The sequence below is a fragment of the Eschrichtius robustus genome, chromosome 16 (genome assembly GCF_028021215.1).
Source record: "Eschrichtius robustus isolate mEscRob2 chromosome 16, mEscRob2.pri, whole genome shotgun sequence".
Classification (NCBI taxonomy): Eukaryota; Metazoa; Chordata; class Mammalia; order Artiodactyla; family Eschrichtiidae; genus Eschrichtius; species Eschrichtius robustus.
In genome coordinates, this window is record NC_090839.1 from 12546717 (window position 1) to 12690895 (window position 144179).

General features: G+C 43.0%; 1 protein-coding gene and 1 non-coding gene across 2 annotated transcripts; both read right to left on the reverse strand.

Moving 5' to 3' along the window:
- Positions 1-11713: 11713 nt before the first annotated feature.
- ARFGEF2 (ARF guanine nucleotide exchange factor 2) lies at positions 11714-109198 on the reverse strand. Its single transcript, XM_068525226.1, has 39 exons — positions 108917-109198; positions 94451-94481; positions 93657-93780; positions 86123-86269; positions 84999-85178; positions 84405-84639; positions 72960-73028; positions 71163-71314; positions 67330-67460; positions 65876-66110; positions 65150-65249; positions 64290-64429; positions 62902-63010; positions 62018-62201; positions 60132-60243; positions 59379-59584; positions 55439-55523; positions 55163-55334; positions 54034-54185; positions 52833-52961; positions 51633-51791; positions 48002-48149; positions 46759-46858; positions 44831-44871; positions 44560-44729; positions 41832-41983; positions 33802-33974; positions 31405-31565; positions 29573-29703; positions 29293-29422; positions 25691-25826; positions 24706-24844; positions 24543-24597; positions 23247-23361; positions 20183-20313; positions 16655-16823; positions 14876-15014; positions 12876-12993; positions 11714-12320 (listed from the first exon to the last, which is right to left on the reverse strand). The coding sequence occupies exons 1-39, from the start codon at positions 109035-109037 to the stop codon at positions 12144-12146; spliced, it is 5358 nt and encodes a 1785-aa protein (XP_068381327.1). The 5' UTR covers positions 109038-109198; the 3' UTR covers positions 11714-12143.
- TRNAR-UCU (transfer RNA arginine (anticodon UCU)) lies at positions 15727-15799 on the reverse strand. Its single transcript has one exon. It is a non-coding gene; the product is annotated as a tRNA-Arg (tRNA).
- Positions 109199-144179: the final 34981 nt, after the last annotated feature.

A 144179-nucleotide genomic window follows, 5' to 3' on the forward strand; every position in this document is an offset into this window, starting at 1 on the left:
AATTCACATGGTACAAACAGCTTTTGGTCTTTCACTAATTAGGACATTAGCTGTAGATAATATATTGAATATTTAAGCCCTTTATGTTCTTATTTTTTAAATGTTCTTTATCTGATGTTCTCTGAGAGGCATGTGAGTCTCCCATCGTGGTTCATTGTTAAAGGGTACTTCAGTCAGCTTTTGATTTATAGTTTGAAGCTGTTAGGTGGATAAAGGGTTCCTGCCCTTTCTTCCTGATGAAGTCTACCATTTGATAATGTGAAATATTCCTCTTTGGCCCTTTCAAAGCTTTCCTCTTCCAATTCTTGTCTGTTATCAGTATGGTTGGACCTACTTTCTTTCTGTTAACAATTTCCTGGCTCTTCCCCTCCCCCAGTTTTATTGAGATATAATGTTTTAAAATAAATTTATTCATTCATTTATTTTTGGCTGCGTTGGGTCTTCGTTGCTGTGCGCGGGCTTTCTCTAGTTGCGGCGAGCAGGGTCTACTCTTTGTTGTGGTGCACGGGCTTCTCCTTGCAGTGGCTTCTCTTGTTGCGGAGCACAGGCTCTAGGCATGTGGGCTCAGTAGTTGTGGCTCGCGGGCTCTAAAGCACTGGCTCAGCAGTTGTGGTGCACGGGCTTAGTTGCTCCGTGGCATGTGGGTCTTCCCGGACCTGGGCTCAAACCCGTGTCCCCTGCAGTGGCAGGCGAATTCTTAACCACTGCACCACCAGGGAAGTCCTTGAGATATAACTGACATATCTTTCAGCATCCCTTTATTGCCAGAATTCTTTCATCCTTTTGTATCATGCTAGTTAAGTGCGTGGATTTGAGCCAGACTACCGAGGTTAAGACCCCAATGCCATCTGTGTGACACTGGGCAAGTTACTTATAACTTGGTTGCCTAATCTCTAAAATACGGGTAATAATATTATTTTCCCTCAGGGTGGTAGTGAGGATCAAAGAGCCAATATATATGAAGCCCACAAAAGGGCACCTGGGAAACAGCGCCCAACAGTGTTAGCTGTTATGACCATTTGTTATGACCGGTGGGAGTATATTCTTGACGCCCTCCCATTGTCCCCAGTCCTCCGTTTTCCCAGGTGTGCTACTTTAGAGCTGCGCAAGCCTTCGGACCTTGGCCACTGTGCCTTAGAGGGCTCCATGCTGGCCCTCCTCCAGCCACTCCCTGCCCACAGGCAAGGGGTCCACAGGCCAAGTGGGTGCCCTTCCGTGCTCACCCAAACCTATGCCACCCCCTTTCAGACCACGTTCCAGTCGTGCAGAACCCTGGAAGTCCCCACCCTTAGGCCCTGAGCTCTCTTCCAGGGTCTCTGGAAATCTCTTGCCTGGGTTACTTCTGAGAGCAAATGCACAGCCGGTGTGAGCGCCTGTAAGCTGGAAGTGTGACTGGGGGGCAGACATGTTCGCAGCTGGTTTATTTAAAAAATAAATTTATTTATTTTACTTTTGGCTGCATTGGGTCTTCATTGCTGCACGCGGGCTTTCTCTAGTTGTGGCGAGCGGGGGCTCCTCCTCCTTGCGGTGCATGGGCTCTAGGTACACGGGCCTAGTTGCTCCGCGGCATGTAGGATCTTCCCAGACCAGGGCTCGAACCTGTGTCTCCTGCACTGGCAGGTGGATTCTTAACCACTGTGCCACCAGGGAAGCCCCTGCAGCGGGTTTGGACAGAGCTCGATATCCACACACACATTCAAAGCCCTGTGGTGCAAGTTGAGGCTTGAGCGGGGAGAAGAAAGGGTGCAGGACAAAGGCCAATTCTCCCCCCCGCTGCTCTGTTCTGGCATGGGGAACTCTGGGGAGCCTGAGATTTCAACTTTTGAACCTGGACTTGCAGGTATTACAAAGGTATTTATCAAGGAAAGAGGTTAGGGTCTGTTTTATTCGAAAGCTTATAGCTTGACATATAACTTTGAAATATGTAGACTTACTGCATGTGAGCCCACGGTTGTATTTCTGCCCCACAGCCAGCAGATGTCAGTAGTGGGCTGTGCTCTCTGCCCTCTGGAGCCCGTGCCACAACGATCTATCAATACATCCATCTGTCTGGTCTCCAGCACATTAAACAGCCCTTCCCTTGTGCGAGATCCCTCCTTAGGGAGGGACTGAAGGAAGCATCAATGATGCAGTGGAGGGAACTCCCTGGGAGTCCAGTAGTTAGGACTCGAAGCTTCCAGTGCCAAGGGCCCAGGGTTCGATCCCTGGTCAGGGAACTAGGATCCCGCAAGCCACATGGCTCCCCGCCCCCTCCCAAAAAAAAGGTGTAGTGGAGGAGAGGGATGGGGACAGGAGCTGACGGCTCTCACAAGCACTGATAGGTGGTGTGGGGCAATGGTTAAGAGGCAGGCTCTAGAGCCAGACTGCAGGGTGCCAAATCTAGCTGTGTGGCCTTAGGCAAGTTCCTTGAACTCTCTGAGCCCCATGTTAAAAAATGGGGTGTGATGGGAATTCCCTGGCGACCCAGTGGTTAGAACTCTGTGCTTCCACTGCAGGGGGCACGGGTTTGATCCCTGGTTGGGGAACTAAGATCCCACAAGCTGCACAGCCAAAAAAAAAAAAAAATGGGGTGTGACGATGGTAGCTATCTTATGTCCTTATGGAGTGGTTGTGAGGATTAAAGGGGATAATATATGCAGAACAAATGCCTTGCACATTAAAAATCCAGTAAATGATCATCATTTGATCACTGCTCTGGTGCTATCAAAGAAATGGAAAAAACAAAAACAAAAAACGCTGAACAATGGCTGAAATGGCAAAAAGTATATCAAATAATCAACAGGGAAGCCTAACAGAAGAAATGAAGTTCTCTTTCTCACCTCCTTTGGTGGAGGGGAAGGGGGAAGTGAGGCCAGCAAGAATCCAGGGAATGTGGAGTTTCAAACCGGAGCCCTTTGGGCACCTTTGGAGTTGAGGACTGAGCATCTTCCTGAATGCTCTCAGGGGAAGCAGGTGCCTAGTGCTAATTTCCACCATGGCAGGTATAGAGGGCAAGTGGAGTCTTTGGGTGGCAGCTTCCTCTTCAAGCTGAGCAAGGCAAATGGAGAGTGGAATTGCCAGCAACTCAAGAAAGCACAGGAAATTACCAAATTCCCCTGAGTTTGTGAACTGTCCCACGATCACCCTACAATTTCCACTTAAAAAAAAAAATCCCTGGGCTTCCCTGGTGGCGCAGTGGTTAAGAATCTGCCTACCAATGCAGGGGGCACAAGTTCAAGCCCTGGTCTGGGAAGATCCCACATGCCGCGGAGCAACTAAGCCCGTGCGCCACATCTACTGAGCCTGCACTCTAGAGCCCGCGAGCCACAACTACTGAGCCTGCATGCCTAGAGCCTGTGCTCCGCAACAAGAGAAGCCACTGCAATGAGAAGCCCACGCACCACAATGAAGAGTAGCCCCCGCTCACCGCAGCTAGAGAAAGCCCGCACGCAGCAACAAAGACCCAACACAGCCAAAAATAAATAAAATAAATAAATTAAAAATAAATAAATAAAAGAACTAAAAAAAACATTAAAAAAAAATCCCTGCATTCTTTCACCAAAAGTTCACTGAGTGAATTTTATATCTGGTACTGTGTTCTGGTTGGTGAGACTGTCATAAACAAAACAGCCCTGGTTCCTGCCCCGACTCCATTCCCCCATTTCAGTGCGGGGAGACATATCAAACAGATCATTACAGATGGTGGTGAGCTCTGAGGAGGACACCAAGAAGGCACAAGGAGTTAGTGTTTCGGTTGAACCCAGGAGGAGGAACTAGCCATGAAGCAATCTAGAGAAAGTGCCTTCCAGGCAGAGGAACAGCATGGGCAAAGGCCCTGAGGCAGGAGCAAGTGTGGGACTCTAAAGAAGTCACGAATTCATGCTTTTTTTTAATTGGAGTATAGTTGATTTACAATGTTGTTAGTTTCAGGTGTACAGCAAAGTGATTCAGATATCTATATCTATAAATATCTATATATAAATATCTTTTTCACGTTCTTTTCCATTATCGGTTATTACAAGATCTTGAATATAGTCCCCTGTGTTATACAGTAGGTCCTTATTATTTATCTGTTTTACATATAGTAGTGTATATCTGTTAATCCCAAACTCCTAAATTATCCCTCCCTCCCCACCTTTCCCCTTCGATAACCGTAAGTTTGTTTTCTATGTCTGTGAGTCTATTTCTCTATTGTAAATAAGTTCATTTGTATAATTTTTTTTAGATTCCACATATAAGCGGTATCATATGATATTTGCCTTTTTCTGTGTGACTTACTTCACTTGGTATGATAATCTCTAGGTTCATCCACGTTGCTGCAAATGGCATTATTTCATTCCTTTTTATGGCTAATATTCCTATACACACACACACACACACACACACACACACACACACCCCACGTCTTCTTTATCCATTCCTCTGTTGATAGACACTTAGGTTGCTTCCGTGTCTTGGCTATTATAAATAGGGCTGCTATGAACATTGGGGGTACATGTATCTTTTTGAATTAGAGGTTTTGTCTTTTCTGGATATATGTCCAGGAGTGGGATTGCTGGATCACATGGTAACTCTGTCTTAAGTTTTTTAAGGAACCTCCATACTGTTCTCCATAGTGGCTGCACCAATTTACATTCCTACCAACAACATAAGAAGGTTCCTTTTTCTCCACACCCTGTTCAGCATTTACAAATTGGTGACTTTTGAGGTGTGTATTAAAGTGGAAAAATGAAGGCACAAACCACAAGCGCTTACTGGCCCAACCTCGGCATCTGCTCGCTTCCTCTTACATCTTCTCTGCCAGACACCGTTCCTTTCCTCGACTTCTGAAAGTCTGTGCTAGTCTGGAAAGGGTCTGAGGGTATAGCCCTACCAAGGTAGAGTAAGAGATCTGATAACGAATGTTTCTAACTCAGGTGTTTGCAATATCCAAGCAGCTCAACTTACAAACAGGGGCCTTGGAACATGAGCTCCTCAGAGACCAGGACTGTGTTCTGCTGGAAGCCCTGCTGGGTTTCCCACCTCATCCATCAGATCAACCGGCGCAGTGAGATGCAGTGTGGTTGGTGTGTGTGTGTTCTGAAGACAGAGCCTGGGTCAGAATCCCAGCTCTGCCACTTCCCAACGGTGTGATTCCCCCCTCGGTGGGCCTCTTGGGCCTCAGTGTCCTCATCTAATGCTGCGACCTTCATCATATGGTTGTGGTGAGGTTTAAAGGACTTCCTGTAGGCAAAGCACTTAGTAAGGTGTCTGGAGTGCCGTAAACATCAATAAATGTTAATGATGTTGGGGCTTCCCTGGTGGCACAGTGGTTAAGAATCCGCCTGCCAATGCAGGGGACATGGGTTCGAGCCCTGGTCCAGGAAGATCCCACATGCCGTGGAGCAACTAAGCCCATGCGCCACAGCTACTGAGCCTGAGCTCTAGAGCCCGTGAGCCACAACTACTGAACCTGCGTGTCACAGCTACTGAAGCCTGTGCGCCTAGAGCCCGTGCTCCGCAACAAGAGAAGCCACTGCAATGAGAAGCCCGCGCACCGCAACGAAGAGTAGCCCCCGCTCGCCGCAGCTAGAGAAAGCCCGCGTGCAGCAACACAGACCCAACGACCCAACGCAGCCGAAAATAAATAAGTAAATAAATTTAAAAATGATGTTAATTAACATCACTAATGTTAATGAATGAATGACACTGATAGCCTGCTCAGTGCTAATACCCCAAAAGGGCAGAGAGTTAGCACAAATCCTTCTACACAAAGAGTTCTTCCTCTTTTTTGGATTTCCTTCTCATTTAGGTCACCACAGAGTACTGAGTAGAGTTCCTGTGCTATACGATAGGTTCTCATTAGTTATCTATTTTATATATAGTATCAATAGTGTATTTATATGTCAATCCCAATCTCCCAGTTCATCCCACCACCCCACTTTCCCCCTTGGTATCCATACGTTTGTTCTCTACATCTGTGTCTCTATTTCTGCTTTGTAAATAAGATTGTCTATGCCAGGTTTTTCAGATTCCACATATATGCGTTAATATACGATATTTGTTTTTTCTCTTTCTGACTTACTTCACTCTGTATATGACAGTCTCTAGGTCCATCCATGCCTCTACAAATGACCCAATTTCGTTCCTTTTTATGGCTGAGTAATGTTCTATTGTATATATGTACCACATCTTCTTTATCCATTCCTCTGTTGATGGACATTTGGGTTGCTTCCACGTCCTGGCTACTGTAAACAGTGCTGCAATGAACACTGGGGTGCATGTGTCTTTTTGAATTATGGTTTTCCCTGGGTATATGCCCAGTAGTGGGATTGCAGGTATAGCTGATTCACTTTGCTGTACAGTATAAACTAACACAATATTGTGAAGCAACTATACTCCAATAAAAAAAAAAGATATGAAAAAAAAACAGAACAAAAGAATTCTTCCTTGCAGCTTCCATGATCTGACCACTGGCCTCTCCTACAGCGTGGTGCTTGGTTCTTCTCAGAAACCCATGCACTCTGGAGAAGGAAATCAATATGCCATTATTTAAGCTCAAATTCACTCAAGCTAAGAAGTTTATTAGAACATATGGGTATTTCTTGGACATAAATCAAGATAAATTCTTTAGGCAAATCTGAACTAGGTTCAAGGAGAGGAGGCTATACCAGCTTCATGTAAAGACTGGGAGTCTCTGGGAAAGATGAAAATTGACTATTATATAAAATTATCCTCAGAGGCTCAGTCTTCAGTTGAGTACCAGATAAGGTTGGCTTGTGTCTAGAAAATAGGCATTTAAAAAAATACTAAAATCATTTTTGCCAGAACCTCTGGGGAGTCCCCATCCCTGCTCCTCCTCCTCTTGCTGTGGGCACGTAGCTGCATTTACTAAGCTGGACGCTCCTAAGATGTGATACAAATCACTAACCCAAGGACAACTTAGATTTCTTAAACTGGACAACAGGCATGTTACACAGGTTTGCAAAAATTCCGGGGAACCACTCTGGTCCTCTGAAAAAGGAAACGTACTTTTGCCTAAAATGTGTTCCAGTCTGTTGGCAGGGTACAAATGCAGAATAATGCTAAAATTACCTTTCAAAATGCTTACGGGGGGTGGGATGAATTGGGAGATTGGGACTGACATACATACACTACTATGCATAAAACAGATAACTGATGAGAACCTACTGTATGGCACAGGGAACTCTACTCAATGCTCTGTGGTGACCTAAATGGGAAGGAAATCTAAAAAAGAGTGGATATATGTGTACGTATGACCGATTCACTTTGCTGTACAGTAGAAACTAACAGAACATTGTAAAGCAACTATACTCCAATAAAAATTAATTTTAAAAAAAAGCTTAAATAAGTAGCACTTGAAATAAGGTGGAGCTGGCCCTTCCCTAACCAGTGACCTCAGCATGCCCTCCGTAGGGGCGAGCAGAAGAGACTTTTTTTTTTACAGGAAGGCCAAAGAAAGCTGAAAGTATCTGCCACAAAGGGACTTTTAGGTCCTGTAACACATGCTGAAGGAGCCCTGTTACTCAGAAGAAAGAAGTCACTTTAGTTCAGGGTGTTTCAACCTTGGCACTGCTGACATTGGGGCTGGGTTATTCCTTGTGGGGCGGGGGGTCGGGCTGTTTGTTAGCCTCTACTCACTAGATGCCAGTAGCACAGCCACTCCCACGCTGTTGTGACAACCAAACATGTCTTCAGACCTTGCCAAGTGTCCCCCGTGTTCCCTGGGGGCAGAACTGAAAACCACTGGTTGGCAGCAGGTTGAAAACCACTGCTCTAGATAAAACTCAGGCACTATCTGCTCTGAAGAGATAAAGACTCTTCAGAAAACTTTTCCAAAAGAGAGCGCTGTCCCTTTGTTCTTCCCTGGAAGCACCTGAAATGTGGCACCAGAGAGAGATGTTTTATACCAGTGAATTAATAAAGACGACCATGTATTAGTCAGTTTCACCAGTGGATTTTTTTTTTTTTTTTTCCTGGCCGTGCCGCGTGGCACGTGGGATCTTAGTTCCCCAACCAGGGATCGAACGCGTGCCCCCTGCAGTGGAAGTGCGGAGTCCTAAACACTGGACCGCCGGGGAATTCCCAGCAGTGGAATATTTTAAATATAATCATGATTTACAACTTTACATATTTCAGAAGGAATGGATTCTGCGCTTGGAGGCAGGAAAGGCAAGGTTAGAGCTCACTGTCTTCCTAGGCCAGCTCCCTGTGCGAACCTCAGAATCGTCTCCCGCTCAATGCCCACTTGGCTTACCTGTGAGTCTTCCTCTGCGATCTTGCCCTCAGTGCCAGCAGGAGGAGATGTCTGTCTTTCTTGGGAACTAACCCACTGGTCAAACTAATTAATGAGATAAATAAGAATCTTCTCATGACCTCATAACTGGATATTCTTCCCTTTCACAGGGGGGAGGAAAGTGAATGAAGGGAATTTTACTTTAAAAAATTTAAACCCACAATTAATATTCTCCCATTAATAATTATAATAGTTAAACATAAAGGCCAAATTTTACCACCAATACCTGCCACAAGAACAAACTAACCCAAAACTTGATATACATTATCAAGTTTGATATACATAATGGCTTGATATACATTAATTACTACATTAAAAGCAGCTTTACTTTTTAAAACTTTATTGATTTACCACCTGATTAAAGCATGGGATATTTATTTTAACAGTATTATACATAATATTTTTACATAGAAAACTTTACATAGCATTTCATATTATATAATTCTGCTTATTCTTTCAAAAATGTATACATCCATTGGGCAAGGAATGCTTTTCATTAAATTACCAATATTAAATGCACTTAATCATCGTGTATAGATTAAACGAAAGTAGCTATTAACTAACTTTTAGGCATTTTTAAGGAGGTAAAACATACATTTGCACATAAAGAAATATTTGATGCAAATATGCAGATAAAATTTTTTAAAAATTAGAACACTGAGAAAAACTACACTTTTGATGAGTGTCTTTTTTTGAGAGCAAGGATTTCCATATATAGTCATTCTTTTAAATATTCGGCTTTGGTTTCTTTGTTTCCCAAACTACAAAGCTGCCGATAGCAAAACTCCAAGATTTCACATGAGTTCAAGCTATGTCTACTTTAACACAAATACTAAAACAGAATTCAGAAAATGCAGTGTTAAGGATCCAGCTTCTATTTAAACCAATACCCATTTGCATCATAACAACAAACGTCTGAATGAGATGGCCATACTTGCATTTGTCAGCAGGTTCCTTTAATAACTATAAAGATTACTAAATGTATAGCCATAATCACAAAAGAATGACGAGAAAGTTTAGGGGTTTTTTTTTTTTTTTTTGCATTTTGTACAAAAGTCACCTCTCAGAGGAAAATGTTGTTTCCAGATATTATTATACAATTCCCATTATGTATGTTCTTTGCTTGTACGTGAGGAGTAACAGGGAAAAGGTGTATTTGACTCTAAAGATGCATATTAGAAATAAAATTTCCCATCCACCGTTTGTTGTTAAGATGCCAAAGCTGGTGATCTCCCTAAAGGACAATGAAGAAAAACAAAACTGCTCAAAGCAGCAGTCCTGTAACAAACAAAAACTTCTCCAGAGACTCAGCACAAAAAATCAACACTTAAAGCATGCTGAGAAAGAAATAAGGCCTTGGAAATGTGTCGCTCTTCTCCATAACCCTGTGAATGAATGGCCCCTGGCCCGGTGCTGCAAGGGCACACACACCCCTTTCACTGGTGTGTGAGTGGCACAAGCCACGTTCACTGTGCGCTAGAACAGATCCGTCACAAAAGAGAACTCGGGCTGAGTGGCTTTACCATTGGGAGTGAGGGATCTCCTCTGGACGTCACAGTCCACAGATAAGAAAAGTCACCCTAAATGGTTTTACATCCAGTTTCTAAAAAGTCCACGCTGGTACAATTCAAATGCCTTATTCAGAATATCGAATCTTTTAAAAAACACAGCTGAAAAGAAATTCAAACCTGAATGTTTCGGCAAGTGACAAAACGCGCTTACACATTTCCTACTCTGCCAGAGGGGGCAAAAATGAAAGAGAAGGCAGGAACACGTGGGCGAAGTCTTGCAGTCACATTCAGTGAAGAAAACGTCACATGAGAACCTCAGAAGGAAAGGAAGAATCTCCACCTAGGGACGCAGCTGGACAGAAAATGTAAGTATGAACAAACCCTCATGCTCCCCATTTATACCTTTAGTGCAAATGTTAATGGAGACGGCTGACTGGCGGAGGCTGTGACCACCACAGTACCAGCGAGGACGTCTCAGCATGTGGGGTCCATGCTGCAGCATAAAGACGTAACGGATTCCAGGACCAGGACGTCAGACGTGCTGACATTTTCCATTCACGGTAAAATATTTAGCAGGTCCTTTCCTGCTAAATTCCGTAGCCCCTCTTCTCTCATGTATGTAAATAACGTAAAAACCTAAACCTGCTCTTTTTTTTCTTTGGTAGAGAAATTAAAACACTTTTGAGGAAAGAAGAAAGTAGACAAGAGTACTGCTGGCCAAAACCACACATTGCTCAAGGCTGTTAGAACACAAAAAATGTAAGAAATCAGTCTCTTAGTAAACAAAAGCACCAGAAATCCTTCTCTATAAAGAAAAACTATCCAATTGTTTAGATAGGTTCCCAACTTACTAACTTCTAAGGCACCAGAGTTGACATCAACACAACCCAATTTACAGAACTACAGGGCGCAGGGAGCAGTCTCCATGTCTTAATAACCCTGCGACGCTTCTAACGCCGAGTGCTGCTCTCGGTGAGCAGGGGACGAGAGGGCAGAGATGAAGCCTGTGTTCTTTCTCACTGACTCAGAGTAAAATTCAGCTCCCACATCTACTGCTTGCAGGCCTCGGGCTGTATTCCTAGACCGCCGGCTTCCACACAAGCTGCACCAGAATTCAGTTCTACTGCAGCTGAGAGTATTGCACCGTCATTCGCGTGATAGGGACCCCAGAATGTAACCCTTCCAAAGAACTCAGCTCCTTGGTTCAAATTAACGGAAGCACTGAACGCAGGCCACCTCCTGCCAAGGTCACGGTCAGCTGTGCTGGCCCACAACAGCACAGGTCTGCTCGGGTTCAACCCATGACACGTGGCTGGGGGAGGCTCACAGGAGCCACCCTTCTCACGCAGAGCCCCCAGCCCCTCTCTCTGGAGGGACCTTGCGTGGGGACGGTGCCCAAGCAGGGACACTAACCGCTGGTACACTCACTATCCCGAGGTACAAAGAAAAGGGCTACTCAGATATAAATTAATTCTCTTAAATTACTACTTCACTTTTGTTACTGCTTCATAGATTAGATGGACAATGTATTCTGGAAATTTTAATACTCCTCCACAAATACTTACTTCAATGAAGACTAATCATCTTCATTCAATTGTTGACTTTTTCCTATAGACTTTTTCTCCCCCAGTTACTAAAACAGGGAGAGCCAGGAGGCACTACATTTGTTTCTTAAACCTTGCAAGCTCTTAATTCTAACTTAATTACTAAACTCTGCCTTCAATCAAATCCTCAGTAATATCTTTTTTGTCAAATGCTTTAAAAATCACCCAGACGTTAACAAATGAAACAGAAAAAAAAACCCAAAAGAAACCCCAACCCTTTTCCCCCTACCTTTCCCCAAACTAATGTAACTACAGCTGACTCACAACTGACAAAAACACTCAAACTTCTCTAGCACACTCAAACAACAAAAGATCCCAGCATATTTTAGGTGGCACTTAGCCGTTACAAGAAATTTTATTAACATACTCTCTAATAATCACGAACCTATACAGCTATGTTCAGTATCATCAAGGAGAGAGACTTCCTCTGACAGAACATCTACAGCCAATTGTGGGACTTTGCTTGAGAATGACGGCAAGTGCAATGACAGATGTGACAGGCAGTTCAATCGGTAAAGTGGAATGACAGAGATGAGACTGACTCCCCACCTACTGTGTTAACTGGGTGCGCAACAGTTTAGGGAAATAGCACAACGCCTCAGTCGGGGACTCTGATGGAACCGTCTTTATCCAGGCCATTCTGAGCTCCAGGATGCCGACTTTCTACGGTCTGACCCTTCCCGAGATGTGCCAGGCAGAGGTGGCGTGGTGACAGGGCTGCAGAGCTGCAGCAGTGGCCCGGAGGGGCCAGGGCTACCATATTGGTGACGGGGTCCCTGGTACCTGGGATGGCTCTTCTGGAATCCATATCTTATACGCAACACCTATCCTTAGGAAGAACTTCCGCAGAACTGCTCGGAGCTCAGGAATCAGGTCAAACTGCATAATTTCACACAAGTAGGGGTAGTACATTGCAGCATGTGCTTTAAACTTGAGGTGGGAGAAACAGAGAGAGAGAAAATTAGACATGCAACTATTTTTTGGCACTAGTTTTTCAAAAGTATTCATCTCACCCTGGAACTTCTTGCAAATAATATTGGTGTTTTTTTCTGGCTATTATAAAGTAGGTGCAAAAAATTTGCAAATTAAAACTTCTTTTAATTATATTTAACTCCTAACACAAACTATTTGGGGACAGCCTTGCTACCAAAGTCAACTTTCATTTTAGTAAATCAAGTTCCAATTCTAAACCAGTGTTTCACAATCTCAACCCTCTCTTCCAACAAAGCCACACTGAAAATCACGGTAGGTGTTTAACAGCAACCTGCCTGGCTTCAACTTCAGCCTTTCTCTGCTGGGGCTCTTTGAGAAAAAAAGCCCCAATAACCCCGGGCACCCATTGTTCATAATTAATTAACTTCTCTCGGATGCATCTAGAATGGTGCTAGTTATGTAACCATCCTTGGAGGAATGAGGAAAGTAGTTACTTCAAAGTCTCAATGAAAAGCCAACCCAAATCCCAGTGGAGACATTACTTGTTTATACCTTTTCATCGTTTATTTTGAGGGTCTTTGTTAGGAGTAACAACAGGAGACTTGTCCAGGCCTCCCGATGGCTTTCAGAGTTCACCGTGATGAAATAGGCCAGCGCCTCGCTGCACACACTAGAAGAATCAGAGGGGGGGTCGGGGGGGTGCATGTCAAATAAAAGAGGAACATCTCACATTCCACTGGAGTGAAGAACTCATTATTCTTTTATTATTCATTTATTTTTAAAAAATCTTTTGGCTGCGCTGTGCAGCGTGTGGGATCTTAGTTCCCCAACCAGGGACTGAACCCACGGCCCCTGCGCTGGAAGCGTGGAGTCTTAACCACTGGACCGTCAGGGAAGTCCCAAGAACTCTTTATTCTTGCAATGAGTATTTGGTGAACACCTGCTCTGGCTGTGCCATCTTGAACGAATCCCTGAGCCTCAGTTTGCTCAGCTGTAAAATGGGAATAAATAACTGTACCAAACTCAAAGGGCTGCTGTGAAGATGAAATGAAGCAAGTACATTAAACGTTAGCCCAGCGCAGGCCTGGCACGTGGCTGGGGCTCAATCAGGGTTTGCAGCACAACCAGCACGAGAGCCTGTTACCCACAGTTAACCATGAACTGCCTTTCTTTTCCCACATCGCACACAACGGCTATTTTTAAAACATGTTGTGCTAAAAACATTTATGTATCTCCTTTAGAGAAACTTTATGAGACTATGTAGGTAGTTCTCTTTTGGGCCTGATGTAAATTGAAATGAGCTGCTGATGTCCTCTTTAATTAATGCATTTCCCAGCTTATGATGTCATATATTGTCCTTGCAAGACGACTGAAAAGTGCAAAAAATTATAGAAGAGAAAAAAATTCCCATAATTCCATCATCCTAAGAGACACATAACAATATTCTGGAATAGGAAATATTCCAGTTTTTTTGTCTGTGATTTTTAAAAAACATTACTGAAAAATCACAAGTATATATGGTTTTACATCCTGCTTTTTTGTGGTGAAACTTGTATTATGAGCATGTTCCCAAATCAAGGAAAATCATTTTTAAAAAACTTCATTTTAAAAAAAAATTTATTTTTTTTGGGCCACACCGTGTGGCTTGTGGGATCTCAATTCCCTGACCAGGAATTGAACCCCGGGTGATGGCAGTGAAAGCCCGGAATCCTAACCACTAGGCCACCAGGGAACTCCCCAAAACTTCATTTTTAAAGGCTGCATAATATTCTATCATAGGATATACCACAATGTAGTTATCCATTCCACAGTCGAGCTGCTTTAAGTTTTTTCTCTTTATAAGTAAGTCTGCAATGAATGTTCTGTGTGGGAATCCTGATTCCCTAACAGTGGATTACTGAGTCAAAGAAAGAGACTGAATACTTTAAGGCTCTTGATATATATATAATGCCCCCTGATTTCCAGAAATCGGAGAGTGAGTGTCTTTATCTCGTGTTTGCCAGCACCGCATGTTAATGTTTTCAAATCTTAAAGGAGCAAAAGGAGGCTTAGACACAGCATCTTGCTCACAGTTGCCCAAGAAACTGGGTGGCAAAGATCTAGTTCTCTGCAGGGGGCTCTCTCAATGCCATCCACTGCCAGCCCGCTGCTGCATTTCCACACAAAGTAAGTACATCCTGGTACCCGCACGATTCTAATATGTTCCTCTTGGGAAGAAGGAATGGTGGGATGTTAGAGCTGACAATACTCTAAAGAGGATGCAGTCAGGACTTCAATCCAGGCTGGATGACTCTGAGCTCAGAGCACTTTTCCCTGCCTATGTTTCTGTGCTTTAAGCAATGTTGAATGGAAGAAATGAGGCCCTGCCCTCCTCAGGGCATTAAGAAAAGTGAAACAGAAGAACCAGATAGGATGAAAAAACAAAAAGGAAAACAGTTGGTGAGGGTGTCAGCATATAGGTATTTTTCTCCTACTCTTTTCAAATCATAGTATTGTTATGAAGCATCTGTGTATTACAGGTAAGAAATTTAATCAGAAATCATTCTTCTTACGTCAGAAGTCGCTGCTGTATTTCTTCCCAGGAATCCCTGCGGTTCTCATCGACATACATTCGAAACAGGATCCTCAAACAACAGGCCAGGCTGCTGGTTTCTTGTTTTAGAAGGTTGGGTTTAGACTTGCCCTTAAAACCTAGAGATCAGAAATAGTCATATAAATAGTGCACACTTCCAGGGTAATGCTGAGAAATCACGTGGGAAACTAACTGAGTTACTTTAGGAAATACTGAAAGATCTCACCTTTTTAACACGGCTCAATTGTGATACCAGACAAGGCAGCCCTGACATCTCATCCTCCCTACAAGGTACACTTTGCTCCTCAACACCCTGAGCTGTTCTCCATTCAGACTCTGCTCACTGGCTGGTGAAGCCATTCATTTCATCTTCTCAAGCGTTAACAGTGCTTAAGAATTCTAGCATGTCTCTGACTTGCTAGATGTTTTTCACAAACCACATACAAGAACACGTTTTTTTTTGGGTTTTTTTTTGAGAACCAACATGATAATTATTTTATGTTTTCTAGCCTTCCAAATTAGACCCTCCATTAGAGCATTTTATCATTTGAAAATAAGGACCACTGCCCTAGATGAAAACTTCACAGCAGTTCCTGAAATAGCTCCTCAGTGCGTCTCTGTCATCCCTTCTCCCTCTGCCAATCCATCCCACACACACCTGCCAGAACAATCTTCCATAAGTATCCTTTTCTTTGTATCTCATCCCTGAAGAACACGTTTTCTTAAACAAAGCAATACCAATCAGCCACAGAGATGTGTAAACCACTCTTATAAGCAAAATCTTTTTTTTTTTTTTTTTTTGGCCATGCCACGTAGCATGTGGGATCTTAGTTCCCCGACCAGGGATCAAACCTGTGCCCCCTGCAGTAGAAGTGCAGAGTCCTAACCACTGGACCACCAGAGAAGTCCCTAAGCAAAATCTTATTACAGGCAAAGACGTAAAACACCTAGATAGTTTAAAGCTATAGAGAAAAATGACATTTTAGAATTATGGATTAAAATAGGCATTTTGGTGGAAAATTCAAGTAATGGTAACAGTACAAGAATTATATAAAGTATCACTTTTGTACACAGTTCACAAAATGAGACTCCTACCATCACCCCTGCACATACATGTGTGTCTACACGCACACACACTATCACTCACTTCTGGGACTTATATATTTATTTGTACACGTGGGAGAGAAAACCCCTAAAAGCCTCAAAAAAATGTACAAATGCTTTTGTTGCTCCTAGACGACCACACTTTTTATATCATCATGCTTAACTTTACATTTATTTATTTATTTAGGCTGCGCTACGTCTTAGTTGAGGCATGTGGAATCTTTTAGTTGTGGCATGCCGGCTTCTTAGTTCTGGCATGCAGACTCTTAGTTGCAGCATGCATGCGGGATCTAGTTCCCCAACCAGGGATCGAACCCGGGCCCCCTGCATTGGGAGTGTGGAGTCTTAGCCACTGGACCACCAGGGAAGTCCCTAACTGTACAATCTTAACCTAATGTAAAATTTCTTGCCCTTGCTAGATCAATTAAACTCAACCAATTCATTTTTCCATCAAATACTTACTGAGAGTCTCCCATGTGCCAGACAATATTCCTGGTACTAGGATGAAATTTCCCTTCTCTCTCCCTCAAGCATGAAATATCTGGTAAGTTATTCCAGCTGCGTGTACCATGCCAGGAATTTTCCAAAGGCTTTAATGTTTTAGGATGGTGACCAGTGTGACCACCTGTCGCATCTGCTGTGCTTCCTCCCTTACCTGCTCGCCACAGGACAGTCCGTTGCTCGTAATTGGAGTTGAAGGCCTTTGAGAATGAGTGGGACTCCTGCAAGCAGTCTAAGAGCTTGAAGAGGTGCTGGGAAGACATACACTTATACATGCCCTGGTCCTCTGTCTCTATATGGATATCTGCATCCAGCGTGTCTTGCTAGAGAGGGGAGGATAAGAGAGCTAGGTAAAGAAGATGGAACGGATTTGGACACTGTGGTATCAGACAGAGATCATCACAACTCTCCAGAAGTCCTCCTCTCTATAAGGTACACTTCATTCCTCAGTACCCTGAAATGTTTTCCATTTAGACTCTGCTCGTTGGCTGGTGAAAGAATATGCTGAGCTCTTGCATGATGGCAGGCTTTGCTGGCCAGAGTTTCAGTTTTGTCAGTACTGCCTTCATTGCATGAACAGGAGTGTGTACTTCTCCAATTATTTCACTACAGGATTGCACTGTCCTCTTTTTATTTTATAAAGAAATTGGAAAATGAGAAAATCAAACTGTAGTGCATGTGATAGAAGGTGTGAGTCTCAAAACATACTCACTGAAAGAAAGAAATTGTTAAGCAAAGCCCAAGTGGCATCTTTAGCCTCATCAGGTGATTAATGAACTTTAATAAGATTGACAACTGTGTTTTCAAATGTGAAGGGAAAACCCATAGAAATAGGTATGGAAAGCTAGAAATTTTTATTGAACATGTTGCCTAAAATAATTAGGGATTATTAGACATAATTAAGGATTTTATATTTGTTGAGCCCTCTAGGAATGGACCACAACCCTCCCTAGAAGCCAGAAGTTAAAAAGGGCAGAGTTTGCAATACTCCCCAAATTGATCTATAAATTCAATGTAATCCTTATCAAAATTCCAACTGACATCTTTGCAGGAATTGACAAGCTGATCCTAAAATTCATATGGAGATGTAAATGACATGGAATAGCCAAAATAGTCTCGAAAAAAGAAGCACAAAGTTGGAAGACTCACACTTCCCTATTTCAAAACTTACTAAAAAACTACAGTAATCAAGACAGTGTGGTACTGGCATAAAGACAGACATATAGATCAATGGAACAGAACTGAGAATCCAGAAATAAATCCTCATATTTATGGTCAAGAGATTTCCAACATGGCTATCAGAACAATTCAATGGGGAAAAAATAGTCTTTACATCAAATGGTGCTGGGATAATTAAACATCTACATGCAAAAGAATGAAGGCAGACCCCCTATCTCCCATCATATACAATAATAAACTCAAAAATGGATCAAAGACCTAAATGTAAGAGCTAAAATTATGAAACTCTTAAAAGAAAATGTAGGCCTAAATCTTTGTGACCTTGAATTAGGCAATGCTTTCTTAGAAATAACTTTAAAAGTACAAGTAACTAAAGAAAAAATAGTAACTTGGACTTCATCAAAATTAAAAACTTTTGTGCTTCAAAGGACACCATCAAGAAATTGAAAAGACAATGTACAAAATGGGAGAAAACAGGTGCAAATCATACATCTATCTGATAAGAGACTAATAACTAGAATATACAAAAACTCTTACAATTCAATGATAAAAAGATAAATAACCCAACTTAAAACTGGGCAAAGGATTTGAATAGACATTTCTCCAAAGATACACAAATGGCCAACAAGCACAAAAGATGCTCTACATCATTAGTTATTAGGGAAATGGAAATCAAAACCACAAAGAGATACTACTTCACACACACTGGGATGGTTATAATAATTAAAAAAAAAAAAGACAGTAACAACCATTGGTGAGGACGTGAAGAAATTGGAACCTTCATACATTGCTGGTGGGAACGTAAAATAGTCTAGCTGCTTTGGAAAACAGTCTGGCAATTCCTCAAAAAGGTAAACACTGAGTTACCATATGACCCAGCAATTCCACTCCTAGGTATATACTCAAGAGAATTAAAAACATGTGCACATTGAAATTTGTATAAAAATGTTCACTGCAGCGTTATTCATAATAGCCAGACAATGGACACAACCTAAATGTCCATCAACTGATGAATGGATAAACAAAATGTGGTACAGCCATACAATGGAATATTAGTCAGCCATATATAAAAATGAAGTACTGATACATGCCACAATACGGATGAACCTGGAAAACATTATGCTAAGTGAAAGAGGCCAGGCACAAAAGCTCACATATTATATGATTCCAGTAATATGAAATATCCGGCATCAGACAAATCCATAGAGACAGAAAATAGATTAATGGTTGCTGAGGGCTGGGGCAAGGAGGGAGTGGGGGGTGACGCTGATGGTTAGGGAGTTCCCTTTTGCAGTGATAAAAATATTCTGGCGCAGACGTAGAGAATGGACTTGAGGACATGGGGAGGGGGAAGGGTAAGCTGAGACGAAGTGAGAGAGTGGCATTGACATATATACATTACCAAATGTAAAATAGATAGCTAGTGGGAAGCAGCCGCATAGCACAGGGAGATCAGCTGGGTGCTTTGTGACCACCTAGAGGGGTGGGATAGGGAGGGTGGGAGGGAGACGCAAGAGGGAGGGGATATGGGGATATACGTATACATACAGCTGATTCACTTTGTTATACAGCAGCAACTAACACAACAATGTAAAGCAGTTATACTCCAATAAAAATGTTAAAAAAATATTCTGGAATTAGACAGTGGGGATATTTGCACAACTCTGTGAATATACTAAAGCCACTGAATTGTATACTTAAAAAATAAAACCAAAAACCAAAAAAGGACAGCCTTTGTGCTGGATCTGGCCAACAGATGTATTTTGCTGATCAATAATTATAGTAGTTAATAAACAAGAGATGTCCTATATGAGAAAAATCTTGATTTCTGACTCCTCTTGAAAAACTGGAAGACCATCCCAGCTTGACCCACCTGACAGCAACTTGCCCCCGGAGCTGGAGGTGGCTGGGCTCCGGCGGGCCTCAAGCTCGGTGGTTCCCACTGTCCCGCCCAGCCTGCCGCCCACACTCACAGCATCTCCCAGCCCCTGAAGCACTTAAGTTTGCAGCCCACGGTGTAAGGTTACTGTCCAACTTTTGGACACCAAATTCTGTTTCCAAGCAAACCGTGTCTATAAAAGGTTGCACACAGAAAACAAAAAAGTGCACTTCCTGAAGGAAAAATTGGTACCTTTATCCACATATTTTCTCTCTCAGTGATTCACGGTTAAATTGTATATCAATTATAAGGAACAGTCCCTGCGATTAATGACACATTTTTTCAAAGCACCAAGGTGGGGGTGGAGTCCGAGCAGTACTATGCTGGTAAACTGGCTCTCGGTGAGGGCGGGGGGCAGAAAATGCCTGATTTCTAGCATTCGGTGATTTCAGTGGTGTAAATACTCCCATTGTGGCCAATTTTAAGTTACTAGTACCCTGTCACTGAACGTGGGCCTGGGAGGAATGAGCATGCTGGGGTCTTGCAAGCCAGTCTCACTGGCTCCAGCACACCACTGCATCTGAACAACCTCCCCGCAGGTGCCCTTCTTCAGGCCACTCTCACCTGGGCAGCAACCATGTGCTCTGCATCTTCCTTTTTGCTCGTTGCAGGGTAGAACACGATGTTGTCAATGGTCTGTATCAATTCCAACTGGACCACGCACTTGATGAGGAGGCTGGCAAACAGTTTCTGATCTATATTAGATGATAAAGATTAACCCTAATAATGATTCAGCCAGTACTGAATTCACTGAGCTCCGACTATGTGCCAGGCATGGTTCTTGATGCTGTGGCATTAACAGTGAATAAGCTGGACAAAAATCCCTGCTCCCGTGGCAGAGACAGACAGTAAACAAGCTACTTAAGTTAAGATGTGGTACGTTAAACGATGAGGACATCAGGCAGGGATGGGGATACGGTAGGGATGGTGTCAAGGTGGGGATGCAAGTTTAAACAAGCTGGTCAGGAAAGGTTCTCTCTGAAAATGAGCTCCCTGAGCAAAGACCTGAAGACGGGGAGGGAGTCAGCGATGCAGGTCCCATGTCCTCTGGCGCGTTTTTCTGCTGCCTGAAGGGTCACTCCTGCAGACCAGCTCTGGACTGTGCTCTGTCCACAGAGGCTGCAGGTTCCTGCGGTAGCCGACTCTCCAAAGGGCTGAATCTCAGTCTTGAGGGGCGGCGGTGGGGGGGGGTTGTGGGGGGGAGGAGGGTGCGGCTTATTTAAGCTCTTAGTTCCTGGATCACTTTCTGTCTGCCCTGGAGGTAGTAGCTGCTTCCCACATTTTCTGCTTCCATATCCCTCAGAGTCTTCTCCTACTTCTTTCAGTGGTTAGCCCTCTTTGACTAGTTAACAATTCTTTTTTTTTTTTTTTAATTGTTAAAAATTTATTTTATTTTATTTTTTTTAATTTTAATTTTAATTTTGTTTTAACAATTCTTTATGTAGAATTTTCCCTGTTCAAATTATTGGTGTGGTTTCTGCCTACTGATTAGACTCTGACTAACGTCTCATCTTCTCAATCCCTGGGCTCAGGAACAGCCCATGTCTGGCACTTTGTAAGTGCTGGCTGATTTGACTACAGTAAAAGTAGAGCTTCCTTTTCAACTTGTTAAAGAATCAGAATGTTGAAAATATTAAATAAACATTAAATAAGAACAAGGAGTTGGGTCATCTTCAAGCTTTTGAAAGTGACTGTGAAATTATATGTATACATACAAAAATTCTCCATGCAGAATTAGTTTTTTTTTTTTTTTGGCCGCACCCGCAGGGCATGTGGGATCTTAGTTCCCCGACCAGGGGCTGAACCCATGGCCCCTGCAGTGGAAAGGCAGAGTCTTAACCACTGGACCACCAGGAAGTCCCCAGAATTAGTTTTAATTGAAAAAGTATACAGTGGAATTGCAACAGATTTACATTTAACTTATGCCAATTCAATGACACCATCTTGGACCAAAAAGAAAAAGAAAAAAACCAATACAAGTGGTGTAAGAGATTCTGCCTGCTGCTCTATTCACTGAGCTCATGCCCAGAAGGGAGGCTGAGATGGGAGCCCGGGAGAAACAAAGCACGGTTCCTTGGAGGAATGGCAGGGGTCTCAAGCCCCAGGCATCTCTTAGAGCATAAACATCTTGCTGCACTCAGTGGTTCCATTTAAAGAAATGCCCACTTGCCCCTCCCACACAAGCCAACCCCTTTATCAGGGGCTGATGAGGAAACAGCTTCTCTCCCTGGACACCGGAGAGACACCGGCTATGCTGCAGACACAGAGGAGCAGCCCGTCAGTCTCCAACATGGCGCCTCCTGAATGGATTCCATATTTTTTGTGCCTTCAAAAGATAACAGTGACCACACCGGGCTTTGTCTAATGTGCTGCTTCAGAAGTTTAATGTCAGTGGGAACACCAACAAACTGGCATGTTGAGAAGAGGCTGAAACTGCTATGAAGAAAAATAATGGGGACCACAACTTTAAGAAGACCAGACTAATACCAGAAAAGTTCCAATTTCTCAGTCAGCCAAAAGGGTCTGAATCCCAACTCTACTACATATTGGCAAGTCATGTCATCTAAGGCCCAGTTCACTCAAATGTAAAACAGTACCGCCTCAAAGGGCAACCATAAGGATCACATGAGAGCACACACATGGGACACACAGTACTGTGCCTGGCTGATAGCAACTGTGAAACCTATTTGTTTAAATGACAGACAGGGAAACACACCATAAGCAACATTAAGAGATAAATTAGTAAAAGTAATTTGAAACTCATATCCAGAAAAGGGATATCTAACACATAAAAAGCCCCCCACCCAAACCAATAAAAAGACAACAATCAATACAAAATGAACAAAGATTATGAATAGATAGCTCATAGAAATTGTTCTTAAACACCTGAAAAACTGCTCAATTTCACTCATAATTAGAAAACTGCAAATTAAAACTACTCAAAAGATACCAAATATCACCTACGTATTCCCAGAGATCACGTAAATAGGTACAACCTTAATAGGCAGCAATGTGGAATTATCTATCAAAATAGCAAATGCACTTTCTCTTTTAACCTAGCAATCTTTTTTTCTGGGAATTTACCGGACAGATAAACTCACAAATAACACATGTATTAGGTGATTCAATGCAGTATTGTTTATAACAGAAAAAGACTAGGAATAACATAAACGTCCAGGTAGGAACCGAATTAAGCAAATAATAGCACATCTACAACCTGGGGCAATGTACACAATAGTACAGAAGAGTGTGAAAGCACTTTAGGTACTGATTTTGAATGATCTATAAGCTATATTAAGTAAAAAAAGAATAATGCATAGTATTCTATAATTTGTATAAAAAGGAGTGGAGAATTCACATATAAATATAGATACATATTGTATGCTTGTGTATGTGGATGTGCATTTGCTTGCACATGAGCAAAATGTCTCTAGAAAGGTATATAAGAAACTGGTGACACTGGCTGCCACGAGGGAAGGCACAGGCAGACTGAGGCCCAGGGGTGAAAGAAAGGCTTATATCCTGTTTACCTTTCTGCACCTTCTGAATATCTGAATCATGTAAACATGTTACCTATTTAAAATAAATAAATAAATAAATACAAAAACAATACAGAAAGTGGTCTTACTTGCATACGGTCTAGCTTTCCAGCTGTCATCGGTCGGGTTAGAGAGTTGGCTCTGGCCTCTCTCAGAGGCATTTCTATCTATGCTGCTTAAAGACTGGCGGTCCAGATCCACATCCTAGAAGTAAACCAGAGAGAAGCACAACGTTCATTTCTCGGCCCACAAGTCAGTACCTGGGCAGAGATGAGCCCATTTTAACACTGCTGGCCCAACTTCAATCTGTGTCTGCTCAGCCTGAAGTATAAATGCAGCACTTCTCAGAGGCTGCAGGGGAGAGATTACAAATTTCAATTACTTCTCCCTCCCATTAAAATTTCAACATTTTCTGATTCCAACTTAGAGGGCATTTCTCCACATACTATGAGTTCATGATGAGGTGTGACAAATTTTTAATGAGCTCAAGTTCAAAAATAAACGAGCACGGTAGCTAGGCTTTTTTTTTTTTTAAGTTGACAGCAGAAAGTTAAAAAACAAAGAATGTTTATATAATGTGCTTCATTTTTAAGTTGCTATGTCCCAAATGCCTTTGAAAATCTAATGGCTTTATAGGTACTTGGAAATAGAAGCTAATTAGACAAACCCCCTTGTAAACCAAAGTATTTTAAAGTGACACTTGAATTAGAACTTTTTTATGGGGCCTTACACAAAACATAAAAACTACTATTTCATTGGTGGAGAGGAAGGTGCTCCTTAGGTAGGAGGGCAATAAATAAGGATAATGACACCAAAGCCATATTTATAACAATGCAACACGAGAACTGACGAGAGTGTCCAACAAGGGAAAACTCGTTAAATAAATTACAATAATGTGCAGCCACCGAAGAGGCTGTTCTCAGAGAATATTTAAGAATATGGAGGGACTTCTCTGGCGGTCCAGTGGTAAAGATGCCACGCTTCCAGTGCAGGGGGCGTGGGTTCAAACCCTGGTCAGGGAACTAAGCTCCCACATGCCACGCAGAGGGCCCCCCCAAAAAAAAGGAATATGGAAAAATGCCCACAGTGGTGTTAAGTAATACATTATGTACAAAGTGAGCCCAAATTGCCAACATGTGGGTTGTGTGTGCTCAGTCACATAAATAGGAAACTAGAAGTGTTTTGTGGTTTTTATTGAGTGAAATGACTTACTTCCTTAATACTTTTCTGTACTCTCTAAAAAATATTTTAATGAACATACACAGTGTTTAGCTCTTATAACCTTTTCTACTCACTTCCCATCAGAAAAGCACAAACCCTTTGGGCTGCTTAATTTTTTACTATAATATGTGACCAGAGAAAAGACAACTGAAAAAAAATCCTACCAAATGTTTTTCTGATGGATCTTCCTCCATTCCTACAGGTCTCCATGTCAGCAAACTAAAGGGAATGCAAGAGAAGGAAATCAATCAACGTGAAGGGCAACCCGGAGCTTTAAAATAACCACTGAAAGTAGAAATAAACAGCAGTAATCACATTAACACTTACACATGTGGGATGGTTGTTTTGAAAATATCCAACATACAATTGCATGTTTTGTCCCAGACGTCAGAACTGAATTTCTCTCCATTGGATATTACTAAGTTTTCTAAGCAATTTGTACCTGATCGAGCCAATTGCTCATTATCTGCAAAATAAAACATCTATCATTAAACTTCAAATGCTGTTTTGATTCCAACCTGATTGCTGATGCTTCCTATCGTGAGGTAGAGACAATGCAACTGTTTGGGCTTGTTGGCTTCTAATTAATGAAGCATTGCTATGGACGGTAAAATTTTCAGAGTTTAAGTAGGCTATAAAGAGGCAGAATTATTTATCATGCTATATTGCTAGGGATGGAAGAAGGTCAACATTTTGCTACTTAATTAACTGGCTCCTTGTTCGAGAAATGGTAAAGACAGAAAATATTAGACCAGTGTTTCTGAAAACTGTCAAACATTACATTTCCAATTTTTGCTGTGTATCAGCTGTTTTATCAGTTACTTGAAAACTGAGTACTCTTTGAAAAACTTAACTAAATTAAGCCTTGTCCTAAGCCAAAGTTATCTATGGGATGCAGGTCTAATGTGCTAGGTGGGTATTTTTCGTAATACATACTAAAATAAACACGTAAGTACTCAAAATAAAAAATGTCCATTGATGAAGCTGTTGATCTTGATTCTCACAGTACAGTTAAAAAACATTTTATTTTAGAAAATTTCAAACATACACAAAAGTAGAAAGAATAGTAATATACAAAGGTACATCTTTTGAGATATAAAATTTACTATATCCCACCTTAAAAGAAATGCTTATAAACTGACTTGGTGGAGAGACTGTTTTTATGTTCTAATTAAGTTTAAAAAATATACATTTTCACCAATTAAATTATACATTGTACTCCTTGGCATTACATGCTTTTATATACTGAAAGAATTAATCTCTCGTTAAGGACTATGTCAAGAAAAATGATGCCTAACCACATAAAGAGTACCTTGTTTTACACACCACTGCAACTGTGCAAATACATCAGAAAGAAGAACTTCATTCAAAGCTTCATAGAACTGGGTAAATACGTCACAAATAGCATAAAGTGCATGATTGCAAGTTGTTGTCATCCACTCAGATTTCTGGAAAAACAATTAAAAGATAATGTTTAAAAGCCACTCTCCCTGTGGTGAGATGGGCATCCGCACATATCATTGGCAAAGTGTTCTGAAAAGCAATTCAGCAATAGGTAGCAACTGTCTTAAAATGTTCACATCCACTGATGCGATAACACTACTTCCAGTAATGGACCCTGAAGAAATAATCAAAGATCTGTGGCTGAAGGTTTATGAATAAAGATGTTTACCAACACTGGTATTCATATACTGTAAACACAGACATAAACTAATGCTCAGTAACGTGGCAATTAAATTGAGTACATCCATATGACAGAATATTAACAGTCATTCAAAGTGATACTTCCAAAAAATTTTTATTATGCTAAATATTCACACCTTACACCAAAGATTTAAATACTAAAAATGATGTTAGATAGACATTTTTCCAAAGAAGATATACAAATGGCCAACAGACAAGGTGCTCAAAATCACTAATTATCAGAGAAATGCAAATCAAAACCACAATGAGATTATCACCTCATGCCTATTAGAATGGTCATCATCAAAAAGACAAGAGATAACAAATGCTGGGGAGAATGTGGAGAAAAGGGAACCCTTGTGCACTGTTGGTGGGAATGTAAATTGGTGCAGCCACTGTGGAAAACAATATGGAGGTTCCTCAAAAAATTAAAAATAGAACTACCATATGATCCAGCAAATTCTACTTCTGGGTATATGCCTAAAGGAAACAAAAACACTATGTTGAAGAAATATATGCAACCCCCTGTTCACAGCATCATTATTTACAATAGCTGAGACATGGCAACAACCTAAGTGTCCATCAACAGATGAATGGATATAGAAAATGTGATATATATATATACACATAATGGAATACTATTCAGCCATAAAAAAGAAAGTCCTGCCATTTGCAATAACATGGATGAAACTTGAGGGCATTACACTAAGTGAAATAAGTCAAAGACAAATACTGTATGATCTCACTTGTATGTGAAATCTAAAAATAAAACCCAAAGAACAAAAAACAAAAAACACCCAAAACCAAACTCAGGAAAAAAAGATCAGATTTGTGGTTCGGGATGGGGATGGGGGAACTGGATGAAGGGGGTTAAAAGGTCCAACTTCCAGGACTTCCCTGGTGGCGCAGTGGTTAAGAATCCGCCTGCCAACGCAGGGGACATGGGTTCGAGCCCTGGTCCGGGAAGATCCCACATGCCACGGAGCAACTAAGCCCATGTGCCACAACTACTGAGCTTGCGCTCTAGAGCCCGCGAGCCACAACTACTGAAGCCCGTGCACCTAGAGCCCGTGCTCCTCAACAAGAGAAACCACCACAATGAGAAGCCCGCGCACCACAACAAAGAGTAGTCCCCACTCGCCGCAACTAGAGAAAGCCCATGTGCAGCAACGAAGACCCAACGCAGCCAAAAATAAAAAAATATATAAATAAATAAATAAATTTATTAAAAAAAAAAAAAAAAAAAAGGTCCAACTTCCAGTAATAAGATAAATAAGTGCTGGGGATGTAATGCATAACATGATGACTACAGTTAACACTGCCGGACGGTATACCTGAGAGTTGCTAGGAGAGTAGATCCTAAATGTTCTTATCACAAGGAAAAAGAAAAGTTTTTTCCTCTTTTCCTTTCTATCTACATGAGATAATGGATGTTAACTCAACTGACTGTGGTAATCGTTTCACAATACATGTAAATTGAGTCATTCTGCTGAACCCCTCAAACTTATACAGTGCTTTATGCCAATTGTATCTCAGAAAGCTGAAAATAAAAAAAATAAAAATGTCATGAAATTACCAAAGGAAATATACAGAGAGATTTATAAATTAAGGAAAAGGGAAAGGTTGCCAAGCATGATTTCCAAAGTGGAAACTATAAAGTAAAAAACTAATAGATTGGGTTACTTAAAAGCTAAAATTTTCCAAAACAAAAAAGAAACCAAGTGGGCAAAATCATCTGCAATTTATGTAAGGATATGCTGTATTATTTTTATACTAAAAAACTCATAAATCAATAGGAAAAAGATGAATAAGTCAATAGATGGGCTAAGGATATGAAAAGGCAATTTGTAAAAGAAGAAATGTAATGATCAGTGACGTGAAGGAAAATAACAGAACCTCGCCAGCACTTAAAAAACTTTTAAATGTTTTACTCTTGGTCTATCAAATTGATGATTAAATAAACTAAAATATGAAGAGCTGGAGTGGGTGTGGAGAAACAGGAACTCTCCTGCATTGCTGACAGCAGTGTAAATGACTACATATGTATTTGGTCAACTCAGAAGTATGTATCAAAAGCCTCAGTAACATGTATGCCCCAAACCTGACAGTCAGGCCACTTACCCTAAACAAATAAAGAAATAAGTACAAGTGTATCTGGAAAAAATGTTCATTTTAGTGCTGTTTAAAGAAAGAAAAACGGCAAAGGATTTTCCATGGACTATGGAACATCCACAACTAGGAATGTTTTGCAGTCCTTAAAAACATTGTAGAAGAAAAGTTACAGCTGTGGAAAAAATACTCATGTATTAAGTTAAAAAGTATGTGAGGTGGGATTCCATTTTTGTCAAAAGAAAAAAGGTATGAGATATACAAACACACAAGAACTATCTGAAGGGGTAACAGTGGTTACCAGTGGAAGACTGAAACTGTGGGTGTTTAAATTTTTTTCTTTGTTTTCCTGTTTCTTGTTTTATAATGAAGAAAACTTCACTTTAAAGTAAGATTAGAAAACTGTATGTATACTATAACCTCAACCACATCTGAACCATGTAGAAGACTGAGGGAAGTTTGCCACAGCATTAAGTCTAATTTCGGAATGGTAAAATTATGAATTTTCTGTATATTCCTAATATTCTTTATTAAGCATATAGTACTTTTATACCAGGGGGAGGGAGGAAACATTGTTCCTAAAAGAAGGTTAAAATGTTGCACTCCTTACTAAAAATCTTGGAATAGAACATCCTTTCCTGACCCCCTTGTCCCTAGGGGAGAAATAACAAAGACTCCTAGATGTATCAAACATTCTTTAAAAAAAAGGCCTAATATTTGCCAACATTATCTCCAGCTGTAACCTCATTAAAAATCCTTTTAATGGATTTTTAAAGGGAGGAGAGATGTTCCACATTTTACCAACTGTTCAGAAGTCCATATGAAGCAAATAAGTAAGAGGACCAGTGGGGTGCCTGCGAGTCCAATGCCCGAGGGCCAAGTAGGCAGCCGGTGGTGATTTATTTCCCCTCACTCTTCCCCAGATGGGGAGAGTTTCTTAGCACTACTCGATACTGGTAGAAGAAGGCCAGGAAGGGTGTTTCCATTTTCAAAACAGACCCGAAATGGCTCAGTATTTAAGACTTCCCTGTGCTGTGGATGACGATGCAACACCAGATGCAGACAAAGGCTGGAGGGGCTCTTCTCCCATCTCCCCAGGGCAGCGCTTTAGTCATCACCCACCTCCGACTGCTGCTCGGGGAGTTTCATATTGTCAAAAATCCTGAACACGATTCTGAACAGGTCCTGCCACCAGTGCTTTTCGAAGGTATGGCCATAGCTCTTCATGATCTCGAACATGACCGTGAGCCCTCTGGAGGAAAGAAAGCCAGCATGGAAGAGGGAACGGGTGGGGGAAGAGGACAGCAGAGAAGACAGTGGGAGAGCCTGGGGCCGAGGGGAGCAGGGGCCGGAGGCTCATTCAGTGACGGAAGGAAGGGGCACCACCCTGGGTCACGGTTACCTTGTCCGTACATCTAGCTTGCATCTGTTAATGATGCAGGAGAGTTCGAAGAGGATGGGGAACCAGCCTCGGACCCAGACTCTGTCGCCAGTAGCCACATTCATGTCGTCGCTTGTGTATTCTTGCAGCACCTACAGTGAGAATCACCTCTCAGAGACAGACTATGCAAGTGAAAGGAAGGAACTGAAACAGAACTACACGAAGATTAAAGCCCCGCACATTTTCCTCTCCTGAAAATACCCATTCAGCAAGGGTCTGATAGGAAATCCTGAGGAGACAGAGACAAGCCTGTTCCAAGGGCACATGAGCAGTTTTCCCCTGTGAACCTTCGGAACTTAGTGGGCTTTAGAATAAGTTGAGTGGGGCTGACCACAAGAGTCCTGGGGGCAGGAGGTGGTACATTAAGAAAAGCAATAAAGGTCAAATGGTGATAGCAAAATATCCAGGATGATTCAATATCTTAGGTCTTTCTGGAATGTTAGTGTAACACGTATTACTTAATAGCGGCAGCAGCTACTATCTACTAAATGCTTGCTATGGCTCAGGAACTGTGACGGTGCATTACATGGATTAACAATTCTCACAACAATTCCATGAAGCAGGTAGAAATAATGGTCCCATTATACAGATGAGTCAACTGAGGCACTAAGAGATTAAGTAAGCTGCCCAAGGTCATGCGGCTAGGAGCTGGCAATCTTTCCACAGTCTAAGTAGGAAGCCCTACTTTCTGCCCTATCTCTGGGACCTTGAGCCCTCTGCTCCTTAACCACTCTTGAAGCAGTATTGTCTGTGGTAATGGAATTTCTTTAACCAACCCTGGTTATTTAACATTAGGCAATTTCTCTCTCTGCTTTGGTTAACTCCCCTGTACAATGGGGATATAATTACCCATTTCGTAGGTCTGATGTGGGATTAAACAAATCTACACACACAAGATGCCTAGAATGTTGCCTGACATGTAGTGAGTACTCAATCAACAGCGGCTCGCATTATCATCACATCTTAATGAACCATTGTAGGGACCAGACATATCATCTTAGGGGTTTACACTTCTGTAAAGAATGCTTAAGAAGAGATCTATACAGCCCGCCCATCAGTTTAGTTGTGTTCATTTCCACCCAATTTCAGTGTTTTGAGACAGTCAGCTGAACCAAACAGGACTCTTTATTTTTTTATTTTTTAAAGGTTTTTTTTTTTTTTTTTTTTTTTGATGTGGACCATTTTTAAAGTCTTTGTTGAATTTGTTACAATATTGCTTCCGTTTTATGTTTTGGATTTTTGGCCACGAGGCATGTGGGATCTTAGCTCCCCAACCAGGGACTGAACCTGCACCCCCTGTACTAGAAGGTGAAGTGTCAACCACTGGACCGCCAGGGAAGTCCCAGGCAGGCCTCTTTAGAAAGGTGAGATGTAACAGAAAAACCCTAAACATTTTCGGAAGTAAACAAAAGGTCATCTTTAAATGTGATTTCTCAACCACATCACAGTGGCATAATGTCATTTCCTAAAAGAGAGGTTTGTTTTCTTTCAAATAGAAATATCTTGCTTCTTCAGCTTTGCCAAAATTCACAGCTAAACTACTATCATCTACAAAAACAATCTGTAGAATACCATATAAAAGTTCAGTGTGAATAAAATAACTTCATACATACAAAATAACATAAAAGGTATAACCCCTGTAATGGCAGCATTCTGAAATAAACACCTAGTTTAGGGGAAACATGCGTTTCTAGAAGAGTAGCTGGAACGGTCTTTGCCAGGAGCAAGGAGTTTTTGCCTACAACTCCTTTCCCCCCTCACAGCCCAAATGAGTGAAGAGAGGAAAACTGTACCCGAGGCCTCTCGGAGACATATTTCCCACAGAAGCGGATGAGCCGGATGGCTTCCATGCTAGTGTCAGGGAAAGCAGCATTGCAGGCAAACTCTGATAAGCACTTCACAGCATCCTGAAAGGAATCGATGGCTGCAGGGAAATGATGCTGGAAAATGGTTGCTGGGGAAACAAAGGCACATTTTTTGTAAGCCCGGGATTTAGAAATGGGGATTAAACACACACACACATACGTATACCAGGGATGATTACTTTTATGAAAATCTAAGGAAAGCATGTCAGTGTCTCTGGAAGACAGGGTTTCTTATTAAATTATTCAGGAATGAATGCATTGAGTACAGCTTGGGCTAGAACTACACTGGTTCCTGAGCTCATGCAACGATGTAAAGGCCTGAACAGTCATTGATTCAACAAACATTTGTTGAGTGCTGACTACATGCAAAGCGTGGTTGTGGGCCCTGGGTACACAGAGGTAACCAAATTTCCTGCCTTTGCTCCAGTGGGCAAGACGGACAATAATCACCTAAATCTGTAGATATGTAAGATCATCTCAGCTGGGGTAAGTGCTGAGTAAGGGGACAGAAGACAGAAAAGGCTGGTGGTGAGGGAAGGGGGACTCTGTGAAGAGGTCCTTTCTGAGAAGTGGCCCTAAGGAAGTGAGAGAGGACAGCCAAGAGAAAACCAAGTTTCTCCAGGATGCCAAGGTGTCCGTTTTAGGATGGAGCTTGCGTAACCATATAAGATATAAACATGGATGTGTGTGTGGGGTTGGCCCAGAGAGTCTGCCTGACAGAAGCTGAGCACTGAGCAAAGCTCTGGCCCCAGTTCTGTGATTCTGAGCATGTCCCTTAATTCCCCAGCCGTTTCCACCCTAAGACCACACCTCATGCTACCTCACTGGAGCCTTATGAAGACAAAGTGAGATAAAGAAAGTCAGTGAGCTAAAGGTGACAGGCAATTTAGAAACTGAAGGTTTTCAAAACCCTACAAATACCACCTAAGAGAAGAATACGAGGGGCGAGAAGTTTACAAAAAGTTAAACGACCTCAAAAAATCAAAGCTGACCCACTGCTTTACAATTTCCACAAAAACCAAGACAAGTAAGCATCTTGTGACGTGATGACAGGCAGGACCGAGGACCTGTGGTCAGTGCAGAGTGGAGGGACACCGCACCAGCTCCGGGCTGGACTGCCAGGTGTCAATCTTCCACCACCTCCCAGCTGCATGACCTCAGACAAGTCGTCTTACTTTACTTTTCTGTGCCTGTTTTCCTCTTCAGTAAAATAGGGGGAAATAATGGTATCCACATCAGTGGGTTCAACCAACCCCAGATCGAAAATATTCAGGAAAAAAAAACTGCAGCAAGTTCCAAAAAGCAAAGCTTGAATTTGCTGTGCACCGGCTACTATTTACATAGCCTTACGTTGTGTTTATGAGTAATCTAGACGTGATTTAAAGTATACAGGAGGATGTGTGTAGATTATATCCATTTCATCTTAGGGACCTGAGCATCTGTGGACTTTGGTACCCAAGGTGTGTCCTGGAACCAGTCTCTCACAGGTATGAAGGGATGACTGTAGTCAGTTCTTGTTACTCATGGTACTTGTGTTCTACACAAGTCGCTGTGAACAATGAATTAGCAAATACTGAACCATCTCCTAGGGGAAAAAGGGGTTAGGTTCCTGCGAGGCTCTGGTTACAATACTTTCATCAACCTATTAACACACAACCTTGTTTTACGTGTGTTTCTGTTTAACTTATTTAATATATTTTGTTGATTCATTAACATTACACTCATGGCCAACAGCTCTATAACTCATGCCTGAACGGAGCTAATCTAAAACATGTTATTTTTCTCCATGAAGTACACCACAGTCTCCCTTAGGAACACCGGCCAGCACTTCAGCACTGGGCTATGGACTGGTTTAAATGGCAAAGTCACCAACTAAGACAAAGATGCCAAAAACGTGGCAGTAAGTTTTTACCACAGAAAGGCTACCTGTTTATTTACAGTAAGAGAGCTGAAACACAAAGGCCTTGTTCAACCTCAGCTGGGAATGTGTGCCTTGGGTGACAAGCATTTTGCTGCTCTGTGCATGCATGTGTCAGCAAATGACCACAAAAGGGCCAGGAATGCTGGTTTTGGGGTTACATGTAAATTTTAGCAAGTAGGTGAACTCACAGACATGGAACCTGCAAATAATGAGGGTCGACTGTGTTTCCTTCCTAGGGTTGTTGAGCACATGTCAAGAGCCCAGCACACCGCCTGGCATGTTAGCACGTCACAGTGTAGCTAAACAAGGAAGCCCCTTTTGGGAGTAAAATAGATGGGAAAGAAATGATCACTCTTCTAGACTTGCATGTGGGACATTAGTCAGGAGGGAACAGAGACACTTACTGACGATGTGGCCTGTGGTCTGGAAGGCCAGCTCCACGATGTTCCCGTCGTGATCCGAGGCGGCCTGGTGGAACACGGCGAAGATGTTCTTCCAGCCGGAGCGGATGTTGGCCGCCTGGGAGTTCACCATCTGGGTGATGCAGCGGATCACCATGTCCCGGATGGTTGGAGACCTGAGGAAAGAATGGGGCAGCCCATGTCATCTGTACTTTGGACAGTGGGAAGATAAATGAATACAGCTCATTGCTTAGAAGCAGCAATTTAAAAAAACATTTTTTAAAGCATGTTGTAATCCACATTCATTAAAAAAAAATTAGAGACAACAAAAAGAAAAAATAGTAAGACAGTCAACATGTCAGTTAGTTGCCTACCCAGCAGTCATCTTCCCACCTCCTTAATAAGTCTGATTTCATCTGGGCAGCAACATGCCCGACCTCAGGGAACCGATCATAAATAATGTAAGACAACATGACAATCTTGTCTCATGTGCCAGGACCTCAATCTCCCAGCCTCCCTTGCAGCTAGGGGAGCTACATGACCTGTTCTAACTAATCAGATGTAAGAGAAAATCTATGGGTGTGGGAGGGGAGGGATTTCTAGGAAGGTTCTGCTTTTGTCTTAAAAGGAATACACTTGGTAGGTTCTGCCCCTTTTCCTCTTGTTCCCATTCTGATGGTGGGCTCTGCCTCTTTTAATCGCTCCCACTGTGAACACGGCATGATGCCTGGAGCTAAAGTCTCTGTCCAGCAATCACGAAACAGTAAGCTCAAGGAAGAAAAGCAACCTGTTTATGGCCAAACAAAGGGACAGAAAGAACCTGGGCCCTTGGTTACAATTTGGGCTATGGAACCAAAGTTGGGACTGCCTGCTTCTGACTTGTTAAGTAAACAATACATAGACTTGTGGTTTAAGCCACTGTTGGTCAATTTTTCTGGCCCAAAACATTTAGACTAATATACTCATACTTTTGCCACCCAGAGATAACGATTCCTAAATTCTTAATGCATACCCTCTTAGGTTTTTGGGCAGAGATATTTGTGGATGGCAAACACATACACTTGGATGGGAGCATACATATATAACTTAAGATGAATATTTTAAATTTAATTATTACAAAACAAAACATGAAGACAGAAAAAATGGTCCATTTTCTGAAGCAGCTGCAAGGTTCAACATGGTGTGACCTGGATGTTTACAACAGATTAGCACATATGTCTTTTAGACATATATGATTATGGGGTGAACACTACTATCTCACAAATAGCAAGAAGCAAGGCAACACAAACCTAATGCTTCTATCGCACTAGCTTTGAAAGTCATTAGAGTGGTTTTAGGAGGAGAAACTTGGCTTGCAAATTTCATCCGGCTTAGGATAACATTCATGCTTGTCTGCTGGACCTATACTAACTGATAATAGGAAAGGTTGTTTAGAGAAGGCAAGGAGAAAGTTAAAAATTAGCTGAAAGTCCACAAAGAAAATTTGCCACCTGCAGATAATGGAGGACTGACTACATACCTAGGTGACTTTAACACATAATACCAATGAATTCATAGTTTTCTCTCCCGGGAAAAAAAAGCAACTTGTTGGCAAGAAATATACATATTTATTAAACTGTTTTTTGCCTGACTGTTAAAAGTAATAAATGGTGACAATAAATGTTTTAGAAAATGTAGGGAAAAACATAAAGAAAAAGATTCTTTTATATGATGCTATGGCATTTCTTATGGAGAGATACACTATATCACAATCTTTATTATTACACTGACTGCCCAATTCTATAACCTGCTCTTTTCACTAAGCGACTAAGCATTTCTCATGTTATAAAATTTCGTTTTTTAATTGAATTTTAGAATTTTATTTATTGTTTTATACAGCAGGTTCTTATTAGTTATCCATTTTATACATATTAGTGTATATATGTCAATCCCAATCTCCCAATTCATCCCACCACCACCACCACTTTCCCCCCTTGGAGTCCATACATTTGTTCTCTACATCTGTGTCTCTATTTCTGCCTTGCAAACCAGTTCATCTGTACCACTTTTCTAGGTTCCACATATATGAGTTAATATATGATATTTTTCTCTTTCTGACTTACTTCACTCTGTATGACAGTCTCTAGATCCATCCACATCTCTACAAATGACCCAATTTCGTTCCTTTTTATGACTGAGTAATATTCCATTGTATATATATACGACATCTTTATCCATTCGTTTGTCGATGGGCATTGAGGTTGCTTCCATGACCTGGCTATTGTAAATAGAGCTGCAATGAACATTGGGGTGCATGTGTATTTTTGAATTATGGTTTTCTCTGGGTATATTGCCCAACAGTGGGATTGCTGGGTCATATGGTAATTCTATTTTTAGTTTTTTAAGGAACCTCCATACTGTTCTCCATAGTGTATCAATTTATATTTCCACCAACAGTGCAAGAGGGTTTCCTTCTCTCCACACCCTCTCCAGCATTTGTTGTTTGCAGATTTTCTGATGATGCCCATTCTAACTGATGTGAGGTGATACCTCATTGTAGTTTTGATGTGCATTTCTCTAATAATTAGTGATGTTGAGCAGCTTTTCATGTGTTTCTTGGCCATCTGTACGTCTTCTTTGGAGAAATGTCTATTTAGGTCTTCTGCCCATTTTTGGATTGGGTTGTTTGTTTTTTAATATTGAGCTGCATGAGCTGTTTATATATTTTGGAGATTAATCCTTTGTCCGTTGATTCGTTTGCAAATATTTTCTCCCATTCTGAGGGCTGTCTTTTCGTCTTGCTTGTAGTTTCCTTTGCTTTGCAAAACCTTTTAAGTTTCATTAGGTCCCACTTGTTTATTTTTGTTTTTATTTCCATTACTCTAGGAGGTGGATCAAAAAAGACCTTGCGGTGATTTATGTCAGAGTGTTCTTCCTATGTTTTCCTCTAAGAGTTTTATAGTGTCCAGTCTTACATTTAGGTCTCTAATCCACTTTGAGTTTATTCTTGTGTATGGTGTTAGGGAGTGTTCTAATTTCATTCTTTTACGTGTAGCTGTCCAGTTTTCCCAGCACCATTTATTGAAGAGACTGTCTTTTCTGCATTGTATATCCTTGCTTCCTGTGTCATAGATTAGTTGACCATAGCTGTGTGGGTTTATCTCTGGGCTTTCTATCCTGTTCCATTGATCTATCTTTCTGTTTTTGTGCCAGTACCATATTGTCTTGATTACTGTAGCTTTGTAGTATAGTCTGAAGTCAGGGAGTCTGATTCCTCCAGCTCCATTTTTCTCCCTCAAGACTGCTTTGGCTATTTGGGATCTTTTGTGTCGCCATACAAATTTTAAGATTTTTGTTATAGTTCTGTAAAAAATGCCACTGGTAACTTGATAGGGATTGCATTAAATCTGTAGATTGCTTTGGTTAGTATAGTCATTTTCACAGTATTGATTCTTCCAATCCAAGAGCATGGTATATTTCTCCATCTGTTAGTATCATTTTTAATTTCTTTCATCAGTGTCTTACAGTTTTCTTCATACAGGTCTTTTGTCTCCCTAGGTAGGTTTATTCCTAGATGTTTTATTTTTTGTTGCAATGGTAAATGGGAGCGTTTCCCTAATTTCTCTTTCAGATTTTTCATCATTAGTGTATAGGAATGCAAGAGATTTCCGTGCATTAATTTTGTATCCTGCAACTTTATCAAATTCACTGATTAGCTCTAGTAGTTTTCTGGTAACATCTTTAAGATTCTCTATGTATAGTATCATATCATCTGCAAACAGTGACAGTTTTACTTCTTCTTTTCCAATCTGTATTCCTTTTATTTCTTTTTCTTCTCTGATTGCTGTGGCTAGGACTTCCAAAACTATGTTGAATAATAGTGGTGACAGTGGACATCCTTGTCTTGCTCCTGATCTTAGAGGAAATACTTTCAGTTTTTCACCATTGAGAAAGATGTTTGCTGTGGGTTTGTTGCATATGGCCTTTATTATGTTGAGGTAGGTTCCCTCTGTGCCCACTTTCTGGAGAGTTTTTATCATAAATGGGTGTTGAATTTTGTCAAAAGCTTTTTCTCCATCTATTGAGATGATCATATGGTTTTTCTTCTTCAGTTTGTTAACATGGTGTATCACATTGATTGATTTGCATACACTGAAGAATCCCTGCATCCCTGGGATAAATCCCACTTGATCATGGTGTATGATCCTTTTAATGTGTTGCTGGATTCTGTTTGCTAGTATTTTGAGGATTTTTGCAACTATATTCATTAGTGATAGTGGTCTGTAATTTTCCTTTTTTGTAGTTACCTTTGTCTGGTTTTGGTATCAGGGTGATGGTGACCTCACAGAATGAGTTTGGGAGTGTTCCTTCCTCTGCAATTTTTTGGAAGAGTTTGACAAGGATGGGTGTTAGCTCTTCTCCAAATGTTTGATAGAATTCACCTGTGAAGCGATCTGGTCCTGGACTCTTGTTTGTTGGAAAATTTTTAATCACAGTTTCAATTTCATTACTTGTGACTGGTCTGTTCATATTTTCTATTTCTTCCTGGTTCAGTCTTGGAAGGTTATACTTTCCTAAGTATTTGTCCATTTCTTCCAGGTTGTCCATTTTACTGGCAGAGTTGCTTGTAGTAGTCTCTTAGGATGCTTTGTATTTCTGCGGTGCCTGTTGTAACTTCTCCTTTTTCATTTCCAATTTTATTGATTTGAGTCCTCTCCCTCCTTTTCTTGATGAGTCTGGCTAATGGTTTATCAATTTTGTTTATCTTCTCAAAGAACCAGCTTTTAGTTTTATTGATCTTTGCTACTGTTTTCTTTGTTTCTATTTCATTTATTTCTGCTCTGATCTTTATGATTCCTTTCCTTCTACTAACTTTGGGTTTTGTTTGTTCTTCTTTCTCTAGTTCTTTTAGATGTAAGGTTAGATTGTTTACTTGAGATTTTTCTTGTTTCTTGAGGTAGGCTTTTATAGCTATAAACTTCCCTCTTAGAACTGCTTTTGCTGCATGCCATAGGTTTTGCATCGTCGTGTTTTCATTATCATTTGCCTCTAGGTATTTTTTGATTTCCTCTTTGATTTCTTCAGTGATCTCTTGGTTATTTAGTAATGTATTGTTTAGCCTTCATGTGTTTGTGTTTTTTACGTATTTTTCCCTGTAATTCATTTCTAATCTCATAGCATTGTGGTCAGAAAAGATGCTTGATATGATTTCAATTTTCTTAAATTTACTGAGCCTTGATTTGTGACCCAAGGTATGATCTATGCTGGAGAATGTTCCGTGAGCACTTGAGAAGAATGCGTAACCTGCTGTTTTTGGATGGAATGTCCTACAAATATCAATTAAATCTACCTGGTCTATTGTGTCATTTAAAGCTTCTGTTTCCTTATTAATTTTCTGTTTGAATGATCTGTCCAGTGGTGTAAGTGAGGTGTTAAAATCCCCCACTATTATTGTGTTACTGTCAATTTCCTCTTTTATAGCTGTTAGCAGTTGCCTTATGTATTGAGGTGCTCCTGTGTTGGGTGCATATATATTTATAATTGTTATATCTTCTTCTTGGATTGATCCCTTGATCATTATGTAGTGTCCTTCCTTGTCTCTTGTAACATTCTTTATTTTAAAGTCTATTTTATCTGATATGAGTATTGCTACTCCAGCTTTCTTCTGATTTCCATTTGCATGGAATATCTTTTTCCATCCCCTCACTTTCAGCCTGTATGTGTCCCTAGGTCTGAAGTGGGTCTCTTGTAGACAGCATATAGATGAGTCTTGTTTTTGTATCCATTCAGCAAGCCTGTGTCTTTTGGTTGGAGCACTTAATCCATTCACGTTTAAGGTAATTATCAATATGTATGTTCCTATGACCATTTTCTTAATTGTTTTGGGTTTGTTTTTGTAGGTCCTTTTCTTCTCTTGTGTTTCCCACTTAGAGTAAGTTCCTTTAGCATTTGTTGTAGAGCTGGTTTGGTGGTGCTGAATTCTCTTAGCTTTTGTCTGTAAAGCTTTTGATTCCTCCGTCGAATCTGAATGAGATCCTTGCTGGGTAGAGTAATCTTGGTTGTAGGTTCTTCCCTTTCATCACTTTAAATATGTCTTGCCACTCCCTTCTGGCTTGTAGAGTTTCTGCTGAGCAATCAGCTGTTAACCTTATAGGAGTTCCCTTGTATGTTATTTGTCGTTTTACCCTTGCTGCTTTCAGTAATTTTTCTTTGTCTTTAATTTTTGCCATTTTGATTACTACGTGTCTCGGTGTGTTTCTGCTTGGGTTTATCCTGTATGGGACTCTCTGCGCTTCCTGGACTTGGGTGGCTATTTCCTTTCCTGTGTTAGGGAAGTTTTCGACTATAATGTCTTCAAATATTTTCTCGGGTCCTTTCTCTCTCTCTTCTCCTTCTGGGACCCCTATAATGTGAATGTTGTTGCCTTTAATGTTGTCCCAGAAGTCTCTCAGGCTGTCTTCATTTCTTTTCATTCTTTTTTCTTTATTCTGTTCCACAGCAGTGAATTCCACCATTCTGTCTTCCAGGTCACCTATCCGTTCTTCTGCCTTAGTTATTCTGCTATTGATTCCTTCTAGTGTATTTTTCATTTCAGTTATTGTGTTGTTCATCTCTGTTTGTTCTTTAATTCTTCTAGGTCTTTGTTAAACATTTCTTGCCATCTTCTCGATATTTGCCTCCATTCTTTTTCCGAGGTCCTGGATCATCTTCACTATCATTATGCTGAATTCTTTTTCTGGAAGGTTGCCTATCTCCACTTCATTCAGTTGTTTTTCTGGGGTTTCTTCTTGTTCCTTCATCTGGTACAGAGCCCTCTGCCTTTTCATCTTGTCTATATCTCTGTGAATGTGGTTTCTCTTCCACAGGCTGCAGGTTTGTAGTTCTTGTTTCTGCTGTCTGACCTCTGGTGGATGAGGCTATCTAAGAGGCTTGTGCAAGTTTCCTGATGGGAGGGACTGGTGGTAGGTAGAGCTGGCTGTTGCTCTGGTGGGCAGAGCTCAGTAAAACTTTAATCCACTTGTCTGCTGATGGGTGGGGCTGGGTTCCCTCCTTGTTGGTTCTTTGGCCTGAGGCAACCCAACACTGGAGCCTACCCGGGCTCTTTGGTGGGGCTAATGGCGGACTCTGGGAGGGCTCACACCAAGGAGTACTTCCCAGAGCTTCTGCTGCCAGTGTGCTTGTCCTCACGGTGAGACACAGCCACCCCCCCCGGCTCTGCAGGAGACCCTCCAACACCAGCAGGTAGGTGTGGTTCAGTCTCCTATGGGGTCACTGCTCAATCCCCTGGGTCGTGATGCGCACAGTACTTTGTGTGTGCCCTCCAAGAGTGGGGTCTCTGTTTCCCCCAGTCCTGTTGAAGTCCTGCAGTCAAATCCCGCTAGCCTTCAAAGTCTGATTCTCTAGGAATTCCTCCTCCCGTTGCCAGACCCCCAGGTTGGGAAGCCTGACATGGGGCTCAGAACCTTTACTCCAGTGGGTGGACTTCTGTGGTATAAGTGTTCTCCAGTTTGTGAGTCACCCACCCACCAGTTATGGGATTTGATTTTATTGTGATTGCACCCCTCCTACCGTCTCATTGTGGCTTCTCCTTTGTCTTTGGATGTGGGGTATCTTTTTTGGTGAGTTCCAGTGTCTTCCTGTTGATGATTTTTCAGCAGTTAGTTGTGATTCCGGTGCTCTCGCAAGAGAGAGTGAGAGCACGTCCTTCTACTCCGCCACCTTGAACCAGTCTGGGTCACACAGTTCTTGACCCTGTGCGAGGCTGCTTTGGCAGTAGCTCTTTCTCTGAACTCCCTCAGCACCCAGCTCCCCGGTAAGGATGCATGATGTACTTCTACTAGCTGCAGTTGTATGATCTGCCCTTCTGGAAAAGGTTACACACAGATCTTACTGTGATTTACTTAAGAGACAATAGGTGTGAATCAAAGTACGCTCATTTTATTTGCTTCCGCCAAACAGGAGAAGAAAAAACGAATCGTGTGGTTAGTGTTAGGAGACCTTTTTAGACCCCCAGCAGGGATTTGACTAAGGGTCTTCCAGAATAATGCACATACCTGTTTTTCTTCATGATATGCTCAAAGGGCCTCAGAAAATCTTTCTGGAAACGGAAGTTGGCTAATTCTCCCTTCTCAAGAAACTTCATGGAGAGCTGCCTTAATGAGTCAACAGCAAAGATAGCCACATCCTCATTGGGGTTACAGCCAACCTGAGCAGGAACAGGAGGTGAGGTGAAATAGGCACAGTGGAACAACTGTGGATATGGGGTTCTGGACCTCAAACATGGACAGCCTGCCTTCAAAACAAATGCTCTGGGAAAACACACCTCAAGAGGAAGAAAAAGGTATTTCTTGGCATGAGCTGGACAGTTTTAAGTTTAATGATGAAACACATTTAATTAAACATGTTTTCAAAATATGCTCACTTTGTGTCTCTGTGTCACATTTTGATAATTCTTGCGATATTTCAAACTTTTTCATTATTATTATATCTGCTATGGTGATCTGTGATCAGTGTTCTTTGATGTTACTATTTTCAAAAAGATTACAATCTACTGAAGGCTCAGCTGATGGTTCATGTTTTTTAGCAATAAACTATTTTAAAATTAAGGTATGTACATTTTTTTGGTTGTTGCACACTTAATAGACTACAGTATGGTATAAACATAACTTTTTTATGCGCTGGGAAACCAAAAATTTCACGTGACTTGCTTTACTGCGATATTTGCTTTATTTCTTTGGTCTGGAACTGAACTCGCCATATCTCTGAGGTCGGCCTGTATACTGAATGGATAAAAAATAATTAGCTTTGGGGAAGGTCTGGTTGAGGGGTGCTGATGGTCAAAGGTGTTCTTAGTTGTAATTTTTTTTAAGTGTCCGTGTAATGTTGATGTAATTAGAGACTAATAAGAATATTATTCCCCGGCTAAAAATCCCTGGCTGCTTCAGGAATGCACACCACGCTTACTATGCAGCTTTGCACACCCCAGGACATATTTGTGCCCTAGTTTAGAAGAAGAGAAACATGTGACTGTCCCAATGACTGTCCTAGAATCCTGAGAGCTCTACTCAGCCACTTACTTCTTCAAACCCACAGGATTTTCATGTGCTCCGGCTCCCAGGGGGAAGCGGAACATCCTTCTGAGGTGGTGGAAAGAATGATGAACCCTAGAGTGAGCAACTGAGTTTTCCACAACTTTGTGCTTAACGGCACTGATGAGATGGAATGGACATTTGTAATGAGGTTGACAACCATGACATGTCTAATGACTACCCGCCAGCCTAGATCCGAAGCTTGTCATAGGCTTGGACAAGAATACAAGGTGCAGTCATGGTAATGGTTCACATTTTTTCTCTCAAACAAGTTTATATCAGTGATGTCCACTAAGAATTTATTTACCCAGAATAGTGGGAAAGATGGTTGCTGAGCTGACTGATTACTTTAGATGACAGTGTTACCACTCACTCAACAAACAGTTACTCTGGGGCACCTGCAGGCTCTCATGGCCACCTCCTCACTGAGGGTTCAGAAAGGTCACCTCCAGAGAGGCCTGACACACTGCACTGCCTGACCCTTTACCATCAGTTATTTCATCATAAAATCCAAGTGAGCTTCAGGAGGACAGGGACCTCATCTGTCTACTACCTGGTACAAGGCACTCAGACAGTTTGTTAAACAGATGGTGTGCTGAGAGGTACCTTACTTAGAGCTGATAAGGAAGCAAAGTAAACAAAGAGCTCTGATTAGCTGATGGACCAAGTTAGAAGCAAGACTACATGTGACAATGCCTCATTTCAGTGGGGTTCCCCAGCTGCCCAGAAAAGCCAACAGTACCCAACTCTTCCCAGTTCACATTTAGTGACATCACGCTGCTAACCTTCCATCGATCATGGGGTGGTGTTTTAACCACAGAAATCAGCAGACGCTACAAATCATTCACCAGCGCTCTACTGCTTGTTCTATATCCCAATGACAGATTACTTCTTCTTATGATTTTCTCCTATTCAATGTAGAGAGGGCAATTCTCTTTTGGATAAACTGTCTTTTATTAACACTATTTTTAAGCATCTCTATTACATCTCTTTATCTCCAGGCCCGAGAAAATTTTTTTGAAATCATGAAATGTGTTTTGGTAGCAAACAGTGTTGTTAAGCTATTAGTTTTCCCCTAAAAAGCAAATGAGATTACAGATACAGACATTCATATACATAAAATATATTCTAATTTCATTTGTTCAATTTACATGTGCACGTGCCTATGTGTATATAACGAAACCTCGAGTGGAGAAAAATCTGGTTTTCTCTCCATAGTTTTCAGTTTTAGAACACAGAAGTCTCTGGCTTGTTTCTGATTTAAATAAATGTTAGTTTCCTCAACAAAGGTTTTAGAAGAGTGGTGGCAAAGGAAGCCAGAATACAAGAAGTAGTGACATTTAGAGTGAAACTATTGATATATAGAACATAAGTTAATCTTTGGTCATTCAGAAGGTGCTTCAGGATTTTGCAATGCTTTCAAACACCAAGGTCTGTCCAGTGACTGTAATGATTTTTGTGGTGTGAGCCTGCCTCCTATGTATGGGATATTAAAGTATTTTAGATACAAATAGATTTTTAATTCATTCTCCATGAGCTCTATCAATATGTAGGTATGCTACGAGCTGTTCTCCACTCCACAGGGAAAGTGAATTATACGCACCTACACGCTCAATCACTTCTGTTTTGAAGTTAGTTGCCTGCCTTTTTTTTGGACATTGATGGAGTGGGGCTTTTGAATTTGAAGAGTTACCTTATTGAAGTGATCTCCAATCACATGCCATATTCGGGACCACTGTAGTCGGATCCGATTCATGTTGTAGTAAGATATCTCCACAATCTTCTGCAAGCTGAACATGCGGGGGTGGTGGGGGGAAGCCAGCTCATCCATGGACACGGCACACAGCCAGCGGACAAAGTCAACTACAGGCCAGACCCAACAACACACGCGAGGCCTCGTTAGTAATGGTCAGACAGTTATGATAGGAGGCTTCTGTATTGTCACAGGTGAGTCAAATACATACCTATTGCATTTCCATCCAGTCGGGTAGAGCCCGTAAAAATTCTAGGAAGAAAATTCCAGATATAATAAAATAAAAATTAGACTTGGAAGCTGCAGCTTCAATTTCAAACACTCAGAAAAGACAGAAAGGAAACATTTCAGGTCTGGCACTTCCGCTAACATAAACAATGAGGCATCAGAGGAATAGAACTGGTCAGTGAGCTGAGTTGAGAGCTGAAATGCTTATACTGATAGGAAGAGAAAGTGACACATCAAAAGGATGGGGGAGAGTCAAGATATGATAGCATGGAATGTCACGACAGTGGGAATGGCAAACTGAGGACCTTTAAAAAGCTGCTCCTCCATAAGAGCAACCAAGAAAACTGGCAAAAATTTAACAAAATCAACTTTTTCAGACCTGAACTCTGGAAACTACCAAAGGCTTGTAAAAATGTTCCTTCAAGAAGAATGGCTGAATCTTTAGACAGCATAGAGTTGGATCATGTTTATTTTACTCCATCCTGCCAATCTCACTTTAGATTCAAAGACACAAATAGGTTGAAAGTAAAGTATGAAAGAAGACACAGCATGCAAACAGTAACCAAAAGAGAACAAGAGTAGCTGCACTGATATCAGACAATGTAGACTTAAGACTAAAATCATTACTAAAGACAAAGAACATTTTATAATGATAAAAAGTTTAATCTGTCAAGAAAACCTAACAATTATAAACATATATGCATCTAACAACAGAGCCCCAAAATCATGAGGCAAAAAACACAGAATTAAACAGGAGAAATAGACAATTCAACAATGTCCAGAATCGGCAAACCTACACAAGCAGAAAGTATATCAGTGGTTACAGGAACGGTGGGAGAGGAAATGGGGAGCGACTGCAACAAATGCAGGGCTTCGTTATGGGGGTGATGAAAATGCTCTGAAATTAGATAGTGGTGATGGTTGCACAACTCTGAATATACTAAAAACCACTGAACTGTACATTTGAAAAAGAGTAAATCTTATGGTGTATGAATTATATCTCAACTTAAAACAATGTAACAGCACACAAAAAGGTGCTAGGCAAGTTACTATTGCACACTATCTGGCTAAGGCAGAAAAACAGGAAAGAAATGTGCGGTTAATGGTACAACAAACATTTTATTTATTGTATTAGCCTAAACCTAAGGGGAAAAGTAGGGAAAACTCATCAAAAGTACATTACAGACAATATCTCTGCTGGAGAGAAGCAGAAAAGCAACAAGAGCGAGGTGATCAAAATATGCTGAGGAAGAGTTTAAAATACTAGGAAAATTGTTCTGAGAGCAATACAAATTATGTCATAAATTCTATACTGCTATCATTTCAGAATTATCTATATTTAATGTACATGATTAATCAATGGTAATTTTCAGAGGTTTGTTGATTTTAAGAAAATTCCTATTTTAAGCCCTCATATATAATGAATATCTTCAAATGGGAATACCTGTATTTCTCCTGGATGTTTAGGTCAAGTTTTAAGTGAACAGAAACAGTGGGAAGGTTTTGAGGAAAAAGAAATGGAAATGTCAACTTGGCCAACTCTCACTCATGGGTAGGCTTTAAATCCGAAACTCTTCTTGAAATTTTTTAAAAAGTAATTTCTACACTAAGGAAACAAGGTGATTTAAAACACTAGCACAAGGAAAAACTCTTGTTTTTGACATAATTTGGTCACAGTTATAATTTTAAAAAAGGTTATGATACAATTCAAGATCAAAATCCAAATGAATATGAAGGTAATTAGTAGTTGCGGATCATGTGTGCCACTTTTAATCTTTCCTAGTTTGAGTAATCTAGAACTGACAACACTTACAACAGTCAAACAAATTAGTGATCATTCATACCCAGTAAATATACAGAAGATGCCAAGCCACTGGGTAGTCCAGCTTCACTGGAGAAGAAAATCATTACCTGTCTACAGCTACGACCACACTCTGTGAGCTGGTCTCACCGACCGATTCCTGGAAGCTGGCCATCTGTCTTTTGTCCACTCCACCACTCACCAAATTACCTGAAACACAATGCACAAAATCAATGGTGTTTCCAAAACAGTGAAGTATTTAGAACAAAGTATCCTGTGATATCCAATATGCACAGACAAGAAACATTAGTGAGAATGGTTTGCAGGCAAAACAAACAAACAACCCCCCAATGATGACAGAATAAAATTAAACTCAGGTTTTGGCATTTGGCATTCAGAATACATTCTTATTAGAGGCTCCCTGGCTTGTACCATTCATCTCCCTTTCTTAAGCGTCTTTTACATTTTTATAGTATTAAATGTCTCTTTTTAGGAAAACAAATTCAAATTGATCAATACTAACTCAGAGCTCCTAGAACACATAATGGTTTCCACAAGCAGAAGGTCTGGAGAGCTCTCTAGGATTTCACTCCAGTCACCCTCATATACACCCCAAGAAGTAGGTGCTATTACCCCTCCCCCATTTTCAGAGTCTGTGCTTTTATACTGTACTACTGTATGTGGGACCTAGGAAGCCTGCTCTCTGCATCAAATGGCCTGGGTTTGAAACTTACCTCTGCCACTTCCTCATAATGTTCACCTTGTTCAAGTCACTTCACCCTCTGTACCTCACTTTCCTCATTTACAAAATGGGGATGATAACAGCCCCAACTTCACTGAGTTGTTACAAGGTTTAAATGAATTAAAATATATAAACTGAGTGCTTAGAATGTGGCCTGGCACGTTTGTTTACCCTTTTTACTATTATTATTATTACATCACGGACAAGAGAGTCTCTCAGTTCACTGTATCACCAGAAATAATTCTACTTTGATAAGAACATCAGTTAACAAAAGATGAACATGGAAGAGAGGTTGAATCTACCTTTGAAAATCTAGAGATACACACACCCACTCCTCGAATACCAGATGGCTTTCCCTCCAACATACTTATACGTATAGAAAGAAAAGTAATGCACCCTGCTGATGTTGATAAAATAGGCATTTACTCGACAGTTTAATCACAACTTAGAGAGCTGAGGCAGCACTTCCGCTTCCATCAACAAACATACTGTCTGTCAGGTGACATGTAAGGAAGAGACGATCTACGGGACAGTCCTGATGAGACAAGAAGGGTTTCATGCCGGTTAACTGGTGAGTCCGTGACGGCTGGCTGGGGGGCCTGGTATCTTACCGAGGCCAAGGCCCATGAACTCTTCTCCCGACAACGTGTGGCCCTTCAGGCTCCCTTCTCTTTCACGCCCGGACCCAGACAGGTAGCGCGTCTTCACACCGGTTCCTATCAGCTGAGCGAGCTCCAGCTGGCTGATGCATTTCAAGATCTGATGAAAAGAAGGTGTGAAGAGATGAGTTCCCATTTCATTGGCTGAAAAGGGCACTATCATCTTAAATTAGCCATTAGAGAGTTCTCTGAAACAAGCAGCTTTTCAGGTGAGAATAAAATCTGAGGGTCTCAGACTGGCTTCCCTAGTTCCAGCTAGGCAACCCTCTGAGTGTGGGTCTGGAAGACAGATTTCACTATTTTTTTTTTTTTTAACTATTAAAAAGGGAAAGAGAAAACGAAGAAAAGAAAAACTGGTACAGTAGAGTTATGCTACACAGATGTTTAGTTATGCAAATTTAATAAGTGCTCAATAAAGAAAGAAAAAGCATTTGATTGGAGCAGGGGATTCCATCCACCATGCCACTCAGTGAGTGCACCATCTAGTCTGACTCAGCCACCCCCCATCTCCCTTCCACCCGACCCCTCAGATATACAACACACTAGCCTCCCCAGCCTCCCTGCTGCTCCTTTACCTCGACACGTCTAGTCCTACCCCAGAGCCTTTGCACTCGCTGTTCCTTATGCTTGAACGTGTTCCTTATGCTCCTCCCCATGGCTCACTCCTTAGATTCCCAGCTCAGACATGTGTTCCTCAGACAGACCTCCCTCGACCGCCCTGGGATCACACACCCTCCCCTGGCCACGCATATTTTTTTTCCTTAGCACTTACTACTTTTTGGCATTATGCCAGGTATTTGTTTGTTCTCTGTCTTAAGAGCCAACAGGGCATTAACCCTGTCTTATTCACTGCTGAATCCCCAGTGCTTAAAATAGTTGGTGATTATTATTTGGTTAATCAAATAGATGAGAATGTGCCCTGGAATGGTGTGCAGTAGGAGAAAAGACTATCTCCCAGCCCTACGGGGTGGTTCAGGTGCTTGACAACGCGTCCCTTCGCACGGGCTGTCTCTCACCTGGAGCTTACCCTGAGAAACAGAGATTGGTTTCAACTTCTACTGGAGCAAAAACTGGCTGCTTAAAACTTACTGAGGGATGGCGGCATGTAGACCTCCAGGTAAACCCTTCCTAAGGAATTTCCATGGGGACTTCTGACTAAAGCTGAGTTTTGCTTTTCATGGTGACCTTACAATCCAATCCCAGAGTATGGGACTCCGCTATACCACTGAGCACTGCTGAGTATTTTCACTTATAAACTGCCTTCCCCTTGACTGAGAAAGGTACTTAATTCGGCCAGAGAGAGCCAACGCCTGACTGTTCCACATGGCATGATACTGTTAAATTACTACTAGTAAACTGCTAGTGTCCTCCCTTTTCCAGAAGCTGGAATCTCAAGTATGTCAATAACACTTGTGGCCGAGGACTTACTGATTCCAACCTGATTTCTCAAGGTTTCTGCATATCGAATAGGTGGTTGATTCATTTTTAACATTTCCAGATGCTGCTATATACTTGGCAACTGGCAGGAACCCGACCTTCACCATATCTCTCAGGTTAAAGAAAAAAGAAAGTTGTAGGAGAGAAAGCAGCTATTTATTGATTCACTAGGTATCACGACTCCTCAGAAAACAGGAAATTATTTCTTAAAAAAAGCACACAACTCAAAACAACACCACTGCCCCCCCCCCATCTTTTCTAATATGGAATACTCCAGAGTGGTGACAGAGAAAGGAAACATTTGGTGAAAAGGGACTGAGGCATGTGCCATGATGATGAGCATCATGACGACCGTGACTGCTAATATCTACTGAGTTCTTACTACTTGCCAAATGCAGTTGTAAGCCCTTTTCCACAAGTTAACCCCCTTTTTCTCTCAGAACAACCCTATGAAGATTGTAGAGAGGAGGAAGATGAGGCTCAAAGACTAAGCAACTTGCCATGTCATACAGGCAGGAAAAGGGTGATACCCAGACTGGATGCCAGCCGTCTGGCTCTAGGCCTTCCCCCTGAACCACATGACCCCCATGGCAGGAGGAGGCTGATAGCAATTTTCTTTCTAGGTCACCACAGTCCCCACCACTCTCCATGCCCTCACCTCTACTCTTTCAGTTTTCTCTCTAAAACAAAAAGTAATACGTACAGACAGTAGAGAAATTAGAAAACTTCAGGAAAAAAAGAAAGTAAATCGCCTGTATAATGCTATCACACAGATAGGATGCTAACATTCCTGTTTATCTTTTCAAATCCATTTTCTGTGTACGTTTGGCACGAGGGACGAAGCCTCACAACGTTTATACCGATTTTTTCATTTAATATACTGTGATCACCTTCCCACAGTCTTACAGTGTTTAATAACATCTTTACCTTTTTCTCTGAAGTCTCTTTTAATCCACAGGCCCGCCCCCGCCTCGTCCCCAACCATCTACTATTTTCCATGCAATGTATTTGTTGAAGAACCTGGTCACTGGCTCTGAGGCTCTGTCACATCCTAGAGTTTGCACGCTGCATTCTCATGATACCATTTACCGTGCTCCTCTGTCCCCTACATTTCCTTTAAACTGACAGTGGAGGCTTGAATTGACTCAGGTTGGAGTTTTGGGCAAAAACATTTCTTAGGAGGTATTGTGTGCTTCCATGAGGGAGCATGTCATGTCCGGCTGTCTCTCCCTTCAGCAACATTATTTTATTTTGTTTGGTTTGGTTTTATTTCTTTATTTTTTTAAGATTTTTTTTTTGATGTGGATCATTTTTAAAGTCTTTATTGAATTTGTTACAATATTGCTTCTGTTTTATGTTCTGGATTTTTGGCCACAAGGCATGTGGGATCTTAGCTCCCTGACCAGGGATCGAAGCTGCACCCCCTGCACTGGAAGGCACAGTCTCAACCACTGGGCCTCCGGGGAAGTCCCTCAGCAACATCATTTTAAATGGCCACACAGAATTCTAAGGAGTGGTGCAGCACACTTTTTTTAAAAAAGAGCAATCTCTCATTGTTGGGACATCTAGGCTGTTTCTAACTTAATTTTTCCCTTCAACAACTAACATTTTGATGAACAACCCTTCAAACACCTGTTTGTGCACATGGATAATTATAGCCTTACGTGAATCTCTTAGAATATGGTTTAGTTAAATAAAAACGTGAAACCACTGGCAATTTCCCTAATGGCTCATTGTAGATGCTGACCATCTCTTTTCTGATACACTTAGGAGAAATCGGGCTCCTTGGCTTTGCCTTAAACCTACTCCCTGGTGGTTAAGAGCTCTCAGGAGGTACATAACGACTTGGGAAAAGTGGGAAGAAAGCTGCCACAGCAGAAGTGCTCTCCGTGTGGACACTGGCCACCGGGGACAGGAGTACCTTGTGAGGTGGCACATCTGAGGCATTTCACCCACCATGCCCCAGGGAGTCTGACTTTTCTGATACATGATGTATTTGAGGAATGAGACAAAACCCAGTTAAAGTTAGGCTTGACTTCAAGAAAAATGGAATCGACCAAAGAGAGACTGGCTCTGAATCAAAGGAAAGCTGGGACTCATCCTCACTAAGAAAAGGCAACCACCAGGCTTTCAAAGAAACACACACCTCGTGCCAGGAATTCCCGAGGTAGTTGCCGTCCGTGTGAGCCACCGTGATGAGAGTCTTTATGGTGTCGATGTTCTTCTGCTTCATCTCCGTGATGCTGGAGCTGGCCGTCAGCAGGGAGAAGCGCGCAAGGGCCTGAACGTAGGCATCTCGTTCCAGCTGTAAGGGAAGCCGAGAGGGAACGCTGAGATCCCGCCCTGAGCAAGACCATTTTCACACTGAAGGGACTGAGCACTGGATCCTCTGCTGCCTCCTGTACGCACGTCGACAGGCTTCACGTACATGAACACACCAGTTACTCCACGCTGCTATCCTTCCGCTACCTGAACAGCCCATCTCATGTTTGAGAACTAGTCTCTCCCTTGCAGCTGACCTCAGACCGATGTTCACGTTCCATTCCGTTCGGAGGGAGTAGGGGAGGAATCTGCCGAATGCTAAGGTTGTCACATAAATGCTAATTTCTACAACAATCCTGCAAGGTAGGTCTGTTTTCTCAAGTTTACAAATGAGGAAATAAAGGGTGTCTTAGGGGGAAGTTAGCTAGACCAATGCTAGAGAAGCAGCAGAGCTGAGGTTTGAAACCCAGATTGTCTGATGTCAAAGCCCGGGGTCTTGGTACAAAAGAAAATGTCTAACTGTAAGATAAATGGGAACAGAAGACTGAGTTTTTCAACATAAATGGGTACCAATTCTTAGTGATTTAGAAAATGATACATGGGACTGACAACTTCCTGATTTCCTAACATTTTGAGAATTGTATTTTGCTTATTTGCTTATTTGAATTTTTCAAGATTCAGAAGATTTACAGACATATTCATTGTGCATTGAACTATTTATTTCCCCCAGAGAAGACCTGGAAATAAGGGAAATTAAAATAATAAGCTGATTTTAAAAGGAAAAACAATATTTTAAGCACCAGGGCAGGCAGTTAGCCAGATGGACAGGAAGGCTGTTTTGTCAAATCCATTTAAGTAGCTTGGACCCCACCTACCTTCAAAGAACGTTTTAATCCAAATCTCCAATTTTTTCCCCTAATGAGGCTGTTGCCAGCACAAATCTGTGGGCTTCCTCTCGGTGGGCATGAGTACGGAGTTTGCTGAGATGTTTTTGGTTAATTGGAAATGTCTGATAGTTTCTAAATTTTGCCAAATCTGAAAGAACACGGCCCACCAGTATCTCTGGAGCTGTGCTTATACCCACCTGCATTCCAAAGATGCAGGCAATCCGGATTGCACATCGGATGCCTTCCAGACACAGGGAGGCCACTTCCGTGTCGTCACAGTTCTGCAGTCCGATGCTGTAGGCTGCCAACAGCGGCGTCCACACCAGCTACCAAGGAAGGAAGGTTTCAATAACGTCTAGAATCTCAGTGTGGAAGAGCACTTAGAGGCCACACTGTTAGTTATGAGCACAGCCAGGATGCCAAGTTCACTGCTACTTTGATTCATTCACAAAGTAAAATAATTCCTCCTAAACTGTGGTCAAAGCTGTCACTATAGATATGCCATTTACTAAACGTACAGTTCTAAAGGAAGGATGGCAAACATGTGGCTAGTGTGCCACCGCCATACCTATCTGTGCTCATGGCAGACATCACTGATCAGTCAGAGATCCCACTCCCTGCTGAGTCTAATCAGGGCTCGAGAATCCTTTACACAGTGCAGCAGGCATCCATCACTAATCAGAGGCCGGCATGCAAGGTGAAATCTATAAGCAACTTGTGTTCTATAAACTTTGTTTATTGAAAGGTTCCTAATTCAAATTATTTAGACTTTACTTTTCCTCCAAGTTTCTTGTGAATTCCCTGAAAATAAAAGCTCACAAAAATCTAGAATTGATCAGCTAACAGGATATTAACAGTTACTATAAAAACATCTTAGAGAAAAACATGAGTGCTATGTATTTAGAAAGTGTACCTTTTCTAGACATTTAAAAAACAGAGACCTTAGGATATTGTCTTTTACTTCTACCTAATTTCATCTGACAAACTAACCCTGAGGCCACTGAGATGAGATGTCACAATAAAACTGTCTCTTATGCCTGAATAATTATTAATTCATTCAATCCCCCCAGCAGCCCTGTAGCACTCTGTATTTGTCTCCATTTCACAGACGATGAACAGAGAGAGGCTGAATAACCTCACCATGGTCACAGAGCGACAAAGTGGCAAAAGCAGGGTTTAATCCAGACGTTCTGACGGTAGAGCCCATGCTGACGTAGCCCTAGCGTCATCACAGGGCTTCTAGGAAGGACTTGCTTTACTTGCTGTCCAGAAAGACACACCCAGGCTTGGCCTTTTCCCCTCCTCAATCTCTTCACCATTATAAACTCGCTGGTGAGCTTCTGGCTGGTCAGCTCTAGAATCAGGCTTAGCTGTGTCCTAACTTCTCAGGATACTCACTTTGAACATCGGCCGGACGTGGTCCAGGTGAGTGGCACTCGTAAACGGGGCCTTGGCGTGGCTCACAGCCTCCATCAGGGCTTTGGCTGTTTTAGCCATTTGCTCCATCTCCAAATTGTATAGTAGCCGTCGCTGCTTTTCACTAGCGACACCTACAAAGAAATAAGAGAATAATAGCAGCTAACATTCACTGAGTGCTTGCTATGTGCCAGGCTCTGTTTCAAAAGATTTACAACAATTAACTCACAAACGCTCATGAGGACCACTACACGAGTCTGTTACAAGTATTATTGCCATTTTACTGATGGGAAATGAGGCACAAAGACATTAAGTGACTTGCCCAGGGTCACACAACTAATAAGCAGTAGAGCTGGGACTTGAATCCAGGCAGCATGGCTCTAGAGCCCGTGCTCTAAACCAGCGGCCCCCAACCTTTTTGGCACCAGCGACGGGTTTCGTGGAAGACAATTTTTCCACGGACCTGGGGGGAGGGGATGATTTCGGATGACTCAAGCGCATTACATTTATTGTGCACTTTATTATTATTACATTGTAACACATAATGAAATAATTATACAACTCACCATAATGCTGACAGGAGGCGGAGCTCAGGCGGTAATGCGAGCAATGAGGAGCAGCTGTAAATACAGATGAAGCTTCACTCGCTCGCCCGCTGCTCACCTCCTGCTGTGCGGCCCGGTTCCTAACAGGCTGCGGACCGGTACCAGTCAGTGGCCCGGGGGTTGGGGAGCCCTGCTCTAAACATACACACTGCTGCCTCTCAAATAAAGAAACTGATAGTTTCACAGGGGCGTTAACGCAGAGAATTCTAATCAAGGTTGGCACAATCACCACTGGTATTACAGCAGAGTTTCAAGGAACATTTTTGGGGAATAATTTAGCTCTCAGATTATTTTAAATTCCCTCTTGTAACTAACTAATTACAAATCTAGCAAGAAGATAAGTGATATTACGAAAGTGCCAACATAATCATAATAACTAATTTAATCACATTTCTTATTCAGATAGCTAGATATGCAAATTAAATCTATCACCAGGGAACTTAATCATGCATTCTGATACACTCGAAAATTGGAATTAATAGAAATAATTTGCCATTAGACCTTACTCTGCTTAGTAGATTTGGTTGCAATCGTGTGTTCTTTTGTTTCTTTCATCGCAATTTTCTTGCCTTCTATCTCTTCATAGATGCTTGAGAGATATTCTTCAGGCAGATCTTTACTATCATTGATACCCCGATTCATTTTAATATACTGCTCTTTTGTCATTTTATTTTTTACCTGAAATTTAAAAAAATTAAGAACCCATTTAGAAGACAGCCAATGGCCCAAATAAAGCTCCTTATTTAGCCACTATAGTATATGTTATCATTAAAATATTTTACCTGAGGGCTGTGCAAGTCTGTAGTTAGCATAATAATTGAATATGCTAGGACATATGCAGTGTCAGCACTAGCAAATAGAGTCTGCCTGAAAAAAAAAAAAAAGATTCCAGATGTGAGAACATACACGGAGCCGAGGCTGGAAGGGTACAGTGCTCAAGGAGATGTGCTTCTCTCAGAGCAGGCCAACTGCTCTTTGGGATGCTTTCATCATCACTGAATGATAACTAATGATCCAGAATGTAGAAAAAGCTAGTTAAGAATATGTGTCAGATTTAGACTTCTTTGAATAAAGCAGTTTCAAGTCGATTTTTTTTTTAACATCTTTATTGGAGTATAATTGCTTTACAATGGTGTGTCAGTTTCTGCTTTATAATAAAGTGAATCAGTTATACATATACATATGTTCCCATATCTCTTCCCTCTTGCATCTCCCTCCCTCCCACCCTCCCTATCCCACCCCTCTAGGTGGTCACAAAGCACCGAGCTGATCTCCCTGTGCTATGCGGCTGCTTCCCACTAGCTATCTATTTTACATTTGGTAGTGTATATATGTCAATGTCACTCTCTCACCCTGTCCCATCTTACCCCTCCCCCCCCCACATCCTCAAGTCCATTCTCTAGTAGGTCTGTGTCTTTATTCCCGTCTTGCCACTAGGTTCTTCATGGCCTTTTTTTTTTTTCCTTAGATTCCATATATATATGTTAGCATACTGTATTTGTTTTCCTCTTTCTGACTTACTTCACTCTGTATGACAGACTCTAACTCCATCCACCTCACTACAAATACCTCCATTTTACTCCATATTGTAAATAGAGCTGCAATGAACATTTTGGTACATGACTCTTTTTGAATTATGGTTTTCTCAGGGTATATGCCCAGTAGCGGGATTGCTGGGTCATATGGTAGTTCTATTTTTAGTTTTTTAAGGAACCTCCATACTGTTCTCCATAGTGGCTGTATCAATTTACATTCCCACCAACAGTGCAAGAGGGTTCCCTTTTCTCCACACCCTCTCCAGCATTTATTGTTTCTAGGTTTTTTGATGATGGCCATTCTGACCGGTGTGAGATGATATCTCATTGTAGTTTTGATTTGCATTTCTCTAATGATTAATGATGTTGAGCATTCTTTCATGTGTGTGTTGGCAATCTGTGTATCTTCTTTGGAGAAATGTCTATTTAAGTCTTCTGCCCATTTTCGGATTGGGTTGTTTGTTTTTTTTGTTATTGAGCTGCATGAGCTGCTTGTAAATCTTGGAGATTAATCCTTTGTCAATTGCTTCATTTGCAAATATTTTCTCCCATTCTGAGGGTTGTCTTTTGGTCTTGTTTATGGTTTCCTTTGCTGTGCAAAAGCTTTTAAGTTTCATTAGGTCCCATTTGTTTATTTGTGTTTTTATTTCCATTTCTCTAGGAGCTGGGTCAAAAAGGATCTTACTGTGATTTATGTCATAGAGTGTTCTGCCTATGTTTTCCTCTAAGAGTTTGATAGTGTCTGGCCTTACATTTAGGTCTTTAATCCATTTTGAGTTTATTTTTGTGTATGGTGTCAGGGAGTGTTCTAATTTCATACTTTTACATGTTCCTGTCCAGTTTTCCCACCACCACTTATTGAAGAGGCTGTCTTTTCTCCACTGTATATGCTTGCCTCCTTTATCAAAGATAAGGTGACCATAGGTGCGTGGGTTTATCTCTGGGCTTTCTATCCTGTTCCATTGATCTATGTTTCTGTTTTTGTGCCAGTACCAAACTGTCTTGATTACTGTAGCTTTGTAATATAGTCTGAAGTCAGGAAGCCTGATTCCTCCAGCTCCATTTTTCGTTCTCAAGATCGCTTTGGCTATTCGGGGTCTTTTGTGTTTCCATACAAATTGTGAAATTTTTTTGTTCTAGTTCTGTGAAAAATGCCAGTGGTAGTTTGATAGGGATTGCATTGAATCTGTAGATTGCTTTGGGTAGTAGAGTCATTTTCACAATGTTGATTCTTCCAATCCAATCCTTAAGGAGCCTCCAGGGCCAGGGACGAGGGTGAGGCAAGCGAGGCCCCCCCTACTCCCAGGTGCCGACCCTACAGCACATGACTCTGAGCGAGGCCCTTTACAGTCTGCACCTTTAGTGCTTTGCTTGCCTCACCTTGGTCCTGTTCCTTAGAATATCTACTGTGTGCTAGGCACCAGGTGGAAAGATGACTAAAACTCCTGTCCAGTTATTAGCCATTTAAAGTTTACATTATACACTATAATATTTAACAGCAGAAATACAAAGAAAAATATTTACGTTGCTTTAATAAACAATATGCTGGTGAAGTCTGACTTTTTTTGCCTCAGGCAAGAGAAGAAAGACAAATACTTGGGGATGCACAGCCTTGTAATACGTGAGGCTAAAGAAAAACTTGTCTATCCAAACTGCCCCCAACAGGAGAAGGAGAAGTTCTGAAGAACACAGTAAAAGGTCTACATTCTAACGTGACATTTAATTGGGTCACATATTTACCGACTAGGGGACACAGACCAAGGTCTCTAGGTCCACATAAGAGATATGTTTAAAGTAAATAACATCTAATTGTGTCTTCACAGAAAATTCTAATACCTATTTGGTTAAAATGACCAGAGGCTGCCTTTGCTGACCAGGTCATCTCATGGGGACAGCTTGCTGTGCACTTGGAGGATTGGGACCAACTAATATGAAAACCAAGCTGACTTAAGAGGCAAAACTGTTCTCAAAATGTTCCCACTGAAAATTTTCCACTTCACGTTCACAGTATATTCAGACATTCTTAACTTCATGTTCAGAGGAAAGAGCATGAGCTTTTCTGAGTCAGACAAATTCATATTCAATCTCTGCTACTTTCTAGCTGATTAATTTCTGGATAGGTTGCTCACTATCTCAGAGCCTGTTTCCTCACCTATAAAACAGGGATACTACCTCCCAGGCTTACCGTTAATTAGATGAAATGCATGTATAACTCATGGCATGGCTGGCACACAGGAGGTGTTTAATAAAGGCTAGCTCTCCTTTCAATTTCCATTTCCTACACAAAAATGAACTACCTCTCAAAAAAGGTCCCAAGGGACTTCCCTGGTGGTGCAGTGGTTAAAAATCCGCCTGCCAATGCAGGGGACATGGGTTCGAGCCCTGGTCTGGGAAAGATCCCACATGCCGCAGAGCAAATGAGCCCGTGCGCCACAACTACTGAGCCTGTGCTCTAGAGCCTGTGAGCCACGACTAGTGAGCCCACGTGCCACAACTAATGAAGCCCATGCGCCTAGAGCCCGTGTTTCGCAACAAGAGAAGCCTCCGCAATGAGAAGCCTGAGCACCGCAACGAAGAGTAGCCCCCACTCGCTGCAACTAGAGAAAGCCCGCGCACAGCAACGAAGACCCAACGCAGCCAAAACTAAATAAAATAAAATAATAATTAAAAAAATTGAACTGTAGGGAAAATAAACTATTTTAAAAATAAAAGAATTCAAAAAAATTTTTTAATTAAAAAAATAATAATAGTTAAAAAAAAGGCCCCAAGATGAAATCATGTACGTAGGTGGGGTTTTATTAGTTACAGAGCCATTTCAGTAACCTGCTCATCAGTATGTAATCAAAGAAAAACTAAAATTCTTCAGATCTACCCCATATATTAAGTCAGGGAGCTGTTCTTGATTAGGGAAGAGATGCCTGAGTGCCTCTTCTCAACCCACAGAACTGCTCTTTTGTCATAATTAAGAGCGTGGGCTCTAGCTGTGTAGTCTTGGGCAAGTTACTTGGCCTCTCTGGTCCTCAACCTCCTGTAGAGGGGACATGAACGGTCAAGGTGAGGTCTTACGTGAGACACAGTGAACAGAAACTTTAATAGCCTGGCGCGGATTAAACCCCAACCACGCTAAGACTGGTGCTCTGAGGAAGGCAAAAAGAGAGCGCAGAAGGGACTTAAACACGGTGCTCACCCCTGGTTGCACTCTATGTATCTTGCAGCAAACTTCTCCATTAACCGATCAATCTTCTGAGCTTCCCCAGGTAGGCGGAAACCTTCTAGAAACGTCCGCAGGGCTGAGACAAACTCCTTTTCACAGAAGTCAAGTTGGTCCACATAGGCATACATCACCTCCTTGTTGAACTTCATGCTTTCTCCCAGAAAATCACCTACTTGGGTCTGAAACATACACACTCACTCATACCTACAAATTGTCAAATATTAACACCCAGTGAAAGACACTTCAGTCAAAGGCGGGGCGGGGGCACTGAATGCCCCGGCTCTAAACACCCAGAATGGGCTGAACTGCTAGAAAAGTTAGGCAACTCCCTGAGCCTGCCCACCCACCCAACCATTCCAGGTTCAGAGTGTCCCGCCACGAAGGAAGCGGGGGAGGCACAGGAGACTGAAAAGTGGAGGAATGATGGGGCACACTCAGGAGGGAGGTGAGCTGCCAACGAGCACCCAGAACAATTCCTAGCAGCCAAGGGACACTTTTAACTCTGACACTGTCCCACCAAATAACACTACCACCTGTCAGGAGGCTGGTTTATTCCCTTTAAAGCACTTTTTGCAACACTGGCCAAAGGGATAAATAGGACTGCTGTAAGCAGGGGTGTGGACAATAGCACTGCACTCAGGGTCGGCCAGTCTCTAGGTTAAAGCCAGTAAGGTCTCAGAATCACACGAAAGAACCCACATGCTCGTACCCAGCCCCCAGTCTTACAGAATCGAGGCGCTCCTCCTGGTGCAGGAATTGGGCAATGTCTTCAACTGACGCTCCCAGCATGCCCTGCTCCTGGAGATACTGGATGCCTCTCTTGGGTTTCTTATTGAACCTTTTTCAAGAGATGGGACACAGGTTGCTTATTTCAAACTCTGGAGGATAGAAAAAAGCTAGCATTTGAGGCAAATTACAGTAACACCATGAACTGTGTGTCCTGGTAGTTTTTCTCAATTCCACTTTTAATTTTTGACCTAGCTTTAACAGAATCTGCTGGTTGTCACCCAATATCCATTCTCCTCTTCTCCAACACTAATAAAACCTAGATGTTTAGCTGGGCACACAACTATCTGGGATAAGAACTACATTTCCCTGCCTCCCTTAGACAAAGTACGGCCATGTGATAAAGTTCCGGCCAGTGAGAAATGAGCAGAAGTGGTGTGGGTACTTCTAGGAAGGATCCTTAAACAAAGCTGACTTGGCAGGGAGGTATACATTTTTTGCTCTTTCCCCTTCTTCCCCAGAATATATGTGTGATGACTGGAGCTCCAGCAGTCCTCTTAAACCATGAGGCAACACTGAAAATGAAAACTGTATTCAAGATGGTGAAGCAGAAAGATAAAAGGAGCCTGGGTCTCTGACGTCCATAAGAGCCACTGCAACTGTCCTAGCCTGTCCACTTTGGGATTTCCTTTAATGGTGCTTAAGCACTGTTATTTCTGGATTTTCTGTTAAAGGCAGGCAAACTTAATTGACATATAAATTCAACTTGTTATTTACCAGGCCATGCACTGGGGAATGATCTTCATGTATAAGCACAAACTGTGGCAAGGACTGTGAGGACAGGCTGTGACTGTGGTGCAGGGACAGAGAACACCTCGGAACTGTTCAGAGAGCGTGGTTACGGGGGCCTCTTTCAGGAAGAGATGCTTTGCCAAGCCCGAAGAATGAAAAAGATCCAAGAATATTCTAAGCAGAAGGTGCAATAGGGCAAAAAGCTTGAGGTGTTCAAGGGACTGAAACGCCCTTTGTGACCCAGGAGCACTGGAAGGGGATGAGGTCAGTGAGGGAGGCTGGAGGCTGGATCGGGCTGTGGGGAGGAAATGGGAAACCTGCAATGACTGTAGGCAGGGAGTGACAAGACCTGATTTAAGTTTTTAAAAGATTCCTTTAGCTGCTGTGGGAGAACAGACTGGGGGGCGGGATGCAGGGATGGTGAGAGTGGAAATGAGGAGATCAACATTTTAATTAATAAATGAGTATTATAACATCAACTTTTAAAATAAATTGAGTTTACAAAATTAACTAATCATTCAAAAGTTGGACAGGATGTGAGATTGTGTGTGTATGTACTTTTGTGTATAAAAAACTGAAAAGAAACATGATGATTTACCAGTGACTGTAATGATGATGATGTGGTTATAAGGGAAAATGTCCTTATTTTTCAACTATGTACAGCTGAAATATTATGACGGCTACAAATTACTTTCAAATGGTTCCGGAAAAAAATACACAGATAACACTAATATGGCAGAAGTTAATTTTTCTGTATGTTGAAATTTTTCACAATACACAGTTAGAAAAAAATGTTACCAACGGTGATTTCCTCTAGGTAGTAATTGTATGAGTGATTTTAACATTCTTGCTTTATGTTTTTCTGTATTTTCTAAACTGGTTTGATATTTTTAATTAGGGGGGAAAAAAAGACCAGGCATCAACCACACAAAGCTATTAAATTTCTCTCTCACACACACGCACTCTCAGCCCAAGCCCAGCCTGATCGGGCCTGGCCACAAGTGCCAGCACTGGTCTCTGGAAACAGGCATTTCGTCTTGAGGAGTCAGTGCCAGGTTCCCAAGAGATTCAGCTAGAGCGACAGCCACACTCACAGGTCAATGCCGTGTTCAATTATCTCCTTTTGTTGCTTGATGACCTCAAACTGTTCCGGATCATCCTGGACAGTTGTCTGAGTCCCCGAGGACACCGTGGACTCCATGGATGTCACGCTGCTCCGTCTCGCCATGTCAAGGCCTTTCCCGTCCCCCATTTCCTGATCCGTGGGCCTCTCCTGACCTGCGATGACACAAAAGCAAAGGAAACCAAATAAACAGATGGGACAGAGACACGGCTGAGGTGAGGTCTGGCTCTGCAGTTCCCTTTCCCAGACCTGTAACAATAAAGTTTGTACTGTAAGGGTCATGAGCACCTTGATATCACTCAGTTACTTTACTTAACAACTTACTTGTTTGTGGAACTTGATAAGCTAATGTTAAAATTCACATGAAAGAATAAAAGTACAAAACCAGTCAAGACACTTAAGGAACAATGAATAGGAGGACCTGTCCTAGCAGGTATCAAAACTCACTGCTAAGAACTCTAGGCATTTGAAAGGCGTGGTATTGGTGCAAGAACAGACAAATCAATAGAACAGAATATTCAGAAACAGACTTATGCACACAGGAGAATTTGGTATATCATAAACCAAATCAGTGGTGCTTCAAATCAGTGAGGGAAGGAGAGACTACTAAAAAAATGTTGGAATAACTGGCTCCCCTTTTGGAAAAATGGAGTTTGAGCACAACTCACACTATTTCCCCCCAAATTCCAGATGGATGAAAAAACAGAACATTTAAAATACTTCACATAGTCTGCAAATGAAAGTGTTTTGCTAACTCTAAGACACCTATATCAGGATAGCTTCTCCCGACGACGTGAGTAGCCTATCGTATGGGGTGGGGGTGAGGGCTGGATGTTTGCAGCAGGGGTCTCTCACCGAGGCTGGCCTGGTGGTTGGGATTCACATACAGGTCTTTGCTCCACTCCACCATGCACTTGAGGATGGACACGAGGCACTCCAGGCCTTTCTTCCTCAGACTGAGCTCCTAAAGGACAAAAGTGACACGACACAGAGACTCAGCAGATAAATTAAGTGCCGACATCTAGAGGGCTCCGGGAATCCTGTGACGACACGAGATAAGCACTGACATTCAGTGCTATTAACCCAAGGAAAAGCTAACGGGTGACATAAATATTGATGGCTCACTGCAAAAACCATGAACATCTTTAAAGGTGTTCATTACAAACTCCCCAGCAGCAAAAATATGGGATGTGTGCATTCCTAAAACAGAGTATTATCTGGATTTTTTAAAAGAAAGTTCTCATTCATTGCTTGTTTAAATTAAACAAAACACTTAAAAATACCATTTAAAAAAATAAATAAGTAAGAGGGTCTTAACTAGTGACCCTGAAAAAAGAGAAGAGAATTTTATGCAGCAGATGAATGATTGTGGACATACCATTATCCCCTAAACACCCACAAAAGCATTCCATTTTAAGGCTTATTCTGCAAGTAAATAAAAATACTGGGTTTTTTCCCTTTTAAGTAGCATTTCTTAAAAGTTGAATGCAAGTTGTAAATGTCTTAAAAAATGTTGCAGTTCCCTGGTGGCCTAGTGGTTAGGACTCCGGGTTTTCACTGCCAGGGCCCAGGTTTAATCCCTGGTCGGGGGACCATCCCACAGGACACGCAGCCAAAAAAAAAAAAAAGCAAACATTTTAGACTCAAAACAGCATCTAAAATAGTATGGATCTCTCTCTGTGAATCTAATGACAACTACGGACCTTCATCTAGGAAAAATGCCCATACACCAAAATTCTATATATAATTCCAGGTGGCTCACAGACCTTCTGACCAGTTTCTTCAGAGACCTCAGGTTAAGAATCCTATTCTCTTTGTAGGCACTCTAATAATGAGGGAATCTAATAAGAAGCAATCTCCTTTGCCTTTACTGGAGCCTGGGATCCTGTTTTCACATGATCTATGGAAAGGTGACAGAGTGAACTCGCTTCCTACAGGTCTCAGCTCAAGTGTCACCTTCTCAGGGAGACTACCCTGATGCCCCATTAAAAATGGCACCACCCTCACCTCCAACATCCCTTCTCTATCGTCCCTGCTTTATTTTTCTCTGTGGCTTACTTCTTCACTGTTTGCTTTTAAGTGTTGGGACCACAGCAATTGTGCACATGGAGGTGCGTGTCTGTGTTTTTTTCACTGCTGTATCCCCAGCACCAAGGACAGTGCCTGGCACGGGGTGACTCTCGACAGATGTTTACTGAAATGCATGAACTTTAAATATAAATGAGTGTTCTCAGTGTTTGTACCTGCAGAGGTGTCATTCCCAGCTCGTGTCCACTTCTTCCCTGAGCGATTTTGGATAAATCGTTTACGAGGCGCTCAAAAATGTTAGCAGCATTTAAGTCACAGTCGTAGTTGACATAAATATCTACAACACACTGGGCATCTTGGAAAATAACACATGGATATTAGAAATTCTGACTGAACACAGACAGCAGTTACGTTATCTTCTTAAATGAGATTTCTTGGTCAAAAACTTTTCCCAGTGAATTACTAACTCAGGTTGGACACACCTCACTCTGGAAATGCATGTTGGAAGGACCAGGAGTGTGGAAGGCCCTCTTTCTAGGCCTGCCCTGGTACTAACTGAAATCTTAGGCAGCTGCTTCCACCTCTCTACAACTCGCTTTCCTCATCAAAGAAAGGGAGAACAACTGCCCGATCCAATTCTTAAAGTTGTGTAACTTTTATGCAGTTACTCTGATAACAAATAGATGCTCGGTTTATAGCTACACAATTGTACGGTGTAAGGGAAATCCACATTTACCTTAGCATCCAATCAAGGGTTGGCAGCACCAAGACCCAGGACCCTGTGACTTACAAACCATGTTCAGCTTGTAGGTAGGGTGACAAGTGTCCTGGTTTTCCAGGATTACGGGGTTTCCCAGGACGTGGGACTTCCCATGCTAGAATCAGAAAGTCCTGGGCAAACCAGTCTGAGTTGATCATTAGGTTAGCAGCAGCCTTTAAGGTAATGATTTCCTCAGCACTTCATTAAAACTCTAAAAGGAGGAGTTAAAGGTCTTAATCTGGACTTTGGAGAATGAAAGCATCAAAGGTGTTTCTGGGCAAGTCAAATAGATGAGCACCCTCAGGGTGAAAATACCTGCACAGATCCTTGTCAGGGTCTGAATGACCATCCACCTGTGCTCAAAAGAACTTGTTGATGTTTCTAAAATGTTCAGGAAAATCTCTTTGAAAAAGACCTATACGACAAGAAGAAGATAAAGGAGGACACCAATTAATAGTTTAAATTAGGGCTCAAAACCCCCAAAGCCTTTGAAGAACAGGCGGAGCCTATGAGTGAAGCAGCCCGGGCAGGAGAAGAGGTGAGGCCCACACACTGCTGACCAGCACCGGAACCCTGGGTGGGAAGAGCTAATAGGGTAGGACAACAGTGAACCGAGAACACGGCCCCATCAGAGGGAGCAGCTGCTCCTGAGAAACCACCAAGAGCTGCTACGTGGAAAGGCAGGACCGGGGTTGTGGTTTTTTGAGAGAAATCACAAATCTGGATTTTCATGGAGAATCTGATTTCTCAATTTGGAAACTAATTCAAGTTATCCCAAACAACTTATAGGCACATGTTTGGGGACTGAGCCCAACACACAGACCATATGATTTAAACCTTTGGTTAAAATGAAAGGTATACAAGATTTGGGGGCAGTAACTTTTTATGAAAAGGTGTTCTCTTGCTCAAAAAATTCTTCTTTGGGGTACCAGCAAGTAGATTGTATAACTCTAGTTCCTGGGGACTATGCTGCCAGCAGTTAACACGTTAGGCAAAAGAGTCATCAAACTTAAAAAAAAAAAGTCAATTTGGAGTCCATACCTCTATCTGCATCTTCAAGTGCATTTTAAAGTTTGAAAGAAGAGTAAGAAAAATGGCAAGAGAGAGCTCAAAGACATCAGGCACTGAGGAGACGCCGTTTTTGGACAACGCCACGCAGAGATATTGCTTGATTGCATTGATGAACATCTCGTGAGTCCTGAAGACCGGGCCAGCGTTCTGCAACACGGAGAGGAGGAGCTGCAGGGAAACTACCTTGGAGCGCAGCTCGTGGGATCTGGCAAAGGAAATGGAAAACAAGGACAGAGCTGAAAGGTGAAATTTTAGAAAGGATGTTTCTTGAGAAGGTCTCACTCCTCTACCAGTGAGCAGGATTTTCTGAGAAGCCAGGGAGTTGAGAATTGGCAACAGCACCTAAATGTCAAGAGAATGAGGGCAGATGGCATGAGGTGGGTTCTCACAGAACCTGCAGGCCCTGGGAGAACGAGAGCTGCCAACTCCCCGTCATAAAGCACAGAACCGAGCAGGAGCAAAATAAGTGCACACTGACTCTGGAAAGCTGGTTCTGCAACTAATCTAATAGAACCAATCACTTCACATCAATCATGTGAGCCTCAAGCGTCTGTCCCGCTCTACCTTCAGAGACGAGGAGAACAGTGCTCTTCACCCATCTGCCTCACGCTCCCCACCCCTGCGCACAAGGGATGCAAAGAATGGGAAACTTTCATGAGTCTTTTCCCTAACGGTCATCATATTCTTAACAGAAGAGTGAGGATTATTATTAGTGACTAATAATAATAATGATAATAATAATAATAATAATAATAATAATAGTAACTATAAAACTCTCATAAAGTACTAGGCCCTATGCTTGGGATGTCAGTCTATCATTTCATATCATTGATCCTGTGAGGTGATTTTCCGTATTCCCATTTTTCAGATGAGGTTTAGTAGCTCATACGGCCATGAAGTTGGCCTCAAGTAAGCCAGGGCTGAACACAGCTCCCTGTGGCTCCAGAACTTCTGCTTTGACACTCCACAGCACTACCATCCTTGTGGTACATCCTTGACTCTATAAAGGTTTGGCTTCCCTGAGTTGAATCTGGGGCTTAAATCTGTATCCACAAAGCAGAAGTTTCCAATCAGGGTAAGAAATTGAGGTTTCTATGCATCCTGATGGTGGACCCCCAGATCAGGAGATTAAATTAATTCATTAGTCAGTAAAAAGAAGATGAATGTTCAATAGACTGATTATTTTTAGCACGTAAACCAAGGAAAGGAAAATTGGGCACAATAATCATGGTTGGTGGGAACACAGAGACAATTCATGATGAAAGGACTAGGGGACCTGCCTGAGCCTGAAAAAGTTGTAAAACCATCCTGTAAATTCCTGAATTTACACCAACCAGGGGACAAGGCCCTGGGGTTTCTTGGAGCCCCCAAGATCCTCCTGGGTCATTTGGGTTATAGACGGCCAAGAACTGCTGTGTGCTCACTTTGGATCTGGGGGACCTTCGCCCAGGGGTTTCATGGACAGCTTGCACAGGGAGCGAAACACCAGGAAGGCGTCCTTCTGCAGAATGTGCGAGAACCTGGAGGCCACTGGATGTCCTTGTGCATCTGATTCCTAAGATTAGAACAAGGATGAGAAAAATCAAAGGGTCCAAACCAGAGGATAACTCTTCAAAAATAAGAAATATAATTATCTCATGAAAATTTAAATTATTGGGTGGGCCAAAAAGTGCCTTCGGTTTTTTTAAGTAAAAATAAAAGACACATTTTTCATTTTCACCAAGAACTTTATTGAACAACGTATTCACCCTTCTGTTCCATTACCTTCTGCCATTTTTCAGGCAACTTCGTAATTCTATTTTCCCAAAACTTTTTATCTTTTTGAGCAAAGAACTGTTCCAGGTGCCTTTTACAGTCTTCCAGGGAACTGAAATTTTTTCCATTAAGAGAATTTTGTAAAGACCGAAATAAATGGAAATCCAAAGGAGCAATGTCTAGTGAATACGGTGGATGAATCAGAACTTCCCAGCCAAGCTGTAACAGTTTTTGCCTGGTCATCAAAGAAACATGCGGTCTTGGGTTGTTATCCTGATGGAAGATTATGCGTTTTCTGTTGACTAATTCTGGATGCTTTTTCTTGACAGCCGCTTTCGGTTGATCTAATTGGGAGCAGTACTTGTTGGAATTAATCATCTGGTTTTCCGGAAGGAGCTCATAATAGAGGACTCCCTTCCAATCCCACCATATACACAACATCACCTTCTTTGGATGAAGACCGGCCTCTGGTGTGGTGGGTGGTGGTTCGTTTCGTTTGCCCCACAATGTCTTCCGTTCCACACTGTTGTACAGTATCCACTTTTCATTGCCCGTCACAATTTGTTTTAAAATAGGAACGTTTTCATTACGTTTCAGTAGAGAATCGCGCGTGGAAGTATGGTCAAAACATTTTTTTCCCCTTAACTTATGTGGAACCCAAACGTCAAAGCGATGAACATAACCAAGCTGGTGCAAATGATTTTCAACGCTTGATTTGGATATTTTGAGTATGTCAGCTATCTCTCGCGTGGTATAACATTGATCGTTGTCAATTATTGTTTTGATTTGACCGCTATCAGCGTCAACTGGTCTACCCGACCTTGGAGCATCGTCCAGCGAGAAATCTCCAGCACAAAACTTTGCAAACCACCTTTGACACATTTGATCAGTCACAGCACCTTCTCCATACACTGCACAAATCTTTTTATGCATTTCAGCTGCGTTTTTACTTTTCTTGAAATAATAAAGCATGAAAATGTTGCTTTTTTTCTTCCATCTTCAATATTAAAATGGCTACACAAAAATTCACCAATTTTGATGTCTTTTTTTTAAATGTCTGCTGATATGACAGCTGTCACATACAATTTAACAAACCTGTTTCAAATGAAGTTAAAGACAACTAAGCGCTACTAGAGCCATCTTACGGAAAAAGCTGAACGAACCTTTTGGCCCACCCAATATTTATTCAATGGGGAAGTGAGGGATGGGGAAGTGAGGGATGTGGAGGAGGAAACAATATGTCAAAACAGGAGCTTATGGGGGAGTCATTACAGCAATTCTAAAAATTGTTCCTTGTCCTTCAAAAAGTGGGTGTGGGTGGTTTAAAATGATAAACGAGCAAAGGTTAAACCATAAAAAAACCCAAAACAAATATAGGTAATTATTTATATTAGCTTGGGTAAAAAAGGTATTTCTAAGAATATTATTGCAGGATAAATGGGGGAAAAAAATGACAGGTGTTTTGTTTTAAAATAAACTTCTTTAACTAAAAAAGTAAGCTACATTAAAATTTTTTTAAAATAAATATTTGCAACATATGACAAGGATTAAATCCTCAACATACAAAAAGTTCTCATAATTCATTCAGGAAATATGGAAACCCTACTCCCAAATGAAAAACAGGCAGAAAGCATGAGTAAGCAATTCACCAAGAAATGCAAATAACAGATAAACCAAAATAACCTTCCTACTAATTATTAAGGCAGGATCTTTCTTCCATCAGACCAGCAAAGATTTGAATGAATGCTACTGCCCAGTTTTAATGAGGGAATGGGAAAATGAGTGCTGAGAGCCTCCAAGCGGGTAGAAATTCGACCATTGCCCTCCTGGCCGCCTAATTTGATGTTAAGGAACAAAAGCCTTAAAGCTTCCAACTCCTACCCAACAATACCACTTGTATGAATTTATCATAAAGAATTAAGGATGGACATAAGATCTATCTACAAGGATGTTCATTGTAGAACTGTCTCCTGTGATTAAACTGAAAATAACCCAAAAACCTAATAGGGAACTGTTACATTATGGTAATCCATGATAGAATTTCACATGGCCATTAAAAACATTAGTTAGACATATATGTACTACTGATGTAAAAAGATGTCCATAAAACAGTGTTGAGTGAACAAAGTTGCAGCCTAGTACATAACACACAAACACCTAGGGTGGATTTAAGTACATCCCTATATAAGTGCATTCTTAATGGGGATGATGTAACCCCAAGGGGACTGCTATAGACTGGAGGTCTGTGCCCCCCACTCCACCCCAAAATTCACATGTTGAAACCTAATCCTAATGTGATGGTATTTGGAGGTGGGGTCTTTGAGAGGTGATTAGGTCATGAGGGTGGAGCTCTCATGGATGGGATTAGTGTCCTTATTAAAGAGGCCCCAGAGAGCTCCCTCACCCCTTCTGCCAGAAGGACAGAGTAAGAAGACAGTTATCTGTGAGCCAGGAAACAGACTCTCACCAGACACTGAAACAGCTGGTACCTTGATCTTGGACTTCCCAGCTTCCAGAACTGTGAGAAACACATTTCTGTTGTTTACAAGTCACCCAGTAAATAGTATTCTGTTATAGCAGCCTATACAGACTTAAGACAGGGGCAAAAACTGGTTGGGGGCGGGGGCAATGGGTGTGGAAAAAAATCATTCTTTTTATGTATAAAGCACAGATACACATACAATACATAAACAGGTATCTAGTTTACCAATAGCTTTAAAATTTCATGAAACAGGGTGATGAATGGGAAAAAGAAATACATAAAAAGGCTCCCGTGTGTGTATGTGTGTGTGTGTGTGTGTGTGTGTGTATGTGTGTGAGAGAGAGAGAGAGATCATTTAAAAGATTGAGAAACATTGGTGAAAAGGTACAGTGAGAGAGTGGGTTCAGGTGGGATGTTAATATCATTTCTTCCTGTTTTGAATGTTTATATATAGTGTTTTCAAGAAAACAACAAAGCTATCTAAAAAAATAATAATAATGTAGCAGACACACTTATGGGGGGCCCTGAAAGGATGTTCATAATATACCTTAAATTTAAAAAGCAGGTTACAAAACAGCATGTACGTTGTGTTACTACATTTAAGTGGTAAAAAACATGGGAGGGAGAGAAAAATCTAGAGTATAAGTAAAATGTTAACAAATGTTATCTCTGGGTTAGAAGATTATGGATGACTTCTATTTCCTTATTTTCCTTCTCTATATTTTCTTATTTTTCTATAATGAATGTACACCATTTTGAGAGAAAAGAAAAAGGGCAGGAAATACAAGTTTTTAAAAGTCTGAATAAATACGGTTTAACAACCCTATTATATACCACCACCATTAGCACGTTCCAAGAATGGAACCTATTAGCACAAAGACTATCAGGCCACGATGGTGTGACTAAAGAATTGAACAGGGCTTGTTGGTTTTCACTCGCTTCTTCTGATAGAGATTTAATTCTGCATCTTCTAAAAAAGTAAAAACCAAAATGAGCCAGATAGGAAGATCACCAACGTACCAGATTATCTGCCGACGACAAGGACTGCCTGTCGTCCGCTATCCCATTGGTCTGTGAGTTTTCGTCAGCCGCTGGGGGCGCGGCATGTTCCTGGCACTCCAGTTCACCCAGGACCCTCTCAGGCTCCGTCAGACCGTGCTTTTGTGCTGCTTCTTAAAATACAATGCAAAAGTCATCACCAAGTTATTAGTACTTACCCTAAGAGATGGCCTCACACCAAGAAGAAGTTATTTACATAACCTTCCAGCTACTGCTTTTTCCCTTTCCCTGAGCCACTGCCCTGCTCTGGCTATATGTGTCTATTACCCACAGCCCCACTCCCAGGTGGCTTCCTTCATATTGTGGTCCAGGTCAATGGTGCCTCCAGAATTGTGCAATACAGCAGTCCTGCCCACCCCTACCTACTTCCGAAGAAGATTAGAACCAGCTAAACATAAAAAGCACAGATTTTTTTTTAAAAAAAGGGCTACTAATACAGGGGTTAGAGAACAAGAGTTACATAAATGAAAAGGGTTTGATAGTTATGATAGAAAACCTCAGTCACAGGAAAAAAGAAATGTAGACCTGAGCTTCCTGGCAGCCATGTGGAAAAGGAAAAGACAAAGAATTAAATAGATTCCATCATTTAATGAAAGAAAGCACATCTGATGATTAGCAGAACAGCTGAACTCTATGAGGAATTTACCATGTGGATCATTATATATTTAAGGGACACCAAACAACTTAATAAGCATAATCGTCCATAATGGTTTTTGAAGCATATATTCATTCAACAAATATTTATCAGGCGCCTATTACGTGCCAAGCTCTGTGCTAGGGGCTGGGGGATATAGCAGTGAACAAGACAGATAAGTGTTCATTATGTGAGGACTTCGTGCATTGGTCCCAGAAAAAAAAAAATCTAAAGGTAGGAAATAAAATTATTTTATTTAAAAGACATTTCTATAAAAAGTTAAATAATGAAATCTATGAATATAGTTTGGTGGTACCCTAAATTAATAAAAGGATAAGGCTTAGAGCAGTGGGTCAAACTTCTTTGACCATGACCCTCACTAAGAAATACATTTTAACAGTCATGACCCAGTATACACGTGTGCACATAAATAAACCACTGAAACATGTTTCATGAAACAATGCTTAACATTACTATATGAGTCACATTCAGCTTGCATCTATTTTCATTTATTCTCTTCCATTTAGAAAACGCTGATTGCAACCCACTAATTTATTGACTTCTCAATCCATTAATGGTTTATTGGCACTGGAGCTGAGTGTTCAGCACATAACCACTGACCTGAGATTCTGGGTAAAAACAAAGGAAAAATCATCTGATAGTCATTCTGAGCTATACAAGGTTAATTCCACTGAAACTACACCAAAAAATTGAGGGAGTTAAGAATGAAGTCTAACAAAATGAACAAGGCTTCCCTGTGCATCTGATACCTGCTGACGTGGGGACAGTCCCCTGGATACATCAATGGCTGGCCAGGAAAATTCACCACCTCAGGGCTCCCCACCCACTTCTGGAAAAACCTGGCTGTATACAGGAGTGGCCCTCTGCATCTCCATGTGGAGCACCCAACTCTTAACATTGTCAGACTGTGCTTCTTGAACCCAACCCGAGTGAGAAGAACACGAATCACTAACGACAAGTAATTTCTGAATTCCACATGAAAGTTGGGCAGACACGGGCAGACTCAGTTTCCATGAGTTTACTGGGGGTGGGCACTAAAATACCTGGCTGGGGACTTCTGTGAAGGAACGAGTAGGAGGAAAGGCTGGGGTCTTGGTTCTTACCTTTAACTGCAGACGTGACCACATCTTCTAAGATCTCCTTCACCACTTCCTGAGCTCCATCTTCGGTCCCTACACATACACCAAATACACAAACGCAAACACATACGTGTGGGCATTTCCAGGGAAAACTAAGGAAGGTGGAGAAGGAGATTAAGAGTCACAGTCGGAAGGCAAGGGTACAAATAAGCCCTCTCCAAAGCCAAATCTGACTGTGTCCCAGGAAATCTGGAAACTCACAGGCAGCATCTTCTATGACTCGGTTTTCCCTCTGTGGAACACTAAGGCCTCGCTGTCTTATACATTCTTCCTTCCTGAGTCACAGCTGCTGGCCCAGGGCCCTCTCTACCACCCCGGCTTGGAGGCAGGAGCTGGACTGTATCCAGCTATGGTTCCTGGCAGAATAGAAGAAGGAGTTTCATCTTGTCCCTTCCCCTCGTGTACCACAGAGCCCTGCTAAATGACATGCCTTCTGCTGCTTTGTTTTCCCACACTGCAAACCCAGAACTTAGCATGAGATTTCTAATGTGACAGTTGAGAATTCACTAAATTTTAAATTGAATTATTCTATAAAATGTTAACTGTTTAAGTGGAAGAGGTTTGGTACCAGTTGTTTTTGTAGAAAACTGGTTCTGGGAGAACTAGTAAACAGCACTTGACTAGACTTTTGGAAGTAAATATTACTGATTTATAAAACATCACTGACAAAAAGACCATCATGTTAAATAAACAAAACCAAAATAACCCTTTAAATTCTTCCTTAACGAGGATTTTCCATCAGGCCACTATTTTTATGAGTTCTGGGCTTGGTCCACTGGATCCTGGAGAAGCAGCACCAAGTATTTTCATTTCCACTGAGCACTTAACTCATGTGAAAGAAAAATGTTGCCCCACATATCATATCAGTAAACAAAGGATGTTGCAGCCAACAAGCCACGAGGGTCGCCCCCTACGGTGAGCCCTGGCGGAACTGAGGATGGAGACAAATGACACCACGCCCTCAGCCACTGCAGCCACCTCCAAAGGGTGCACCCTGAGGGGACTCAGGATGGGAAAGCACAGGATACTGGCCCCAGATAGTTAAGCTGCACATCAAAGGAATGACTTCAATGAGCCCAGACTCTTGCATCTTCCCATACACAGAAAAGTCCTCAATTCATTAACTTGAGATATCTGGTTTTCTTTAATTAACTAATATTTTGAAGTTCCAACTACCCGGTCTTTGTTGCAAAAACTCCTCTATACCCTGGCTCCTCCCTGACCTCAGGCCCTCAGAGAGGCTGGGTCCTGGCTTAAGTCCTCAGGTTTGTCCGCCAATAAAACGTAATTCTCAACTTTTATTCTCAACTGTGCATTTTTTTTTTCAGTTGATACTCACCATAACTATTTATTTATTCTCCACCCCCTAGCTGTACTGAGGGCTAATTGACAAATCAAACCATCATAATTATTTAAATGGGTAAGTAAATTTATGTGGAAAATACTGATGCCATATGCTCTTCTTAGAGGGCAAAAAAGAACTTGAATGGAAGTTAGAAAAGTCCGCAGCCACAGGCAAAATCTTCTAAACCTGTTTTTTCATCTAAATAAGATGATTTAGTCTAGATCAGTGTTACTCATACCTTCAGTCATTCTCACACAACCTTCACAATTTTTGCCATTTTCGTGCACCACTTATATTATTATATTTATTTTTATTATATTTATTACATACATATTTACATACATATTTAACAGTGCTCTTTAACTCACCTTAAACAGTAACTAATATTCACAAAATCACAGGCCTCATACGCTAATCATACTTTCTGAATGCGTGTTAAAATAAATGTACAACTATTAAAATAAAAACCATTCACCTATGAGCCGTCTAAGATCTCATCTACACCATGATTTGGTAAACAAGTGGCTAGATATTTCCAAGTTCCTTTCTAGTTCCAACATTCTCTTATGCTATGATTTAATAGAATTATGATGACAGTTTCTAATCTGTTAGTCCCTTGTACACATTCAACGCCCAAGAAATATCAGCCTGATGCATACATTTCATCAGAGGAGCTGCAGGCTTGATGAGTTAAATCAGAGGCTGGGAAGTGGTGGCTGCCGGGGACACCTGGTCTGCAGATATGCACTGTTTAGCCTACACCCTGCTTCCCCCCGCCCCCAAACTTTAGTGAGCTATAAGTGACAAGAATTATATATATCTAAGGTGTATGACTTGATGATTTGATATATGCATACATTGTGAAATAGACACTACAAACAAGCCAATTAACATATTCATCATCTCACACAGTTACCTTATTTTTTTCCCTTTTTTTTTTTTTTTTCTGATGAAAACACTTAAGATCTACACTCAGCAAATTTCAAGTGTATAGCACAGTACTGTTAACTCTGGTCACACGGTTGCACATTAGATCTCCAGAGCTTATCCACCTTGCATAACTGAAACTTCGTACCCCCGACAAACATCTCCCCATTTCCCCAGCCACCTTTCTACACTATCTCTATGAATCTGACTACTCTAGGTACACCTCATATAAATGGAATCATGCAGTATTTGTCTTTTTTGTGACTGGCTTCTTTCACTTAGCATAATGCCCTCCAGGTCCATCCATGTTGTTACAACTGGCGGGATATCCTTTTTTAAGGCTGAATAATATTTCACTGTATGTATATAACCACATTTTCTTTTTCCATTCATCTGCTGATGGGCACTTACGTTGTTTCCATATCTTGGTTATCGTGAATAATGCTGCAATGAACATGGGAGTGTAGATTATCTCTTCAAGATCCTGATTTCCTTTCCTTTGGTTACATACTCAGAAACAGAATTGCTGGATCATAAAGTATTACTATTTTTAATTTTTTGAGGAACCTCCATACTGTTTTTTTTCCCCTCCATACTGTTTTTTTGTAACAGCTGTACCAATTTACATTCCTACCAACAGGGTACAAGGGTTCCCTTTTCTCTACATCCTCTCCAACTGTTTCTGATGAAAGTCATTCTAACAGACATGAGGTGGTATCTCATCGTGCTTTTGATTTCTATTTTCCTGGTTATTAGTGAAGTTGAGCACCTTTTTAAATGTCTGCTGACCATTTGTATGTCTTCTTCTGAGAAATGTCTATTCAGGTCCTTTACCCATTTTTCAATGGGGTTATTTGTGGTTTTTTACTCTTGTATGAGTTTCTTAGATATTTTGGATGTTAACCCCTTATCAGATATATGGTTTGCAAATATTTTCTCCCAATCCATAGGTTGCATTTTCACTCTGTTGATTGTTTCCTTTGCTGTGCCTATGCACTGCTTTCTAAAACTTTTGAATTAGCTGTGAACATTTAAAAACTGGGAGACATGTCATAAAAATCCAGATCTCGCTTCTATTTAAAAAAAAAAAAAGAAAGAATATCTGGTAACACTGGCCCCAACCAGCTGGAGCCAGGAGCAGCTGTCCCCTTTAGCCAGGACAAGAACTTGCAGACGTCCTGCTGCCTCATTCCTTGCCACTCCCAACTGTCTCTCCTCCATTGAGGTCAAGCACAGAGAGTAGGAAAGGAACACATGCCTAGTAGCACGTCTCTGACAAGAGTGGTAAAAATGGGAGACTGACAGGGTAGGGTGTTTTAAGAACCTCAGAGAGAAAATGTTTCTCAACACGGTGATTAAGAGTGAGGGCTCTGGAGCCAGTATGCCTGGTTCAGATCCCGCTCTACCACTTCCCAATGTGGGAACTTAAGTAACTGCCCCGAGACTTGGTTTCCTCAGCAGTAAACAAGGATGATTACAACAGCACCTACCTCACAGGGTTTGTGAGAACTGGATAAGATAAAACACGTAAAGCGTTTAAAATGATGCCTGAAAAGAAGAGCACTCAAACGTTAATTTTTCTTAGGCCTGTGTGTTTTATATGTAGAGCGCTAATTGCATTAAGACGTTCACGATGCCCTGGTGATAGAAGCTTTCTCGTTTCTGCCATCTGCCTGGCCCTGGAGACTAAGTCCATATTGGAATTTCCCAACTAGCCATGTTGAAAGCACTTTCAGTTAGCTAAAGCCTTCACTATCTTTCCACTCCTACAGAAAAAAGTAAAATTTCCATTTCAACATGGATCTCCCCTTTCCTTCACTGCCGTTTTTCCATCTAAACAGCATCAGGATCACCATTTTTTTGAGGGATAAGAGTGTTTAACCTATTTTCCTTGACAGGCTGGATCCATACCAGCACCGATTCAAAATTAAAACAGTCTCAGGCTAGGAAGGGGTGGGAGAGTCAGGAGGTCCAGACTCCCGCGGAAGGTTCCTGCAGAGGGAGCTGCTGCTGAGGAATCCCACTAGCGGCCCAGAAGCAGCAGGACTCCACACAGGAACCCTGGGCCGCTTCCCCTGCTCACATGACAGCCTGCAGGACTCAGAAGAGGCTTTCCTGGATGGTGTAACGACCACTAAGAAGGCTGCTGTGTTTAAGTTTCAAGCCTGCTGTGAAAATGTGAGACAACCAAATCAAATCAAATCCTTGCAAAGTTCAGAGTACACTTAAAAAGCACTGGTTTTGCTGGTTTGCGGGGAAGTCCAGCGGCCACCACCTGGCCGTTACTGATTTAGGTACCAGACCCTACCTGTTTCACAGACTCTGTCCCCAAGTAAAATAAGATGGACACCTTGACTAGGTTCAGATTGGAGAAACCCTTGCTGCCACCCCCTCCCTAGCCAGCTAGACAACAACCCCCGAGGCAGGCACTGCCAGTTACCTAACTCAGATCCTTCTTCCTTTCGGAAGGGGCTGTGCCTACGTTTCCTGGCCTTCCTAGTAGAAAGGGTGGCCATGTGACCCAGTTCTAGCCAATGAGGGGCAAGCCTAAGTAACGGGGATGGCACAGGATTCCAGGAAGGCTCCTTAGAAGGGACGTGACTCGGCTAGGAGTCCTTTAGTCCATAAAAAAGAAAGAAATCTTGCCATTCGTGACAACATGGATGGACCTAGAGGGTATTATGCTAAGTGAAATAAGTCAGAAAAAGACAAATCCTTTATGTTTTCACTTATATGTGGAATATAAAAAACAAAACAAATGGACAAATATAACAAAACAGAAATAGACTCACAGATACAGAGAACAGACTAGTGGTTGCTAGAGTGGAGGGGGGTGGGGTATGGGGCAAAATAGGTGAAGGAGATTAAGAGGTACAAACTACCACTTACAAGATAAATAAGTCACAGGGATGTAATGCACAGCACAGGATACAGAGTCAATAATATTGTGATAACTGTGTACAGTTTGTCACCTCTAAAAATATCAAATCACTATGTTGTACACCTGAAACTAATATCAGGTGGTAAGTCAGTTATACTTCAATTAAAAAAATAAAAATTAATCAGTCAGTCAAAGATCCTTACCCTCATGGTGCTTACATCCTAGCTAGGATAATAAATAAGTAAATTATACTGCTACATGCTAGGGAAAAAGTAGAGTGGGAGAAGGGAGACCTGGAGTTAGAAGGGGCAAGTGTGTGCATGTGGTGACAATGAAATATGACATACACCTGTTTCCTAGAAACGAGGCTTTGGTGATTGTCCAGCATCTAAGCATTTGGTAACGCATAAGAAAACTAAAGGGAAAAACCAAGGCACAAAGCTGTTTGCTGTCACATTCTGGCCACGTACCAATACGGTTCCTCAAATGTATGAAATACATTGGACAACTTATTGTCCCAAAATAAATGTCCATTACACAGCTAATAAAAATGCTATAAACCAATGAGCTGCAAAGCCTCCCTGTAAAGCAGGCTGTGTCAAAAACAAGTCAGAAAGAAGGGGGACCTGTGGGTACATTTTGTTGTTTTGATAAAGTGTTAGCCTGAGAACTTTGTTTGTTTAAAGCTATTTTAGTTTTTTTTTTTTTTTGGCCAGGCGGCGCCGTGCAGCATGCGGGATCTGAGTTCCCCGACCAGGGACTGAACCCACGCCCCCTGTAGTGGAAGCGTGGAGTCATAACCACTGGACTGCCAGGGAATTCCCCAGACCCTTTTTTTTTTTCTGGTCGACAAAAATAATAAAATTCCTAAAGCAGAGGATCTGGTATCGTTAACGTGGAAAACAGACTCATGTTATCCTACTGCACTGTTCCCATTATCTTCACGTCTGATTACCATCTGAAATATTTGTAATTTTTTTCTCTAAACTAACTCATTTTTTAAGCTGAAACTTATATGGAAGATAATAACAGCAAACACTTATAGAGCCCTAAGTGCCAGACACTGTTCTCATTAATTCTCACAAAACTGTAAGTACCAGTTGTATTCTCATTTTAAAGATGAGGAAACTGAGGCTCAGAGAGGTTAAAGATTTTGCTCAAGGTCACAGAGCTACTAAGTGGTCAGTCATGATCTGAACCCAGGCTGTGTGATCAGAACCTCCACACTGGCTGAGGGAGGATACATTTCTCTATTCTGTAGTACCTAAGAGTTGGGTTGTTTTTCCCTTAAAGAATGGGTTGCAAGATGAAAAAAGTGAGCTAAGAAATCTGTGAACACACTGGTAACTCTGTACCTACAACAGCTATATATTAGCTGTATACATGTAAAAATGCTAAAGTCTAATGCTGGGAGTTAAAGAGTCAGAATCTTAAAAATAAACTTAAAAGAAAAGGGGAAGTGACTGCTCGTGGGTACAGGGCTGGGTGTGATAAAAATGCTCTAAAACTGTGTGGTGATTGTTGCAAAACTCTGTGACCATACTAAAAAGAACTGAACTGTACATTTTAAACGGGTGAATTTATGGAATGTGAATTGTATTTCAATCAAGCTGTTTTTTAAAAAATTGACAAGAATAGTTGGGCCATCGGAGGGGTGTGAGTGGACAAATGGGGTGAGGTCCCAAGGGAAGGCTGTTGGCCATGCCCTAAAATTCACATAAGCTAGTACGTCACAGGCTCAAAAATCTCATTTTGCGAATTTACAAAGAGCTATCTGATCCACTTCTTGGTCAGGCCGATAAGACTGACAAATTGTCGATTTATCAACTTGGGATGAAAAACTGCTGAGGGGAAAAAGATGCTCTGGTCTGTCGGTGAACTGTCATCCACACAAATTTCACTGGGAGGCACATTATCCCAAGAAGGCCCAGGAAGGGTTCCCAGTAAAGCAGGACAACGTATGTGGAGCACCCAGGTAGCGAGCCCCACGCCTGGCACAGTGACTGCCTAGCCAGGGGTGGCTACGTGACGGCCATTCCACAGGATGGAACCCGCAGGAGAGCTGGATGTGTCCTCTGCCACAGAGGCACTGGAGCCTGGGGGCCTCGGCAGCCTGGACTCTACCCTGGGGTGCAGTGTCCCCCAGGCCGGCACCTCCCCCATCTGCCTCGCAGGCTGCCCTTCCTCTCAGGCCTCCCAGGCTCCTCAAGCGGTTCTCCTGAAGGACTCGTTCTTTCTTTAGCGTCACATCTGGAGAACTGGAAGCCCATCACTCTGTGTAAGGGTGACGGTGCACCTCCATTCTGACCTACCATTTGCAGGTTTGTGGTGTGATTTCTACAGGCAATCTGATGCCCACGTTCTTGGGAGAAGCCTCACAGGGTATATCATACTGGCAACAAAATCCACAGCAATATACTAAGTGTAAAGCATACTTTGTTAGAACAGAATTTTAAGTTAAAAAAATGTACTTACTGAATATGTGTGCTGGGCACCAGACCAGGTGTTGGGAATATAGTGGTGAACAGGGTGGCCAAGGTCTTAGACCGGGAGCAAGTGAACACAAACTCTTCAGTGATGTGGGGTAGTAATAAGTGCTATGAAGGGGACTTCCTTGGTGGGGCAGTGGTTGAGAATCCGCCTGCCAATACAGAGGACACAGGTTCGAGCCCTGGTCCAGGAAGATTCCACATGCTGCGGAGCAACTAAGCCCGTGCGCCACAACTACCGAGCCTGCGCTCTAGAGCCCATGAGCCACAACTACTGAAGCCTGCGCACCTAGAGCCTGTGCTCCGCAACAAGAGAAGCCACGACAATGAGAAGCCCATGCACCACAATGAAGAGTAGCCCTCCCTCGCCGCAACTAGAGAAAGCCCGCATACAGCAACGAAGACCCAATGCAGCACAGCAAAGGAAACCATAAACAAGATGAAAAGACAACCCTCAGAATGGGAGAAAATATTTGCAAATGAAGCAACTGACAAAGGTTTAATCTCCAAAATTTACAAGCAGCACATGCAGCTCAATATCAAAAAAACAAACAACCCAATCCAAAAATGGGCAGAAGACCTAAATAGACATTTCTCCAAAGGAGATATACAGATTGCCAACACACACATGAAAGAATGCTCAACATCATTAATCATTAGAGAAATGCATATCAAAACTACAATGAGATATCATCCTACACCAGTCAGAATGGCCATCATCAAAAAATCTAGAAACAATAAATGCTGGAGAGGGTGTGGAGAAAAGGGAACCCTCCTGCACTGTTGGTGGGAATGTAAATTGATACAGCCACTATGGAGAACAGTATGGAGGTTCCTTAAAAAACTAAAACAGAACTACCATACGACCCAGCAATCCCACTACTGGGCATATACCCTGAGAAAACCATAATTCAAAAAGTGTCATGTACCACAATGTTCATTGCAGCTCTGTTTACAATAGCCAGGACATGGAAGCAACCTAAGTGTCCATCGACAGATGAATGGATAAAGATGTGGCACATATATACAAGGGAATATTTACTCAGCCATAAAAAGAAACAAAATTGAGTTATTTGTAGTGAGATGGATGGACCTAGAGTCTGTCATACAGAGTGAAGTAAGTCAGAAAGAGAAAAACAAATACCGTATGTTAACACATATATATGGAATCTAAAAAAAAAAAATGGTCATGAAGAACCTAGGGGCAAGACAGGAATAAAGACGCAGACCTACTAGAGAATGGACTTGAGGATACGGGGAGGGGGAAGGATAAGATGTGACAAAGTCAGAGAGTGGCATGGACATATATACACTACCAAATGTAAAATAGAGAGCTAGTGGGAAGCAGCGGCATAGCACAGGGAGATGAGCTCGGTGCTTTGTGACCGCCTAGAGGGGTGGGATAGGGAGGGTGGGAGGGAGGGAGACACAAGAGGGAAGAGACATGGGGACATATGTATACGTATAACGGATTCGCTTTGTTATAAAGCAGAAACTAACACACCATTGTAAAGCAATTATATTCCAATAAAGATGTTAAAAAAAAAAAAAGACCCAATGCAACCAAAAAATAAATAAAATTATATATATTTAAAAAATCTGCCGCTGGACTAAAAGCAAAATAAAGTAACCTTACAAAGGATGAAAAAAAAAAGTGCTATGAGGAAAATAAAAGAGGATGATGGGACAGAGTGATGGGGAGCTTCAGAGAGAGGGATCAGTTAGAACTGAGAGACCTGAAGACAAAGCGGGGGGACAAGGAAGGGATAGTAAGTGCGAAGGCACCAAGAGCAAGCACCACACTTTCAAGAACCAGAAACACTATCGCAAACAAGGGGAAAGGAAGTAAAAGAAAGGTATAGGGAGGTGGGCAGGGCCAGGCCACACAGGGCCTTAGAAGCTGTGGGGATGGGGCAGGCACAGACTTCACTCTGAATGGGACGGGATGGGAAATTATCAGAGGGGTTTAAGCAGGGGGGTGGTGGTGATCTAATTCATGCTTTTAAGAGATCACTTTGGCTGCCTTGTGGAAAATGGGCTGTAGTGGAAGGACGCTCTTACGGCTCAGAGAGGCGTGCTTTTACATCTGCACAGCTAGGCTTACTACGGCCTGTTTAAATATTAATATTTATCGATTGAACACGGTCTGATACAGGTTACAGTACAAACCTGCCCGGTCCTTGCCCTGAGAGTTCATAAGGCAAAGACGATGACACATACAGAGGCTGGGCCGGGACTTCCTGAGCACCGTCCAAGACACATGGCAGTGGGACTGAGTAGCCTGCAACAGTGTTCACACGAGACACACATGCAGTTCTTTGTGGCAACTTTTTCTTTGATCCCTGCCTTGGGTAAACTGATACAGAACAACATTCCAGCAACAACACTTGGTCTGTTCCTACCTGTGCCAAGCACTGGTAAATTACAGATGAACAAAAACTGCTCAAGTATGGTCTCTCTGGTAGCAACATACCACCAACAGACGTCATTACCAATAATGGGGCAGAAGAAGATATGAGACCAATTATAAAGGCAGGTCAGACATATATACGCTACTATGCATAAAACAGATAACTAATGAGAACCTACTGTATAGCACAGGGGAGAAAAAAACACAATCTGTTTGTAGACGTATATTAAGTTAACCTTAAAAATGCGTTTCAATATACAGTAGGTGCAGAAAAATACTGTTTGATTCCACTTATACGAAATACCTAGAATAGTCTAATTCATAGAGTCAGAAAGTACACTGCTGGATGCCAGGGGCCAGAGGGTGGGGAGGGGGAATGGGGAGTCAGTGTTTAATGGGGACAGAGTTTCAGTTCAGGAAGGTGAAAATTTTGGGAGATGGATGATGGTGAGAGTGGCACAACGATGTGAAATGTACTTAGTGTCACTGAATCATACAGTTAAATATGGTTGAAACAGTATGTTTTATATTATGTGACTTTTACCGCAATAAAAAAAATTAAAAAAAAAAAAAAAGGCGGGTCAGATACTTCACTGTAGAGCCGTCAGCTAGAGCGAAGAATTATTTGGCAGAATCACTTGGGAAGAAGGTACATTCTTGAAAAATATATGAACTTAGGATCTGGTTTGTACAAATTGCCCAGAGAGAGATGCAAACATTCAGAAATATATGACAACCCAGTCCAAAATTTCATGCCTAATGTTTTACTTACTTTAAGACTATCATCAGGTGTGGAATATCTCTTTCAATTAAAAAAGCAAACACAACCAAATAGTGTACTTGGTCTCAGAAGAAAAAAACAAAGCTACCTGTTTATCTGTTTCTCTATGAATCCACCCACCCACCCACCTTCTGGCTCCTTTCACAGATGTCCATAAATAGCAACTAACTGTCTGGCAGTGGGCAAAGCACGGAGATCCTGTGGATACGTGACAGAGGAGGTCCTTGTCCTCCTCTGGGAGATAAAACAGACACTGAACAATCAACCACCCAAACGATTAACTCCTGGGAGACAAATGCTCCAAAGTGAACCCATGGCATTGAAGCTGACATCAAATAGCAGTGGCTAGATATCAGTACATTCCAGGAACTATCCAAAGAAAACTGCACAACTGAGAACGTGATCTGCGACGCCATGCCTCACTGGCTGTGGTTCGTGAGAGAAAAGTGAAAGGGAAGTCAAGGGGGAGGCCCAGAAATAGAAGAGCTGCTATCAGAGGTTTCCTGCGATGACACCAGACAACTCTTTCACCTGCCCCTCGGATACAGGATGGACAGGGAAGCGCACGGGCCGTACCTGATAGCGACGGGTTTCTCTCTCTGGGCACATCTCCATTCTCTGAGCTCACTTCTCCAGAACCACTCCTGCCATGTTCACCATTGGTTAAATCTGTCTTCTCAGGAGTTGTTGGTTTGCTGTGCGCCTGGCTCTGCTTCAAACGACTGAACTTTGGGGACACTGCTGCAGCTTGGATCACAGGGGACTGGGGTTTCGAATGGATTGGTTTTTCCAATTCTCTGGCCTCCTGCAACTGAAAGGCAACGAAAAAGGGATTCAATCTAAATGGATCCAGCGTTTTGATAAGGAACAGAAAATAGGCCAGCCTGTTGCATAAAAAATTTCCAAACAGAAGGACAGAATTTAAAAAAGGAAATAAATTCCTTCAGCAAACTCAAAGCAAATTCTGAATGCAAATTTCAAAACCCATGCTAGATTCTCTCTCTGCTTTTTAAAGCAAGGATGAAAACAGAGTGCAGAGCACTCAGAGGAGGAAGGGACTGATTTTAAAATGCTATGAATCTTCACCAAGCACCGAGGCCACACATGAAATAGTTCACAGCATGGGATGGTGTCCCGCCCCCCCAGCAGCTGATAACTGCTACCGCTCACCACTTGGTTTTCCATGCGGGTGAAAATGACGTTCAGCATCTGAGTAAGAGTAGCCTTGGCAGTGGTTTGATTGATGAGATTTTTGCTGGCCAAATAGATATTGTAACATGTCCTGACCGTCTGCAGGATAGTACCCTCGTGAATTTCAATGTGCGGGGACGTCACCGCAGTCAGCAGAGCCTAAAACAGAAATCCGCAATCTTCACCTTCACGAGCACCCACCTCCCATCCTCTCACAGCCAAACTTTTCTACAGGGTTTGGCTTTGTTTTCAATTTGGTTTGGTTTAAGAAGATGGCTCTGCAAACTAAACTGGATGATTAGTACCAAAAGCCAACCCTCTACTGCTCTGAGTTTAAACACAATTATTAACTCCATAGAATACAAGTTATTTAAAGTACGTAAGTTGTGTTGAAGTGGGCTTTCTACCAGCTTACTTTTTAAAAAGCCAAAAATACAGACACTTCTCTCAGGAGGGAAAGTGCTCCAACTTGATCTCACCTACGCCAATCACAAAATATACATGTTTTGACGCGGGGGAGAGGCTCAGTTTCCGAGTTCCCGGGTGGGTTTTCAAGGGAGCTTCAGGAAAGCTGTGGCTAACAGGGAGCTCCCTCACAAAGCTAATACATCCGGGATTTAAGATGTGAAACACTGACCGCACCCATCCTGATCGGTTCTCTGACAAGCAGATGGGACCACCCCATGCCAAACCACTCCTGGCAGCAGAAATGGAACAGGGCGAAGGAAAGGGAGGGTAAGAGGACAGGGGCAAATTGGTGATAAAAGTATCAACAGGAGGACCTGCTGAGAAATGGCAGTCTGGGAATCCAGAATTTCGAGGGGAAAGAGCAGAGGATTTGAAGTTGGTTTAATTCACAAGCAATTTACGTAGTTATTAGCAGAACTGTTTACTTTGAAAACACACCTGGTTCCACTCTTCTTGTCTCAGTCCATGCTAATCAGTTCTGACACTTAACAAAAGCTCTAAGTGATGCTTACATTTTTCTGTTCCAGCTCAGCACCTCCTGAGACAACTAACACATGGTAAATTAGAAAACCAAATTCCCAAGGGCGATGAGCTTTCTCATTTAAAATCCAGACCAGGCAGACAGACAGAAATACCTTAATTATTTGTAACTGAACTCCTTCATCGGTCTGAGGGCCTTGAAAACAATTGCAAATGGTTTCAACGATCCTGTCAATCAGCCGCTTCCCGGGGGCTCCACTGTCGGGGGCATTGCCGGTGATGTGCCCATATGCGATGAGTTTCTAAACACAGAAATCACAGACATGAGAAGTTTCTGCCAGGCCAGGGCTGAGGCCGCCCACAGCAGCAAGAGGCAGGCAGTGGGCTCGGCCTTTAACTTCCGGTTCCCACAGATCCCTCTGCTCTCCTGGGTGCAGGGGGCCCAGCCACCCTGAGAGCGCAGCAGCCAGCCTGACTCCCGATGGCAGAAGAGCCCACGACGGTGGAAAAGGCACGTGTAGAACAGCCCCCAGCGCACAATCACTTGAGGAAAACATGGAGCGATTAAAAACTATACATAATAGAGACAGAAAGTAGTCAGCGGCTGCCTAGACCTGGGAGGATCCCAGGGAAACAGGGAGTGACTGCTGATGAGCAAAAACGGGGCTTCTTTCTAAGGATAAAGATGGTCTCTAATTAGATTGTGGTGAGGGCTCCACAACTCTGTCAATATATGAAAGTCACTGAATTGTATACCTCAGATGGGTGAATTGTATGCATGTGAATTATATCTCAAGCTGCTAAAAAACTTTTTTTTTCTAACAGTAAGATACATAAAAAACTAATGATAACATGGTTTGCTTGAGCGCAGGAAGAACTAAGGCAGCTGTAGGCAGGGGTGGGACTAACATTTTGTAGAGCAGGCTTTCATTCTTTTAGAATGTTGAATCATGTTGGTGTATTTTCTATTCCAAAAATTAAAGTAAAAAAACTAACTGACTTCTGCACTTACGTTATCAAACTGCATGTCACCCGTGCGGCAGCCTCTTCAGATGAGAGGCTGCTTGAGCTGTGCCCTCTCGGTCAGGTGACAGATCAGTTTGGACAGGGGCCACCTGCCTGCCTGGGCCACCTCACTCCTGACCTGGATTTCATCAGGGACAATCTGAGAGCTGGAAGGGAACTCAAAGGTCAGGATGGTTTCAAAGCCTGGCTGAGATTCAGGGTCACCTGAGGGAACTCGTTACAAATACAGATTCCTGGACCTCAACACAAACTTCCTCTAACAGAACTCGTTGGGTGGAGCCCAGGAATCGGTTTTTCTCCAAGCCTTCCGGGTTATCCTGATGGCTGACCGGATAAAAATAACCACTCATCTGCTACAAGCCCTCTAGGATCCGTGAATTCTAAGGCACCCTCTGCTTCCAGTGACTTGGTAAAGACTCTGACAAATGCTGTTCTGTTCTTTATCTTTTTGGTTTCTGGCGTGTCACATTCTTGATCTATCTGCCCAGAGTGACACAGCTCCTGAGGCGATCCACAGTGCCACCACCACTGCAACAGGAAGATGCGCTGCCCTGCGGAGGCCAGATGCCGTTTCTCAATGGCTCTTCCCCATCATTAGCCTCGAAAGCGCCGCCATTCAATAAGCAGGAAGAAAAACAGATGGAAAGAGAGCGACTGAGAGCACAAATATGACACTGCTGGATCAAGTGACCGAGTGAGCAAGAGAGAGGCCTGCACACACTCTGCTGCTCAAGACCAACCCCAGAGAGCTCCAGACAGAGGCAGGGAGGTGCTCAAGTGTGTTTTTGAAGAACAAGTCCAGATGCCTTTTACCTCATCTGCTCTCATTGCTGCTCCCCATGCAGGCTTCCTGTGAGGGCAACGCCGGCCGCCTGGTAAATAAGCTCTGGTGCTGGCCACGTGGTAAATGAGCTCTGGTTTTGGACACTGCTGACTCCTTACTCCTAATGGACTCAAGTCCATTTTGAGTACTGGGTTATGAGTGGGATGGTCTATGAGCTCCTAAAATGTGAATGCTGAAAAGCAGGCCCCACAGAACCCAACACTGATGGTGCAAAGCAAAGATGGAGGTGAATTACAGATGTTTAATTCAAATATAAAAAAAGATTGGAAGTATTCGCCCCTCTATGCACTCCTTAAAGGGCATGTTACCGTTCCAATGGAAAAGGGTTTTAAGTATAATTTTACTCCCTTGTGAGGCAGGGCCAGAAGAAAGCAGAGTTCCTGCAACCTGTGGGTCTTTCTAGTTCTGCCTTCTCACCCTTCCTTGTTCCGGATGTTGTTTTGGCACTGGGGGTACAACAGTGATAAGACAGTCCTTTTTCTCACAGGGGCAGAAGCGTGCTTGGCAGGCTCACTTGAGGAAGGTGCTCTGCACAGTGAGTGAGGTAGGAAGTACTAGCAGGTGTAAGCAAAGGATGGACACGATGGGATACATTTCTAAAGGCTCCGCCCGGCTCCTGAGTACAGAACAGGTTGGAGGGCAACACCAGTGGAAGCCGGGCACCCATGACGAGGCCACCTCAGCTGTCTAGGGGGAGACGCTGGTGGCTTGGACCATGAGGGACTGACAGAGATGGAGAGTAGAAGTTCCTGTCTTATTCCTTGCTGATGCGAAGCAGGGATGGGAAGAAGGGCGGAGGAGGCAGGCCTCTGGGCAGCTGGCTCACTGATACTTGTGTCCAAGGAGGCTGCTTGCACAGGGATGCGACTTGTCAATGCCCCTCTAGATGGGGAGGGATAAGTAAAGTGGTTGCATAACATATCATTTATCAGTCCACAGGAATGCCCTCAATTTGCATGCAGTGTTCTGGCATTAAAAACACTGTTGTAAAAAGCAAGCCACAGAAAAATCTGTACAAGTATAAATGATATATGATATCATTTCCAGCTACTACAGCTGAGTTGAAGAGTTGGAATGGAGACCATACGACCTACAAAGCCTAAATATTTAGCATGTGGTCCTCCACAGAAAAATGATATCATAAATGATATCATTTATGTTAAAAAAAAAAAGAAAGAAAGAAAAAAAAAAAAAGAGAGAAAATTATACACCTAAATAGGCAACTGGGTTTGGGGCTAGCAGTCCAAGGGCCTTCAGCCTTAATCTGTAAAGTTCTAAAAGAAATTTCTAACAGAGAATGTAGTCAGGTACAATTTATATTATTACAATAGATTTTAAAATGTGCATTAAAAAATTCAAAGTCTTTTAGAAATAAGAGCTAAAAGATAATGCTTGTGGGCTTCCCTGGTGGTGCAGTGGTTAAGAATCCGCCTGCCGGGCTTCCCTGGTGGCGCAGTGGTTAAGAATCCGCCTGCCAATGCAGGGGACACAGGTTCGAGCCCTGGACCGGGAAGATCCCACATGCCATGGAGCAACTAAGCCTGTGCGCCACAACTACTGAGCCTGCGCTCTAGAGCCCACGAGCCACAACTACTGAGTCCACGTGCCACAACTACTGAAGCCCGCGCGCCTAGAGCCCGTGCTCTGCAACAAGAGAAGCCACCGCAATGAGAAGCCCACGCACCGCAACAAAGAGTAGCCCCGCTCGCCGCAACTAGAGGAAGCCTGTGCACAGCAATGAAGACCCAACACAGCCAAAAATAAATAAATTAAATAAATTAATTAATTTTTTTAAAAAAAAGATAATGCTTGTGGTACAAACCAGATGGCTCAGACCAGTGGTTTCCTACAGCCTTACGTAGAAAGAAAATATGAGAAGTCTGTTTCTATCTACTTTTTTGTCCTACCCTTTTAAAAGGTCTGTTTTTGTATTGTTTATAATGTACATAATTTAATAACAGTAGTACCTGTATATAATCTTATAATTGAAGAAATACGAATATTCTGAGAGAATATTCTCAAAAATAATTTATGTGGTTGGTATGTGCCAGAAAAACTTGAAGATCACTCACTAGTTTAGGCAAGACTGAACTAACCTTCCTTCCTCCAGTCCTGGCCTTGGGGGAGTGTGTGGCGACCAGGTGCTGAAGGAAAGGAATAAGGAGAATCTTTATCACTTGGGAGAAGTGAGAAGGGAAGGCTCTGGGCTTCTCCCTGTGGAGGAGGGAATGCTGAGCTCTGTACTCACAGCAAACCAAACCCAGAAGCACCTTTGCTACCCCATCATCTCTCCATGCTCAAAAAGGGACTCCTTAAAATGCCCAGGGCACAATGTGGATGCATCTGCAGCTGGCTTCAACCCTGCCGAAACCAACCTTTACTCCTAGACACTGGCCCTCCATTTCCCAGGCAGAAGTCACATCACCCACACTGGGAAAAGCCAGTCAAACAGGTTTGCAAGGACAAACCCCAAGAGGAAATGCATTTTTTCATTCAGTATTCCAGGGAGCACCCAGCCACTTTCTAATGTCATAAAAAGGACGATACATTTTGCATTTTGTATACTAACCGAAGAAATCTTAGTGTACCTATCACATTACAGAGAACTTCTGTTCTGAAAAAGAGAGTTAACCACATGCCAAAAGCCTCAAGACAGGTACTGCACTCAAGTCGCTGAAGTACAGCAGGACGTCAATGTTTCCATCAGAAACCATACTCACATGTACACAGAGTTCCAGAAACAGATTATTTCCAGGAAAACACAGCATATTTTTAATTAAAGAGGCCAGAACTACAGGGTAATAGTTAAGAGCAGAGGTCAGCAGCCTTTTTTTGTAGAGGACCACATGCTAAATATTTAGGCTGTGCAGGTCATATGGTCTCCATTCCAACTCTTCAACGCAGCTGTAGTAGCTGGAAAGCAGCCATATAGATAATACATCAACGAAAGGCCATGGCTGGTGTTGTGGACTGAATGTTTGCGTTTCTGCAATTCCTATGTTGAAGTCCTAACCCTCAATATGATGGTATTAGGAGGTGGGGCCTTTGGGAGGTGATTAAGTTTACATGAGGCCATGAGGGTGGGGTCCTCATGATGGGATTCATGCGCTATAAGAAGAGACCAGACACCTAGCTTGCTCTGTCTGCCATGTGAGGACACAGTGAGAACTTGGCCATTTACAAATCAGGAAGACGGCTCACCAGGAACTTAATCAGCTGGTACTTTATCTTGGACTCCCCAGCCTCCAGAACTGTAGGAAATAAATGTCTCTTGTTTAAGCCACCCAGTCTGTGGTATTCTGCTATATCAGTCTGAACAGATTAAGGCAGCTATGTTCCAATAAAACTTTATTTACCAAAGCAGGCTGCAGGCCAGATTTGGCTCATGGCGTAATTTAAGGACCCCTGATTAAGAACATAGGCTTGGGGTAAACAAGTCCCAGACACCCACCCAATCCCATCACTGCCTGGCCAGGGGAACTTGGCAGGGCTGGTCATTTTATTCTCCAAGCCTCAGTTTCATTGATTCTAAAATGAGGATGAGAGTAGGAACCTCAGGTGGTTGTTGGGAAGATTAAACATGATGATGGGGATAAAGCACTTAGCACAGGGCCCAGCACAGGCTGAGTGCTCAATACACTGGCATTGTTTAGGACATCAATAATGTTAACTATCAGCACCAGCTTCCAAACTAAACCTTAACATGAGGACAAAACAGCTAATTATGCCAAATTTCCTCTGAAAATGTTCACAGCAACAAATATTTTAGGATAGAAGTAGGATTTGAGCCTGCCACTTTAAAATTCTTGGCTCATTACATGTTCCACATAGGACAATTTGTACAGAATTATACTGAATGAGAAAATGGCTTTTCATTTGGAAGAGCTGCTTCTGTGAAGAAACTCTCATCAATTTTCAAGCATAGATATATCAAACAAGAGAAATTAATAGAGTAAATATTAGACCAGAGATGCCAAAAATGTGGCATGCCCACCGCCACTCGGCAGTCCTGTTCCTCAGCAGACATAACCAATCAATCATGGCACTTTCTCAAGAAACCCAGACGAGGTTCCAGGTATTTTTTCAACACAGCTTCCAAGCAATATAACATAGAACCTATTCACTATTCCTGTTCTAGAAAGTACTGGTAAATTGTGGCTCTCTCCACTGTATTTTTTAAAATTTATCAAGCTCTTTTCATTGCTGTAGGTTGCCCACTGGGGTTAAAAACAAATGTTTCTGAGGTAACCGGAAGCTTCATGAGTAGATCTTAGGAAAAATACAAGAATGCTGGACTGGGAATTAAGAAGACCAAGTTGTAGGGCTTCCCTGGTGGCGCTGTGGTTAAGAATCCGCCTGCCAATGCAGGGGACACGGGTTCAAGCCCCGGTCCGGGAGGATCCCACATGCCGCGGAGCAACTAAGCCCGTGCGCCACAGCTACTGAGCCTGCGCTCTAGAGCCCGCGAGACACAACTACTGAGCTCAAGTGCCACAACTACTGAAGCCCATGCGCCTAGAGCCAGTGCTCCGCAACAAGAGAAGCCACCGCAATGAGAAGCCCGCGCACCGCAATGAAGAGCAGCCCCCGCTCGCCGCAACTAGAGAAAGCCCGCACACAGCAACGAAGACCCAACACAGCCAAAAATAAATAAATAAAATAAATAAATTAAAAAAAAAAAAAAAAAAAGAAGCCCAAGTTGTAGTCCTGTTTCTGTCCCTCACTATCTGCACGTCGTTGGACAAGTCACCCTAACCTCTCCACTGCTGCTTTTTCACCAGTAAAAAGTAACTTATAATAAGGTTACTTATGGCCCTAAGTACAGTCGATCCTCATTATTCACAGGTTTGTACTTGTGAATGTGCCCGCTCACTAAAATTTGTAAGTCCCCAATCAATATTTGGGACGCTTTTGTGGTCACTTACAGACACCTGCAGCACAGTGAAAAATTTGAATCACTTGATGCACAAGTTCCTGGCTAAGGTCAAACAAGGAGACGTTCTACCTTCTTGTTTCACCTCTCATATCGTAAACAGTGTCTTTCTTGTCATCTATTTATTGCCATGGTTTTCACATTTTTGTCCTTTTCGTTGGTGATTTCGCCATTTAAAATGGCCCCCACGCACAGTGCTAAGCGCTGTCTAGTGCTGTCTCTGTAGGATGTGCCCTACAGAGAAATGACGTGTGATCAGCTTTGTTCAGGCATGTGTCATAGTGCTGTTGACCATAAGTTCAATGCTAACAAATCAACAATATATATTAAATAAGGTGTCTTTAAACAGAAACACACAAAGAATAAAGTTATGTATTGATCAGCTGATGAACACGTGACCAGAGAGGCTCACAGGAACCTAGCCCTGTATTCCCTCCAGGAACAATGCTTCAGGATTTGCTAATTCCGTGTTCACAGCAACTTTATAGACCATCACCACAAATAATGAGAGTTGATAATATCTATTTCTCTACTTGGCATTATGAATATTAATGCCATCCATAAAGAAGTAGCATTAAATATCTTATGTACCCGCATATGTACCAAATATTCCAATCAGTGCTAAAGGTTTCATTTAGGAAAACATACATAAGAGAGATCAACAAAGTACTTCGAGAGAAACAAATTCTTTTTTAGGTAAAGAGGTCAGACCTCTCGTTCTTCCCTCCCTCACAAGACCTCCATAAAGAATGAGCTGAAATGCTCCTTTCTCCATCACCTCCGGAAGTATTCTGAGTACCAGGGGGTCACGGGCACAGCTCGTGTGTAAAGGACTACCTGTGGCTTGAGAGAACATCCTTTATACCACCAAGTTGAAACATGGTACCTGCAAGCAGTCAAGGGATGTGCTGACCACCCGTGGGGACTTGGACTGGCAAGCCAGCTCGAATGGAAGGAAATACTTGTCAGCTTCAATGAAGTTTGCCTTTGGTGGTGCGGTAGCACCAAGCCTAGGAGAAAAGCGGGAGAGGGCCGGAGAGGGGAAATGAAAAAAAAAAAAAAAAAAAAGAGCTTGCTTTTCCTACCCCCCACTCTAACTTCCCATCCCACTTGCAACCATTTAATTAAAAGTGCCTGCAAACTGCATCTGTGGGGCTAGACAATGAAAAGTTTAAACACATGCATTAGGAAAAAACACCAAGGGGCCACAGGCAGAGAACAAGGTCTCTGATGAGCAAGCTGTATCGTCAGCGGCCTGGACTGAATCCTGGCACCTGCCACGTCAGAGCTGTATTTCTGAAATGGGACTCACTGGCTTCATTACTATGAAGATGAGGAGCAGCCCCTTAACAGAACAAGCTGCCCTCCTGCCTGAGGAAGCATGACATACAAGAGACAAGGGCTTTGCCTCTTCTGTCAAGAGAAGGTACAACAGCATTAACTTGACCTTCCTTATCCTTTCCTCCAAATACGCAGTTGTTGAGGCAGTAACCTGTTAACTCGGTATCAGTTCAAACACATACAGAGTCTTGCCATGTGCCCAGCGCTGTGCTAGGAGAGTGTGTGCCACCCTTGAGGATCAGAAATATGGGAAAACATGCAGAGAAAGGGGTTCCCATGGCCACCAACTACTACTCCCTTCATACTGCACTTCAGCAAGGAGAACGTGCCCAGGCTTACCTTTGCTTTTCTATTTCTGCTTTAATTTCATCTGGTGGGGAAGAAAGAAAGGCATGTTAGGAGCATGCAATATGTATATTAAAAAAAACAAATATAGCAAAATATTGAAAGCTATCTAAGTAGGGGGATGATGATCTTTTTCTCTTTTCCACATTTTCTGTAAGTATATATACTTTTTCTTTAGCACTTAAAAAAATTGTGGTAAATATGCGTCACACAAAATTTACCACATTAACTATTTTTAAGTGTACAGTTCGGTGGCATTAAGTATATTTATATTGTGCTAAGGCATATATAATTTTCATGAATTAAAGTTAATTTATAAACCTTTACCATGGAGGGTACAACAACTACATGGTTAACGGTTATGGATATAGTGCCAATACTCAGAAGTCACAGTCTCAAAGAGATCATCTTATTCCCAGGAAAACAAGATTTTGTGCCATTGAGACAAGAACATCCTATCTAAACACGCCAGATTCCCCCACAGCCACTTAGTCGAATGCATTCCTACGTGTCAGGCTTGGCAGGCTCACAGTATTATCAAAGCAGGCCAGTGAAACAGGTCTACCTGAATGCCATGTATTCAGATAACCTCCAAAAGGCCAGCCTTCTTCACACAATCTCTTGAGAGCCAGTGGTTTGGATATGGCATTAGTTATCCTAGCAACCCCAGAACACAGTTCTGGAAGTGACAAGTTTCCTTTTCCTGGACAACTCTATTCTAGACTGACCTTTAGGAAGTGAAAACCGAGTAACTGGACTCACTAGAGGTGGCAATTTTAACCTTCAAGCCGCTCTTTCAAGGTCCTCTTACTACACACATAAGAAAACAGAAGAGGAACACCAGATGGCTAATATCAAACATTTCGCTCATGGACCATAAGGCCTGTGACACACAGGGTCTGCTAAAGAGAGCTCTGTGGCAAGGTTCCCGCTCCTCTGGGACAAGAATCCACTCAGGAAGTAGCTCTGGCCTCCTCTAGCTGAGGCCCCAGGCTGTGGGAGTGGCCCGGGAAATCCTGCCCAGGAGGCTGGTGGCCAAGCTTTCAGCTTGCAGAAATCAACATGCATAATGTCAACACTCTGCTTGGTGGTAATATCATCTGTCGCTGTGTGACGTGTCAGAGGGGCACTGATGCCGGAACTCAAATGCAAGGGTTCCTTCCAGTCATGGTTACCTTGTTAGAGTTAAGTTTAGATGTTAAGTGTATCTGAAGCAATAAGGCCTTTGTTAGAGTCTGGGCTGACCTCTGAGCTCTAAAATAGTCTGTTCTAGAATGCCACTGGTGCCAACCCACCAGTCGACAAATCACCAGGACTGCTACTTACTCACTGAGGCACTAAGGGTAATCAAAACAAAGACCTATGGAGGCCAGGCAGGAAACCTCCTGGAGACACGGGTGGGTATAAGACATGAGGGGCAGGGAGGACCCCCTCCCCACCCAACAGGGCATGGAGTGCAGCAGAGTCTCAGTCCCAGCTGACTGAGCCCAGAGGTGCCCGTTGTTCTGATTTTCCCAGAAGTCAAAATCTGGATTTGAAGTGAAAACTCCAACTGTAATTCAAAGTAATTTCAACTGTTTAAAAAAATTATGCTCAGGGACTTCCCTGGCAATCCAGTGGTTAAGACTCCACGCTTCCACTGCAGGGGGTGCTGGTTCCATTCCTGGTCAGGGAACTAAGATCCTGCAAGCCTCAAGGCATGGCCAAAAAAAAAAAAAAAAAAAATTATGCTCAAATGCAACTGGTTTGCAGGCTGCCCTGACCTTAGACTACCAGTTTGCAACCTTTGCCTTAAGGGACAGGGAAGAATGGAGGAGAAAGTAATTCACTGGCCACAGAAAACTAACTGCAGGGGATACAGAACTATGACCAGCACAGGGAAAACAAAACATCCTCGTTCTGTGCAAGCAAAACGTCGCCCGGCCAAAGAACAAAGAGCAACTACGGAGCCAGAGCACCAGGGCTCGAGGCCAAACTCTGCGCTATCTTACAGATGAAGAGACAAGATCCAGAGAGGTTACAAGCTAGTGAGAGGCGGAGCTGCGACTTGAACCCAGAAAATTAGGCTCCCAAGCCTGTGTTCGTAACCTCTTGGGTAACTTGGCTCTCAAATAAGCATGTCGAATTACTCCGTAACCTACAAATGCGAAACAATATAAACACTGGTTTTGCATCATTAATTCAAAGCGTGAATGCTGCGACCATAGCTGGAAGGCTTGGTGTTCGTACTGCTCCGTGAGCCTCACCCGGCCTTGGGGAGCCCAGTTACAACCCAGGCTCTGGAATCCCCCCACCTCTTTTCCTGGCCTGATGGGACAGGACCACAGGAAGGTGCACCCTGGTTTCCCGATGGGAATGAACAAGGGCCAGTGTGACTTGAGCAGGGCAGGGCACAGCCCTCCACAGTGAGCAGTACCTACTGCAGAAGACCAAGAAACTGCGATCTTCACAAAACACGTGATCACAGATTTCCTTTAGTCTTCTTAATCTATACTTAGGTATTCCCACAAGTATGAGGAATTGTTGCACTCTCTAGAACATTCTTTGTTAAAGAAAAAAAAATTGAAAAATCCTCTCCACAAGGCCCAGTAGGGGTCCAGATGATGAGAAGCCCCTGGAGGGCAGTGGGGGAGGGGCCTGAGCGGACCTATGTTTGGACAGATCCCTCTGGCTGCAGTTTTGAGTATAAAGAGGAGGGTGGACAGCACAGAAGCAGTGAAGCCAATCAAGAGGCTGCTGCTAATAACCCAGGCAAGCAGCAGTGGGGGCTGGGGCCAGGGCGGGGGCAGAGAAGGATGAGCATGAGCCACAGGAAAGCTGGAGACGGCCTGAGGGTAGTAGTTCCATAGAGTCTGACCCAACAGTTGGCTTCTAGATATATTTGGATAATACAATATTTTTTTCCATTGAAAAGAGGCAGAGGACTTCCCTGGCGGTCCAGTGGTTGAGACTCCGTGCTCCCACTGCAGGGGGCACAGGCTCGATCCCTGGTTAGGGAACTATGATCCCATATCCCACATGCTGCATGCAGCGTGGCCAAAAAGAAAGAAAGAAAGAAAAAAAAAGAGGCAAGAAAAAAAAAAAAACAGGGAAAAGGTGTGTGGCATGGGGTCCCACAGAACACTTGACATAGCCTGGTGTGGTGAAAGACAAGAAATGGGTTGGAAGTTCCGAACGAAGATGGACATCTATTTGCTGAATGACGCCAGGTGGGTTATTAAACCTCCCGAATCTTGATGTCCTACTCTAAGAAAAATGAGGATGATAAAAAGCAGCCCCGTATGCTCCAGACACTGTAACTAGGCAGTTGGGTGTAGGTAATTCTTTGGACAAACCGGAAGTATTGATGGCTAAGGCAGTGTCAGGCATACACAGGTGGTCAATAAATGTCCGTTCTCTTGCTCTTATCTTAAAACAGCAGTCAGTAATAGTGCAAAATCTCTAGTGCCATTGGTGGAACGACGGAAAGCCAAGGGAAAGAAGAAAATCAGTGGAACACAAATCATCATAATAACTGCTGACATTCGCTAGGGGCAGGTGCCCATTTGGTCCTCCTTACAACTCAGGAAGACAAGAGACTCATCTCCTAACCATATACAGGTGAGGAATCTGGACACAGAGAGGTGAAGTCACCTGCCCACAGTCACAGTCAGGAAGTGCCACTGCAGGATTCACACCCAGGCTGTCTGCTCCAGAGCCAAAGAGGAGGAGGAGGCTGGGTGAAGGAGGAGGAGCAGATGGTGGGGCACACCTGCTCCAGTTTATTGCCCTGCCTTTTAACAGCCAACCCAACAGCCAACTAGGCAATTAGCAGCAATAAATGAGCAGGCTGGAAAGGAGCGAGACCTGAGTGGGGTGGGGCAGCTGCAGCTGAAAAGCCACGCTGGCTTCCTGGGAAATCCTTCCTGGGCAATCCTTCCTGGGCATCGCTGTCAGTTAGGAACCTCAGGTCACACCTCCCCATTCATCAATGACTTTGGCACCAGCTCACATTCTCTGCTCCACTCCCAAGCTAAGTCCAGCAATGACCACGACCAAGCTCAACAACGCCATCTCTGGTCAACCCCCCAAAGCCCCACGACATCCCTTGGAACCTTCACCTCCCCTCACACATCTGACCTGCACACCCCTCTCTACTATGGAAACCAACACTACCCTCATTTCCTCCTCCACCCCAGTCAGCCTGGTGTGGCTGGCCACACTCTGAATCTTGTCCCTGTTTGGAACTGTGCTACTTCTAGCTGCTGCCTGTTCTACGCCCACAACCTCCTTTCCTTCCAGACGACCTACTAACTGCTCCCAGTAGGACCCTTCTTTGGCCTGTCAGACCTGACAAGGCCAAGAACTTGTCAGCTTTCCCCTTTTTTCATTTTCCAGGATGGATCCCATTACAGGATTGTTATCTGAATGACAGCCAAACAATAGGCTTGACTCTCTCTGACCTTTAGTCTTAACTTCTGGCAAAATCCCAAACTTAGATTATACGACCCTCTCCTCTGACCTGTCTCCACCTAACGACCAGACCTCTGACTACAGGGCAAGTTGGTAGGTCTATAAAGGCCCTAATCACCAACCACAATGGAACCCTAAATACTGCCAGTTAAGCTCACCACCTCCAACTCTCCACAAGGACTACTGCACATTACTCTCTTCAAATACCCCATCTCTCCCTCCTAGTCATCACCATTCATCTTTACTCACAACCGATGGAGCAGCCTATTTCATGCAGAAATTAGAAGCCAACACGAGGAGACTCCCTCAACTTCCTGTTAGCCAATCTACAAACTCACCTACTTCTGTACCCAGCCTGCACTCTCTCCTGCTAGAAAACAATGTCAAGCCCCTCCAACTCTGCCGTCTCCCATCCCTACTGCCTTCTGAGGAACTACCTAGAATCTGATCACTTCTCACATGCTGGACCACCCCCATCACCCCAGACCAAGCCACCATCATCTCCCACCTAGACTAAGAGCCTCTTTCTTAACTGGTCTCACAGCTTCAGCTCTCACCCTTCCTCCCGGCCCACATCTTTGTCTACACAGCAGCCAGAGGGATTCCCTTAAAATGTAAATCAGATTACATCTGCTCAAAATAGATTATCCATAACCATCATAATGTAAATCTGATTAACATCTGCTCCTTTGCGCAAAACTCCACTGGCTTCTCATCCCACAGAGTAAAAACTCACAATCTTGACCTTGGCCTCCAAGCCTCTAAAACATCTGGCCCCCTGCTATCCCTCCGATCTCACCTCCTACCACCCTGCCCCCAGCTTACTTGTTGCCTGTCCTGTTCAGGGCCTTTGCACTTGCTCTTCCTGCCACCTGGAATGCCCTCCCTCCCCCAGATATCCACAAGGCTCACTCTTCCCTTCCTTCAGATGACTGTTCAAATGTCACCTCTTCAGAGAGGCCTTCCCTCGCCACTTAAAACTGCCCTCCTTGTGATTCTGGACCACCTTACCTGCTTTATTTTTTCACTTTACACCGATTTTTCCTAGTCTTTCATCACAGCATTTACCACCCTTGACATACTTTGTATCAGTTCACTTATTCTCCATCTTCCCCAGTAGACTATAAACTCTGTGATAACAGAGACTTCCATCTGTTTTGTTCACTGCTGAATCCCCATTATCTAGGAATTCCTAGACACAGAGCGGGCACTCAATATTGAATGAATAAACTGTCCTTTCTCTTTCTTGCATTATTTAACCTCTCCCTTAACTGGCTCCCTTCCCAATGACATTTAAACAAGTTCAAGCCTCTTCTACCTTTAAACAAAGAAAAATATAAAACCAAAAACTCCCACGATCCACATCTCCATCCTCTCCTTCACACCCCCAGGCAAAGCCCTGGAAAGACTTGTGTCTGTTTCCTCACCTCCCATGCATGCCCCAACCCATTCCAGTCTGGTTTTCACCTTCACTGCAACAGCAAAACAGCTCAAGCTAAGGTCACCCATGACCCGCATGTCTCTAAATCTGATGGGTAATTTTCCAGTTGCCATCTGACCTGACCTCCTTGCAGCATTTGACCTTACTGACCTCCCCCTCCTTGAAATTTTCTCGACTTCCGGCTTCATAAGCACCCGTTCTCATCTGCCCTCTGCTTCTTGTCCCATCTCTTCTCCATTTCCTTGGTAGACTCAGCCTCCTCTGCCCAGCCAGGCAGGCCGGGGTTCCTCGGGCCCAGGCTCTCCTGCCTCTCCTTTTCTGTACACTCTCCCCCACAGGCCTTCACAGCCTCAACTGCACCTTCAATTCCCACCTGGGCTCGGATGACCCTCAAATCTTGATTTCCGGCGCCGGCCTGCCTTATGAACACGAGGCTCGTACATCCATCCACTTCCTATTCCACCTGTCCAACTGGATGCTCAAAGGCAGGTGAAACTCAACACATCCAAGTCCCAACTCAGATCAAGCTCCTCCACCCACCTCTCCCTAGATGGTCTTCCCACTCCCATCTAAAAGAACTGCACCACTATCCATCCAGCTGGGTGAGTCAGAAACTTAAGAGTCAGCTTTACTGATCCACTTTCTCGTGTTCTTACCCAATCCATCACCAGGTTTTCTTAGTTTTACCTTCTAAACAAGTGGGGAATACATTCACTTTGCTCTGTTACTACTGTCACTACTCTAAGTCCAGGCCACCAGCATCTCTCCCCTGGATGATGGTAACTGCCTCCTCACTGGTCCCTGGGCAATCCCTCTGGTTTTCCTCGAAGACGTTCTGAACACAATGGCTCAAGTGATCTTTCCAAAATACAAACCTGTTTATCCCATCACCTTCTTCCCTGTTTAGAACTCTGCAGTGTTATCTCACTGCTTTTGGTCTAAAAATCAAACTCCTCAACATAACCTCCAAGGTCTTGCATGGTAGGACCCGGGACTACCTCTCCCACCTTATCCCCCAAACCTCTCCCCCTTCATTTGCCATGCTCCAACCACACAGTGGCTTCTTTTAGTTTCTTTTTTAAAAACTATTATTAAAGCTTTTTAAAAATTTTGAGGTAACTATAGATTCACAGGCTGTTGTATCTTTTAGTTTCCTTAACCGTCATATTCCTCTCTGCCACAGGGCCTTTGCATATGCTGTTCCCCCCCTCCTGCTGCCATAATGCCTCTCACTCTAACCTATTTAATTTTTATTTATCATTCAGCTCTCAAGACTTCCTCAGGGAAGCTTTCCTTCATCCCTTTGTCCACTCCCCTTGTGGGACCAGGTTTCTCTCCTTCATAGGAGTTGTCAGGTTGTTAGTATGACTCAGAGGATGTGATCATCTGAATAGTCCCCTTCTTCCCCATTAACTGCAAACTCCATGAGAACAGGGTCTTTGTTTGTTTTGTTTTCCTTGCATCATGACACCTGGTATGACACCCAAATAAATATCTTCTGAATGAATGTCACCCTGGTTTAGTCAGAAGGACTATATAGAGAACAAATATGCACTGACTACTCCTTAGGACAGAGGGAAAATTTAAGAATTCTAGGTCCTAGCACAAGAAGGCTGTTCTCCCCACAAGTCTATAAAACCTAATGAAATACCTAATAAAAAAGCTAAAAGACTCATTTACAACCAAGACAGTAAACCCAAAGAAGCTTCTTATAGGAAGACTCCAGGAATGAATTCACAAACAGTTAAGAATTTTCTAAGATAACCTTGCTGGAAAGAAAGTCAAGTATTTTCCAGGCAGGCCCCCTCAGCCTGGTGAAAAAGAACTCAATACAGTTCTGAGCTATTTATATAGGAGACTCCATGTACTTGCTGATTAAGCACATGTTTTCACAAGTTTGCTCTTTTCCATAAAGAATGGTCTTACTGTTTTCCCCAGCACTGCTTACAGTCTCCCCTGAGATTTACAAGTACAGGACAGAGCTCTAAATTTTTCCAACCACTTGCCTCACCGGTGTCGAAATGTCAGAGACCGGCAAAGATGTCCATAAACCAACCAATAATGGAGGCAGGAAGAACAAGTATTCAGTTCCTTCTCCTTTAAATATGGTAACACCAATGCCTCTGAATTTTAGTAGGTCATTTGTTAGGTGCCAGGTACGGTGTCAGTTATTTATTGCGTTAGTTCATATAACCTTTACAATAATCCTGTGACACAGGTATTATCACCTTTCTCATCCCAGGAAACCAAGGCTCCGAGAAGCTAAATGATTAGTCCAGGATCACAAGACCAATCAATAAGCAAAGTTTCAAACACAGCTCCCAATGAATTTTCTGCCAATACAACAAATAAATGCTTTTCAATAATCAAAATCCAATTTTTAGCGCTGCTTCTAGACAGAGAACCTCCTCCTGCAGAATCACTATAAAGCTTTTCAACAAAAAGTAATGTCAGGGTCCCAAGTCCTATTATTTCTCAAAATTTTTATAATCTACAGCACACATAAACAAGATGTCTAATCAAAACACCCGACTTTGCTAACATTAAAGGTTTTATTTTGTGTTTCAATTGAAAGCCTTACTTTATGACAATTTAGGGATATTTTTGATATTTTTCAAATTTTGCACTTACGTTCCTCCTAACGATGAGAATAGTTACTTCAAACACATCAAAGTTAGAACAACAACATCGTATGCAGGAAAAAGCCATTTACCGTATATTATATGGACATGTGAATGCTGAATGTTTTTTGTATATTAATATGCAACTAAAATTTATGAATATACTCCCTTAATTGGCTTCATCCTAATGACATTTAAACAAGTTTGAGTCTTTTCTACCTTTAAAAAAAGAAAAAGAAAAAACCAAAGAACCCCCATGATCCACATCTTCCTCCCCTTCACAGCATAGCCAAACTTTGGGAAAGAGTTGCGTGCGCTCATGGTCTATTTCCTCACCTCCCACTCACACCTCAACCCACTCCAGTCTGGTTTTCACCTTCAGCGTGCCACCAAAACAGCTCAAGCTAAGATCACCAATGACCCACATGTCTCTAAATCCCGTATATTAAACAGAGTAGCAAATCTAAAAGTGGATTTTATGATTTATATGTCAGCTACACGTTGTAATTGTTGCCCACCTGGCTGTGCAGATGTGGGCAAGTTGCCCTCTGAGCTTTGGTTTCCCTTTGCCTGCTGTACCCAAAGACGGACATCAATCACACGTCACAACTCCAGAATGAACAGAGGGAGTTTACTGCTGATGTAGAGAGAGGTCATAAATCAGCAAGATTTAATACCGCAAATGAAACTCGCGGGAAACCAGCTCTTTAACTTCATTTCTTTCTTCCTGTTAGTCCCTAAATTAAACCAAAGACATACGCAGTAAAAAGCTGCAGAGAAAAAGCTGTGATCTTTTTGATTAGAGGCTTTCATATACTACATCTCAAAATTCAACTACTAAAAATACGGTCTCTTTACTTATTGAATGCTCTACTTACTGAAACATCACCAAAACTTCACTGCATAGAAACTTCACTGCCAATATAATGATTGTTTAAGACTCCAATGAGTATTTTATACAACACAAGAACTTTCCTATGGAGAAGCAATGGTAGAAATAGTTAAGATCTTGGGCTCTGGAGCCAGACTGCCAGTGTTCACAGCCTGGCTCCACTGCTTCTTGGTTAAGTCACGTCAGCCAAGTTCTTAAGGCCTCGATGAAGATAATAATAGTAAGAACTAAACTGCATGTAAAGCATATGGCACTGTGCCTGGAACACAGAAGTGCTTAGTACATGGTTGATATCATATAGCTATTATATAACATGTGATTTAAAAAAGTCACTCACTCGGGCTTCCCTGGTGGCGCAGTGGTTAAGAATCCACCTGCCAATGCAGGGGACACGGGTTCGAGTCCTGGTCCGGGAAGATCCCACATGCCGCGGAGCAACTACGCCCGTGGGCCACAACTACTGAGCCTACGCTCTAGAGCCTGCGAGCCACAACTACTGAAACCTGTGCGCCTGGAGCCCGTGCTCCGCAACAAGAGAAGCCACTGCAATGCGAAGCCCACGCACCGCAAGGAAGAGTAGCCCCTGCTCGCCGCAATTAGAGAAAGCCCGTGCGCAGCAACGAAGACCCAACGCAGCCAAAGATAAATAAATAAAATAAATAAATTTATTAAAAAAAAAAGTCACTCACTCAATTGGGTGATAACGATGCGTCAGAGTTAGGTTCGTCACTATATAATCGCCCCACTCTGGTGAGGGATGTTGGTAATGCAGAGACTATGCACGAGTTGGGGCAGGGAGGGGAATATGGGAAGTCTCTGCACCTCCCATGCAATTTTGCTGTGAACCTAAAACTGCTCTAAAAATTAAAGTCACTCAATTTCATATGAAAAACATAGGTATGTTTAATGACAACTGACAATTACAGAGCACTCAGCCCCTACTTGGCACTTTGTGAGTATTAAATTATTAAATAAGATACCAAATCTCTTACAATATATGAGGACTACTGTGAAAACAATTCAGTTAAAGTTTTCGAGATTTCCAGATTTTTCCACACCATTTGAAACCACTCAGATTACCTTCTCAAGTCTCTAAACTTGATAGAGTTTAAGACCAGAAATATAATTTAAAGAGACCATGGGAGAGAATGGCTCTTAAATAAGACCGTTGTGAAAGGGAGGTTTAAAAATGTAATTATGTACCCCAACTGGAGGGCTGAAAGGTTCAAGATTATTAATATATATCAAAATTTCATTAAGAAAGTAAAGAGCAACAATGTCCTTGGGGTGATGAATACTTTCACAGGCTCTTTTGATTTCTCAATAGCCTGGAAGGCCATGATCCTCTAATTGGGCAGACCCTATCTATGCATTTGGCATTTAGTGAAGATGAATCCCTGAGATTACTCCAAACCTATTCCATCCTGATCATCACTGCTTTTACAAGGAACAACTCTTGTCTTCATTGAGCTTAGCAAGTTAATACTCTAATAAACACATCCTTTCAGTCGTGTAATTACTTTCTTACTTATTGCATCTACAAACCAAATAGAGCAATAAGTCATTCTTGAACGAGGACCCAACCTAAGTTAACATCAAGCCAGGGTGCTTAGAGTGTCTTGTGGTTTCTCACAGCTTAAAATAATAAAAACAAATAACAGAGCAAGCCTTTACGGAGCACCTACTACATGGCAAGTTTTCTGCACACGTCAACTATCTTTTTTAAAAAATAAATTTATTTATTTATTTATTCGTTGCTGCGTGCGAGCTTTCTGTAGTTGCAGTGAGCGGGGGCTACTCTTCGTTGCGGTGCCCGGGCTTCTCATTGCGGTGGCTTCTCTTGTTGCAGAGCACGGGCTCTAGGCGCACGGGCTTCAGTAGTTGTGGCTTGCGGGCTTAGTTGCTCCACAGCACGTGGGATCTTCCCGGACCAGGGCTCGAACCTGTGTCCCCTGCACTGGCAGGCAGATTCTTAGCCACTGCGTCACCAGGGAAGCCCCCTAACTTTATCTTTATAATAACCCCATCAGGAAGCTATAAGATCTGTCCAAGGTCACAAAGATAGCAAGTAGAAGGCAAGGGATCTGAACCCAGGTAGGCTTGAGTCCACAGAACGCACTCCAAATCCCTACGCTACACAGCCCCTGCATCCGTGATCCCCTCCCCCTAATATGCTACAACTGATGGAAGGTAACAGAAGCTGTTTCCTGGAAGTGCTCCTATCGTTCAAGCATTTCAACTTTGAGCAGTCACTTACAGTTCCTCTTACCAAAATAAGTAATAATCTATACATGGCAATCTCTAAAATACTCGCCACATTGCAATGCTTTGTACACAGGCTTGTTTCAGCTACTTTTACTGGACACAAAACTGGGCCTTGAGATGCAGAGTGAAATATCACCAGGTACTTTGCTACATGCTTTCTTCTGCAGTCATTTTTATTTAATAGCAATGACACACAAGTACTGTCTTAAAAAAAAAAAAAAAAAAGATGGCCAGTCTAACTCAACACTTTACATAGGTTCCCTTGTAATAATTCCTCAAGTTGATGATGATGAGCCACCATGACAATTTGCTATTCAATTAACCTGTGGTCAAATTACTTCCTTTATAGGCTATTTCTTTTTTTTTCTTAACTAACATCATATGGGACATTTTATTTAACTCATCTATATTGTTTGACAAGAAAAATATTTTTAATGGAGAATTTATATTTTCAGTATAGGCTATTTCTTACAATTCACTACCGAAACACTGAATGTGCATTCCACAATTTGGGTTGGAAAAATCTGAACTTCTCAACAAGGCATGATCCAAAAATATCTAAAAAGCTCTCAATGTTAAGGCCCTCTATGACCCATGTGACGATTTTATACGTAGGTTCCAACAAAGTGATATACAATTTGCTGAAAATTTGATGTTAAGTGTTCTGAAGGGGGAACGAAAGCTTCTCTGCCAAATAACTATTTTGAAACTTCTGCAACAATTCACTTAAAGTAACACTGAAGGGATAGAATGCAGGCAGATTTCCAAGCAGAGTTGTAAGTACCAGGCTTTTGCCTAACTAACTGCTTTGTAGTGCTTATCCTGCATTCCTGATAAAACAATATCCAACAGTTAGCCTTGGTTTCCTGAATAAAAAAGCTTTACAAATCTAAATCTCAGTAAATTCCTCTAATTGATCCTGAATTTCACAGGACTAGTATGTTTCCAGATTTTCTCAGCAACAACAACCTTTGTATCAATAGTTCTTGATCCTTGAGGGAGTCTCAGACCCTTCTGAGAAGCTGATGAAAGCCATGGCCTTCTTCCCAGAGAAATAAATGCAAAGTTCACAAACCCATTCCTAGGCCCCAAGAGAAGACTCCCAGAGTACCCTGCACCAAATGAAAGGAGAAAGGTGATGGTAATCTCAAACTCTGTGACAGAAAATCGAACTTTCCATTTACGTGGTCACTTGTTAGGGAAAACAGGTCTTTTTACAGATTCCAAACCAAAGGCATTGGGGTGATGAATTAACTTGACGCCAACTCTCGTCAAATGTATTGATCCTCACGGCCTAGAACTCTCTTCTCCTGAAATTCCACGTGGTGAATACTTCCTGCCTTTCAGTACTTGGCTCAAATGTCACCTCCTCAGAAAGGATTACTTTCTTGACCACCCTATGGAAAGCAGTCCTCAGGCCCTCTTTATCACATCTACTTTTACAAAAAATTTTACAAAAGTAAAGCAATTATGAAAAAATTACTTTTAGGGCTCCCCTGGTGGCACAGTGGTTAAGAATCCACCTGCCAATGCAGGGGACACGGGTTCGAGCCCTGGTCTGGGAAGATCCCACATGCCGCGGAACAACTAAGCCCGTGTGTCACAACTACTGAGCCTGCGCTCTAGAGCCCGCCAGCCACAACTACTGAGCCCAAGTGCCACAACTACTGAAGCCTGCAAGCCTAGAGCCCGTGCTCCACAACGAGAAGCCACCACAATGAGAAGACTGCGCACCGCAACGAAGAGTAGCCCCCGCTCGCCGCAATTAGAGAAAGCCCGTGCGCAGAAAGGAAAACCCAACACAGCCAAAAATAAATAAACAAAATAAATAAATTTTTATAAACTGCTTTTACGAAAGTATTTATTAGCATTCAGAAATGTCTCATTCATTTTTAAATTTACTTATTCTGCCTCCCCTATTAGAGTAGAAGCTCTGTAAGGGCAAATACCTTGTCTGTCTCGTTCCCCATTGTATCCTCAGTGCCTGCCACCGTGCCTGGTACACAGTGGGCATTTGATAAATATCTGTTGAGTGACAAACTAAAAGATAGGATGTTGATGATGGAATCAACTACCAAGGTTTTAACTAGAGATGAATCAGACTTCTCCCCTCTTTCAATCATCTGTGGGTCCATTCAGTCAGCATCTACTGCGTGTTAGGCCCTGTTGCAAGTGCAGGGGATCCAGCGGTGAATAAAACAAACAAGTGTCTCTGCCCTCACAGACCCTCTATTTGAGTGAACCGCAAGGAACGAGCAGATCTCTTTAACACTACAATACCTGAAGGTGCAGGATAACCCTCTACATCCCTCCTGGAGGGAGTTATGGGCGATCCCCAAATGAAAGGAAAACATACACCAGTTGGGCACTTCCAAAGCAGGCCTCAGGAGTTTCCCTAAACCAGCTGGGCAGCTCTTCTCACAGGCTCTGCTCACATGGGGGAACTCCAACCAGCAGAAGCCAGGTAAAGAAAAAACTTAGAGCAAGGGCTGCTGCTTCTGAAGGTGACGAGAGAAGGAACCAGGAAATAGGACGGCAAGGAGCCGTGACAAGAGCCCTGGTCTGGGAGGCTGGAGAGCCAGCCCTGGCTGTCACCAACTTGCTAGGTGACCTTGGGCCAGTCCCGAGCTGCCAGGGCATCAGTTTCTCCCGGGGTATAATAAGGAGGGCCGGAGGGTGGGACTCGGGGTCGTGGGGAAGTGGCGCCCAGGAGGCCGGGCTGAGGCCCCATGGGGTAACGGCCGGCGTGGGTAGGCCGGCGCGGGGCCGGGCCGGGGCGGCTCACCCACCGAGCGCCACCTGGCAGGCCCTGCGCAGCTGGGAGTGCTGGGGCCGCTTCACCTCCTTGTCGGCTAGGATCTTCTCCAGGGCCCGGGACACGAACATGCTCTTGGTCTGGCTCTCCTGCATGGCCCCGGCCCAGCGGGGGCTAGCAGCCCCGCGGGCGGATGGCGCTAGCAGGCGGGCGAGCGAAGCTGTGGGCCCGGCGTCCACGCCGGCACCAGCCGCATCCGTCCGCGCCGCCCAGTCAGGAAGCGACGCCGCGGCCCCACGGCGCCGCCATGTTGGAGCGCGTCACGTGACCACGTGACTGGAGGGGGCGCTACGGCGTCCGTCGACCCCGTGACCCTGGAGGGCGTGGCCTAGGCTGGGGGCGGGGCGGGGCCTAGGCTGGGGCGGGGCGGGGCCAGGTGGACGAGGAGGGGAGGGGCGAGGGTGGAGGAAGGAAGGGGAAAAGTTGGGAGGTGAGTAGAAGTGGGTGGAGGCAGGAGGGCATGTGAAGGACGGAAGAAAGGTGGTGACAGGCAGGAGGGGTGGTGATGGGGGTGTGAGGAGAGTAGGTGAGGAGAAAGGCCATGAGGAGCGTGAGAGTGGGGATGACAGGGTCAGAGAAGAGATGAAGGAGAGATAGAGGCGGAGGAGATAGGAGGAGAGGAAGAAAGGAAAGGGAACAAGAAGACTGGAAAAAAAGAGAGAGTGAGAGATGCTAAAGGGCTAAGAGGAGGAAAGAGAGGAGGTGAGGGAGAGAGAAGATGGAAAGAAAGTTGGTGAGAGAGAGGTGATTAGGGAGTCAGGGGAGGTGAGGAGAAAAGAGAGGAAGCTAGAGGATTGGAAGAGCAGGCAGGTGGTGAGAGGAGGGGAGGCGGGAAGGTAAGAGGAGAAGTGAGGGGAAAGGGAGGGGGAGATAGGGAGAGAGCAGGGAGGAAGAGGAGAGTGCGGGAGCAGAGCAGAGGAGGGGGGAACAAAGAGGAGGAGAGGGAGGGAAAGAAAGGGAAGGGGGGAAATTAGGAGGAGAGGGAGGCAGAATGGAAAAAGAAATGGTGCGGGAGGGAGGTGAAGGGGGAGGAGGCGGGAAAGGCAAGAAAACAGGCTGGGAGAGGGAGAGAGCAAAGAAAGGGGCATGTGGAGGGGTGGAGGGAAAGGGCAGGTGAAAGGAAAGCAAAGGGAAGGAGAGAGAGAGATTGAAAGGAGGTGTATTCATGCACACTCTCCAAAAATGGGATTTCACCACCCCTGTGGCAAGACACACACCTTCCACACAACCCCCCGTCCCTGGAGTAGACCCGACTCCTGGCATCCATTCCAGTGAACTTCTGTGTGTCCAGTGCCACATCTGTGCATGGTGCTGCCAGAAAGGACCATCCCGAGTGCACCTCCCTCTGGAGTGTATCCATCTATTTTCATAAACCTGTGGTTCCTCCCAGTGCAGTGTGTGAGGTGGGGACACTTGAGGGCATCAGACAGGGGAAGAAACACAGATGGCCAGTGTCACACAGCCTCCAATGAGGGTAAGGAGACAGATTCTGGCCCACTCTGTGCTGTCCACTGGAGCCCTTCCTTTCACGCTGCCCACCTCCCCCAAGGGAGCCATGGTGCTGCTGGGCGTGCAAGGGCAGTGTCTTTTTGGAATCTCAGGAAACTTCTGACACAGACATGCTCAGATGCTCAGGTCTCAGCTCAAACATCTCAGGGAGGCCCTCCCTGATCACTGTGTTTAAAGTAGCCCCTCTCTCCCTACAGCACTTTCTGACCTTTTTCACTTGTTGATTTGTTTGTCGTCTGACTAGGGTTTAGGCCACAGAGGAGCAGGGTGCATCCCCAGGGCCTGTTCTGGGGCTAGGTAGAAGGTTTCATGGCCATAAATTCCATTGCTGTCTGGAGACTTTGCAGCTCCTCCTGCTAAGAAGTGAAGTCTGTGTAGGATGGAAAAACAGCAAGGTCCTACCGTATAGTACAGGGAACTATATTCAATAACCTGTAATAAACCAAAATGGAAAGAATATGAAAAAGAATATATATATATATAACTGAATCATTTTGCTGTACAGCAGAAATTAACACAACATTGTAAATCAACTATACTTCAATAAATTTTTTTTTAAAAGCCTTTTGAGAATAGGATCAGGTTTAAATGAACAAATGTTATCTCAAAAAAAAAAAGAAAGAAAGAAGTGAAGTCTGTTTCTCTACCCTCTTGTGACTTGCCTTGACCAATAAATGTGGTGGAAGTGAGGCTGTGCTCTTCCAGAACCCAGGCATCATGAGGTCTTCAGATGTACAGGAGCATCTGGAAGAAAGAGGAGAGACAGGCCCGTTATCCCAGCACTCCTGGCTGAGCCCAGCCCCCAGCTGACCCACCAGCTGAATTCAACAGCTTGAGAAACCCTGGTGAGACCAGTAGAGGAACTGCCCAGCTAACCCACAGATTCGTGGAAAACAACAAATGATTGTTATTTTAAGCCACTACATTTGGGGGTAGCTTGTTACACAGCAATACATACATCACTGAGACACTCCTCAGTCCTCACGTGTTGAATGAATTAGTGAGTGAATGAACGAATGTGTGAAACGCAGAAGAAAGCAGTGCAGTCCACTGACTAACAGGTGTTTTGAGCCATCCCCCCATGACAAGGTCAAGCCATCACTCTCCATTGTTCTTGGAATTGTGTCTAAGTATCTCACTGTGGCCGACTTCTCTGGCTTCATCTCTCTCCCCCTTTCCTCCTTGTCAGGACTCTCAGGCCATTCTGGATTCCTTTTTGTTCCCATCAAGGGCTTGACTTATGCACCTCCGTTCTGCTCAATCATTACTTCTCCTTGAGGGCAGTACCACCCCCAGGGACATTTTTTAAATTTTGTGGAGGAAATATTTTTATTGTCATGACAGGGGGAGCAGGAATGCTTGTCTACATCCTGCAGACAGCTGGACATTCCCAGATAGCAAAGAATTACACATGTCCCACTTGGTTGGACTAGACATTCCTGGAGGTGAAAAACCTATTGATAATGATCTGGACCTAGAACCTACATATAAACACAAAGCATTTTTGGTGCGGTTTAAATATATATTGAATTTTCCGGGAATGCAACTGTGATTATAATTCAAGGGAAAATTGTATTTTGTCTGGAACGTTACCAAATGCTGTTCACTGTTTCAAAACCACATTGCCACCATTTAGGCCAGCCATGGTATTTGAGTTGCCCCAATGGCACCCTTGCATTTGCAGCTATTGTAATCCAGGGGATTCGACTTTTAGGTTCTAGCAGCTGACTGCTTCATTATATCTCTTAGTGTAATAGCACCTAAGCATTTATATACTGAAATCAAATCTGCAAATTACACATTGCTTTCCTTTTGTTTCATCTTTATTAGGTCATTATATTTTCCAAAAAATTATGTGCATAGGAACGTTTCATTATCTATGAATTTCATTTCAGGATAGTTAACGGAGGTAGAGTGTGCATCTGTGAAGGTGGAGACATTGTCTGTTCTGTTCACAGGCTCTATGCCCAGAGCACATAGGAGGTGCTCAATAACTACTTATGGGACGAATGAATGAATGAATGAATGAATGCAGGGAGGGAGGGAGCTGGATTGGGGGCCACAGAACTTAGTCATTTAATCAGCAGGTTATTTGGGGGCACAACTTCTGTTTTTCTATGACGTAATAATGGTCCCCAAAGTTATCCGCATCCTAATTCATCCCCAGTGAATATGTTATGTTAGAGGGCCAAAGGGGCTTTGCAGATGTGATTAAGTTAAGGGTTTTGAGATGGGGAAATTATCCTGGATTATCTTGTTGGCTCAGTATAATAAGAGTCCTTATAAGGGGGACACAGAAGGGTCAGAGTCAGGAGGAGATGTGTTGACGGAAGCAGAGGTTGGAGTGATTGTGGAGCCGCAAGCCGAGGCACTCAAGCCTCTAGAAGCTGGAAAAGGCAGAGAAACAAGTGCCCTGAGTGCCTCACAAGGAACACCACCCTGCTGATCCATTTTACACTTCTGACCTCCAAAACTGTGAGAGCCTAAATTTGTGTTGCTTTAAGCCACTGAGTTTGGGGTCATTTGTTACAGCTGTTACTTTGAATTTCAGCTAAACAAGAAATCCTTTTTTTTTTTTTAGTATAAGTAGGTCCCATGCAATAATTTGGACATAGTTATATTTTTAGAAGAATTCGCTGTCTACCTGAAACGTAAATTTAATGAGATACGTCGCATTCTATTTAGCCATCCTCCTCCCAGCCCACTTTGTCCAGCAGCCACGTTGCACCCAGGAGGTGATCTTTGGGATAGAAGTTTTTCTCAGCAGAACAACAAGAGAGAAGGCGCCTGAGTCCCTGACATTCTGGAGAGTCATGCCAACTCTGGGGGTGCCATGCCAATTCTGGGGTGCTGACCTATTGACTTTTACATGAGATAGAATAAGCACCTTTAATTTTCAGTTCCCTATCTCTTGCAGCTGAACCTACTCCTAACGGATAAAGTTGGCAGCCCACACTGTCTGCTTTGACTCCTGCTTTCCTCTGAGTAATGTCTTGACTTGGTAACAAGCACCAGTCATTCAAGGCCCTTGTGGCTGTGCCTGCAGTCTGCCTTTCCAGCTGCCGGTCTGGCTTCTTCCCACAATACACAGCCTCTTTATAAGCCCAGCCGTCCTGGATGACCAAACCCCCGCCGCTCCCACAGTGCCTCTGTGTGTCACTGCTCCCCTGCAAACAAATTTATTTTCCATGTTTACTTTAAGGCCAAACTCAAGTGCAGCCTCCTTGATGCCTGTCAGCACGGCTGGGGAGGGGGCTCGAGGCAGAAGCACCATGTGGTTGGGGCCTCATATTTAGGAAAAGCCTCAAATGTAGATTTTCAAGATTGTCTCCAAAGGAGGTTATGTATACGGCAATCGTATGCTGCTTGTTTGTGTCCGCGTGTCCAGCTGCACTAAAAAAGTGTTCACTTGCCCAATGTAAATATTTAAGACACCACAGTTGTGAGGTTTTGTTGTTTGTCTGTCCCTGGATCTTGGTTTGGGCTCCCTGAGAAGAAGACCCCAAGACAAGGATTCAAGTGTGTTTGGGGAGGTGATGCCAGGACACAGCAGCAGAGGAGTGGGGCTGCAGCCAACACAGGTGTGCTATCAAGCCCGTCATCACTGAGGGCATCTGGGGTTCCATCCCATCGGAGAATTCTGGGAGCCAGTGTAGGCATGTCTCAGAGTTATCCCAGCCAAGGGATGGGGGAAGCAAGTGTATCCATTCACCAACTTCCCACCCATCATTGACTAAGGGCTGCTTCTGGGGGCATCAGCTCTGACGCTGTGTCCTGCTCACAGGCTGGCCAAGCCCCATGGTTTATGCAAAGCAGCCTCCTGCAGCCAGGAGAGGTGAGTACCCAGGGCAAACATCTGGAGCTCTGACAGGGTCTGCTACATGCTGTTTTGGTATTTTTTGTTTTTAAATGTGCCAGACCCTTCGCCTGAGCGCTCTCCCTGGACCCAGATGTGTGCTTGGCTGAGCCTAGGGCACACCAGAAATGCCAGTGGGTTGACACCCTGGGGAGAGCTACCCAGTGATGAAGAGACAACTCTGGCCGCACACCCTGTTGTGGCTTCCTCCCCTCCCCTGTCTCACTTCCCCTCTCTCCTACTGATGCTTCCCAAATAAACCATGTGCATCCAAATCCTTATCTCAGAATGAATGAGTTACTGGGGAACCCAACGGTGGTAGACAGACCAGTAACTCTCCAAAGATACCCACCCACATGCTAATCTCCAGAACCTGTGAATATAACCTTACGTGGCCAAAGGGACTTTACAGATGGGATTAAACTGAGGATTTTTTTTTTTTTTAGTTTTTATTTAATACTGGAGTATAGTTTATAAACAATGTTGTGTTAGTTTCAGTTGTGTAAATTGAGGATCTTGAGATGGGAAGACTGTTCTGGATTGTCTGTGTGGGCTGAATATAATCCCAAGTGTCCTTATAAGTGTAAGAGGGTGGCAGAAGAGTCAGAGCCAGAGAAGGGAGATGTGATGACAGAAGCAGAGGTCGGAGTGATGCCCTTGCTGGCTTTGAGGATGGAAGAGGACCACAAGCCAAGGGATGTGGGCCGCCTCTAGAATTTGGAACAGGCAAGAAAACAGATTCTCCCATAGAGCCTCCAGAAAGGAACACAGCCCTGCTGACACCTTGAATTTGGCCCAGTGAGACCCATTTCAGATTTCTGGACTCCAGAACTGTGAGGTAATCAATTTCTGGTATTGCCACTAAGTTTGTGGCAATTTGTTATAGCAGCCGGAAGAAACTAATACCTAGACAGTGAGTGTATCAGACAAGGTTCTGAATTGTGAACAACAGCATTCACTCCAGATAATTTAAGCAGAAAAGTGTTTTATTAAAATATACCAAGAAGCTGATAGAAACTCTGGGAGGGCCAGAAAATCAGGTTTGGAGGCTTTGCAGCCGGATGCAATGTCTATATTTCACTGCTGGGCTATACCAGAAAGATCCACTGCCACCATCCTGGGTACAGGCTCCACGGCCAAGGCTGGGTATGGGATGTCATTTCCAGGACCCCCATTTCTGCAAGCTGCAGGCCTCTCCGCTACTCTTACCTGATGGATTTTAGGTGGGCCTTCTTCAAGTCACTCACCTCCAAATTGAAGGCTGGTGTGGGTGTGGCTGATTAGCAGAGCCAAGGCCACGTGCCAGCCCCTTTGCTGCGAGGGAGGCTGGAGATCATGTCTGGCTCTGCCTTCCACTCTTGAGGTGGGAAGTCCCCTAAATATAGACAGAGTGGCCAAAAGCATGGCACATGTGTACCCACAGGTAATCTTTAGATAAATCAGAAGGACAAGGATGGCCCTTCCAGGTGAAAGGGCCTCAAAAGAGAAAGTATGGTGCAGTGGTAAAGAGTGCAGACTCCAGATACAAATGGTCTGGGTTGGAATTCTTTTTTTATTTTTTTTTAATTTTTAAAAAAAAAATTTTTATTTTTGGCTGCGTTGGGTCTTTGTTGCTGCACACCAGCTTTCTCTAGTTGCAGCAAGCAGGCTTCTCATTGCAGTGGCTTCTCTTATTGCAGACCACAGGCTCAAGGTGTGCAGGCTTCAGTAGATGCAGCACCCGGGCTCAGCAGTTGTGGTGCATGGGCTTAGTTGCTCTGCGGCATGTGGGATCTTCCCGGACCAGGGCTCGAACCCGTTTCCCCTGCATTGGCAGGCGGATTCTTAACCACTGCGCCACCAGGGAAGTCCCTGGGTTGGAATTCTGACTTTGCCTATTTGCTGGCTGTGTCACTCTGGGCAAGTGACTCACCCTCTTGTGTCTCAGTTTCTTTATCAGTAAAATGGGGATAATAACAGTGCCTGCTTCGTGGGTTTGTGTGAGGATAATATAAGTCAATGTATATATAAAGCACCTAGCACATTACCTGGCACATAGTATGTGCTCTGTATTTGTTCTCACTCAAAGGAACAGTTTATTACTTTATCAGTAGATACCCACTGGGTGAAGAACAGTTTGAAGTTCAGGATGGGACAAAAAAGAGAAGAAGACAGGGTCTCTGGATCTTATGCTTTATTATAATTGGGGATGGAAAATAAGACACAGTCAAGGGTGAAACAATACAAGAAAAAAAATATCATGGATATAGGCGGATTCATGGACACAGAGCGTAGATTAGGGGTTTTCAGGCCCTGGGGAGAGAGGGGGATGAGAAATGACTGCTAATGGGTACAGAGTTTCTTTGGAGGGTGATGAAAACGTTCTGAAATTAGATTGTGGTAATGGTTTCACAAGTCTGTGAATACACTAAAAACCATTGTATACCTTAGATGGGTAAATTGTATGATCTGTGAATTAAAGCTCAACAAAGCTGTCTTAAAAATAAAGAAAATATGCTGGAAAAATAACTAACAATGCAGAAATATGACAGCTAATAGTGGATAACACACATGGTACTTCCCCCAGGCCACACTGTTCTAATTGCTTTTTTTTTTTGGCCTCACCTAGTGGCATGTGGGATCTTCCCCAGGGATTGAACCTGCGCCCCCTGCAGTGGAAGCACAGAGTCTTAACCACTGGACCGCCAGGGAAGTCCCTAAGTGCTTTTCTTTTTTTTAAATTTTATTATTTTTGGCTGCCTTGGGTCTTCGTTGCTGCTCATGGGCTTTCTCTAGTTGTGGCGAGAGGGGGCTACTCTTCGTTGCAGTGCGTGGGCTTCTTGTTGCGGTGGCTTCTCTTGTTGCAGAGCATGGGTTCTAGGCACTCGGGCTCAGTAGTTGTGGCACGCGTGCTTCAGTACTTGTGGCTCGCGGGCTCTAGAGCACAGGCTCAGTAGTTGTGGTGCACGGGCTTAGTTGCTCTGGGCATGTGGGATCTTCCCGGACCAGGGCTTGAATCCATGTCCCCTGCATTGGCAGGTGGATTCTTAACCACTGCGCCACGAGGGAAGCCCCCTAAGTGCTTTTCTTAAATTAACTCAACACTACCCCAGGAGATAAGTAGTAATAGTACCGCTTTTTTACAGAAGAGAAAACTGAGGCTTTATGAGGTTTCTTGTCCAAGGTCACACACAGGTTCACATGAGCGCTGGGATTTGAATCCAGGCTACCAGGCTCCCACAGCTGAGCTCATCTCTATAGGGCGCTGTGTTTTAAGATGTGGCAACTTAGTATACAACTAAGTGACTTGGGGCAGGAGTTTGGGAGAGCCACAGAGGAGGGAGGGAGCTGGATGGCGGAGGATGCTTTGGCCTAATCTAGGCAGAGAGGAGAGCAACAGATATTTCCTTCTGTCCTATCACCCTGTGGTTCTCGAACCCTGTTCTAGGCACTGGGAACACTGCAGTGAACAAAATGCCCAAGTCCTTACCCTCATTGAGCTTCATTTCTAATGTGGAGAAACAGATAATAAACACATAAACTAATGTGGGGGGTGTTGGTTGAAGCCTTATCTGTATCATATTTTAAATTTTTACCAAGTATTAGTTCTTGTGGCAGGTTTAAAATATGTCCACAAATTCTTTGACACTCTGCCCATTGAGAGGTGAGATCTATGTCCCCAACCCTTGAAACCGGGTGGGCTTTTGAGCCTAAATCAACTAATAGAGTAGGGCAGAAGTGACGTTATGTATTTTTGAGGCTAGATCATAAACAGTGGTTCAGTTTCCACTTTGCTCGCGGTAACGCTTGTGCCTGAGCCCTGAGTTGCCATTTAATCAGGCACACTGCCCTGAGTCCACCATGCTGTGAGGAAGCCCAAGCAGCCCACATGGAGAGCCCAGGTGGAGATAGGAAGATGCTGAGCCCCTCCAACCCCCAACTGCTCTGGCTCCCACTGTCCCAGCTCCAGCCATTGCAGTCCTTGTCACACTGCAATCACAGAAGAAACTTCCAGCCAGAACTGCCAAACCACACCCTTGCCGAATTCCTGACCCATAGAAACAGTGAGAGGTACTGATTATTGTTTTAAGCCACTAAGTTTTGAGGTGATTTGATCTGTAGCTTGGTAACCAGAACAGTTATTTAATCAAAAATAATTTGATGACAAAGGGAAAGATCACCCTGCTAGAATGGGTCTAAGAGAGAATACTCAAAACAGGAAAACTTCTGCTGTTTTCTAGCTGACGGGTTGGTGACCTGGACCAGAGCCGCAGCAGGAGAGGTGGTGAAAAGCAGGCAGATTCAAGACCAGTTTAGAAGGTTACATGATCAGGCCTCAGGAACTACCTGAATGTGAGGATGAGGGAGAGTAGGGTGTCTAGGATGACCCCCAGGTTTCTTATTTGGGGAACCAGACTGGTGGTGAGGCTGTTTACCAAGCCAGGGAACGCAGGAAAAGGCGGCTTCAGAAGGAGAAGGGTGTTATAGACTCCAACTCCAAGAGTACCCCTTCCAATGGACATTCCTCTTAAGCAATGCCAACCTCTCTGAAACGTCTTAGTATATCTAACATTTCTCTTTTCATAAAAGGGAAAGAAGACCCTCCACCCCTCCTCCGTCCTCAACCTTCATGCAATTTATATATATGGCCATCAGAGGGCGCCAATGTTCTGGCAGTTCTGATTAGACTCACCACCTGGTCCCATTTTACACCCCCCTGAAAAAAAGGAGGGAAAAAGGTTTTGGTTTCCTCCTCTTGCCTTAGAATCATTCTCATGAGCTACCTTGGCACCAGAAGAACATCTAATAGCTATGTCACGTGTGAGTGTGGTACCGACTTATTTTATTCCCCAGAGCTGATCAGAAAAAATCTCTCTCACCACAATTTTCCATGAGCCCAGCTTACAAAGTCTGGGGATTTTTCCTTATTTATTTTCATTGCCAGTCTTGCGTGAAAATCAGTCAGGTTTGATTCTGATTCGCTGACTCTTCTGCCTGATACTCCCTATGAGCCCCCCCCCGCCCCCCGCCTCTGCCATCTATGACCTTCTCTTCTGTTGCCTTTTCTCATTTCTGTGCTTCCATCAGTGAGCTGCGGGACTGGAAAGCTAAGAGGATAATTCCTCCTCATAATGAGTTCAGCTACAACTGCCCGGTGTGCCCTCGAATTCTCCCAGGGGTTCTAACGAGTTGGGGGGCCACAGGGTCTCAGAGTCTCACGGAGCCCAGTCCTCTGACGTCTGCTGTCCCAGGTACCTTATTGTCCTTCATGATGGTGCGAGGACCCCATATATCTCCTAACCCTCCTGGGGGCTGCAGCTTCCCTCTCAAACCTGCACTGGCCGGCTAAATTCCAAGCTGGATCCTATCAGAGGTGATGGTTCTCAGAGCCTCTGGGGCCCAGAAGGAGAGGGGACCAAACCCGCCCACTGTTTTCATTAATGCCCCAACTGGAAGAGATTATTTGGTGATAGAATCTCTGCTCCTAAAGGTACCAAGACTCTAGGAATTGCAGATTCTCTTTGGTCTGGTAAAAATTATCTCCCAGACTTATGGGCTCATAGAATTCATCTCAGCCCACTCAGATCTCTGCTCCCCACCTGGTTTTCCCACAGTCAGGATTAATTTCTCTCTCTGAAAAAGAGAGAAATTCTCTTGTTGCTTGTGCCTCGATTAAAGCAATTATCCTGTTTTTCTTTCTTCTTCTTCTTCTTGGAACCTGAAGCTCCTTAGGGCAAGAACCACTTTTTACGAATCTCAGAATTTTCTAGAGCTGGGGTACCCAACATCCCCCTGCTACGTGCGCGTGCACCCACACACACACACACACACAAACTGGCTAGACAATGAGGAGGGTTTTTTTGGTTTGTTTTTGTTCTTTTTTCTTTTAACCAGTTCATGGTACTTTGGGGAAAACAACAATGTAGTGAAAATTTTATAAACTTAAACAACTGCTGTTTATTCTAATATTTTAATCTCTTTCCCTTTTTGGCGGGTAGCGGTGGTTAAAATGTTCTTTCTTTGTGAAGTAACGATGAAAAGAATTCTTTAATTTTCTTTTATCTTAAAGTCTTTACTTAGCAGTATAAAAAGGAGACCATCTTATGTAGATCACCAAATCACTTGTTTTGTGGAAATGTAGTCTGATTCCAGACAGCCCCGTGCCTAACTCAGGAAGAAGGGGAGAAAAAGCCACTGGGATACTACTCATAGCCTTTCCCACAGCAGTTTACAGTTTATATGGGCCTTTCTCACTGCTGTAAACATCCACGTTCATGCTGACAATAGCATTGGGGTCCCTGGATCAAACTGTGCTTGCAATCAGTACATCCTCAGGACTTTTCAGTTACATAAGTTGATAAATTCCCTTTTGCTGCTTAAACCATTTGGGGTTAGGTTTTCTGTCACTTGCAATCAAGAGTCCTGACTAATACATTTATCAAACACATTTATTCTTGTATTCAGGAGATATACTCCATGTGTGGCCAAGAGCTCATCATTCTGATCTAAGAGCATGGAAGGAAACCAGATCCTATATGTAGCAGAGTCCAATCAGAGAAGCAGAAACACCTCTAGGTATTCAAACTTAGGGAATATAATACAGGGAATTGGTTATGTGGGTGATGGAAGAGCTGAGAAGCCAAACAGGGCATATTAGGCAGCCCGGTGATTAACCATAGCAGGAAGAGGCTGCCACCCTTGTAGAGGGAGAGAAAAGACAAGAGTTGGCATTAATGGTGGCGTGGGAGCCTGGGCCACCTGCTGGAAGCTTTGACAGGCAGCGGGAGCCAGGACCCATGAAGGAGGGGCTGTAAGGCAGGAGCTGGAGACACAGCAGCTGCTGAAGATGCTGTTGGAGACGGAGAGAGGAGAAAAATGCTCTGGATCTTCCCTTCCTTTCACCCTCCAACGTCCAGCCACTGCCTCCCATTTGGCAGAATCCACCCAGAAACCAGTGAGGTTATTATACGTACAACACCTCCCCGGGTCCCGGCACATAACAGGCCTTTGGGAGGCGCTGGTTGAATTTGGATTTGAAGAAAAGAGAGAAGTTTGTAGTTGCTTCATCTGTACAGTGAGGATAAGGATAGCAGTGGCAAGTAGGATAGGCTTGAGGATTAGATGACCTAAGTAATGCCAAGCATCAGCACAGACATTGGCATGTAGTAAGTGCTCAATAAACACATCATAATAACGACAATCTGTACTGCTGCCATACAAGGCAGGAATTAGCATGTTATTATCCCAGTTTTACTGGGAGGCTTAATTCATTTTGCAGCAGTGGTTCTCAACCAGGGATTACTTTGCTCCCCAAGGGATACGAGGTTGTCACAAAGTGGGGTGGGAGTGCTACTGGCATCTAGTGGGTAGAGGCCAGGGATGTTACTAATCCCTCAATGCACAGGACGGTACCCAAAACAGAGAAGTATCTGGAGAGAACCCCAGGCACACACCACAGCTGCAGCGGAACCCAGTGTGCGTTTCCTTTTCTCCCTCAAGTCCCTTTCTTCCCCTCCCCCAATGCCTGACACTGCTTTCAATTCCCCACTGGTTTCTGGGAAGCATTTCTGCCTATTTATAGAATCTCAAGTTTGGAAGGGCCCATCTAAGTGTCTCAGCCCAGCCAGGCGGGCACTCCGTGGGGAGCTATTTGGGTGTTATCTCACTTAATCTTTACAACGACCCATTGAGGCCGGTGCTACTCCCTGCCCTTCACAGATGGGGAGACAGAGGCTCACAGAGGATGAGTGAATTTCCACACAACTAGGAAGTGCTGAGCTCCTGACCTTGAACCCAGGGCTGTGTGATTGCAGAGGCTGGAGTTGACACCATCTTGCCGAGGACACTTCCAAACTCTCTTGAACACTTCTAGACAAGGAGGTCCAACCAACAGCATCCACCCCCATCTCCAAGAGCCACACTGCAGCACAGCCCGACTTGGGGATGTTCCAGGCTGCTAAGGGAGGAGGGGGATTAGACACTGAAGGGGCTGCACAATCAGTTTCACGTGTACCAACCAGAGTCAGGAGAGTGTGGATGGACTGGGTCCAGAGGGCGCTGGATCAAGGGGCGGAGTGTAGGGACATAACATGATATTGCGTATGAGTGAGTTTACCATTTGTGAGTATTTTCCTGTGATTTAACCCCTTGGCACATCCCCAGGAGATGGATGATGCTCGTATGCTCCCAGGAGGGCAGCTTGAAAAAATGTGTGTGGTAGAAACGCCAGGACTGCCCCAGCAGACCATGCAGGAAGGGAGCCAAGACCCAGAAAGGCAGGTTTGTGAGAGTGAGGACACTAGAACCCTGCCCTGCCAGTCTGTTCTGCAGACGGGCCCAGGGAATTCTCCACTTATCTGCACAAGAGAGATCTGGTGGTGGAAAGCTCAGGGGGGCTGGCTTCTGTAGATCAGGGCTGGTGATAGGAGATGCTGCCATAGACCTGGGCCCCCCAGGAGGAGTGGTGTTGCTGGCCATATCACAGGTTTTTTTTTTTTTTTTTTTTTAATCAGCTCTCTTCCTGAAGAACATTTAGGGTGTTTCCAATTTATCACCGTTACGAGCAAAGTCTCAATAAACATCCTTGCACACGTGGGTATGTTTTTCCCTGGGGTAAAAAGAAGTGGAATAGCTCAGCAAGAGGGTGTGTGTAATTTTAATTTACTAGATATGCCAAATTTCCCTCCAAAGAGGCTGCTATCAGTTTATAATACCGTGTCCTTATATCCTTGCCAATGCCTGATAACATCAATTTCAAAATGTGGATTTCACAACTAGTGAGATTGAAGTTTTTCATATATTTGATGATCATCTGTTTTCCCTTCTCGGTGAATTGCCTGTTTCTCTCCTTTGCCTGCTGTTGTATTGGGTCATTTGTCCTTTAAAAAAATTAATCTGTGGGACTTCCCTGGTGGCGCAGTGGTTAAGAATCCACCTGCCAATGCAGGGGACACAGGTTCGTGCCCTGGTCTGGGAAGATCCTACATGCCCACTTGCCGCGGAGCAACTAAGCCTGCGTGCCACAACTACTGAAGCCCGCGCGCCGCTGCAATGAGAAGCCTGCGCACCGCAAAGAAGAGAAGCCCCCGCTCGCGGCAACTAGAGAAAGCCCGTGTGCAGCAACAAAGACCCAATGCAGCCAAAAAAAAAAAAAAATTAATTTGTAGGAATTCTTTTTTTTAAGGTATTTATTTATTTGTTTATTTGTTTATTTATTTATATCGAAGCACAGTTGATTTACAATAGTATATTAGCTTCAGGTGTACAACATAGTGATTCAATATTTTTATAGATGATATTCCATGTAAAGTTATTATAAAATATTGGCTATATTCCCTGTGCTGTACACTACATCCTTGCATCTTATTTATTTTATACCTAGTAGTTTGTACCTCTTAATCCTCTTCCCCTATCTTGAATTTGTAGGAGTTCCTGATACAGTTTCGGCACTAATCTTTTGCTTGTATAAGCTACAAATATTTTCTCCCATCCTGTCCCTTGGTTTTCAACTTTGTTTCTGGTTTTTATTCTTCTTGTTGAGCTGAAAGATATTTATAAAACTCTTCACAACAACTCCTGGTACAGAGTTAGCAATCAGTAGCAATAACAATGGCAAACGTGCAATGGATGCTTCCTCTATGCAAAACAAGCCTGGGGCTAGGTAGGTGGAAGCAAGCCAGGCAAAATTTAAGGCGGTGCCAAAAAACCTCCATGACTGGGAGAAATGATATTTATAATGCAGTATTTACAAACATCAAAATGAATATGAAAAATCCATAATGAACAAAATACCAACATTTTCTATAAGGACAGGATCAGTAACAGTGCCATGTGGGGCCCTATTGGAGCCTGAGACAAGAGGCAAAGTCTGTAGTACTGATCCTGTCTATTTAACATGTTGGATATTTTTATCCATCATGGATTTTTTTACATTCATTTTGATTTTTAAAAAATATGGTATTACAAAGATCATTTATCTTAATCACCGAGTTTTTTGGTGCCCCCTTAAATTTTGCTCCAAAGCAAGTTCTTCACTTGCCTCACTCTAGTCCCAGCCCAGGTTCCAGGCACCCTTCTAAGTGCTTTTCATGTATTAATTCCCTCAATCCTCATAAGAACGCTAAGAAAGATGGGGAAACTGAGGCACAGGGGTATGCTTTAACTTGATCATGGTCATGTGGCCAGTCAGTAACAGTGCTGGGGTTTGAACCCAGCCCATCTGCCTCTAGGTCCTATTCTGTGTATCATGTGACTTTGGGCAAATCACCAGCCTTTCCAGGGCTTCAGTTTCCTCATTTGCTATCCCCTCATTGCCACTCCTAATAGGGATAATAATAGCTGCCCTACCTACCTCTAATGGTTGTTGTGAGGCTTAAATGAGATAGTGCATGCCTGACAGCATTTTGCAAACTGTAAAGTACTGTGCACACAGGACGCAGAATACATAGCAATCAAGAGCCTGGGCCTTGGAGCCAGCCTGCTTGGGTTCACAACCTTGCTCTGATCTCTGTTAGCTGATTGAGTTTTGGGCGACTGACTTTGCCTCTCTGTGCCTCAGTTTCCTCATCTGTAAATGGGGATAATAATAGTACTGACCTCAAGGGGTTGTTGAGAGAGTTAAATGAGTTTATGTTTTTAAAAGCTCAGAAGCGTGCCAGTTATGTTGTTGGTGCTCTTTATAGAGCCATAGAGCCATTGTCTGGATGTACCAGAGTTTATTTATCCATTCACCTGCTGAAGGAATCTTGGTTGCTTCCAAGTTTTTGGCAATTATCAATAAAGCTGCTATAAACATCCATGTTCAGACTTTTCTGTAGACATAAGTTTTCAATTCATTTGAGAAAATAGCAAAGAGTATGATTGCTGGATTGTATGGTAAGAGTAGGTTTAGTTTGTAAGAAACTGCCAAACTGTCTTTCAAAGTGGCATTTTAAATTCCCACCAGCAATGAACGAGAGTTCCTGTTGCTCCACATCCTTGCCAGCATTTGGTATTGCCATCCATGTTTAAACTAAAGCTCTACTGCGCTCATATTTCATTCATTCATTTATTTATTCACCGGCATGAATTCATTCAAGAAATATTTACTAAGCACCTGCAATGTACAATACCACACACACACACACACACACACACACACACACACACACACTGTTCCAGGTGCTGGAGATATAACAATGAAACAAGACGGTGTCCCTATCTCGGCTGTATCTATTAGATCCAAATGATATATGGTGATGGTGATGATGATGATAGTGGCTAATTTTAGACTCCTCACTAAGCTGTTCTTTATATGCATTAACTCAAAGGAAGTACTACTATAATTTCCCCCATTTTATAGATGAGACAACAAAAGCAGACAGAGGTTGAGCAACTTGCCTGAGGTCACACAACTGCATATGATGGACCAGAGGTCAAACACAGGTGATCTGGCTCTGTTGTGAGGCCATCTGTCCAGGTTCAAAACCCAGGATTGTTTAGGTTTTACACCTGTTGCTCTATCATAATTATTAGTAGCCACACCCATTGGTCTCAAAAGTGTGCTGGTCTGGATGATAAATTATATGGTCAGTCTACATCTTAGCCATGTAAAGTCTTTGTGCATGGTAAAACTTCAGGAAACTTTAGAGTTTCAGAAAATCCCAGAATCCAAAGCTACCTTACAAAAAAAGTTTCCTCATTGAATAACTACATATATATATTGAAGACTCTGAATATTAAACTCCCTCTTGGAAATCCACAATATTAGTAAAAATAGCAGAGTTTCTGGGAAGCTCCATAATTAAAAACAAAAATAGAAATGATTTAATATGATTAAATTCAGTGTTTCCCAGAACTATTTGATAACAAAAATCCTTTTTCTTCACCAAATGATATTCTTGGTCCTGTGGAAAATAATTTAGAAAACACTTCATTTTAAATATTATGGATAAAGCTAAGGCAAGCAGAAGAAATAAATATTAGAGAAGACATTAATGATATAAAGAATAGGAAAAAATAGAGAAAATAAATGATATCAAAATTTGGTTTTTTGAAAAGATCAACAAAATCAACAAATCTTTAGCCAGATTGACCAAGAAACAAAGGGAGAAGACTCAAGTTACTAAAATCAAGAATGAAAGAGGGGGCATCATTACCAAGTTTAAAGAAATAGAAAAGTTTTAAAGGAATACTATGAACAACTGTGGCAAAAAATTATGTGATTTAGCTGAACTGGACAAATTTCTGAAGAGACATAAACTACAAAACTGACTCAAGAAGAAACAGAAAATTTGAAATAACCTTGGAAAAGAACAAAGTTGGAGGACTCACAATTTCTGAATTCAAAACTTACTACAAAGCTACAGTAATCAAGACAATGTGGTTTCAGCATAAGGCCAGACAAAGATCAGTGAAACAGATCAAAAGAGTAGAAATAAATCCTCACTCTTACAGTCAGATGATTTTTGACAAGGATGCCAAGATAATTCAATGGGGATAATCTTTTCAGTAAGAGGTGCTGGGACCACTGGATATTCACATCCAAAGAATAAATTTGGATCCCTTCCTCACATTATACACAGAGAATAATTCAAAATGGATCACAGACCTAAAGGTAAGAACTAAAACTATAAAATTCTTGGAAGAAAACATCAGAGCAAATCTTTGTGACTCTGAGTTAAGCAGAACCCTCTTAGAGATAACACCAAAAAAGCACAAGTGACTAAAGAAGAAAAATAGATAAATTGGATTGTATCAAAATTAAAAACTTCTCTGCTTCAGAGATCACCATCAAGAAAGTGAAAAGACAAGCTACAGAGTGGTAGAAAATATTTCCAAATCATATATGTAATAAGGGACTTGTATCCAGAATATATTAAAAAAACACCTAAACCCAACAATAAAAAAACGATAAACAAATTGAAGAGTGGGCAAATGATCTGAATAGACATTTCTCCAAAGAAGATATACAAATAGCAAATAAATCCATTAAAAGATGGTCAGTATCACTAATCATTAGGGAAATGCAAATCAAAGCTACAAGACACTACTTTATACCCACTGGTGTGACTAAAATAAAAAAGACAGACCATAGTCAGTGATGGTGAGGCTATGAAGAAGTTGGAACTGATATACGTTACCGGTGGAAATGTAAAATGGTGCAGCCGCTTTGGAAAACAGTCAGCAATCCCTCAAAATGTTAAACATAGAGTTACCATTTAACCCAGCCATGCTACTCCTAGTTATATACCCAAGAGAAATGAAAACATACATTTGCACAAAAAGCTGTACGTGAAAGCTCATATCTGCATCATTCATAACAGCCCCAAACTGGAAACAACCAAAATGTCCATCAACTGAGGATGATTGGCTAAACAAAATGTGGTATATCAATAAAATGGAATATTCCTTGGCTGTAAAAAGGTATGAAGTACTGAGAACTGCTACAACATGGATGAAACTTGAATACGTTATGCTAAGTGAAAGAAGCTAGTCACACATGAAAAACAATATTGTATGATTCCATTTACACGAAATATACAGGATAGGCAAATACATAGAGTCAGGAAGTAGATAAGTGGTTGTCTAGGTCTGAGTGTGGATGCGGGGTGGGGGAGGGGAAGGGGGTGTGACTGCTCATAAGTGTGGAGTTTCTTTGTGGGGGTGACGAAAATATTCTAAAATTAGATTGTGGTGATGGTTGTACAACTCTGTGAGAAACCAGTGAACTGTACCTTTTAAAAGCGTGAATAGTACAGGAGGTGAATTATATCTCAATAAAGCTGTTAAAAAGTGAGTTAATAAAGTAGATAAAAAAGCCAAGGGCTTCCCTGGTGGCGCAGTGGTTGAGAATCTGCCTGCCAATGCAGGGGACACGGGTTCGAGCCCTGGTCTGGGAAGATCCCACATGCCACGGAGCAACTGGGCCCGTGAGCCACAATTACTGAGCCTGCGCGTCTGGAGCCTGTGCTCCGCAACAAGAGAGGCCGCGATAGTGAGAGGCCCGCGCACCGCGATGAAGAGTGGTCCCCACTTGCCGCAACTAGAGAAAGCCCTCGCACAGAAACGAAGACTCAACACAGCCATAAATAAATAAATAAATAAATAAAAGAACGTGAATTTCTAAAAAAAAAAAAAAAGCCAAAAAAAAAAAATGAGGGAATAGTTATGATAGAAACTGCCTGTCAATTAAACTTAAAACAAGTTTATTAAAAGGAACATTTCAAAAAGCAATTGTCAGAAAGGACTTATTGCAGAGTTTAAATCTTTTCTTATTATGGAAAAATTTTAAACATATATCAAAGTAAAGGAAAACATATAACACACTCCTATGTCTCCGGCACCCCGTCCAGCAATTTTCAACTCATGGCTCATCTGGTTTTAGCTCTACTCCCACTCACTCCCTTGCCCTGAATTTTTGAAGCAAATCCCAGAATCGTGTTGTTCCTTCACTGCAGGAATATTGTTAAGGATATTACCCACCATGTCCCATGTCTCCTCATGAAGACTTGTGGGGAGACATTCTTTTAACCTCTGTATTGGGAAAAGGTAAGTTTTTCTGTTTTTTGATTGTTTGTTTGTCTTTTGGGTTTTTTTGGCTGCACAGCTTGTGGGATTTTAGTTCTCTGACCAGGGATTGAACCCAGGCCCTCGGCAGTTAGAGCACGGAGTCCTAACCATTGGACATCCAGGGAATTCCCAGTTGTTTTTTGTTTGGCTGTTTGTCTGTTTTTTCTGAGCAATGGGTTTGCTTTCTTTGCTTAGATAATACACTTTGTATTTAGCCACAGATTCCTTTCTGCATCGTCACTAGGATGCTTGGAGACAACCTGGCCGCCAGACACCTGAGACATCTTGACAGTAGGCAGTTTTGTGAACCAGCTGAACTCCTTACTTTCTTCCATTTTCTTACCTGTAGCAGAGATTTCTAGTGGCCTATCCGTTATCTGTTCTCTCTTCTTTCCTTGTAACCAAGCCCTGATTTTATTGGAGGTGGCAATGTGCACGGTTAAGAGACCGCACTTCTCCGGTCCCTATGCAGCTAGGGTTAAATTCTGGCCAGTGATAGATAAATAGAAGTTTGGGGCTGGAACTTCCAAGAAACTTCTTAAAGAAAGCTGGGATTGCAGGATTTTCTCCCTCCCGGCCTCCTGCTGTCTAAATGCGGCTGCAATGGCTGGAGTTCCTGTAGCCATCTCGAACCACGAGGTGGCCTTGAGGACGGAAGCCACATTCTAAGGATAATGAAGCAAGATGCTAGGAGGAGCCTGTATCCTCAGTTACTGTGGAGCTGCTGCAGCAGTTCTGGACCTCCTCCCTCCAGATTTCAGTTATGTAAGAGAAAAATAGATGTCTGTGGTGTTTGGGCCACCACACACCGGCAGCTGAGCACAATACCTGTCAGATATACTGCTCCTTATTTTTTCTTCTCCCTGATTCCCTCATGTGTTGTTTTCATCTTGTACATATTTTTAAAAACCACTTTAAATCCTTTATGGACTTAGAATCAAAATAAATAATTTATTAAATGGCAGCATTACACAATTGAGCACAAGGGTTCTTATTTCAAAGAGCACCAACAAAAATCATTCGCAGACAAAAAGTTAAACTGCGTCTTGTGATTCGCAAAACTGAAGTTTGAATCAGGAAGGAAATCCGTTGCTTATTACCAGAAAGATGGGCACCACATGGAAATTCAATTTCCAACTGAGTGAGTTCTTAAAATTTGAAAAGCTGAACAAAAACGGACCATATGTCTCACCGTGAAGGAAGGGTAAGGCCAGCCATCGTGTGTTAAAACAAAGGAATATCAGATTGCCACTAGGAATCACAAATATGACCATGATGTAGAATAAAGGAAGGAGCTCTACAAGGTAACAGGCAGGGAGAAAAAAGGGACTTGGCCTGGTGCCCATGCCTGCTTGGTCACCACTGTGCCAAACTATGTCTCTGGTGTGTCTTTAGGATCAGACGAGGTTACACAATTAACAATAATTGGTGATTTGAGGGATGGAGGGTGAAGGTCTTATTTCGTGGAGCTGTTGATAATTTAGGGTTTCCATCTAATGCATGCATATTGAAGAGTTGATAGATTACCCAGAGGTGATCTCCAAAATATGTAGCCTTAGTCAGAGAGCAGGTCCAGGAGGCTCCTGCCAGCCCTGGTGTTAACCCTTTAGGTGCTAGATTATAGGATGGGCTAGAGAGTCCCAAGAGAGGGGTTGGGTGTGTCCTAGAGATCCAGGGAGTACTTGGGAGATTCAGAGTGGTGCTATTTACCAGCCATTATGAAAATATTTCAGTATTCTAATAACCCGTGGCCACACTGGTACCAAGTGACTATCAGCCCTGATGACACAGAATTTTAAATACTTTTTTCTTAAGTAAAAGTTTTAAAAGTGAAAACAGATTTCAATATGTGTGCAGAAGATGGAATCATAAAATACTACTAATAATGACTCCCGTTTTTTTGAGCACTTACCGTGCTAAGCACTGTATAATTCACAATCTCATTTAACCCTTACAACAGCAGCCCTTCAATGTAGTCTTTTGGTTACAAGTGTCTAAAACCAAAGTCAAATCGGCCTGAGCAAAGAAGGGAATCTTCTAAGGCATGTAACTTTAAGTCTAGTGGGATTCAGGCATGGCTGAATCCAGGAGCTCAAAGATACCACCAGAACTCGGTTTTCCTCTCTCAGCCTCACTGCGCTGCTTTCCCTGGTGTTTGTCAAGAACACTCTCTCTCGATGTGGTAGCTCTTGTGGCTTAATTCTTGTATTATCCTTCTAACAACATTAGCATAAAGAGAGCTTTTTATTTCTAATAATTCCAGTGGAAGTGTCAGGATTGAAACTCATTAGATTGACTTGGGTCACATGCCCACCCCTGAACCAAGTTCCGTGAATGGTTTTGGAATGCTGCTGGAATGTTCTGATTGGTCAGTTACAAGTCCATCTTTGGATCTGGGATGGGCCAACACTTCCTGAAACACATGGGGGTGAGGGGATGTCACAGAGGTGCCAGGAAAAGAGCAATGCTGGGCAGACAAAATGTCAGATGTCTCCTACAAGCACCCCCATCTTATTAATAAAGAAACTGAGGCTACTGCATGCCTAATGGTTTGTGGATCAGCAAGGAGGACAGCCTGGCTGGAAAGTAGTGAGCAAGGGGAGATTAGTGGGAGAGGAAGTAGTTGAGGAATTGGAGCTGGGCAGGGGTGCAGATCATGCAGTGCCTTGTGAGCTATTGTAAGGACTTGGGCTTTTGCTCTGAGTGAGATGGAAGGTTCAGAGCAGAGGAGTGAAATGATCTGATGTAGGTTTTGAAAAAGAACCCCTGTAGCTGCTCTGTTGTTCAAATGTAAAATATTATATTGCTATCTTTAGCCTTTCATATTTATTCATGTAACAAATATGAAATGGACATGGGGCTTAGGTTTGGCCAACCAGCATATTCCATTCCCCTGGCCAGTGATTGTATCAGGAATCAGCTTGTGACCCGCATAAGTCCAGCAAGATCCAGTCCAGGCACTTCTGCTGTAACTATTGGGAGAATAGAAACTCTTTCCACTGGGGTTGCTAAAGATATGTCTTGCCACCAAGAGTCACCACTTAGTAAGAATCTACTTGAAAATGAGGCCAACACAAAGAGCACAGGAATTAAGTGATGGGACAGAAGAAAGTCTGACCCTAATGACTTTGGTTAACCCCTAGATCCAGCCATGCCTGAAGTCATTCTAGCCCTGGATTTCTCAGTTCTATAAATCAACACATCCCACTTTTCATTTAAACCATCCTAAGCTGGGTTTCTAATTCTCACAACTGAAAGAATTCTGGATGAGATGACATATATATTGAGCCCCATTACGTGCTTGTTTCCAGAGACAAATGCCAGTATGGTTTTGACTAGGTCCTTGCTCCTAACGAGCTCACAGTTGAGTGAGATAGATGAAGAACCTGTGCCTCTTTTCCTGCCTTTATCTAGATTACAGACCCCTCTTACGCAAAGACAGTCTTTTACCTTTTCTGTCCCTCCCCCTAAATGGTGTTCTATAGTTTGCTTGAGGATGTGACTTCCAACAAGAAAAGGTTAAAAATCCAGGATGGCTGGGAAACCTGCCCACCTCCCAGGCCAGATTACAGTCTGAGAGTCGCCCACAACTCCTATCCCACAGACCCCTGGCCAGCAACTAACCAGGAGGTTAAAGGAGAGAAAACAAGGAAAGCTCTATTCCCTTTCTTTGATTCCAAGGAGGAGTTAGAGTGATAAGATCAGCACTTGGCCACCTCTGCCATCTTTCATGTTGCATTGGGTTTCATCTGTTTCCTCCAAGGGCCAATCCCGCAGCAAGAACGGTCTCCAGAGGACTCGGGTTGGCTTCCATCCCACCCACCTGAGTCCAGGTGGATGAGAAAAACAGTTTTCCAACCTCTGTCTTAACAGCAGACTTGGGCTAGAGCCCGCTGGGGAAAGGGCTTCCTGACTCAGGGATTGGGGATAGGATTACAGGATCTGTTACCCCATCTCCCACCTTGACCTCTCCGAAAGGTGTGTCTTTGTGCAGAGGAAGAGGGGGAAGGGCCCCAGATGCCTCGTTCTAGTCCCTTGTGGTGAGACAGCACAGAGGTGAGCCCGATATATTATTACGAATCATCCGATCCTGCTCCCCAGTTCCCGTGCCTGGTGTGAGACGCTCTGCACAGCCTACCCCCAGCTGAACCCCAGCATTCCCTGTGCCCCTCTCCACCAGGAATCTAAGTTCACACCCTCCAACCCGCTTCCTTCACCCATCGGGCACTTTCAGAACACCCCGCCTTTACCTCTGCTCTGCCTTCTGCCTGCTGTGTCGTTTCCCACCCCCCCCCATCCTGGCTTAGTGAGCTCCCATTCATTCCTCAAGCCCTAGCTCAGATGTCACCTTGTGACACCTTCCAAATGCCAATCCCTCCCCGACCTGTTCCTCTATTCCACACCACAAACACATCAGAATTTGTCTCTTCTGTGCTTTGTTCAAACTCCATGTAAAGGGCTTCTCAAGTTTTGCTATCCAAGACACCCTTTTGAAACCTTGAATTTTTAGCTGCAGACCTGACCAGAGGAAATCATATCCAGAATCATCACACGATTTACGCAGTACCTCCCCTGGCCCTGATTCAGAGCCATGTGCTGCCCTGACCTTGTCCTCTTATATGCTCATGAAGCCATTCTTGCACGGTCACATACGTGTGCCATCTTCCTCTGGCACCAGCTTGTGGTCACGCACACGTTTCCCCTCTTATCTGCCTTCCCAATGCAGATCAGCTCAAGTCCCTGCAAACCTGGCCCCTGCCAACCGCCCGGCCTTATCACACACGGCTTCCCTACCTCCATCCCCACCCTCTACCTCACCACCCAGGAATCTTTCTCTTCCTCTGATTCCCAAGCCCTCTCCGGCTTCACTCAAGGTTTTCCCACATGCCATTCTCTCTCTTCCCTTATTCTTTGCCTAATTCCCACTCAGCCTTCAGGGTTCTGCTTGAAGGTCAGTTCCTCAAGAAACCTTCCCTGAGCCCGGTCTAAACTAAGCCCCCTGGTGACACACTCACATCACACCTGCTGAGTCCGACGAGTGTAGCAATCACCACTGTTCCCAATTCAGGCCAAGATTCATTCTTTCTCTAAATTTTTCCCATTTTCTAGGAACGTGGTTAAGGCTCGTGTCCTCCAGCATTCAGCTCTTAGACGGACAGAGCAAACGTCCCGTTGGTGCCCAATCTGCCAGCTAGCACATCCTGCCGAGTTGTTCAACTGCCTCAAGAGAGACTCCTTGTTTCTTTGGCTTAATTACAAGTGACCAGAGGGTGAGGGTCTTTCCTGTACATCATGTTTCCCAAAGCTCCTAACACAAGTCTGGTCATAGTGATAACTCCTTTTCCCTTTTCCTAAAACTCACTCACTCTCAACACACACACACACGCGCACACACGCACAAACACAAAACACAGACACACACATCGCCTTCTCTGTGGTCCCATACGAAAGGCATAGTGGGCTGGTAACAAGGTTAGGGGTATAATTGGATCCCCCTTTTATAGAGACAGCCTCATTGTAATGAAAATAATTTTTGGAAAGTCCTGGGTTTGAATCCTGGTCCAGCTATTGAAGAGGTGGGTGATCTTGGGTATGCATCTTAACCCCAGATTCCTTGCTTATAAAATAGCAACTCAAAAAGTCTAATCAAATCTCCAAAATTTACAAGCAGCTCATGCAGCTCAATATTAAAAAAACAAACAACCCAATCCAAAAATGGGCAGAAGACCTAAATAGACATTTCTCCAAAGGAGATATACAGATTGCCAACAGACACATGAAGGAATGCTCAACATCATTAATCATTAGAGAAATGCAAATCAAAACTACAATGAGATATCATCTCACACCGGTCAGAATGGCCATCATCAAAAAATCTAGAAACAATAAATGCTGGAGAGAGTGTGGAGAAAAGGGAACACTCTTGCACTGTTGGTGGGAATGTAAATTGATACAGCCACTATGGAGGACAGTATGGAGGTTTCTTAAAAACCTAAAAATAGAACTACCATACGACCCAGCAATCCCGCTACTGGGCATATACCCTGAGAAAACCATAATTCAAAAAGAGTCATGTACCAAAATGTTCATTGCAGCTCTATTTACAATAGCCAGGACATGGAAGCAACCTAAGTGTCCATCAACAGATGAATGGATAAAGAAGATGTGGCGCATATATACAATGGAATATTACTCAGCCATAAAAAGGAATGAAATTGAGTTATTTGTAGTGAGGTGGATGGACCTAGAGACTGTCATACAGAGTGAGGTAAGTCAGAAAGAGAAAAACAAATACAGTATGCTAACACATATATATGGAATCTAAAAAAAAAAAAAAGGTCATGAAGAACCTAGGGGCAAGACGGGAATAAAGACGCAGACCTACTAGAGAATGGACTTGAGGACACAGGGAGGGGGAAGGGTAAGCTGGCACAAAGTGAGAGAGTGGCATGGACATATATACACTACCAAATGTAAAATAGATAGCTAGTGGGAAGCAGCCGCATAGCACAGGGAGATCAGCTCGGTGTTTTGTGACCACCTAGAAGGGTGGGATAGGGAGGGTGGGAGGGAGGGAGATGCAAGAGGGAAGAGATATGGGGACATATGTATATGTATAACTGATTCACTTTGTTATAAAGCAGAAACTAACACACCACTGTAAAGCAATTACACTCCAATAAAGATGTTAAAAAAAAAAAAGTCTAATCATAGGGTCAATATAATTGTTAAATGGTTAGATACTTGTAACTGTCATGTGAAAATACATAGCGTATGAGCTCATTGTGTAAAATACAAACCTTCTGTGTGTGTGTGTGAAAGTGTGGGAAGAAGTCTGATGGGGCTCAACCCAAACTGATGGGGTGATTATGTCCGGCTGGGGAGAGGTGGGATGAGGAGGATGGTAAAGTATTTTCCTCCCTTGTTATGTTTTTACACTTTCTTGTTTGAATTTTTAGTGTGACTGCATTCACGTATTATTGATTGCAGTCGACTAGGTGACTTTTGAGCACATATGTACCCTCTCCTCTTCCACTTCGGGGGATGGAACATACTCCCATCTCTTGTCTTCGGCCTTGGCTATGTGACTGGCTTTGGCCAATGGGGTATTAGTGGACATGATATAAACAAAGACTTGAAATGTGCTGGTGGAGCTGGGCTGGTCCCCTGGGTTCCTGCATTTCACATTGAGAAGAACATGTTCTGCATAGCCCACTAGTCCCCCCAAAATGAGTGACATGTTGGGGACCTCTAAATCAACCCCCTTTCCCAGAGGTCCAGCTGAAATCATGAGATCAATAGTAGCTCCCCACTGGGACTTTCCTGGCGGTTCAGTGGTTAAGACTCCGAGCTTCCACTGCAGGGGGCACGTGTTCGATCCCTGGTCAGGGAACTAAGATGCCACGCGTGGCTCAGTCAAAAAAAAAAAAAAAGTAGCTTCCCCCAAAATCCACAGATGTGTGAGCCAGAAATAAATGAGAATTTGTTCTGTAGCAAAAGCTGACTTATATACTTGTGTTATTTTTTTAAACAAATCTTTTTATTTTTCATGCTCCTTTTTCAAGAATAGTTGATGTATAATACTATATAAATTATAGCTGTACAATATAATGATTCACAATTTTTAAAGGTTATACTCCAGTTATTATTGTAAAATATTTGCTATATTCCCCGTGTTGTACAATATATCCTTGTAGCTTATTTTATACCTAATAGTTTGTGACCTCTTAATCTCTTACCCCTACATTGCCCCTCCCCCTTCTCTCTCCCCACTGGCAACCACTATCTTGTTCTCTAAGTCTGCTTCTTTTTGGTTATACTCACTAGTTTGTTGTATTATTTAGATTCCACAAGTAAGTGATATCACACTTGTGTTATTTTTTAAAGAAAAAAAAAAACTCAATAGAAAAAATTAAATCAGGAAACAGAGTGCCAAACAAATAGCTGTTTAATAAATGCTGGGTCCTCTTCCATCCCCTAACCCTCCTTCAAGGGATGATTCAGAAGACTCCAGAAGCCCTTCCGGGCTCCAATTTGAATGGGTTGCCCTTCCCCATGGCAATTTGCAGCCGCCATTTATTTCATTCTGTTTTGCCAAATATTTAGCCGTTCCCATGCCTGTCATACCCACTAGAAGACAGTCCCTGCTGTCAATCTAGTTGCATAAACACAATATAAATGCAAAGGAATTGTTCTACATGTGTATGCAACTTACACGTATCTAATTATCTATGCTCGATGTAAAAAAAATCATAATGTGATGAGTATGGGTGATTCTGTCCACTGTTCTTGACTAAATGAGGGTGTGACATGGAGGAGTATAAGTGAGAGGGGACCCTTGAACCTTCTCTCCTCTCACACAGGCCCAGTTCCTTTGAGCCTTTCATAGCCTGAGCATCTTGGTGAGCTGATTTTCATGTTCAAGGTACTTATTACCGCAATTCAAAGTGGGGACTATTTTTATCCTTCTATTATAGTTGAGGGAAAAGGAATCTTAAAAGAGACAAATTATCCAAAGTCATACAGTTTACAAGAGGGTTGAGCCAGAAGTGGAGCTCAGGTCTGTCTGGACCCAAAGCTACTTCACGGGTTTTAGTTGCAGACTCACTTCTGCAATAAGGGGCTTCCTCAAGCACTTGGGTGAAGGGCTTTAGGTTGAAAGAACAGAAATAAATAAGATTTTGTGGTTGGTTGTTACACAGCAAAAGCTGACCGATACATCCAAGAGGAGGTACTTGCTGGGTGTGGGGCCAGCTCCATCCACAGTCAACATCTGCAAATAAGCCTGGGGCTTTTTCAACTGGTTAAGCTGACAAGATAACACTGCAGAAGCTGTAGTTTCTTACCACCAAAGCTGAGGGGTCCCCCAGGTTGGCAGTTGACTAGGAAGTTGATCAGGTACAGTCATAGGAATCAGGCTGTTGAGATTCGAATCCTGACTCTGTGGTTCATTCACTGTGCAACTTGAAGCAAGTCAATCAACATTTCTGGGCTTTGAAGGGTTGGAGTTGGTAAAGTGGGAACCGATGCAGCCCACAGCTTTGTTTGTTTGGATGCACATGGTTTTTATTTTGTTTCATTTTAGTTTATTTGTCAACATTAAAACAATAAAGTGTTTGTGAGGAAATAGTCGCTCATACATGACTGGCAGGAGTGGATCTTGGTACCACCACTATGAGGGGAAAATTTGGCAAGTTTGTTAAATATTAAAAATGCAAATATAAAAATTCCGCTATTTGGAAACCAGCCCACAGATACATGTGCACATGTGGAAAATGATTATGTTGGAGGTTATCCAGGCAGCATTGTTTGTAAGGCAACAGTTTCAAAAAAGAGGAGGACCCAAGTGGGAGGGAGAATTTTTCTGTTTACCTTTTCAAAATGCTTTCAATTTTGAAAAAAAGTTTAAAACATTCAGTGGTTTCAATAGCCAAGACACGAAAACAACCTAAATTCCATTGACAGATGAATGGATAAAGAAGGTGTGGTATATGTATACACACACACACACACACACACACACACACACACACAATGGAATACTACTCAGCCATTAAAAAAAGAATGAAATAATGCCACTTGCAGCAACATTGGTGGACCTAGAGATTATCATACTAAGTGAAGTAAGTCAGAAAGAGAAAGACAAATACTATATGATATCACTTATATGTGGAATCTAAAATATGACACAAATGAGCTTATCTATGAAACAGAAAGAGACTCACAGACATAGAGAACAGACTTGTGGTTGCCAAGAGGGAGGGGCTTGGAGGAGGGTTGGATTGGGAATTTGGGATTAGCAGATGTAAACTATTATATATAGGATGGATAAACAACAAGGTCCTACTGTATAGCACAGGAAACTATATTCAATACCCTGTGGTAAACCATAAAGAAAAATATATGAAAAAGAATGTATGTGTATGTGTGTGTGTATATATATATATATACCTGAATCACTTTGCTGTATACCAGAAACTAACACAACATAATAAATCAACTATACTTCAAAAAAATACATTTTAAAAAAAAATCAGGTGTTTTCAAATACAGATGATCTAGCATCCCTGCAGGCACAAGTCAGCTGGAGCTAAGTAGGCTGCCTCTCAGATGGGGCTGCATGCTTTCTAGTTTGCCATGGTGCCCACTACTCCCTGTTTTCTCCCTGACCCCAGTGTCTGTGGCCATTTATCATTTTGCTCCCTGCAGTTTTTCTTAGACTAGAACTAAAAGAGTGATATACTTCTTAACCCCATGTCTCTACCAAGAGTGACAGGCTCATTACACAACAATGTGAATGCATTTAATGTTCCCGAAATGAACACTTAAAAATGGTTAAGATGGTAAATGTTAGTACATTTTACCACAATTAAAAAAACTGTTGGCAGGCTCTATGCCTGTGAATAGCTGGTACCAACAAAAGTTCCAGAACCAATTCTCATGAGCCCATCTGGGCTCACGTCCCTGCTCTGCAGCCTGTGGGCTAGAACAGCTGATCGGCTTCTCTTTCAGGCATCACCTGTGTGGCCTCTCAAGTTTGTAACTCTTAAGTAGACGGTTTCAAGGTCTCTCCTACCTCTATGATTCCTGAGCTGTTTCTGCCCCTAACTTGCTGTGTGACCTTGGACAAACCACTTCCCCTCTCTGAGGCTTGACTGCTCCACCTGTTAACTGAGAAGCTTAAAGTGAATTATCTTAGAGGCCCTTCAGCTCTAAGGATCTCCCACTTGATTTCTCCTTGAGCAATACTTCTGTCACTGTCTCCAAAGAGACAGAAAGTGGGCTTGGGGCTGGGGTGGGGAGAGCAGAGGCCCCCTTTCATGTCGGGGCTGTGTGGGTTACAGTGGGAGGTTCCCTTCTCTTTCTTCCTTCCTTTCTTTCTTTTTTTAACCAGAAAGTTATTTTAAACCCTAAGTGGGGAGCTGCTGAAAGCCACATGCCTCAGACCTCACGTGCTACAACCTGCTGTGGGGAGACAGCAAGCAGAGTTCTGAATTCTTCCTGTTCTCTCCCCTTCCCCAAACCCTACCCCAAGGGAGGGGCCACTCATTCCATTCATCTTTTGCTCGGCTGAGTCACAAAACTGAAAAACACTTGTCTTCTGGCCCTTGGAGGCCTCCGGGGCTGCAGCCTGAAAACCAGTGCCTCTCAACCTTGCACACGCACGCGACTCACCTGGGCATCTTGTCAAAATGCAGATTCTCTCTCCGCAGGTCTGGGGTGGAGCTGAGGTCCTGCCCTTCTAACAGTCCCCCAGGTGAATGAGGGGCCAGACTGTGAACCACGGGGCCCAGGTTGCTGGTAGCTCAGAAAAATCCAGCTGGAAAACCACCTGAAATCACTCAGCTGCTCCTTCTCCTTTGGAATTTGCCCTGCTCCCCTATTTAAATAATATTCTTGAAACATATGGTACAGACACAAGGTAAAAAGAAAAACTCAAACTCTTCAAAAAGGGCATACACTGAGAAGTCAGCAGCCCTCCCTCCCACCCACATCCTTCTGTTCCCAGAAGTAGCCCCTGTACCCCGTTTCTTGTGTCTTCCTCCAGAGAAAGTTTGTGCATAATGCTGATACTTATTATTATACGTATTCTTTACTGACCACTTCCTATGTCCTAGACCCTGAGCAGAGCCTCTTATGTAGCTTACTTTATTTAATTCTTCCAACAAGTCCAGCTATTAGGACCCAATTTTGCTTTGAGGAAACTGAGGCATAGAGGGGTTGAGAAAATCGTCTCTTGGTCTCCGGGGGAGATTGGTTCCAGGACCCCCGTGGATACCAAAATTTGTGGATGCTCAATGAAATGCTTATATCAAACGATGTAGTGCATACATTCGGCCCTCTGCATCCGTGGATTCAGCATCCTTGGATACAGAGGGCTAACTGTACTTTGCTCTTCGTTACACAGCAAGGGAGGGCCAGAAACAGGATGCCTGGCCCCAGGTCCTAGCACTCTTTCACGATTCAACACCTCTATAGGCAAAGCCCTCCCTCCTCTCTTCTTTTTGTTGTAGTTGAGATCGCATATAATGTTCTGAGGCTTGCTTTTTCCCCCTTAACAAGTTATCTTGAAATCTCAATTGCAGTAGGTGGAAAGCTGACTTTTTCTTTTGAACGAAACCATAGAATTTCTTTGCGAGTATGAACCTCATTTGTTTCACCAGGGACCTGTTTAGGGGAATGGGAGAACTATGGGGTTATTCCAGTTCTTTTGCTACAAACTGCTGTAATGTTTAGGTTTGTGCATATATCATCTTAGACACATGCGTGTGGATAACTAGGATGTCTGTAGGATGAACTTCCAGCCCTGGGACTGCTGGGTCAAAGGCTGTGTTCTTTTAAAGCTGAATAGTTGTGATGAATTGTTTTTCAAAGCAGCTATAGCCACTTTCTCTCATCAGCGGTGTCTGAGTACCTGTTTCCCTAGAGCCTCACCAACACCATTCCAGAAACTTTTGGCTTTTTCTGCTGCTGATTTTGAACCACACCGGCAGGAAGCAGAGTTGGGCGAGACTGCCCCTCCTTGCCTGATCGTCAAAAACACCCACTGAGGTGTGTAGCTTTTTTCCGTACCCAGCAACTCTGTTCTCTTGGTCAGGTCAGCCTACTCCTCCGAAGAGCAGCATTTGTCATCAGGGATTTAATGGCTTAAAAAGAAAGGGGATCTGATTGCCCTCAGGAGCCCTGGCCAGCTACGAGCCCTTCCCCCCAACCCCCAGGGACCACGGCTAAGAGACTGGAAGAAGCCAGAAGAACAGTGAAGTCTGGCTTCTCAGAACTCTGAAAGGCAGGGGGGCCCCAGCACAAAAAACACGAGAAGCTGAAGATCAGGGTTTAGCCTGGGCTCTGCCACCAACCCTCGGGCTAAAATGACCTCCCATTGTTTTAGAGCAGTAGTAAGCCCACAGACTTGGGAGCCCCGTGACCTGGGACAAATCCTGCTTCCTCCACTTTCAAGCTGTGTGACCTTAGGTTAGTGACTTAACCTCTCTGGACTCCAGTTTTCCATCTGCAAATGGCATAATCATAGTTTTACTTCCCAGGGTGCTTATAGGGGTCAACTGCCTTAATGCACACAAAGAGTTTGGAACAATGCCTGGTGTAAAGAAAGGACACAATAAATATTGGCTGTTCTTTCGTTATTCATATTATTTATTTATTTACTTGGTTATTGTCTGTCTAGAATGTCTACTCCAGGAGGGCAGAGACCTAATCTTTCTGTTCCCAGCAGTGCCCCCTGACCCAGCACAGTACCTGCACATAGTAGGTGCTCCATAAATATTCACTGGAAGAATAAATGAATGAACATGTCACTTCCCCTCCTCGAGCCTCGGTTTCTTGATCTGGAAAAGGGGAGATTTTTATTTCATTCTCAGTGCTTGTCCATATTGTCCTAATCCATGGTGATCCTATATCTTTGCTTTTTACCATTGGAAGAAATAATTATTAAAAAATGTATAAGCCCTTGTTCATAATTGCCCAAACTTGGAAGCAACCAAAATGTTCTTCAATAGGTAAATGGATAAACAAACTGTGGTACATCCAGACTATGGAATATTATTCAGTGTTAGAAAGAAATGAGCTATCAAGCCACAAAAAGACAAGGAAGAACCTTAAATGCATATTAGTAGATGAAATAATCCAATCTGAAAAGGCTACATACATGACATTCTGGAAAAGGCAAACTTATGGTGACAGTAAAAAAAATTCGGTGGCTGTCAGGAGTTTAGGGGGATGGAAGGGAGGGATGAACAGGCAGAGTACAGAAGATTTTGAGGGCAGTGAAACTGTGCCGTATGATACTGCAATGGTAAACACATGTCAATATACACTCATCAAAACACATAGCATACACAACACAGAGTGAACCCTAATGTAAACTATGGGTTTAGCTAATAATGATGTGTCGATATTGGCTCATCAATCGTAACGAAAGTACCACGCCAACGTTAATAACGGGAAACTTGGGGTGGGGTTGAGAGCATATAGGGGAACTCTGTACTTTCCTACCTTCCCCTCAATTCTTCTGTAAACCTAAAATGGCTCTAAAGAAGTCTATTAATTTTTTTTTAAAGTATAGACTCATTTTTAAAAGCTTGGTTAATTGGCTCTTTTTTGTTTGTTTCATAACTCTTTGACAATCAGTGGGTAATTCTCATCCACACTGACTGCAGATTTTTGAAAGTGGTGACAGGGACACAGGGAACCAAGCTTGTCTGGTGAATCTTCATCCTCATTTTGTTTTCTGGACACCACCCACGGGTACAGTAGGGACATTCCTTGTTCCTTTGGCTTGGGTCAGTGCTCAGAGCTGAAGTGCCCACCTCCTTCATGGCAAACTTCTGGATCTCCTTGAGTGTACAACGAGCACGCTTTTTGAAGCCTGCTCCACGGGTGTGCTTGTGAATGTCAATGGTATATTCCCTGGTCACCGCCTTGTTGCTGGCAGAATGGTCCTTTTCACCATCCTTCTTTGTGGGAGCCATTCTGCTGGCCCAGGCTGAAAAGGAAAAACTGCAATGGATTACTGATTAATTGGCTTTTAAAACACACACACACATGTCCTACACTGGCATGTAGGTGGTTTCAAATTCATTCTTTTTAGGTGTGCTTTGATTGTTAGGAAATGTGTTCAAGGCATAACAAAAAGTTTAGACTGTCATGATGACCTTGTACAGCTTAGAGATTTCACAGATGAGAAAACTGAGGCCTGGAGAGAGGAAGTGACTTGTCCAAGGTCACATCATGAGAGGTGAGAGAGCTAATGTCTACTCACCACCGCTGTGTGGGCTCTGCCTCAGTTGCCTCCTCTGTGAAGAGGGGTTAAAATAGCACCTACCTCCTCCGATTGTTGTGAGGATTAAATGAAACAATACACAAAATGCTTAGAAGAAAGCCTGATACATAGCAAATGCTCAAATAAAGTTAGCCATTATTCGTATTAATTCATGGTGGGGAGGAGAAGGAGGAGGAAGAGGATGGCAATGTCAGTTCCTGTTTCTCTTTTTGGTCAGGGAAGAATCACAAGACTTTTAAGAAGGGTGTATTTTGTTTTTATTTTTTTACTTGCTATAAGCTCTGAGATGGAAGGTGGAAAGGAGGCTATTGTCTTAAAGCCCCGCAAACAAGGAGGCCTGGGGTTCACTGTAGGGTTTTCTCCTTTTCTGCTGGCAGCCCCGGAAAACTGAGGTAGGAAGTCAAGTTGTGGGATGACAGTGGGGATTCTGAAACCAAGTTGTGGGGTTCCCCCTTTTAGGGAACTGGTCTACGGAATGCTGGGGATAGGAGTGCAGAAAAAAGAGGTCCCAGAGACAGTGTGTCCCATGATCAGAAACCTCAGAGC

Coding starts and splice junctions, on each gene's coding strand:
- ARFGEF2 (XM_068525226.1), bottom strand. CDS start 109,037: ATGCAGGAGAGCCAGACCAAGAGCATGTTCGTGTCCCGGGCCCTGGAG. Junction 64,430..65,149: donor CCTGACAAGGATCTGTGCAG/GTATTTTCACCC, acceptor TTATTTTCCAAG/ATGCCCAGTGTGTTGTAGAT. Junction 59,585..60,131: donor AGGAGGAGCGCCTCGATTCT/GTAAGACTGGGG, acceptor TGTATGTTTCAG/ACCCAAGTAGGTGATTTTCT.